Raw genomic sequence first — 123,841 nt, forward strand, 5'->3', positions numbered from 1 at the left:
TTTCAAAAACAATTCGCATATTATATTTTAAAACAGTATGTTGTATATTCACACATACAAAATAACACTCCTGACTTATACAAATGTACACAAACATCAACTCGTTTATTGATAACCATCGATCGAAATCGTAACAAAGTGTAAAGCGCATGTAACGCTTATTCTCAATAAGTTGTTGATTTTTATTTGATCTTTCGCCTGTTATTGTAATGATTTAAAACTGTGCTATATATTACAGTTTTCTGAGTAATTAATTTTAGAATATTTAGAGAAAAACATACGAAAGTATGTGAACAGGTCCCTTTAAAGAAATAATTAATAACTGTTGTTCTCACCTTGGGATGGTCAGTGCATAAAATCGTGACCATGTTCCAATCCGACGTCACTTTTTGTTTTATTTCTTCATGATTGCCAATTTTATAATAATTATAGACATTAAAACCAAACCTTTAATGCATGTTACTGGCAAAGTAATCGTATGTGTGTTCTATTTTGATATAATCAAATGAATCAACAACATGAATCTCATTAAACGTATTCTCCCCATAATGTAGTACTTGTGTGAAATAAATGGCTTTTTTATAACGACGAACACCAATCCCGGCGTGTCTGTGGAAATGACGACTCTCAACGCGGGATCAGGCTTAATCTAAGTTGATTGCTTCCTTCCATCTTACCAGTTCAAATCTCATTAGAGGTGGTGGTAAAAATGACCAGACTGCATATGGCGCACGCGTTGTCACGGTAATGACGAGAACTCACGAGATTTCGAGACGTGCCGTATTCTCTTAGCTAATTAGAGAATGTCTTGTGCTTTTCAAGTAATCACTAACACATTTTATTGCCTCTATCATGGAAAGGGGCATTTGTATTACAAATCAATTCTTCAGTTGCAATGTTGGGATAAACAAACAAACTCATTATTTTTTTTACTTCGTAAAAGACATAAATCACGTGAAGCTTATCATGCCTGCGATATATTGTCACAATTGTTAATAACTCTTTACAAAAGATGCTTTGTCACTGTATACTCATGTGTCACTATATTTGTGATTTGAGCTTAAAGGGACTGTCAACCACGACGACGAAGAAAAGAAAAGTTGCAAAATACCGTATTTTTTACAATTATTAGTTTATATTGATTAAAATATCACGACTAGTGTATTACATTACTTGAAAAAAGTTGTTAAGTTTTCATATTTTCAGCATATTCGATAACAAATTTTACTGGGTATGTCTACCAGGTAACTACCAGTTAACTATACAACGCCAGTAGATTGATCATCATCGTCACGTGGTAAACCGAGGAATGCACATTGTGCATGCGTTGTGAATTGTATATATTTTATATATAAAATGATCAATCAACTTGCGTTATTTATAGTGTGTTCATCGTTATGTCACCTATTTTCGCGATGTACTTTCGATTTCACATCGCGAAATTTTATTACCTAATATACTGAAATTATGAACTTTTTTCAAGTAATGTTATATACCAGTCGTGATATTTTTATCAATATAAACAAGTAATTGTAAAAAAGTGGTATTTTACATTTTTTCTTTTCGTCGTCGTCGTGGTTGACAGTCCCTTTAATAAAGGTTATGTTGTTGTTGTTGTTGTATTAGTTCTATTCGCCATAAAATAAACGCTTGAATTGTGTCAAATGTACACATTTGGGATTTTTTCGCGCAAGTATTTAAGAACATGCTTAAAGAGAGTGTGCACGATTTTGTCAAATATTTATGAATTTATATAAAATGTGTAAACAAACTTATCATACATATATTTCAATATAAATTTAAATAAAAGTTAAGAAGAACATGTGTCAAAAAATGCGAAATAAGCCAGGTATTTAATTCTGAAATCGAAAATGTCTGTACAGTCGAATTTGCCAGTATATATATATCAACAGGTGGTAAGCGTGTGGCTATGATATTTATTAGTGAAAACATCATTTTGAATGATAAATAATCATATTATAACGAAATATCAACTTTTCAGAAAAAAAAATTCACTATCAATATATAACAAGGTATTCAACTCGAAATCACTCGAAAACAGGGTGCATCGCTTTGAACAGCAATTACTTGATCAATTTTGCAGCGATTTTCGTGATTCCTTTCTGGAAATGTATATATCTTGTTATATTTCAACACATGCTGGATCAAACTTTAAGACATAACACGATTCACAATTGACCTACTTAATATCGATCAAACAGGATTAATGAATGAAATCTCCGGGTGTAAAGACACACCTTCGCATTGGACCAATGAAATCACTCGTGTGTTTAAAATGTCAGTTAGTTAAAATGTATGTAAACAAAGGTTTCAAACGGCCCTGGACAGTTAGTTTTGATGCCTAATGCAACGGCAAGCACGGGAAGAATGTTTTTTTAATACGTTTTATTGAATTATGGTATCGAGGTCCGTGAACTTTGCATGGAAAATGCCATTTACTCCGTGAAGATTTCAGTCTTAGATCCGGTCTGATCGATGTCCAGTGGGTCATGCGAGTTGTGTAACGTGTTATTTCTTAAAAGTTGTCCCAATGTTTTTATTAAAAAACTGATTCAGTCATTACCGGATCGCTTAGGTCTTTATCGGATTACATGTGTATCGTGTAATTTCTTGAAATTTGACACAGCATTTGTAAAAAATAATTGCAATATATGTACATTTTTAGAAAGGAAATTCATTTCTGCGTTTAATAAGATCAAATTCATGGAAATCGTTGCACAATTGATGAAGTAATTGCTGTTCAAAGCGATGCACCCTATATTCGGGTCATTTTGAGTTGAATATATATATATATATATATATATATATATATATATATATATATATATATATATATATATATATATATATATATATATATATATATAGATTTGATTGCGGAAAATATGTTTTCAGAGAAATCGATTTTTCGTTATAATTTGATTATTTTTCATTAACAATGATGTTTTTACTTTTTAATATCATAGCCACACGCTTACCACATGTGTATTGGACAACTTCAATTGGGTTTATATTTATTTTGAGACAATCCCCACATTCCTGAATATGGGTCACCACATGTCCGTTATTCACTAAATCCCGAGTTGCAGCGTTCATGCTTATTTTATATGGTACGCATCAATTTGGTTTCTGAGCATTCTTACTTTTGTAAAGGACACATAATACTAAAATATTACAACAATGAACATTATGTTTACCAAACAATATCTGCAAAATTCAAGAAACCATTCGTCTGCACTTTTCCTGTCGTCACAAAAACGGTGCGTTCATAACGTGACCTTGTTTTGCTTTGGAAAAAAGAAACAGTTGTAAACATTGACACACATCAACAAAAACATGAGTTGACTTAACAATGATAGGCTATTTGTATTCAATTAATAGAAAACTATAAATCTTAACATAAATAAAAGTATTTTGCAAAAAACGTTTAAGCTATCCGTTACCCACTAAAATCCGCTATACACCAATCGACTGTATCCCAGTGGTTTGTATACTAGTTGACATCGGTTCACATATTCAGCGTCGCAATAATGGTCCTTTGAACCATCAATTACCTCCTAAAATGGCATCGGCTTTTCACTAATTTTACTCGCAAATCCCACGCTTAGGAGACAGATAAACAATTATTGTCTGTGAGACAATAACCGATCTCTAATTAAGATACGTTCCATAAAACATAACAAGGCGTGCACTTGAGTTTGTTAATTGGTGACATTAAACATTTATAAAGGTTTTAAAATTACACACCTTTTAAGTCTGTAAAGAAATGGCAATTTGGTGTCTTTTATGGCTTGTTTAAGCTGTGTTCGCGATGGACGTTATTTTCAAATATCGACTGACAACTGTATTTGTTGCGAAGGTGTCAATATCGTATAATTTATAGTTTATTTTATTGAAGAATATGTTTTTATTTATACTTTTTGTGACTTTCTGTGTAAGTTCCATGAATATTAAAAAACACACATTCATACAGCCATCAAACAAGTGGTAGAAAACGAGTTTGACGGTGAGTAAATTTAACCTTTCCTTTTGAAACATAATCAGTGCAATATAAACAACACAGAACATGCATGTAGTAATACGCATGCTAAAAGACATTGTTCACTTTTTACTTCAAGTTCCTTGAAGCTTCTCAATACAGACTCGCCCATCGATCTAATTGGTATGCTACAAATTGATATTGACATCTCTGCGAGACAACCAGATTCGAATATGGGCATACTACAAAGCAGGCGGCTCCTTCGAAATCCAATAATCCTCGTCGTCAACGGATTTGATTGGCTCAGAGAACTTGCCATCAACTCATTTGATTGGCTGATTGGACGGCATTTACTTTACCGTGTACGTTATGAATATTCAACGTTGTGTTCATCCCTTATTCCTATATACAGAAACAATATACCTGTTATAGTATTGCTAATATATGCATAGTGAAACTGTCGTCGTTTTGCGTGTGCTGGCGTACGACTTATTTTCACTGTTAACCTTAGTTAAATTTTCACTGACATTAAATTGAAATATCTTGTGCGCATTTTTGGTTTACCTTTTATAGTAATTAATTTATGATGTTTCGACAAGGTTTAATTCCCGGTAATGCATGCGGATTTTCGCATCAGTTTGCAAGGTAAGGTATATATACATTTTAAATCGATTTGCATTAACAAATTCATAAGACTAAATAGCTACAATTTTTATTCAAAGCGGAATTTTTATCATTAAGAATGTTTATATAATGAAAATATTTCACCGTTTCACATAAGATATTATATTAGACGAAATGTTTTGTCAGTTTCAAACGAAGAAAACAGATGCTATAAATTAACGGTTAGAAAAAAAACACAAAAGAACACAAAAAATCATGTGCTCTTGTAAAAAAACATATATATTAAAAATTACGTTTTGGTAAACAATATAAAGATTTCACGGTTACTTTAGAAAAAAGTTAAATGTACCTGACAACATTTTAAATGCAAACACTTTAATGAAAAGTCCTTACGGTGATGAATTTACTTAAGTTCATTTAAATACAGTTTAACAAGAGTTTAACACGAGTTTTAAGTATTTCTGCATCACAATAACTACTCATGCTTATTGTCTGCGCACTAGCATGGGACTGTTAATTGGAAGTTAAGCAATTATATTTTGCGCGTGCATGTGTTTTTTTAGCGCTCAACAATTTACGATAAAATAAGATTCGTTGCAAAAGAAGAACATTTATAAATTCCCAATAGCTAGATGTATTGTCGTTTAACGGAAAAAGAATTACGTTGTCACAATAAAATTACAGATAATAACATTATAACAAGAACATATACTAGCGAGACAAATCTCTAGTTACTATGGATTTCACATACATGTATACTTGCATTTAGTTACAAAGAATGTATAAGCTGGAATAAAAAAAACTCAGTTTGTTTTCATGCCGTTTCTATTCGAGCATTGGCTGATGGTATGACTTTTTAATATCCTCAAAAAATCAAATTAAATTTATTCAAACGCAATGAACGTACCGAATATTAGTTTTCATCGTTTAATGGAACTTTTTCACGTTGTTTTTTGTGTACATTGAAAAAAGAAAAGAAAAAAACGCTTCATATTTACAAATTGAAGTTGTGGTTTTGATATTTGGGAAGAAACAATAAAACTGCACATTAACCATGCACTTAAATACCCATTATACATCTTTTGACGATTTAAAACCCTGAAAATTGTAAAGCGTTACAAACGCGAAATTATTGAATAATTAAGAAAGTTATGTTGTGATCGTTATCTTTTGTGATATAACGATCAAGGCTTATATTAAGTATTAAAATACACAACACCCTGTGTGAGCACGAATTTCCGTGCGGTTTTAGCGCTACTGTTTTACTCTAAAGGTCAGTGGTTCGATTATGTCTGTTTTTTCTTTCTTAATCTTTATTCTTTTTTTACTGGAGCTATAACGTTGCAATGTTTACATTTATCAATGTTAAGCATTTAATGACACACTATAATACCTGCCAAATACAGTGAAAAGGTCCCTTTAATAATTTATTTATTTACATTATTTACATTGAAATACTGTCGTAAAAGAAATAATGTTCTGTTAGATTACCCGAGTTAGTACGATATTTCCATAATAATTCTCTTGCCCATGTGCTATACATCACTGAACACTTACAGCGATCTATTTACTTTAAAGTATGCGGAAGTTTGGAATTGTCTCGGAGTGGGCTGGATATTGCATAAGCATTCCAAGCGTAAATATCACAATTTTTAAAGCACCTGATGTTCAGGTCAGCACATATAAAAGTGGTGAAGACCAAGCGATGACATGTAAATAAACTCTGACATACACACATAGTTTTTGATATTTTATCTTTGAAAATTCTTTTAATATCACGAATTACTCTTATTTGACTGTAAACTGTAACGCTATGAAATGCACAAATATGTTGCGTTACAAACAATAAGTTACTAAGAATGTTGTTTTAATATGATTAAAAGTATGTAAATAGCACACCGAAACACACTCATCAATCCGGTTTATGTGTCGACAGATCTGGCAGTAGGCTTGCTAAGTTAGAACCGCCAATTTATGTGTTTAAACGCTTTATACATTTTATGTCATCGAATTTTAACTAGAAGCTTAACGATGCGTAACATTAATGCACAATAAACATGGCATAACTTAAACAAACAATTGATCATCATTTTACGTGCCGACATTCAATATATATGAATCGTAAAAATAGTTTATATGCTAATCCATACAATGCATTTATGCACGTCACCTATTTAAGAGAACGCTTATGATACACTGGTATGTATTCGCTATCAAATAAACCATCTATATAGTATAACTAGGGAATTCAATTGATACAAATTCAGACCAGATGTAGGAAATTTTTAGAAATTAATCTCAGATGGGAAATTATTTATTAAGATTGGAGATAATCAGCAGCAAACGTCTCTCTCGCCTTTATGAGCCGTTCTCTGTAAAAAGGAATTTTAATGCATGTGCTTAAAGTGTCGTCCCAGATTAGCCTGTGCAGTCCGCACAGGCTTATTAGAGACGACACTTTCCGCTTTTATGATTTTTTATGTTAAAAGAAAGTCTTTTCTTGGCAAACATGCATTTTTCGCGGAAAGTATCGTCCGCACATGCGTATCTGGGACTACACTTTACGCACATGCATTAAACCCCATTTTCACAGAGCACGGCTCATGTTAAGAGATTGCAACGAGAAGTAAAATGGAGCCTCGTAGCGGGAAATATGGACTCAATGCATGATCGTAGATCGTAGACTTTGGAGTTCGCAAAGGCTATTTAGGGACGACACTTTCCGGTTGTAGGGTATTTTTCGTTGTACGGAGGTCTCTTCTTAGCAAAATTCCAGTATAGACGGAAAGTGTCGCCCCCGATAAGCCTGTGCGGACTGAAGAGGCTTATCTAGGACGAAACTTTACGTTAATTAATTGAGCCCAGTTTCCTTAGAACGAGACTCAATTTATCTTTGGTTTTGGCAGCATGATTCCTGGCAATCCAATGATGTTCCCAACAACAGCCCTTACCCAGACCATGCAACGACCGATGGACATGGTACCGTTCAAAGCGCTCTCGGAACTCTCGAATCGCATCATACAAAGTACCCGGCGGGAGACATTGATGCCCAAACTTTTTTACTTCCGACAATGCGACCTGGACAACGTTTTATATGGCTACGCCAAGCAGCCGGGGAATGTACGCGTGTGTACGCACGCCATCAGCGGACTCAACGTCGGTGAAATAACGCACGGTAACACCGTTTACTTTGTACATAACTGAACACTTAAAGTGATATTTAGATATGGGCATGTAACAGCTTATATGTGTCTATCGCAACCGTTGTTTAGTTTTGGTGTTTTCACTTCATATACACTTGTATTTGTAAATGCAGCATCAACATATTAAAACATTATCCCGGAAAGAGAAAAATAATTTGAATATCAACCGTACTTTCGTTTGACAACTGATCATGCATGAACGATGTGATACTAAATTAAGTTTTAGTGCAGATTCGTTCATACGACACAAAGACACAATTTTGTTTTACGGATCATTTCGGCTTACATGACTGGGTGGGTCACGTAAGAATATCGACTATAAAATATATTTTTTATAAACTGGTAGCAAGATGAGTTGCAGATAATTGGTCAGTAACCACATTTTAACTAACTCTTTTGACCTGTTAATTCTTTTCAGCTCAATTCAACAGTGAAAAATGCCCATAATATCACTTTAGACATTGATTAGCATAATCTATTGAACTATATTTATCGGGAAAGTATTTCACATACGAAAACACATCATTCAAATCATTTTAACACAATATGTTATGAAATCTAATGGACGGTGGGGATGAAGAACTGTTGCACTATACTGCGATTATAAAATCAATGTTAGCTAACAAATCAAACACGTACAAAACGTTTAAAAACAGGATCCTGTGGTAGTTTTTCCTTTTATTGAATATAAAGAGAACAATAGTAGTTTACGTAACTGTATATGATGATATTGTTCATACCAAAAACTCAACTTTTTAGGAATAGACCGGATCCTGTCTCAGAACGAGCCCGACCATTCTCCGTTCATTCCTTCCCCAATGAAATACTCCCGCTCCGACCCAGCGCCGAGCGGTCTTCCGCAAGGTACGACTTATTGACAGCCATTATTTGGCATGAGCCTCGCTCTGGGAAATAGGGGCTTAATGCATGTGCGAAAAGTGTCGTCCTCGATTAGCCAGCGCGGTCCGCTTAGGCAAATCAGTGACGACACTTTCGTTTTTTTAAAATAAGTTTTCGTTTTAACTAAGTATCTGTTCACTGTAAATCTAGTTTTTAAAGGCAGACTGCACCGACTAATCTGGGACGATACTTTACGCACATGCATTAAGCTCCGTTTTCCTAGAGCGCAGCTTATATCATTTGATCCGCGTTCTGAGAAAACTGGGCTAATCAGGGACGACACTTTCCGCCTAAATTTGATTTTTGCTGAGAAGAGACCTCATTTAAACGAAAAATGTCATAAAAGCGGAAAGTGTCGTCCCTGATTAGCTTGTGCGAACTGCAAAGGCTAATCTGGGTTGACACTTTACGCACATGTATTAAGCCCAGTTTTCTTTTAACAAGGTTCATTAATATCATACGATTTATTTCTAAAAAGCGCACGAGGCTTTGTTTTGAACCAAAACCGCTGGTTCAGTCAACTATAAAGTTTATAACATAAATCATTCATCCGTGTTGAAATCGCTTGTCACCACCTAGGTAGATGTATATTAATGCATGTATTGTCGTTTTGAATTCTTATTTGTACAGTACCTAACTACTTAAATTAGCACGATATTATTATATGTTCTCCACGCCAGAATTCTGTGTGTGTCCGACGACATTCGCTGGCATGGTGCATTACGGCGTTTTCTGTCGCAAGCAGACCATCCCCAAAGGCACACGCTATGGTCCTTTCAAAGGCAAAGTGGTGAACACAAGCGAGATTAAGTCCTTCGACGACAATAGCTTCATGTGGGAGGTAGGGTTTGATTAGAGGCAGATGAAACGCACGTTAAAAGTTACGTCATCATGCTGGTCTTGATTTGACAAATAGACCAGTTCATTGTTATTGTTTTGGTCCCGGATTTTCGCGCATGCGCAATGCACTGGTAGGCAAAATCACTGCATTCAGTAACGTACAAGATATGGATAACGACACGTGTTTAGTCAATAAATCGAACAGAAACTCCGAAAAAAGTAGTGCCAATATAACTTTATTAATACGTGCATTTGTTTCTTAAAAAATACGCGTCATTATCCATCAAAGTAAAGAGGGTCTGAAGAATGAAACATCAACATTTTAACACAACAAAAAGCTATATGCATTAGCCGTATTATTTATTTGGCAGAAGAAATTGAAAACTCGTTGCTAAATGTAAATGACACATATTAACATTTTAACACACACTTAGACGTACATATTTCTATATATGTATTGTTTTCATTTTAATTGTTACAGACCATATTTTGCAAATCAGTATGTGCTTAGAAGCCTTAGGTACGGTATAGGTACGGTATGGAAAGAAAACCACTGCCTGTTGCTGCAGACGACAAATGCTATATAGAGCGTCTGCCAGGAAAGATAACCACCACATTTGCCTGTTTATAGTTCACCACTGGTACACTGCAGAGGGTTTATATGACTAATATTGTTTAACAGCTTGTAAGACGAGATTGGCCAGTCTAGTGTTTATCATTGAAATCTGTTCATATTGACTGCTTTCATGGAAAATGGGGCTTAATGCATGTCAAATAAGATGAGCCTGTGCACACTGATTAGCCTGTGCAATGCGCACAAGCTAATCAAGGACGACATTTTACAACAGCGAACACCTACAGTGCCTTCATCGCTTTGATTCTAAAAAAGTATTAATCTCGTTGGTGTCAAACGTAATTTCTTGTTTTTAGGGATATCGTTCGTGCATTGCCGTTACATTAAATCTTCACATGTACGGAATGAGGTGGTTTTAAATAACCAATATCTGCTAAATACGTTAAATGTTTTTACGTAAATTTTATCATTATTAACACATTTATGCCTAGTTGACTCTTCCATCCTTCTAATTCTGATAAATTTATTTCCAAAATTAGGGATGTCTTTTATATTTATTTCTATATTTAGAATATTTCTTACAGAAATTCCTTTAAGCAAACAGCGCAGACCCTGATAAGACGCCGCATCGGCGTCTCATCTGGGTCTACGCTGTTTGCCAAGACCTTTTTTCTAGACGCTAGGCATAAATGGGTGAAATAATTTATTTCTTATAAATCAAATGGACTAGTATCTAAACGGTGTACAGTTTCTGATAATCTCTATGAGACATTTGACTTTTTATATTTATTTCTAACATATCTCATTTAAGCAACAGTTTAGTACTTTGATGGTAAATAATTCAACCGAATGACTGCTTAATACTACCATAACGAGAAGACATGGTGGAATCATCAATCGTGTTTAATTACCAGACTGTCATCTGCCACCCAGTGTGGTTTATGACACCATGTTGGACAATATCTGGACAATATCAAAACCAGATAATCGCTTTGTGCTGAACAAAGGGGCAATTAAACACCGGAATGCAAATTAAATTATAATGTGCATTTTGTGTATAAAACAGTCTCATAACGTGTGTTTTATTGTAAAAACTTTGACTGCAAAAAAATGGGATGTTACACATAAACCTACATTCTATTGATTATATGAACAATAAATAAGGGATACTTTGTACAATCGGTTACGATTGAATGATAAAAACAAGTAACTGTTTGGTGCTTCATTTAAAGATATTTAAAGACGGCAAGCTGAGCCATTTCGTAGACGGTCGGGGATCAACTGGCAACTGGATGTCCTACGTGAACTGTGCGCGGCACGTCGGCGAACAAAACTTGGTGGTTGTGCAGGAGGGAAATCAAATATTTTACGAGGTTTGCCACTTTTCTCCGATCGCCATTATGTTTATCACAGCAGGCACATTCAGCATTAAACTTATGGGATGCATAAAGCAATGCTCTCATTCGACGTTTTCCTCCTTGTGGTTGTGTTATGAAATGAGTTATGCTAAACAAATCCTTAACAATACATGTACCGAAGTTATGATGGATCGTGTAAGCATATTATTAACCCATTTATGCCTTGTGGACTCTCCCATACTTTTAATTTGGATCAATTTATTTAAAAAATTAGGGATGTCTAGTATATTTATTTCTATATTTAGAATATTTCGTACAGAAATTCCTTTAAGCAAACAGCGTAGACCCTGATGAGACGCCGCATTATGCGGCGTCTCATCTGGGTCTTCACTGTTTGCCAAGGCCTTTTTTCTAGACGCTAGGCATAAATGGGTTAAGATAATTTATAATAATATAATGCGATGGTGCGATCTTCGAATATTAATAAATACAAAAGAAAACACTATATCTACAAACTGCGATTTGGCATTTTGCATTTATAATTGTTTATGTCCGTAACTTGCAATTATTCACTTACCTATTACACAATTTTTCAACGCACCACCATACCAAATGCTCACGCCATATTCGTTCCGAAAGCATCAGAATGAAAACACTTCGTTTTTATGATGACGAAGCTGAAATAATAAGTCTCGCTCTGAAAACAACTTGGCTTTAGGCATGTGCGTAAAGCGTTGTCTCAGATTAGCCTGTGCGGACTGCAGAGCCTTATCTGGGACAACACTTAACGCACATGCACGGCTGCTACATGTATGTTGAAGGTGTGCCGAGACGTTCCTCCGGGAACGGAAGTGCTGGTGTGGTACGGGGACAGTTACTTGCAGTTCATGGGCATACCCGTCACCATGACGTCGACTGAGGATGAGGTAAAGGACAAAGACGCAGACATCAATAACGGTAAAACCGGTGGGATATACTTATATTTTTGTATGTACCTTTAAAGTTGTTTAATGTATTTCAATAAATAATAAAGTAATAATAATAATAATAATAATAATAATAATAATAATAATAATAATAATAAATAAATAAATACATTTAAAGTTTTACGTTTAAAGTTTATTTTAATATTATCAACATGTAATTATTAAACACAATTGCTCATGCATGTTTCTGACAAAGAACGTGTTTATGATTTGTTATCTTTGCTTTAGTAACACACACACAAAAACGAAATTCTAACTGGTTATAAAATCTCACCAAAAAACAAAGAGCAAACCAATTTCATTAATGCTAGTGCTTTACGAATTACACATTATCGTACAACTTACAAAAGTTATCATTCATTTTGTATAACTGTAATATTATAAAAATCCTTTAAACCTATTATTAATTAAAATATTAAATCCTTTTTAAAGCAAATAGAAAGTTTTTGACACGCGCTAGTTGTGATGAAGAACAAAACACCGTTTGTTAAATAAATATGCGTTTGGTCAAACATATGCAATAGCGGCAATCTGCACAACTCTGAATGGTATTTTCTACAATTAACCCATTTATGCCTAGCGTCTAGAAATAAGGCCTTGGCAAACAGCGTAGACCCAGATGAGACGCCGCATGATGCGGCGTCTCATCAGGGTCTGCGCTGTTTGCTTACAGGAATCTCTCTAAGAAATATTCTAGACATCCCTAATTTTGGAAATAAATTGATCCAATTTAGAAGGATGGGAGAGTCCACTAGGCATAAATGGGTTATAGCGTTTTATATGCACACGAGGCTTTTACTTTCGTCTCGCGAAATGTTGACATGTTCGTTGCCAAAATTAATGTCTTCGGCATACGGAAATAATGACTTCTTTGACCATTTAAAGCCGAATGTGAAGCTCATGAATTTGACTTATCGGAAAGACGATCGTCTCGCATGGTCATAAAAAAGATATCGTCTGAATCTGTCACAAAGGCACACTAAGAAATGAGTGTTAAAACATCATGGCCCGTGTGATTGATGATAATCTACCATATGCTGAAGACGTTCCCACCTTTAAGTCGTAGTGGATTTCTCGCAATCATACCAACTAGAAATATCTTTTATTTATTCTTCAAACAGCGTCTAGTGGTGCCTTCACGATGTGAATAAAATAGATTCTAATATTTCAAAGGGAAGCATAAATAACGTCTTAATCGAAGTGTCATGCTGCTTAACTTGTTTTTATGCACAAATCACACACATTAGACGAGGTAATTGTTTTATATCTGATTCTGTATGAAAAAAATGACTGCAAGCGAAATACAATTTTATGTAATGTTTAATGAGAATAAATTGTCAAAATATTATAGGAAAGGAGCGCAAAATTGCATGTGAAGATTTCCGGGCATTTTTCACTTTACCGACCGGACCGTATTTTCGATTTGTGTTTATTAAGTTCATTGGCAAACCAATGGACAAAAATGCCATAACATCTCTGCGCATATGTATTAAGCCCCATTTTCCCATAACAAGACTCAATTATGTTTTTCTGTTTGTAGTATCCAGCGGCGAGGGATTTCAGTGCGAAAGGTGCGGCAAGGTATTCGCCTACCGTTACTATAGGGACAAGCATCTGAAGTATACACGCTGTGTCGACCAGGGCGACCGGAAGTTCCCATGTCATCTTTGTTCTAGGTCTGATGGCCTTATTGTTGTTAGATGTTTGTTGTGAAATACTGTTTTTATGTGGACAAAGGCCTGTTTCTAAATTGGGCATGTTGATTTAGGTGTTAATTTGTGTCGCATTTTCACAATTGTCAAGTACAAAGCAATATGGAATGAATACGATTCATTTTGTTAAAATTTTATGTAGCTTGATGTTGATGAAATATCATGGTTGAGAACAACAGTTTAAGATTGTTAGATGTAGTGCTGTTATTGAGAATATAGAATAATATTAAAGTGAGTTGTACATAGATAGTCCAAGTGACAATGTTAGATGTAATAGAATAAAAACAAATTCACACATTATATTAACACTGACCATGAATACATTAAAATATATGGACCATGCTCTGTGAAAAGGGGGTTAAATGCATAACGTGAAGTGTCGACCGTGATTAGTCTGTGCAGTCCGCACAAGCTAATCAGGGAAGACACTTTCCGCTTTTATGATATCTTCCTTTTAAAAAAAGTATCCTCTTAGCAAATATCCAGTTTAGGCGGAAAGTGTCGTTCCTGGTTATATATATCAACAAATTAGAACTGCAAACAAATAAAAATGACCGTATGGCCTTTAATCCGATGACCTTTGGAAGTAAAGCTTATTTTGTCTTTTGTTTAATATTTTTTATGTTTATGTACATCGTGTAGTTACAATGCTTAAATCCTCATCACGATAAAACGATAAATGACAAACTTAAGACAACACAAACATATGAGTAAATTTCCTTAACAAAATTTATGATCTACGTATTTTTATAATGCAAGGCTAATTAGTATAACATTGTTATGTTCATGCGAGAAGAAAAACAGCTAATATTAATTATGAAGGATTTAATTGTAAACACACCGAGATATATTGCCATTGTTGAATTGATCAACAGCGCCGATCATAGTTTAAGCACCAAAAAGGTAACATACTGGAACAGCTGTCGCTACATGATTTCGTACAACCTTTCCAGTTTTAATTTCAGATCATTTGAGAAGCGAGATCGCTTGCGGATTCATATTTTGCACGTTCACGAGAAGCATCGTCCCCACACATGCGGGGTATGCGCCAAGAGTTTCAGTCAGTCTTCGAGTCTGAACAAACACATGAGGGTATGTCGTACACAAGTCCTCTCTTTCGTAATAAACCATACCTTGATACTGTTATTTAATTGATATTTGTATGTATTGAACGTAATATTGGTAAAGGCTTGTGTTATATGCCCAAGATAACACAGTACCGGAAGTTAACCAAATTTTCTCTCCGGTCAATGTGTCTGGAGTCTTTACTCATATGATCCTCGCTCTGTGATAGCGGTTTGTATGCAGGTGCTTTCATTAAGTGTCGTACCAGATTAGCCTGTACAGTCCGCACAGGCAAATCAGGGACGAAACTTTCTCTTTATGATATTTTTCGTTTAAAGGAAATCTAGTCCTAGCAAAAGTCTAGATTAGTCGGATAGTGTCGTCCCTAAGTATCCTGTTCCATTTTTTCAGAACGCGTCTCATATATATTAAACAGGTTCACAGTGGAGAAAGACCCTACAAATGCGTCTACTGTAACAAGGCGTTTACGGCATCAAGTATTCTGAGGACTCACATCAGGCAACATTCCGGCGAGCGACCCTTTAAGGTAATACATATTTATCGTGTAACACAAATTAACGATAATCTTGATCTTTGATCTTGTTTTTTTAACGTAAACAAGAACAGATTGCTTTTAAAAACTATTTTGTACAGATTCGTTAATTCAAATCCGTGTATGCAACAATCCTGAAGATATTGGTTATTTCTTCAAAGCTTTTCAAGAAAAAATGTATACCATGTTTATGCAAATATCATCCATATCATTTATAGATTTAAATAAAAGAGTATCATTATTCAATCAGTCTTTGTTATCAATTTGATAATGATTGTCGTTATTTTAAATGAAAAACACCATAGTGCTAATCGGTTCAAACTACATCTATGTGTGTGCTTGTTTTACTTGCGATGAAAAACTTTCTTTCCTTTTCAGTGCAAATTTTGCGGGAAGGCTTTCGCGTCGCACGCTGCCCACGACAGTCACGTGAGACGGACGCATGCGCAAGAGAAGATCAACACTTGCAAAGAATGCCACCAACAGTTCACGCACGCCATTGAACTGCAAATGCACATGCATGTCCATGTGAGATCCTGAATCGTTGGCGCGTTTGTTAAATGCAGTTATATGATCGGTGATTATTTATTAATGCGTGTTTAAATTAGTGTTTAATATCGTCTTCAGTATTAAACAATTAAGACAAGCTTCATTATTATTGCGTTGTTTGTATAATTTCATTTCTATCCTATATTACAATTACGTATATGTTTTCTGAAACATGTGTAATACAGTGTTTTCATGAACTGCTTTATTTTTTACATACAAATCGCGTGACGTTAGTTTGCTTAAAGGGGGTGCAACGTTAATTAAATTCACGTAATTTAACGGTTTTATCATGACCTTTACGAAGATATAAATGTTTAAACTAATAATACAGCCTGAGATTAAAATATATCTGACACTCGTTGTCATTTCATAATTGTTTTTTCAGGAAATTAGATAGTCAGCTAGGCTCGATTACACTACATATTCGTGAACTCGTTTTATAAAAAAAAATGGTATGAGAAGAACAACTCATGTCACATCTTAAATATGTAAAACTGTATTTGAACCACTTGGGGGGAGGAGGGGGAATATTATCTCGAATATAAATAACAGAAAAATATGCATCCATTGCTATTATCAGCGTTTTTTTCACCATGTTGGGAATGGGGCCGGCTCTCTTTAGATTGGGAAAATCGCGGCGTGTTGACCCAAATTGGCTAATTAGTGTTGTTTTTTGCTAACAAATGCCTCAACAATGAGAATTAAAGTGTTTTAAATATTAAATTTATTAAAGTGTAACTTGTAGAGCTGAATGGGAAATTAACTAAATGTCGATCTACAAAATAAAATAATAAAAAAAATCGTTTGAAACCTTCAATTGGGAATTTTTAGGTCCCATTTTGGAAAAAATATACTTTTAAATTGCTATTATCCTCCAGAAATTCTTGTTAAACTCATGTTATGTTTATATTAACCATGTGCATATACAATACAAGACGAGTTATACAACACAAAATTGGTGGTAAAAATGATTTAAGCCATGGCAACGATGTATGAGCAGCATTGGGGATTTAAAGTTTGACTGCTAACTGCCATCACTTGTATCTAATCATACTGCATTTTTTCTCTTTTTTGTAGGCTACCATTTCCCAACTTTTCGACAACACACATATTACTTGTGAGCTATTTCCGCAACTTAAAGGCTCTATAAAGGTGAAGATCCGTAATTATTTACCGATTTTTAAATATTATTTTCATATTTTATTTATAAAGTTTATCAAAAAACAATATATATATATGCTATCGCACATTACAATAAAAAAATAGCAATACAACTTGTTTTGAGCTCAAAATAAAGTGTCCTCCAAGTCAATTGTGTTTACAAACAAACCGTTTATTTACAACGCTGTTTACTCGGGAAAGAGAAAGTGAAAGTGACTCAGGTCACCAAAAATATATCGATGATTTTTAACGTTTTCCGGTATTACTCACAAAGTAGGTCTCTTCTAAATGGTTAAAACGTTTGTTGTGAACTAATTAGTTACTTTCTGCTGGTAAAAAGTTGTTTAAAATAGAATTAAAATTGAATTTTCTTTCTCCAATTATGAAACGGGTATATCTTCCATAATTCTTGGCAACGTTGTACCTAAGCTGTGTTATCAGCAGATTTTATGCAAGAATAACTGAAATCCGGTAAAAATTTGACCAGTTCATATGGATAATAATTGGATTTGTCACCTTTATAGAGCCTTTAATACAAGTAAAGAATTAAAGCGATTAAAGCAGGTACTAACTCTTGGGAGCAAATAAAGCACAGAACAAATATACCTAAAAGAAATTATCTAATTACTTTATTATAGAAAAAACTGATTACATGCATTCTACACATATATATGCAACCGGAGAGAAAATCATATTTTTATAACGGGATTCAGGCATAACACATTTTTGTTTTGATTGCATTTGACAACAAAATTATTTTTTTGTTCACAAACAAAATTCGATGTCATCAAACTAGCATAGATTTCAGGTGCCTTCATAACCAGGAATATTAAGCCAATATCATAAAATGTTCAGTTTAGGCGAAGTTAAAATCAATGCCACTTAAAATATTTTTTTCGTTGTTAAGTGAATGGGTGTTCAATGTAAATGAACACACTGGGGGCTGACGAGGTCAAAGCGTAGTCCGTTTCGCTACGACGTCGGGTATATGTTTTACTACGAAAACATTGTTTAAAAACATATGACATCGAGAACGGATTAGTCGAAAATTGTGTTTTAAACATGTAAGATCATGCTTTTCTAATAACAAAACTCTGAATTTAAGCATAATGGCATTTCATAGGTTTGTTACATCAAATTATAATCCAAGATGTGTCTGGTTTATGCGGTTAAACATGAAATATACCGCTGATTTTCAAAGCGAAGTCAAGTTTCACTTTTAAAAATGCAATTAAGGTTTACAACTGTGTTTAATTGACACAATTTTACAATTTCCATATTGATCTATGTATCGTTAAGCCACTGGTGTGTTTAGAAATGTGTAGGGTGACTCAGTTATCAGAAATAAAGGCTAAATATTATTATTAGGCATGATCATGTCTCCGACAGTATACGTATAAGCCTCGCTACGACAACGCTTTAGCGTGTATGCGTTTCTCACAGAAGACGTATTGGTTATCTCTCGAAGGCAAAATAAAGAAGAAGAAAAAGTTAATACAGAGTCATGGAGTGGCTGGATGTTTCCTTTGAGGAAGAGGTAGTAGCAACGGCACAACATGATTCGAAGCGCACAGTCGACATTGTATTGCACATTATTATGATATAATTAAATTCACGACTAGGCCAAATGAAACGATTAAACTCGAAAATCCATATAATATAAGATGACAGTTGAGAGTCGATAACCTAATGTCGTCGGTCTCAATAAAAATGACGCAACTTTACCTCGTGACAATCCCTTATACGTTCATTTTGATACAGACCGACGATAGGTTTTCAGCATAAAGTAATCTTTATCAAATAACATTCGATTCTCGTTATCCCCAACCCGCTTATCTCAAAACTCTGCTTATGTCAAAGTAAATCCCATGTCCCAACTTCGATCATTTTTTATCTCATACGGAATTTGATTTTTACATTGTATATATCAAAGCGATTTTCTTGAAAATCGGTTATCGTCAACTAATTTTGAGATGAATTTCATGTTCGTATACATGATTTTACCTGTAAAATCCACACCTGTAACAGCCGTAAGGTGTGGAAAGTAGGACCCCAATGGCACAAATCCGCAATTGCATAACCAATATATTGTTGTACAGGTGTGGCAGTGGGTTCTGTCACAGGTTATTGTTTACTGCGTACATGACAGCCGGTAAATTTACCTCGTGTTACAATGCGGTTAAGGCCCAGTCTCACTATGATGCCGGCGGAGCCCCAGTGCGTGATCAGGCATCTACCGGGTTGAACCGGGGCCCTACCGGGATGAACCGGTGCTCCACCGGGAGGAACCGTGGACGACCGGGGACAACCGGGGACAACCGGGGCTCCACCAGGGCTCCACCGGGAAAGTATTAAAATGTTTAATACCTCCGGGATGAACCGGGAGTCACCGGGTAGGACCGGCAACGACCGGCTTGGCACCGGGAACAACCGGGACTGTACCGGGAACAACCGGTATGAAACATTTGAATACTTTCCCGGTGGAGTCCCGGTTTTCCCCGGTTAAACCGGGGCGTTGCCGCAGCTCTGCCGGGGTCTGATGCCGGTATAGTCCCGGCGAGTGCCGACGTAGTGACTGTATACCAGGACTCTGCCGGAACTCTGCCGGCTTTCACCGGGTTCAACCTTTTCGTTTGGATGTTCATGCGCACAGTGAAGCACAGCATCTTTTGCACTGGGAAATGGCAGTCTGCAGTAATTGCAAACTGCATATGATTTGTCCTGAAATGGACCTGCAACCTATACATTATATTTGTACTTCGTTGCGCAACCAATACCTACTCTGTGCGAAACCTATACATAAAGTGACTTATAATTTCCTTCGAAAAAAAGCATTTGAATAATTAAAAAATATGTTCGTAACCCGTTTTGCACTTTAAAATGTGTAATGTACACTGAATCAAAGTAACATGTAGTTTTATTTTATTTAAGTAACCGTAATTAGCTATCTTAACATAATAACCACCCTATGCATTGCTTCAAATCAAAATATTTCGATTTTAGCTTAAAATAAACTTAAAGGTTGCAATTACGCGTATTTGTTATTAGTTTGTTATTGAAAATAAGTACCTACTATTACTGGATGTTCCGTTCTCTAATCCATAAACACCAGAAAAGATGAAACTCGCCTGATTAAGTAGTGTATTTACACAATGTTTTCGTAGTAAAACCTATACCCGACGTCGTAGCGAAACGGACTACGATTTGACCTCGTCAGCCCCCAGTGGAACAGCTTTGTAGACACGGGACCTGACTTTACGGCAATCGAGCAATTTCAAAATCAACCCCACTTAAGTAAAGAAACCAATACTTGAATTTAACAACACTACACTAATTAATGCATTTCGTGCTGAACTAAATACGTTTCATCATACGACTTGTCAATGGAGGACGATATCGAGCCCTTTGGTGCAAACGAGTACCATGTGACATTAAAATTAGAAGGCACATGAAACTTTTGTGCACCAATTGGGCGATATTGATCTAAGTGCAAGTTCAGAGCCTGAAATGTCACAATATCAATTCACGGTGGCACCTCTGGTGTCCTTGGAGATACATAACGCTTTAAGCGCGTTAGATGAGCAATAACGTGCTATGAGAGATTGCTTGACAAATCTCAAGAGTCACTTGGTGTGATTTGCTTTGGACGACTAAAAACCCATAATTGGGTACGCACAGCTCTTATTGTGCAATAATTGTCTCATACAGTTTTGAAAAGAAAAGACTTATCAGATCGCCGACAATATGATGATTAATGATGAAGTTTAATAAAGTATACATTCCACAGTTGTAGTTTCGATTAACTGGTGCATATGAATTATGAGTACCAAAAAATTCCGGTGTTTAAAATGTGGGCGTTACAATGAGGATTTTCAATAAAAAACACACACACTGTTCTGATGGACAATTATTGTCTCTGATTATTATTCTCTCGACGATCGTACAAAAGATGCAAGTTAGTTTATAAATGTTTACCACTAGGTTTTGCGAAATAAAAACACCCTAGCTCACAAACATAAAAGCCAAAATTACATTAACCCTCGCCCTGGTAAAAACCAGCCTTAATGCAGGTGCTTTACAGCAATTCATTTTAAAAGGAAGTCTCTTCTAAACGAAAATCTCATTTATGTTGAAAGTGTCATCCCTAATTAACCCGTGTCCCCTGTATCTGTGATGATAATTGAAGCACATGCATTAAGACCACTTTTCCCAAAACGATGCTCATGCTAATATATGCTCCAATATATAAACGCGTAAGACTCATGTTGAACCTTTTTAAGTTTTTCGTCCGGAATGATTATGCAGTATTACTGTCGGGATTTTTGTCTCCTCTCCTTTGATCGAATTTCTTCACTTTACGAAGTCCACTGTTTTCTCACGCTCTCCTCTTTAAGTACATGTAAGTAGGCATGCATAATTATAACTGAATTCGAAAGTAGAATATCGAAATAGAGGCGCGTCTTCAATCTCGTCTTTTCTATTTAGGTATGCAGCCAATAAATTATTGAAGGTACAGTTAAATAACGCGTAGCTTAATCGACTGTAACGTGTTTGATACACGCAACATTAGATTTTCGAACACATTTAGTGCTTTGTATTAGAACGCCATAACCTTCAAAACTGGCATTAACCCATTTATGCCTAGTGAACTCTCCCATCCTTCTAAATAGGATCAATATATTTCCAACATAAGGGATGTCTAGTATATTTATTTCTATATTTAGAATATTTCTTACAGAAACTCCTTTAAGCAAACAGCGCAGACCCTGGTGCGGCGTCTCATCTGGGTCTACGCTGTTTGCCAAGGCCTTTTTTTTCTAGACGCTAGGCATAAATGGGTTAAAGCAGAGACTGTGTCATCAACAGACCAGAACAGAACAGAACAAGTATTTTATTCACGTGAGCATTTTACAGCTTATCGTGATCAATATACAACATTCATACATGCGTGAAAGAAAAATTAGTAATAAAGATAATTATAAATAATGCACGAGAGTGTTGTGTGTTTATATACACACTGCATTAAGTATTTAAACTACAGTCAAAACTGACCTAACGGTCACTTAAAACAAACTTTAGGCATTTATGAAAGAGGATTTGTTCATGTTTGTATTTTGTATGAAGTTGTTTAAATGAAATGGCTGTTTGTGTGATGTTTGCGTACGAACACATTTTTATAACATGTTGGCGTCTTTTTCTTTGGATAAGAACGGTACAGTTACACCGTACTTTCGGTTTATGACAGCGAATCCGCTTTTTATACTTGTTCGGACGTGACGTCAATGGCACCTGACATGCTTAATTTACTGAATGCATGAATAAACAATTATACTATCGTTGATAAAGTCATGGATTTAGTTAAACGATATGAAATTAAAGCAATTTATAAGATATAATTCTTTATTATTCAATGTAAGTTACTGATGTTATTATGATGAGTTATCGGCAATGAACATTTTTAAAGTGTATGCAAACCACTGGGTGGGGTAACGACGTAGCAAAACTACCAACAGACCAACCATCTGAAAATTGTGATCCGAAAACAATGGTCAACTGTGGACAAAGGTCACTTTGGTCATTTCCGTTAACTGACCGCTGTTCTCAGTTTTGATTGTATATGTATACAAAAACAGTGGAAACAGGCAAACAATTATTTTCATTTCATAATCATTTCATAATAAACTGCACATCTTAACAGAAATCGGCGTTAAAAGAAAAAAAAGTACATGTACATCCATTTTATATTAAACGGTAAATAAATAACACTAATAAACGTTTACTTAATGAGAAATACAATTATTTCTTTTTTAAGCATGTCATACAGTAAACATATCAACGCTCCAACTCTTATTTGGTACTTACATTATATTTCACGATTTTAAATGACACAGTTCATATTTGCGGACAAGTGTTTATCTGGGACGACACAAATGCATTTTGTCAAGTTGTCGCAAAACGAGGCTGGCAGAATTATCCGCATCCCCATGCGTTGAAACTCCCAAATGTGTAATGGAATCAGTTTCGGATAAACCAGTCAGGAAACGTCAAAATTAAAGGATATGGTGTGGGATATAACACATAAACTTAGGATTATTTCAAACCGATAACTATTCTCAATGAAGATACTGGCCTACGTTTGCGATCATCCATCATTCAGTAACAAGCTTCTTAGAAAACGTCAGTCATAGAAGGGTTGTTTTCATAGAATGTCCCTCAAGGGTGTAGCTCTGACAGTAAGAGTGTTGACTGCGCAATAAACGCGTTATCAGACACTGTCGCATTGCTCTCAAAGGGACTCAAAGGGAATACGTGAAAGAGCGCCCTGGTGTCACATAAGAGGGTCACGCATCCTGCGTATAAGTTATTCTTCTTTCTGAAATTAGCTAGCGCTTGCTTACTTAGTAATGATTCAATCCATGATGATGGTTGCCCAAAAAGACAGTAAACACTAAACATATTAATGTTCATCTTTTGGTGTAGCTGTCTTACCCAGATTTTGACCTTTATTGGCCTTTATTGATATCCAATAAACTGGTGGGAATTTTCCAAACAGTAGGCCTTTATGAATAAATAGAAAGTGCGCTTTTCTTTAAAAAAAAGAACAACATTAACTTAGCATGTGATAGATACCTTTTTGTATTAAAGTAAGTATTAAATTATCATGTGAAAATTTGATTGATAATCTTGTTGTGTAGAACAGCTTTAAAGATGTTCATTGTTTAGAAGTCCTTACTATTTGTGTAGATTAGTTCATTCGACACGTGAGCACAATTGTTAATTCAATTCTGCACCTTATACAAATATACGCGTTGTTATCGGCTTTTTGCTAAAATAACTTTAAGTAATATCGTCGAATGTCTGTGTCTAATCAAGTTTTAATGCAATTTCGCAACAAAAAAACATGCATTAATGTATTCTAAGACATTAAGTATATGTACAACATTCATTTTTCAAATTAAAATTATATGTAAAACAAGGCAAATGACATTTACAATAATGTAGAAGGGTCTCAAACACGTTTTTTTACCTACGTTCGACCTCATTTAAATATATGTGAATGATATGCGCCTAAAAATTGATAAAAAAATCAGCGACATTAGTCGTAACTATAAGATCTCGTTGATTTTATTGACTATCGTTTGTCACCAACAAAAACAATTAACATATACACCGTATTACTTTGTTGGAAATATATTTCTTGTTTATTGGCATGTGACAGCCTCTACGAGGAAAGTTCTGTGTTGAAGTTGATCTGATTTTTGTCAGTTTCAACCTTTCGCGTTGGGTGAATTCAAATACATTTTGAGAGATATACCGGTAATGTTCAGAAACTTTGACAAGCGGATTTTTTGGCGTGTTATCTTCGAAATCTTGATAATCTTTTTATCATCCAAATACTGTTCACAAAACGAAATGTTCATGATTTTTTTTTAAATTAATTTTTCTAGCTTTAGAACAGATACCTTTTTGAAAGTTTGTTTTGTAAAAGGAAAAAATAGCTGTTGTTTTGGTGGCTTACATTTTCCATGTTTAAAAAAAAACTCAATTTAGAATAATATTAAAATTGAAAATGCCCTGCACGTTTACATGTATGTGAATTGTACGTGTTTTAGCTACTGTCTTTTAAATCGGCATCAAATGTTATAATTCACGATAACACCCCCGGAAACCCGATATGCTGTGAGAAGTTGGATGTGCTAGGAGAAGTTGCCGATAGATTTCGATGAATTTCGGTAGGGAAAGTAAATCCAGTTCTATAATTGTTTAAAGACCTTTTTGAGTTAAAATATATTTCGGTGTATGCAAAGGAGGTATTACCATGCATTTCAGAAAAATCCTGGTGATTACTATTAAGGATTTATTGAAATATGGCTATTTAAAGTCGACGATGCAGGGATTTGTCCCATATTTAGCACTTTATTTACAAATTTCTTAAAAGGTATGCCAGTGAACAAGTTTTTGCACCGACCATTATATAAACAATGTCCCCGAGTAACATATCCGCCAGGGTTTCTTAAAAAAAATCGTATTGGTGGACACATTCGACTTTACATTGAACATGTTCATGAAAAAATGATATGACATGGTGCTCTAAAAAGATGTCGAGATATGACATGAGTGCAGTTTATTTATAAACTTAAATGCTCACTATTACAGCTGATTTATGCCCACTCTGATGCATTGTAGATCATTTTCATTGAACTTTGAGGTTTTATAATTATATCCGTTCTGAAGCTAAGTTAATTTCCAGCTTATTTGTATCTTTTTTATTGTTTGAAAATCACTGTAGATGTAAAGCAATTGATTCATACAGGTAAAAAATATACGTCCGGTAGGCAATCTAAACATTTATAATTACGGCATAAATACTCAAAGTTTTCAAACACATGTAATAAATGGTTTGATATTGTATGTAAACAAAAGCGAAATATATATGTTGAGAAGTTAAACAGGTACAACTTGTATAAAGATGGTCATACTAGATATGATATGCTTACAGCGAAAAAAGATTATAAGTATCAGTGCAGACAATCTAAGCAAAATGTTAACAGGAAGCAATATCTTAAAATAAATGAAATGCGATTTTAAAAGCCAAAAGAATTTTTGAAACTTTTTAAAAATAAATCATTAAATAATGCGGGTGATAATATTGACATAGATGCCTTTTTAAACATTTAAAAATGTATCTTCTTGAAATAGAAGTGATGATGAAGAAGATATTATCGAATACGTAACACGTCACAATACAGATAACATGACGTCAGGGACTTTTAAAGAGTTGGATATTTTATTTACAAAGGAAGAAATACGAAAGGCAATACAATTATTGGGAATAAATAAATCTCATGCAATTGATAATATTATATACGAATATTTTAAGGCGGGAAAGGATGTGCTTGATACACCACTGGAAATATTATTTAATTATATTCTTAAAAAAGAGTCATTTCCCGAATCTTGGTCAAAGGGAGTAATTATACCTATTTTCAAAAAAGGAGATTCATTCAACCCTAACAACTATCGAGGCATAACGTTAGTGAGCTGTTTCGCCAAACTGTTCACAGTCGTAATAAATGAACGGCTTAAAAAGTGGGCTATTGTAAATGATACGCTCAAAGACGCTCAGTTTGGATTCAAAACCAATTATAGCACTGTGGTATATATATATATATATATATATATATATACTCATACTGGGTTAACTATAGGGTCTGTGATATATTTCCGGAGTGTTGGGTACTTCCCTTTCCCATGCTAGTATCCAACTGAAAAATAGCGAGTTTTATGCGAATTACCTTCAACAACCTATATATAACTCGAAACTTAATATATCTAGTTATTTCTGCAGACAAATAACATATACATTTTTTTACTTTAAACCTCGTATCTGGGTCCCCATGACCCAATTATTTTTTTATATATGTATACTCTGTGATACTTGATACCGACATACCGGGTCCCTGAGATAGTGTCACTTGAAATACGAAACATTGTTTGCTAAAAAATGAGTTGGCCTTGAGCATAGTTATATCTTGCGACACTCGCATTAGAATTGTGGTTAAGATCTTCTCGACCTCAAACTTTATATATTAAATCCTCACGATCAGATGTGTTTGTATTTGTGTGGCCTATGCATGAATCGCTCTGCATGGTTTCCTTGCATTATACATTTAATAACATTTTGAGTCGAATTCATTTTACAGAGGGAATGACACAATGGTGAACTAAATATGTGTTTAATGTTATTTTAATATTTTTTTGAATTTTTGCATTATTTGACTACGTATCGTGTTATTTTCTCCTGTTGCGTGATTTTGTAGTCGCCGGAACTTTTAAAAGCACAATGTCCTTGGTTAAACAATTGAGATAATGTAGGATAGAATCATCCTTGTAGAAATCATTGAATTATATAACAGTGGTGTCCGTGTGATGCAAGCAGCTATAATGAAACAGTTGTCGCTATAACAGTTTCATTGCAAAGATACGTAAAGGTAAAACAGTTGCGGATCGTTAATGGTAAATAGATATGACAACCAAAAACAAAACATTTATAGGATTATTAAATTGAAATGAAAAATAGAAGTCAAACGAATATTTAAACGTTATAACAATATGTATTTACTTATTGTGTTTAAACCTGACGTGATGTCACCCTGGCGTGACACGAGTATAAATGTTTTTTATGATAGCTTCGAAAAGGATTTCAAAGATAATGACTAAAACACGCAGCGATTCCTAGTACAAGAAGAGTACCGCTATTAAGACCACATTGAACACTGTAAATTGCAATTTTTCAAGATTGCATGGTCCCAAAGTATTGAATAAAGAACAAAATACCCTGTTAATTATGAAGTCCGACATGCTATTAAGACCAAGCTGAAAGTAGCGGAACTTTACTGTAGTTTTATGTGCCTTCGTGGAAAATGATCCAGTCATCGATATTCGGTCCACTTCCTCATGTCCAACAGAAAGATATTCATTTCGTGCTTTGAACTATTCTGAAGATTTTAGTCATAGTTATGTCATAAATATCGAATAGGGACTTGTAAAACCAGTTCTTTAACTTGCATTATTGCTTCGCAAGAATGGACCTGTAAAAATGCTTTCAAATTAGTTAAAAGGAAGGTATTTTGAAAAAAAATCTGATTTTGTCTTATAAACAAAAAAAAACAACATTGAATGTGATACATAACCCATCACAGTATCCAATAACAGACGGACGAAAAGATTTGAGTATAGCCTATACCACTTGCGACTGGGTATAATACATAAGAACCTCCAATAACTAAAGGCAGTGGCTAGTCGTACAGTCCCGTACGGCTAGACAAGAGGCTAACCGTACGGCCCCGTACGGCTAGACAATAGGCTAGCCTTACGGCGCTGTACGTATTATAGCCTTTCCTATTGAGATTGTCTAGCCGTACGGCTTATAAAGTATAGAATTGTCATTTAGTGCTGTTAATCAGTAATATGCAGCAAAGACAAATAAGCGCCCGAGCCGATTGTGACGAAGATATTTCGTACATATTTTCCTAAAATAAGGCTAGTATTCCACCAATCCGCATCCGCATCCGTATCCGCGTCAGTATCCGCAAAATCGTTATACGGACGCTATATTCCATTTATCCGCAAACGGATGCGGACGAGATACGGACGGCATTTAGCACGATGAGAGTAGCTGTCATCTAAAAAATAAACTGAAAATCTATCGAATTCGTGAAAAAATACCCGGAATTATACAACCAACGCAGTTCTGCATATCGTGACTCTGATTATACTTTAAAGTTTAAATGTATGGAAAATCATAGCCAAGGCACTAAAAGAAGATGTTTCAGGTATTTACCATTTGTATCCTTTTACGGACAGAACGATGATTTGTACCTTATATCTACTTAAATTCACGCTTAGCAGCTTGTCCTTCATTATAATTATCTCAATAATTATAATTTTTAGTTTTATCCATATACAAAAATAAAGATACGTTCGACGTATGCGGATAAATGGAATATAGCGTCCGTATATTTTGCGGATACGGATACATTTACAGATAGATGGAATAGTAGCCCAAGAATGCTCACTTGAGCGTTCTATTGCGGACGCCTATTCGCGTGCGGATACGGATGAATGGAATAAGTGCAGTGCATTTCTACTTGTTTTATTTTTTGCGGATGCGGATATGCGGTTGCGGACAGATGGAATAGTAGCCTATAACTGAAGCATTCGTATTTTTAGTTAGTGTTCGTGTGGCGAATAAATGGTTGCAGGAATTTATCAAAGCGCTGACGTCACTGTAGGTGTTCGTTGTTGTATAAGTTTAGACGCAACTCAGTTTAAAAAATTATGTTATAGCTTTTTATATTGCAAGTTTTGAATGGACACAATCCATTCAAAATTATAAAGAGTGTGTCTTAAAGCACAGGTTCAGATGTTTTTTTTTTAAATCATTAATAAAAAATAAATTTTTAGCTTCGTTTTGGGAAAACAGGGCTAAATGCTTATGCATAAATTGTCATCCCAGTACAAGAGACCCTTTAAACATTATAAAATAAGACATGTCGTCCTTGTTTAGCGTGTTTGCATTGCACAAGCTTATCAGTATGCACAGGCTTATCTTATTTGACATGCATTAAGCCCTGTTTTCTCTGAAAGCAGCCAGTATGTGCAGATTTTCAATGATAAACACTAGACTGGCCAATATCGTCTTACAAGCTGTTAAACTCTATTACTCATATACACCAACTGCAGTGCACCAGTGAGTTGTGGACTATAAACAGGCAAATGTGGTGGTTATCTTTCCTAGCAGACGCTAGTAGAATGTGTAGTCTGCTGCAACGGACAGTGGTTGTCTTTCCATGTCATAGTTAAAGGGATCTTTTCACGGTTTGGTAAATTGACAAAATTGAAAATAGTTGTTTCAGATTCGCAAATTTTCGTTTTAGTTATGATATTTGTGAGGAATCAGTATTACTGAACATTAACCATGGTCTAATATAGCCATTATATGCATCTTTTCACGATTTAAAAACCTAAAAATTATAGAGCGTTGCAACGCGAAACGATTGAATAATTTGGAGAGTTCTGTTGTTATCGTTTAAATTTGTGAAACTACGAAGATTGCTTATATCAGGTATAGAATACACCTCTCATGTATGCTTGGCAGGATAGCTCATTAGGCTAAAGCGTTTTTTACTCCAGGATTCCGGGGGTCACTGGTTCGAGCCCTTGTACGGGCTACTTTTTTCCATTTTTAAATTTTATTTTTGATTTTTTTTCTGGAGCGTTAAAAATCCAATGTTTACATTCATCAATATAAAGCATCTAATGACAAACTTCAAAACATGTCAAATCTGTGAAAAGGCCCCTTTAAGGCTTCTACGCACATACCGATTTGCAAAAACATTAGCGTTAGCTGACGCTCACACTAAAAATGAACCGTTAAACTAAATTTAGATTCACATCGTACATGCACGATTTACATGCTGGCGAATTCGACAGTACATACATTTTCGATTTCAGAATTTAATATCTGGCTTATTTTGCATATATCGACACATGTTCTTCTTAACTTTTATTTAAGTTTATGTTCAAATATATGTTTAATAAGTTGTTTTTTTTATACACATTTTATGTAAATTAATAAATATTTGAAAAAATCGTATAATCTCGCTTTAAAAATTCGTCATCTTTCACGGCTTCCTTTCATGTCATACGGTTGCTTATTTGATTCATTAATTAGTCGACGTTCCTAAGGCGTGAAAAACCTGTATTAAAGAGTTGCGGCATCGATATTTTGAAATTTAATGACGACAGCCGTCAAAGTTACGTTCTAGAAATTGACTTACACACACATAATTTAAATCGGTTTCTAATTTGATTCTTTAATAAGACGACTTTCCTATGTAAGGAGTGAAAACTGTTTTAATTAGTTGCGGCATCGATATTATGAAATTCAATGACGGCCAAGGTACTTCTCAGAAATGGAGTCACACAAATAATTTAATTGTCGTTCAGACAATGGATAAATATATGGTTTCATACAGGCAATTTATCAGTTCACTGAAAATGGTTGTCTTTAACTTAGACAATATCCATAGGAAAGGCTATACGTACAGAGCCGTACGGCAAACCTATTGTCTACCCGTACGGGGCCGTGCGGCTAGCCTCTTGTCTAGCCGTACGACTAGCCACTGTAAAATGTATAGTTATTTCATTTTCATTTTACAAATGTCTTTAAAAATATATTTAAATTTTCTCTATCATGGAAGTGTCATTTATTCATACAACACATGACAAATTATAACAACAATATATGTTAAAATTATCTGACCCTTGTCAGACGTTTTATTATGAAACTAATAAATGATATGCATGATTGTCAGATTGTGAAATGCTCAATTCAAGTATTATATAAGAGATAAATGGTGACGGACCCATGACAAACAAATAATTGGAGATAGTAGTAACAATCCATCATAAGTTGCAGTACGAACTAAATGATTATCATGAAAATAAAAACTGATTTAACAAGCAAATTCGTTGAATTGATATCCCCCGCCATTATACTTCTGGATACAAGTTATGGCTCTGGACACACAAAAAAAGCATTTTTTTCAAATACAAAGGGTCATAACTCCGCTATTAATCAAGGATGTACAATGCCATTTGGCGTGCATCATCCTCTTATCCATATATATATACTCGTACCAAGTTTCAATGAAATCTGCTAAAGCACTTCCAAGATATGGTTCCGGACACAAAAGTGCCGGACGGACAGACGGAAAGACGGACAATGCCAAATTAATATCCCTCCGCTGTTGGCGGGGGATCACAAAAATTAAGCAAAATTAATTACATACACAACAAGATGCGTTTGTGAAACCCAATGCCCCGTATATAACGTTTGACCTTGAAGGATGACCTTGACCCTTCACCACTCAAAATGTGCAGCTCCATGAGATACACATGCATGTCAAATATAAAATTGCTAGCTTCAATATTGCAGAAGTAACATAACATGAGCAATTTTGACCCATATATTTGACCTTGAAGGATGACCTTGACCTTTCACCACTCAAAATGTGCAGCTCTATGAGATACATATGCATGCCAAATATCAAGTTGCTATCTTCAATAGTGCAAACGTATTCATAAAATAAGCGATTTGGGCCACATATATTTAACCTCTGACCTTGAAGGATGACTTTGACCTTTCAACACTCAAAATTTGCAGCTCCATGAGATACACATGCATGCCAAATTTCAAGTTGCTATCTTCAATATTGCAAAAGTATTAATAAAATAAGCGATTTGGGCCACATATATTTGACCTCTGACCTTGAAGGATGACCTTGACCTTTCACCACTCAAAATGTGCAGCTCAATGAGATACACATGCTTGGCAAATATCAAGTTGCTATCTTCAATATTGCAAAAGAATTCATAAAATGAGCGATTTTGGCCACATATATTTGACCTCTGACCTTGAAGGATGACCTTGACCTTTCACCAATGATAATGTGCAGCTTCAGGAGATGCATTTGCATGCCAAATATCAAGTTGCTACTTTCAATATTGCAAAATGTTAAAGTTGGCATAAACAGACCAACCAACCAATCAACAGACCGACAGAGCAAAAACAACATGTCCCCCACTACTATAGTGGGGGACATAAAAATAGACTGATCCTACAAGCAAACCCCATATTTACACAGAACAATGTCTGAATTGACATAAATTTGGACAAAAAACATGCATTTTCCTGGATTTGAAGCACAGACCTTTTGATTGCAAACAACAGTCTTACTTACTAAGACATTTCTGAAAATTACACGTTGCCAGCAAAGTACATTTTTAAATCAGATATGCAATGTCATGTCCTTACCAAATTGTACTAGAGCTGTTTTCACTTCGAGTTTGCAAACAGCCTTAAAATATAAACTAAACACTAGAAAAGAATCTTTAACAAGGGCTGTTTGTAAAACAAGCATGCCCCCCATATGGGCTGTCCGTTGTAGTGGCAGCCATTGTGTGAATACGTTTTTTGTCACTGTGACCTTGACCTTTGACCTAGTGACCTGAAAATCAATAGGGGTCATCTGTGAGTCACGATCAATGTACCTATGAAGTGTCATGATCCTAGGCAAAAGCGTTCTTGAGTTATCATCCGAAAATCATTTTACTATTTCGGGTCACCGTGACCTTGACCTTGTGACCTCAAAATCAATAAGGGTCATCTGTGAGTCATGATCAATCTACCTGTGAAGTTTCATGATCCTAGGCATATGCGTTCTTGAGTTATCATCTGAAAACCATTTTACTATTTCGGGTCACCGTGACCTTGACCTTTGACCTAGTGACCTCAAAATCAATAGGGGTCATCTGCAAGTCATGATCAATCTAGCCATGAAGTTTCATGATCCTAGGCGTATGAATTTTTGAGTTATCATCCGGAAACCATTTTACTATTTTGGGTCACCGTGACCTTGACCTTTGACCTCAAAATCAATAGGGGTCATCTGCGAGTCATGATCAATGTACCTATGGAGTTTCATGATCCTAGGCCCAAGCGTTCTTGAGTTATCGTCTGACAACCACCTGGTGGACGGACCGACAAACTGACATACCGACAGACCGACCGACATGAGCAAAGCAATATACCCCCTCTTCTTCGAAGGGGGGCATAATGAGATAAAAGTGCACTTACAAAATCAAAGTCTTTCATTTTGAAAACCAATAGACAGAATTATAACATATAAAAAGTATACAATCTTCAGTACACTGATCAACAAATTAAAACATTTTAAATCATACAATTTGCATAAAATTCAAAGCTTGATATCTCAAAAACTTATCCACAATATTGAAAGATATTAAGAATCTTACAATCTGCATCATAACTAAAGCTCAATATCTTATAAAACTGATTGACTAAACTGCAACATTTTACAAATTATTTAATCTACAAAAAATGAAAAACTTCATATTTCAAAATTCAACCGACAGCATTGACACATATTTAGAATCATACAAAGTTAAAGCTTCAAATGTCAACTTGAAATGAGTCCAAAGTACACGGACTTTAGTGAAACACTGGTAAGGGACTAAAAAGGCAGTTAACAACAAGAGCTGTGTTCGTAAAACACAATCCCCCTTACTGCGCCGCTTTGAAGCCATATATTCGACCTATGACATTGAATTATGACCTTGACCTTTCACCACTCAAAATGTGCAGCTCCATGAGATACACATGCTTGCCAAATATGAAGTTGCTATCTTCAATATTGCAAAAGTATTCATAAAATGAGCGATTTTGGCCACATATATTTGACCTCTGACCTTGACCTTTCAGAAAATTAAAATGTGCAGCTCTATGAGATACATATGCATGCCAAATATCAAGTTGCTATCTTCAATATTGCAAAAGTTATTGCAAATGTTAAAGTTGGCGTAAACAGATCAACCAACCAACCAACAGACAGGACAAAAACAATATGTCCCCCACTACTATAGTGAGGGACATAAAAATAGACTGAACCTTCAAGCAAACCCCAAATTTACATAGAACAATGTCTGAATCGCCATAAATTTGGACAAAAAACATGCATTACCCTGTATTTGAAGCACAGACCTTTTGATTGCAAACAACAGTCTTACTAAGACATTTCAGAAAATTACACGTTGCCAGCAAAGTACATTTTAAAATCAGATATGCAATGTCATGTCCTTACCAAATTGTAATAGAACTGTTTTCACTTCGAGTTTGCAAACAGCCTTAAAATATAAACTAAACACTAGAAAAGAATCTTTCAGGAGATAAAAGTGCACTTACAAAATCAAAGTCTTTCATTTTGAAAACCAATAGACAGAATTAAAACATAAAAATTATGCAATCTTCATTACACTGATCAACACCATTAAAACATTTTAAAATCATACAATTTGCATAAAACTCAAAGCTTGATATCTCAAAAACTTATCCACAATATTGAAAGATATTAAGAATCTTACAATCTGCATCATAACTAAAGCTCAATATCTTATAAAACTGATTGACTAAACTGCAACATTTTACAAATTATTTAATCTACAAAAAATGTAAAACTTCATATTTCAAAATTCAACTGACAGCATTGACACATATTTAGAATCATACAAAGTTAAAGCTTCAAATGTCAACGTGAAAAACACATCCAAGATATCATTTAAACTAATATACTGACAAAGTTTCAAGAAGATTCATAAGTCCATATAAGGAAAAATGCCCCGCCCACTGGTGGCCATGTTTTTCTTAGCAACTGGAACCAATTTCAAACTTGTCCAAATATCATTGGGACAAATCTTCTGACAAAGTGTCATGATGATCGTACAATAAATATGGCTTCTAGAGTTTAACAGGGTTTTACTTTAGCCATATAAGGAAAAATACCACGCCCCCTTAGTGGCCATGTTTTTCCACCAACTAGAACCATTTTTGAACTCATCCAAGATATCATTAGGACAAATCATCTGACCAAGTTTCATAATAATCGGAAAATAAATGTGGCCTACAGAGTGTTTACAATGTTTTAGTAAAGCATGATACATAACCATATTAGGAAAAATGCCCCGCCCCCTGGTGGCCATGTTTTTTAAGCAAACGAAACTATTTTTGAACTAATCCAAGATATCATTAGGACAAATCTTCTGACCAAGTTTCATGAAGATAAGAAAATAAATGTGGCCTATAGAGTGTTAACAAAGTTTTACTATAGCCATATAAGGTAAAATGCCCCACCCCCTGGCGGACATGTTTTTCAACCAACCAGCATCATTTTTTAACTTGTCTACGATATTTTTTGGGATGAATATTCTGACCAAGTTTCATGAAGATCGGAAAATAAATGTGGCCTCAAGAGTGTTAACAAGATTTTACTATAGCCATATATAGCCATATAAGGAAAAATGCCCCGCCCTTTGGCAGCCATGTTTTTCAAGCAAACGTAACCATTTTCAGCTCGTCTAAGATATCATTGAGACCAAACTTCTGACCAAATTTCATGAAGAATGGACAATAAATGTGGCCTCTAGAGTGTTAGCAATGTTTAACTAAAGACATAAGGAAAACTCCCCCGCCCCTTGGCGGCCATGTTTTTTCACTGATCTGGACCATTTTCAAACTCGTCCAAAATATAAATAAAACCAATGTTTTGACCAAGTTTCATGATGATTAGGCAAACATTTTGACTTCTAAAGTGTTCACAAGGTTTCTCTATAGCCATATAAGGAAAACTGCCCCGCCCCTGGCGGCCATGTTTTTCAACGGACCGGAACCAATTTTTAACTAAACCAAAATATCATTTAGACAAACATTTTGACAAAGTTACATGAAGATTGGACTTCTACAGTGTTCACAAGTTTTTTTGTTGTTTTTTTGACCTAGTGACCTAATTTTTGACCCAGCATGACCCAGTTTCGAACTCAGTCGAGGTATCAATGTGACAAATGTTCTGCAAAATTTCATGAAGATCAGACAATAAATGTGGCATCTAGAGTGTTCACAAGGCAAAATGTTGACGACATACAACGCACAACGGACAAAAGGCAATCACAAAAGCTCACCATGAGCATGTTGCACTCAGGTGAGCTCAAAAGTTATGGCCAATTTTAAAGTTTTCAGACGGACGGACAGAAGCAATATATTTAACATTTAACCTTGAAGGATTACCTTGACCTTCACTTTTCACCACTCAATATGTGCAGCTTCACAAGATGCACATGCATGCCAACTGGAGCTTTGTCACAGACGTGACATATACCCCCACATAACGCATTGACACAGACTATTTTGTATGCTGTCTTCACAAAACAAGATAATACAATTTATGGCGATTTTTTAAGAATCATTATGCCATTATCATTTATAGCCATTTTTACCTTTGAACTCTTGAATTGTTTCACATGACAAGCCTTCCAATGACTTTGAACAAAATTGATGTACAGAGTCATTTTAAAATCTTACAATGAATGACATATTTATGACCCAGACAAGATAATTTATTGCCATTTTTGACCTTTGAACTAAAACTACAACTTTGAGTTTGAAGATATCGACGTAATTCTTTCGCGCGACACACTGTCAAATGATAGTGAACAAAAGAGCCAACGATTTTAAAATCGCACAATAAACAACATAGTTATTGCCCAGACAAGCTCAATTATGGCCATTTTTTACCTTTAAACTCAAATTGTGCCCTTGTTCTTGGAAATATCGACGTAATTCTTTCGCCCGACACACTGTTCAATGATGGTGAACAAATGTGCCAAATGATTTTAAAATCTCACAATAAAAAACAAAGCTATGGCCCGGACAAGCATTTGACCTTTGAACTCCCAAGTGTGACCTTGACCTTTGAGATATTGACGTAATTTCTTTTAACGCGACACACCGTTCCATGATGGTGAACAAATGTACCGAGTCATTTAAAAATGTAACGATAAATAACATAGCTATGGTCCGTACAAACTTACAGTTTAAAACATACTAAGTGACCCCATGACCTAGTTTTTGACCTGGCATGACCCATATTCAAACTTGATCTAGACATTATCTACATACAACTACTGACCAAGTTTGGTGAAGATCGGATGAAATATCGGGACAGACCGACAAACGTGACTCCTATATAGCCCCCATTACCAATTGTAATAGGGGTATAAATATCAAGTTGCTATGTTCAATATTGAAAAAGTTATGGCCATATAAGTTTTCGGCCAGATGGACAGACTGACTGACTGACGGACAGTTCAACTGCTATATGCCACCCTACCAGGGGCATAAACATATTCCACAGTTCAACAATTCTTTTTCCATTTTTGTTTTTCCATAATAATGTTATGGACCCTTGCCCTTATCTGGGCCACTGTTCTTCCGGTAAGTATTTTTAGGGACCCCATTATTTTTGAGCCAGATGGCATTTTTTTTTCTCTTAATTCATCTCTAAAAAAGTTCATGAAACATATGTTCTCTTCGCTGGCCCACTTTCGTTTCATTCCTTTTCTTGTCCCTGTCCCTAAAACAAGAATAGATATAAAAAATAAAATAGCAATGAGTATCATGTCAGTGTTTTTTTCAGTTTTGGGGAAAAGGGGTCGGGTCCCCTGAGAGGGGGATAATTCACGTGTAAAAGGGGAAATTTCAATGCTAAGCAAGTAACATACAAAATCAAGTTGTAACACCATAATTCACCATACACAGAGAGAAAAACATTATTCCAACTTTTTTTGTCATCAACATGTTATGTTTATGTTCAAAGATCAACATTTTTTGGCTTTTCTGTGAATTATTTAAACGAGGTATTGATTAAAATTGAACTACACTTCCAAGAGGGGAAATTTTCAAATATTTTTGGGAAAAATATACACTCTAAGCAGCAAACTCATTTGTTCAGTGACTGTAAGCCCTTTATTTTGTTGACTTTTCTACTGAATTGATCCTTGCACACAAAGTATCAACATAAGTCAGTGTTCTGCCGTGGATGCGCCCTTGTGTTATTGTCGCAAAAAACAAATATTTGTCCCCACCCGTTTTCTGTATATGGGTCCGCGGGCGCACATGAATTAGAAATAAAAACTAATCGATTCAATTTGTAAGTCGGTAAAGTAATCGAGTGAATGTGTAACCAGAACAAACTATTTCATTGGACATGACGTCATTTCGCAGCCAATGGTTAATTTATTTAATATTAACACTCTATTTCATTGGTAAGTTGAGATTATAACAACCAATCAGATATCAAGGAAATTTCCGAACCTATCAAAATGGCTTAAAGTGACAGGCCAAAGAAAACAAAATCCATTTTTTTTTTTTCCTCCGGCAAGTAAAATTAGAAAATATGACAATAATATTAACAACCCAACAGAGTCTTCCCAAGTCCCAACATCGTTTAGCAATTACGAAAAAAGTCTGCCCCTAAACGTACATTCCAAGAAAATTGGCTTCAAAAATGTCCTTGGTCACTGTTTGACAACAACAAAATGACATGCAGATTGTGCATAAAGCAAAAAAGAAAACGCCTTTACTATCGGTATTTCTAATTATCGAACAAGTACTTTGACATGCGGAGTCCAATGACCATAAATTTTTTCAAAGTTTTGTAAATATGTTGACAACTGTTTGACAGTGTTAAAAAGTTTTTTGAATGTTCCAGTTTTAATAACAATGTTACAACCTGACTGTAAGAAGTTTAAGCACGTTTAAAAGTTCAAGTTAAAGGTTATTAGTTTCCACACATTTAATTCTGCTACAAAAATATTTCTGTGTCCCCATATTTTTTCTTTTTGTCCCCACTTTTGTAATCCTAAAGGGTCCCCAACAGTAAAATTTCACAGCAGAACACTGCAAGTGATACAATGATTGAATATTGTAGAGCAAGGTTTTCCTGATAAAAATGCACAAAACCTGAACATGTTAGGAGGTAAAATGAACTAACTGAAACTGTTTTAACACCAGTTTAAACCAATTTTTCACACATATAAGAACTGACAGTTCGCAGAACTATCATTTCTTGGAAGAACAAGTACTAAACATTAACTTTCATAGCAAACTGCCTACTTTGTACTTTACAAGGACTTTTACAAGCACATTGTTGTAACCCTGTAGATCACAGAGGAGGTCGTCTAGAGCATCACACTTGACTTGGACTACTCATTTACTTTAATACAGTCATGACATAAGACTCTGTCACATAATGATAGAAAATGCAGAGAAACCCGTCTTCAAATTTAGTTCATACCTTGAGGATTTGGCTGCCTCATTTCATCATGGGTCAGACTGGCTGGCCCTTCACTGGCAGCAGTTGACATGGACTCTGAAAGAACCAAAGTGAAACCTGTAGATTGCATATGATCAGCACAGTCAACACTGGCATGTTGTATCATGAGAGGCTCTGACTCCTGTACAGATTCTAGACTGTGGGTGTCTTCAACAGTTGCCTCAATGACTGTAAACATATAATGTCAACAGTGGGGTCTTGTATGTCTATTATCCATTGGTGGATCTTGCTGAAATCTATAGAAAACATGCATGCCCCCCATATGGGCTGTCCGTTGTAGTGGCAGCCATTGTGTGAATACGTTTTTTGTCACTGTGACCTTGACCTTTGACCTAGTGACCTGATAATCAATAGGGGTCATCTGCAAGTCACGATCAATGTACCTATGAAGTGTCATGATCCTAGGCAAAAGCGTTCTTGAGTTATCATCGGAAAATCATTTTACTATTTCGGGTCACCGTGACCTTGACCTTTTGACCTCAAAATCAATAGGGGTCATCTGCAAGTCATGATCAATGTACCTATGATGTTTCATGATCCTAGGCCCAAGCGTTCTTGAGTAATCGTATGACAACCACCTGGTGGACAGACGGACCGATCGACATGAGCAAAGCAATATACCCCCTCTTCTTCGAAGGGTGGCATAAATATATATTGGCTTGGACAACAGAAAATTGTACTAGAATATATAGTCTACAGTTGGGTCATGTCTTTATCATCAATAGATGGGCCTTTATTATATGACAACAGAAATACCATGGGTCAGACTGGCTGGCTCTTCACTTGGCTCCCTCCTATCATGGGTCAGACTGGCTGGCTCTTCACTTGGCTCCCTCCTATCATGGGTCAGACTGCCTGGCTCTTCACTGTCAGCAGTTGACATGGACTCTGAAAGAACCAAAGTGAAACCTGTAGATTGCATATGATCAGCACAGTCAACACTGGCATGTTGTATCATGAGAGGCTCCGACTCCTGTATAGATTCTAGACTGTGGGTGTCTTCAACAGTTGCCTCAATGCCTGTAAACATATAATGTCAACAGTGGGGTCTTGTATGTCTATTATCCATTGGTGGGTCTTGCTGAAATCTATAGAAAACATGCATGCCCCCCATATGGGCTGTCCGTTGTAGTGGCAGCCGTTGTGTGAATACGTTTTTTGTCACTGTGACCTTGACCTTTGACCTAGTGACCTGAAAATCAATAGGGGTCATCTGCGAGTTACGATCGATGTACTTATGAAGTGTCATGATCCTAGGCAAAAGCGTTCTTGAGTTATCATCCGAAAATCATTTTACTATTTCGGGTCACCGTGACCTTGACCTTTGACCTTGTGACCTCAAAATCAATAGGGGTCATCTGCGAGTCATGATCAATCTACCTATGAAGTTTCATGATCCTAGGCATATGCTTTCTTGAGTTATCATCCGAAAACCATTTTACTATTTCGGGTCACCGTGACCTTGACCTTTGACCTAGTGACATCAAAATCAATAGGGGTCATCTGCGAGTAATGATCAATCTACCCATGAAGTTTATGATCCTAGCCGTATGCGTTCTTGAGTTATCATCCGGAAACCATTTTACTATTTCGGGTCACCGTGACCTTGACCTTTGACCTCAAAATCTATAGGGGTCATCTGCGAGTAATGATCAATCTACCCATGAAGTTTCATGATCCTAGGCGTATGCGTTCTTGAGTTATCATCCAGAAACCATTTTACTATTTCGGGTCACTGTGACCTTGACCTTTGACCTAGTGACCTCAAAATCAATAGGGGTCATCTGCGAGTCATGATCAATCTACTGACAAATTGTACTAGAATATATAGTCTACAGTTGGGTCATGTCTTTATCATCAATAGGTGGGCCTTTATTCTATGATAACAGAAATACCATGGGTCAGACTGGCTGGCTCTTCACTTGGCTTCCTCCTATCATGGCTCAGACTGGCTGGCTCTTCACTTGGCTCCCTCCTATCATGGGTCAGACTGCCTGGCTCTTCACTGTCAGCAGTTGACATGGACTCTGAAAGAACCAAAGTGAAACCTGTAGATTGCATTCGATCAGCACAGTTAACACTGGCCTGTTGTATCATGAGAGGCTCTGACTCCTGTATAGTTGCCTCAATGCCTGTAAGCATATAATGTCAACAGTGGGGTCTTGTATGTCTATTATCCATTGGTGGGTCTTGCTGAAATCTATAGAAACAAGGGCTGTTTGTAAAACATGCATGCCCCACATATGGGCTGTCCGTTGTACTGGCAGCCATTGTGTGAATACGACTTTTGTCACTGTGACCTTGACCTTTGACCTAGTGACCTGAAAATCAATAGGGGTCATCTGCAAGTCACGATCAATGTACCTATGAAGTGTCATGATCCTAGGCAAAAGCGTTCTTGAGTTATCATTCGAAAATCATTTGACTATTTCGGGTCACTGTGACCTTGACCTTTGACCATGTGACCTCAAAATCTATAGGGTTCATCTACGAGTCATGATCAATCTACCCATGAAGTTTCATGATCCTAGGCGTATGCGTTCTTGAGTTATAATCCGGAAACCATTTTACAATATCGATCACCGTGACCTTGACCTAGTGACCTCAAAATCAATAGGGGTCATCTGCAAGTCATGATCAATGTACCTATGATGTTTCATGATCCTAGGCCCAAGCGTTCTTGAGTTATCGTATGACAACCACCTGGTGGACGGACGGACCGATCGACATGAGCAAAGCAATATACCCCCTCTTCTTCGAAGGGTGGCATAAATATATATTGGCTTGGACAACAGAAAATTGTACTAGAATATATAGTCTACAGTTGGGTCATGTCTTTATCATCAATAGGTGGGCCTTTATTATGAACGTCTCGATGAGGTACTGATGTAGAAGAAAATCAATACATACATTAGAGACCCGAACAAATTCATGAGCCACATTCTGGGTCGTAACGTAACAAGGGCCGTAACGGTAAAGATTTTAATTACATTTGTACTTAGCAGAGTTCCGAAGTACAGTCTATTACAAGATAAATCTGAGCCGATTTTAAAAAACGTATAGCAAATTTTGTAATTTAATGACGACCTGCTCCATGAAGTTTACTTTCAGTTTAGAGCCGCCGTGATCAGTAACATTTTTGTGTTTTGCATCCGATTTGAATGTTCTCCAAAAAATATAATAATAAATTCACATGTCTACTCAATAGCTATGTATTTTAAGAACACATTTCGCGAGAATTTCTCACGAAAAATGACATGTACAATGTTTAAATCAAAGTTTTAAGCTGTGATTAAAAGTTTCAAAAACACCCAATGCGCCCTTTTTAAGAGAATCTCCGTGCAAAATGCCCTTTTTTCAAGTCATGCGCCATGCCCCTCTGCCTTTCTAGATGAAACACTACAAGCTAACTCCAATATAACCCCCTAAACTTCGTTTGTGGGGGTATAATAAAATCATTCTCAAAAGTTAAATAATATCTTTTGTAGTTGTAGATTATTCGGGTATTAATCCTCTCATTTCACAAATAAACTGTTCATAACAGATGAGATGGCAAGCATAAATGCCTTAATGAACACAAAATATTTTGCATGTTGTCTTCACAAAAAACAGCCCAAACCATGCTCAATGTTAACTAGAAATGGCGCGGCAGAGGCCGACGCGTATCCCCACGCCGAATGTTTGACCTAGGTGTGCCCCAGGGTTGGTAATGGGGCCATGCATAGCTGAGATTGACCGTATTGTCATAAGAGAAGTTCATCATCAATTAGAAGTGAATTGGTGTAGAAATGAAGAAGTTATAGTAAAAGGCAATTTTGGGTGGGTGTGACATATGTGGGCAGGGCGCCCCAGGGTTGGTAATGGGGCCATGCATAGTTGAGATTGACCGTATTGTCATAAGAGAGGTTCAGTATCAATTTGAAGTGAATCGGTGTATAAATGAAGAAATTATAGTAAAAGGCAATTTTGGGTGGGTGTGGTCTATGTGGGCGGGGCGCCCCAGGGTTGGTAATGGGGCCATGCATAGTTGAGATTGACTGTATTGTCATAAGAGAAGTTCAATATCAATTTTAAGTGAATCGGTGTAGAAATGAAGAAATTATAGTAAAGGCAATTTTGGGTGGGTGTGGTCTATGTGGGCGGGGCCCCAGGGTTGGTTATGGGGCCATGCATAGTTGAGATTGACCCTAATGTCATAAGAGAAGTTCAGTATCAATTTGAAGTGAATCCGTGTAGAAATGAAAAAATTATAGTAAATGGAATTTTTTGGTGGGTGTGGCCTATGTGGGCGGGCGCCCCAGGGTTGGGATTGGGGCCATGCATAGTTGAGATTGACCCTAATGTCATAACAAAAGTTCAGTATCAATTTGAAGTGAATCCGTGTAGAAATGAAAAAATTATAGTAAATGGAAATTTTTGGTGGGTGTGGCCTATGTGGGCGGGGCGCCCCAGGGTTGGGAATGGGGCCATGCATGGTTGAGATTGACCGTATTGTCATAGGTGAGGTCCAGTATCAATTTGAAGTGAATCGGTGTAGAAATAAAGAAGTAAATGTAAAATAACCTAAAAAAATGAGTGATAATTTCTGACGCGGCCCCACCCCAACCCCTATAACTTTTGACCCAGGGGTCAGATCAAAATTCCAAATAGTGCAGGGTCGCACATATGCTCATAGCTACCATGTGTGTAAATTTCAAGGTTCTAGTGCTTTTAGTGTAGGAGGAGATAGTGGCCAGGACGGACGGACAGACGGACAGACGGACGGACAGACGGACGGACGGACGGCGGAGATCACCACAATATCCCCACCTTTTTTTCAAAAAGCGTGGGGATAAAAACGCACTAAGTGACCCCGTGACCTAGTTTTTGATCCGGCATGACCCATATTCACACTTCACCTAGGTATCCTCTAGATACAACATCTGACCGAAGATCGGATGAATACAACTTGAATTAGAGAGCGGACACTTAATACAGACGGACCGACCGACAGACCAACAGACAAGTTTGGTGAAGATTAGATGAAAACAACTTGAATTAGAGGGTGGACACTTAATACGAACCGACCGACAAGTTCACTCCTATATACATCCCTAAACTTTGTTTGTGGGGGTATAATTGCATTTATACCTTGAGGATTTGGCTCCCTTCTATCATGGCTCAGACTGGCTGGCTCTTCACTTGGCTCCCTCCTATCATGGGTCACACTGCCTGGCTCTTCACTGTCAGCAGTTGACATGGACTCTGAAAGAACCAAAGTGAAACCTGTAGATTGCATTTGATCAGCACAGTTAACACTGGCCTGTTGTATCATAAGAGGCTCTGACTCCTGTATAGTTGCCTCAATGCCTGTAAGCATATAATGTCAACAGTGGGGTCTTGTATGTCTATTATCCATTGGTGGGTCTTGCTGAAATCTATAGAAACAAGGGCTGTTTGTAAAACATGCATGCCCCACATATGGGCTGTCCGTTGTACTGGCAGCCATTGTGTGAATACGACTTTTGTCACTGTGACCTTGACCTTTGACCTAGTGACCTGAAAATCAATAGGGGTCATCTGCAAGTCACGATCAATGTACCTATGAAGTGTCATGATCCTAGGCAAAAGCGTTTTTGAGTTATCATTCGAAAATCATTTGACTATTTCGGGTCACTGTGACCTTGACCTTTTCTTGAGTTATAATCCGGAAACCATTTTACAATTTCGATCACCGTGACCTTGACCTAGTGACCTCAAAATCAATAGGGGTCATCTGCAAGTCATGATCAATGTACCTATGATGTTTCATGATCCTAGGCCCAAGCGTTCTTGAGTTATCGTATGACAACCACCTGGTGGACGGACGGACCGATCGACATGAGCAAAGCAATATACCCCCTCTTCTTCGAAGGGTGGCATAAATATATATTGGCTTGGACAACAGAAAATTGTACTAGAATATATAGTCTACAGTTGGGTCATGTCTTTATCATCAATAGGTGGGCCTTTATTATATGATAATAGAAATACCATGGGTCAGACTGGCTGGCTCTTCACTTGGCTCCCTTCTATCATGGGTCAGACTGGCTGGCTCTTCACTTGGCTCCCTCCTATCATGGGTCAGACTGCCTGGCTCTTCACTGTCAGCAGTTGACATGGACTCTGAAAGAACCAAAGTGAAACCTGTAGATTGCATTTGATCAGCACAGTTAACACTGGCCTGTTGTATCATGAGAGGCTCTGACTCCTGTATAGTTGCCTCAATGCCTGTAAGCATATAATGTCAACAGTGGGGTCTTGTATGTCTATTATCCATTGGTGGGTCTTGCTGAAATCTATAGAAACAGGGGCTGTTTGTAAAACATGCATGCCCCACATATGGGCTGTCCGTTGTACTGGCAGCCATTGTGTGAATACGACTTTTGTCACTGTGACCTCGACCTTTGACCTAGTGACCTGAAAATCAATAGGGGTCATCTGCAAGTCACGATCAATGTACCTATGAAGTGTCATGATCCTAGGCAAAAGCGTTCTTGAGTTATCATTCGAAAATCATTTGACTATTTCGGGTCACTGTGACCTTGACCTTGTGACCTCAAAATCAATAGGGGTCATCTGCGAGTCATGATCAATCTACCTATGAAGTTTCATGATCCTAGGCATATGCTTTCTTGAGTTATCATCCGAAAACCATTTTACTATTTCGGGTCACCGTGACCTTGACCTTTGACCTAGTGACCTCAAAATCAATAGGGGTCATCTGCGAGTAATGATCAATCTACCCATGAAGTTTCATGATCCTAGCCGTATGCGTTCTTGAGTTATCATCCGGAAACCATTTTACTATTTTGGGTCACCGTGACCTTGACCTTTGACCTCAAAATCTATAGGGGTCATCTGCGAGTCATGATCAATCTACCCATGAAGTTTCATGATCCTAGGCGTATGCGTTCTTGAGTTATCATCCCGAAACCATTTTACTATTTCGGGTCACTGTGACCTTGACCTTTGACCTAGTGACCTCAAAATCAATAGGGGTCATCTGCAAGTCATGATCAATGTACCTATGAAGTTTCATGATCCTAGCCCAAAGCGTTCTTGAGTTATCATCGGAAACCACCTGGTGGACGAACCGACCGACAGACCGACCGACATGTGCAAAGCAAAATACCCCCTCTTCTTCGAAGGGTGGCATAAATATATATTGGCTTGGACAACAGAAAATTGTACTAGAATATATAGTCTACAGTTGGGTCATGTCTTTATCATCAATAGGTGGGCCTTTATTATATGATAATAGAAATACCAAAGGAAATGTTTTGTTTTCCAAAAGCACTTCTAAACGTGTTTTTTTATGCTTTTCGGTATAAGGTATGAGATGTACACAAAATAACAACACACATATCCCCCACTAAAATATGTTATAAGACCTGCTTACAATTTAAATCAGAAAATCTTCATACTTGCAAGTAAGTTATTTATCCTTTAAATCATTAAAATAACTCAGAAACAGAAATGTCTAATTGAGCATATAAACTATTTCATAAGGTGTCCAAATCTAAAGGTATTCCTATACTCCCTTTTTTTTTTAATGGGCTACCATAACAATGACTCTGTTATGGACCACTTTCATAATACAAATGAACAGTGGCCAATGATCTATCATGGGTATAAATAACTATTTTACCTTCTTGATGGCCATCTTCGTCTTCAATTGGAAGAGGTAAATCTGTAAAAAATGATTTTTTATTTTAGAAATAACTATTTAGAAAAAAATAACCAGAAGTCACTCTTGATACGACAGTAAATATTTTCAATACTTCAAGGTTGTTAAAAAGTATTTTGTTGCATTAGCATTTCTTTAAGAGGATAAACAATTTTCAAGGCACATAAAATAGGTTTGCCTATTTTTACCACGTAAATTTTAGACTTATTGAATTAACGTGGCCAAAACAAGGGCCCCGCCTTTCAAACAATGTTTTACATCGTTTGTCTGTTCTCAAGCGCTCTGTTTTGTTCTGAAGAATGATCATTCAGTCGAATTTACTGACAGCCATAGGAGAGAAAGTAACAAAAATTCTCCATCCCAATTCAGTAAAATGAATTATATTAATAAAATTCTTATAATCAAACCTTCTACTACTATGTCCTTCATCTGCCTTCCCTTCCACTCATTGACTTTACCATTTTCAACAGCATACAACATCAGGGCAACCTATAAAATTTCAAGAAGACCATAATATTCCAGTGTCAACAATACTTCCATCATAACAACAGTAGCAATCCATAGTTCCCTGACCTCACTTTTTATTTCAATATCAATATAATTGAACACAAACGTTGCCATATGCTATTTTGTTGACAGCTTGTGAAAGTCTGCACAGTACCATATTTGTAAATTACACAGCCCTACAAATAATATAATCTCAATTATCTGCCACAACACTTAAAGAAACTAGAGCTTTGTCACAGACGTGACCTATACCCCCACGTGCCCCATCCACACAAGAGAATCTAATTAATGGCTATTTTTAAGAATTATTATGCCATTATCATTTATGGCCATTTTGACCTTTGAACTTAAAGCATGACCTTGACCTTGGAGATATCGACATAATTCTTTCCTGCCACACACCATCCATAACGGTGAACACATGATTTTAAAATCTCACAATGAACAACATAGTTATGGCCTTCTTTTACCTTTGAACAAAGTGTGACCTTGACCTTCGAGATATTGACGTAACTCTTTCACGTGACACACAAGTCATATGACAGTGAACAAATGTGCCAATGATTTTTAAATCTCACAATGAACTACATAGTTATGGCCCAGAAAAGCTCATTTATGGCCATTTTTGACATTTGAACTCAAAGTGTGACCTTGACCTTGGAGATATCGACGTAATTCTTTCGCACAACACACCTTCCAATGATGGTGAAATGTTCCAACTGATTTTAAAATCTCAAAAGAACAACACAGTTATTGCCCGGACAAGATGAAATTCTTTGCGCGACACACCCTCCAATGATGGTTAACAAATGTTCCAAATGATTTTAAAATCTCACAATGAATGACAAAAGTTATGGCCCGGACAAGCATTTTACCCTTGAACTCCAAAAGTGACCTTGATCTAAGTTCTTGGAGATATCGACGCAATTCTTTCGCGCGACACACGGTCCCATGATGGTGAACAAATCAAAACCAAGTCAATTAAAAATCTAACAATAAATGAAATAGTTATGGTCCAGACAAACTTTGTGTTTAAAAGCACTAAGTGACCTTGTGACCTAGTTTTTTTACCAGGCATGACCCATATTCAAACTTGACCTAGACATCATCTAGATACAACTTGTGACCAAGTTTGGTGAAGATCGGATGAAATTTCGGGACAGACCGACAAAGTGACTTTTATATAGCCCCCATTACACATAGGTAAGTGGGTATAATTACGCTTTATATTAATGCTAGCTTGTGTGATGTACTGCCTTTAGATATTGCATTTTTTGATACCATTTCGGTAAAAGAACTTAATTAATGAAAAGCTGGTCAGTGACCAAAATTCCCATTGAATAAATGAAGAAAAGCCACAATAATATAAAATAGTCAACAATGGCAACAAATTAGCAGACAACACTAAACAGTATGACAATGAGGGCTAAATAGACAAAACAACAATAACATGAACTGGAGAGTTTCCACCTTGGCATGGACATTGGTTGTAGCACAAAACACACTCACAACAAGAGATGTGTTTGTAAGAAACACAATGCCCCTACTGTGCCGCTTTTTTTTATTTGACCTTTGACCTTGAAGGATGACATTGACCTTTCACCACTCAAAATGTGCAGGTCCATGAGATACGCATGTAATCCAAATATCAAGTTGCTGTTTTCAATATTTCAAAAGTTATGATCAAACGTTTAAGTTTTGGTAAAAGTTTTGTACACACACACACACCTTGACACGCACACACATACAAAGAAAGACAAGCCAAAAACAATATACCCCCGTTCATTCGATCCAGGGGGCATAAAAAGCCATTAATGCAAAGCATACTAGTCAAAGTCAACATCAGATATGGTCTTACTGTGGCTGCCTGTTAAATTATTCTTTCTTTTAGCCCTCTTAGTTACAATATAGCATTTAGTTTTTCAAATATCTGTGTATGGAAAATTTAAAGATTTTTATTAATGAAATATATACCTTTGAGAGTTCCATGGTACTGGAAGACAACTGATAATATTCCTTGTGGGTCTTCACATCATGTCCCAGATGCTTTGCAAGCAATTTTAGTTCACCATGAGTCATGTCAAGAATCTATAAAGCATGTTAATTCTTGATTATATTCACAAATATGCAGTCATCATTCCAGTTTGCTGCCAATTTAACAAATTTGTTTTGCATCTTCTACAGAAAAGATGTACACAAGAAAGCTTTTATCTGTATAGTTGTAGTCATTATGGTGCTCCAAATTCTTGTAATCACACCATGCATTTACAGAGTCAAAAATTTTGTAATGTTTAATTCTGAAAAAGCCAACACGTGGTTTGGTATTTACATGATCCGCCATTTTGAAAATAGCTACTTCCTGTATATATGCCAAAATTTATGTTAAATATAACAATTGGGTCTAACAATTTAAAATCAATTATTGGGTTCTCACAGATAACCATTTTCTGTCATACAAAAGCTGCCAAAATCAAAGGTCTCCATAAAAGTTTTTATTATAATTTATTCACAAATTGATGGCAAGCAAATTCAACATAATTACTTATTTCTGTATAAAAGCCGAAGTATACATGTATGTATGTATGCCATTAAACTGGAAGAGAATGTAGTATAATTGCTGAAAGTCTAAATAAATATTGTGCCATAATAAAGAAACCTTCAGGTCACAATATCTCATCTGTACAGGGATATGAAACAAAGACCATAATTCTTAAATGGCTTAAGCAATCCCATATTTGCACAACTAGACTTTAGAAGTAATTGTGAACGATTGTACCAGTTTGTAAAATAAAAAATACATACATATAAAACAACACAACAATTTCTTGATTTAACAGCAAAGTTTAATATAAAATAACAAATCTATGTATCAAAGACTAAAGTAAACAAAAGGACTGCAATGGTCGCTCAAGGTATATTGACAGCAAGTAAGAAATGCTGAACCAATGATTGGCAAATCGCCATGACAAAGTAACCTTGGAACTTTTGAAGAATGTCTTATATGGTACCAGACAATATTTCTTACAATACTTCTTATATGAGACTCAACAGTATTTCTTATATGGGACCCAACAATATTACTTATATGAGACCCGAAAATTAGTGTAAACATGTTTATTTCTTATATGGGACCCTACGATGTTTATTACTTGTAAGAGGCCCAACAGATAACAGAAATACCATGGGTCAGACTGGCTGGCTCTTCACTTGGCTCCCTCCTATCGTGGGTCAGACTGGCTGGCTCTTCACTTGGCTCCCTCCTATCATGGGTCAGACTGCCTGGCTCTTCACTGTCAGCAGTTGACATGGACTCTGAAAGAACCAAAGTGAAACCTGTAGATTGCATATGATCAGCACAGTCAACACTGGCATGTTGTATCATGAGAGGCTCTGACTCCTGTATAGATTCTAGACTGTGGGTGTCTTCAACAGTTGCCTCAATGACTGTAAACATATAATGTCAACAGTGGGGTCTTGTATGTCTATTATCCATTGGTGGGTCTTGCTGAAATCTATAGAAAATATATATTGGCTTGGATAACAGAAGGTTTTGCTATTATGTTTACGTGACATGGTTCAGAAAAAAAGGCCATATGAATGTGACAAAAATAAATTGAGTTTTTAAAATGTTCTTAAAGTTCGTTCTTTTCCTATTCAGATAATGTACACGTTTTATATGATCAAATGAAAACTTGTTCAAACCTATAATTTTGAAGAGATGCTGTGTGAACTCTAAAAATGTTTTTATATCAATGCAACTATTTTGACGATATAATTTTGCAAGAAGTTTTGTCCGTTGTTTACTACTATACATGTAATATGGCCAATTTGTATTGTTACACATTCTAAATTAAATGAATTAGCATAGTGATTAAATTTGTGTGATGTTTGTCTAAAATAATTTTTAAACGTCGGAAAATAATGCATATCTTCACAACGTCATTTCTCCGTTATTTGACGTTCACACAAAAGGGGCCTTTTTCAGAAACGCGCCACATATATATAAGTATATAGTCAACAGTTGGGCCTTGATATTATTATCCATTGGTGGGTCTTACTGAAATCTACAGAAAAGTATATTGGACATTACAACTGAAGTTTTGCTGTTATGTATATCATAAGTTATAGTTTTTTGTTTACAGTGTATATTGGTTCCTCTACCCAAACAGTGCACGTATGACCAAGAAAAATTTGACGAGGAGTAATATGTGCACTGGAGGGGTAGAGGAACCCATATACACTGTGACAAAAACTTATAAACAATTTTATAATACTTCAAATTCTTTAAAACAGCCAAAAAATCCTTCATTTAACGGACAAAAATCCCTTTTTGCCATTCAAGATGTTAAAGACAATATCCACATGCCGCAACCCTTAATATGATGAGTAATAGAAGGGTGTCGTTTTTACGTACATATTATACGTGTATAAAAATGTATAACAACGGCAAATGCATTTCTGCAAAATATTTGAATGTCTGTGAACATGCCATAATTAGCTTTATGTTGTATTGTGTCATTGTATTCGTTGTGGATTCAGGGCTTTTTTTCCTTCTTTGCGATTGGCCATGGACGGACATTTCACAATTTTGACACGGCCAATTCACAATCCTTTCATGTCCGTGAATATTTACAAAAACGGCCGTTTTAAATCGTGAAAAACGGACTGTTCGTGCTCAAAACTGTAAAAAGAAGAAGAAGAAGATGTTTAAAGAAAAAGTTAACGCACGCATGGACACACGACGGACACAGGACCATGACATAAGCCCCGCTGGCCAGATGGAGCTAAAAATAAATATATATTTTTTTTTAGGTGGAATTTTTTTGACCAGAAAGGGGAAACAAACAGCCTAGTTCGGCGTCTGTTATAGAAGGTAAAAAACCCGTTTCTAAAATGGGACCCAGCAATACTTCTTATAGGACCCAACAATATTTCTTATATGGTACCTGACAATATTTCTTACAATGCTTATTATACATGGGACCCAACAATGTTTCGTATATGGGACCCAACAATACTTCTAATATAGGACCCAACAATATTTCTTATAATACTTCTTATATGGGACTCAACAGTATTTCTTATATGGGACCCAACAATATTACTTATATGAGACCCGAAAATTAGTGTAAACATGTTTATTTCTTATATGGGACCCTACGATGTTTATTACTTGTAAGAGGCCCAACAATTCTTATTACATGTATTTAGGCAGAAATATTGCAATAATAAAGCTTCAAACAAGGATACATCGTAAACAACCTAATAAATAAATATTCTGCCCATTGGGAATTGGCAAAAATGACTTCGCAAACTGGAAATCTGAAATTGGAAATTCTGCAATCTGGTACAAAGATGGCGAAGATCACAGCTTAATTGCTTTATTCGTCCATTTAACAGATTTTAATGGCATAGAGGTTAAACGACTTTCGACAGCTCATTGGTGTTAATCTGTTGTGTAATGTCAATAAAGGTGTGAAAAACTCGCAAGTCATGTTTATAACATGTATTCCCTATCAGAGCAGTATGTGTAAGAAAAATAAATGAAATAATCCAGGCAATTTGTTTCATGCTTATGCAGTGCAACTGTTAACAGATATTCACTTTCATTTTAACCCATTATCAGAAAGTACCACTCAAAATGTGCAGCTCCATGAAAAACACATACATGCCAAATATGAAGTAGCTTTCTTCAATATAGCAAAAGTGATTGCAAAATGTTAAAGTTGGCAGAAACAGACCAACAGGGGAAAATCCATATGTCCCCCACTATAGTGAATGGGAACATAAAAAATAAAATGGGCTGGGTGGTGGTGGGGGGGGGGGAGGGGGGTATAGTGTAAGGGTGTGGTGGTCATTTATAAGGTGGGGGGAGTCTATTGTGGTATGTCAGTTAAGAGTTGTTTTGTCAAATTATCAGTCAAATCTAATCATAAATAAAGAAGTTATGGCAATTTTAGCAAAATTAAATAATTTGACCTTGAGAGTCAAGGTCATTCAAAGGTCAAGGTAAAATTCAACTTGCCAGGTACAGTACCCTCATGATAGCATGAAAGTATTTGAAGTTTAGAATCAATAACCTTGATACTTTAGAAGTAAAATGGATCTAAACACAAAATTCACATAACCAAATCTTCAATTTTCTAAGTATAAAGGGCCCATAATTCCGTCAGAATGCCAGTCAGAGTTGCATGACTTTGCCTGCACAGTCCCCTTATGATAGTTAATAAGTGTTGCAAGTATGAAAGCAATAGCTTTGATACTTACGGAATAAAGTGGACCTAAACACAAAACTTAACCAAATTTTCAATTTTCTAAGTATAAAAAGGGCACATAATTCTGTCAAAATGCACGCCAGAGTTATCTAACTTTGCCTGCCCAGTCCCCTCTTGATAGTTAGTAAGTGTACCAAGTTTGAATGCAAAAGCATTGATACTTAATGAGTAAAGTGGACCTAAATCAGGGGGTTTTCAGCACTGTCTGCGCCTCCGGAAAACGGAGGCACTCCCAAAGCAAACGGACCCGATCCCAAACCAAAATATTAAAAAAAAGTCCCAACTTCCAAAAAAAAAATTTTTTTTTTTCTTTAAAGAATGAAGTGTCTTATAACTTGTGTGACTAACCAGTGTTTGTTTTGGTAAAAAATATCTGCTATAAGGTTTTGACTGTTCAGTTCTTATCTCAGAGTGTAACTGTAACTAATAAACAAAAATGCAGTACTTGAATAAACGTTGAACACGCCCAATATTGCATCTGTTTATATAAAGAAGACAAAATAACAAATAAAAACAAATTTATTTGTTAAACTACTGAATTATTTAAGCATGATATATTCACTATTTTTTCCCAAATGAGCTGTTTAATCGAAGCAAAATTTCCCCAAATGGCCAATTGTGTCGATAAAAAATTCCCAATTTGGTCAGACTCCTTTTCCCAAAATAGACAGAAAAACCCCTGTAAATGCAAAACTTAATCGGACGCCTACGCCAAGGTGATGACAATAGCTCATAATTTTTTTTCAAAAAATAGATGAGCTAAAAATGAAAAGATGCAAACTAACATGAAAATTAAATCTTAACAAGCAGGCTGTAATGATACCTTTGAATTTGATTTTGCCATTCACTGGATAATTCAAGTATCATATACATGTTTGCCCTAGGTGGCAGACCATTTAAAGCGGGTATATACGATCTTGTCAAATATTTATTAATTAATATAAAATGTGCAAAAAACTTATTATACATATATTTCAAAATAAACTAAAATACAAGTAAAGAAGAACATTTGTCGGAAAATGCGAAATAAGCAGAATATTTAAAATTGAAATCGAAAAAGCCTGTACAGCCGAATTCGCCAGCATGTATATCATGCATGTAAGATGTGAATCTAAATTTAGTTTAACGGTTCATTTTAAATTCCTGCAGCGATATTGATTCATACGACACACGAACACTTACTTAAAAGACGAATGCATCGGTTATTGTAGGAAAATATGTACGAATTATCTTCGTCACAATCAGCTTGGTGCGCAAGTTTGCATTTGCTGCATTTTATGAAATTCGTCTTAAATGTATCATTTTTCTTGCATATTGCGTGTTATTATAGCATATTTGTTTCAATATATTACAATTTAACGCATTTAAAAATCGAATATACCCGCTTAAAGTTATGTTGCTTTTTTCCTAAGAGATGTACATGAATATGTGTGCCAACTATCATTTGCATACTTTTGACAGTATTGAAATTATCATAACTATTTATCAGCCTTGAAAAAAACTGACAACCATGATGCGAAGTTGGCCATAAAAACTTATTTTCTTTGAACGTTCTGCTAAATTGTATTTCACAAGATTGGCTTACTCAATAATTAGACAATTTAAACAAGAATATTTACCTACTTACTTCCCAATATTACCATTCAAAGTATCATTACATCCATTAAAAACTGTGAACTAAACATACCATTGGCTTTCTTTTCCTACAAATTATTGCAAAAGTAACTTAATATTGATTTTATAAAAGGTACCAGATAACACAAGACTAAACAAAAGGTCCAACAAGATGTGTTTGTGAAACACAATGTCCCCCTATATGACGTTTGACCTTGAAGGATGACCTTGACCCTTCACCACTCAAAATGTGCAGCTTCATGAGATACACATGCATGCCAAATATGAAGTTGCTATCTTCAATATAGCAAAAGTTATTGCAAAATGTTAAAGTTGGCGCAAACCAACCAGCAGACCAACCAACCAACCAACAGACCAACAGACAGGGCAAAAACAATATGTCCCCCACTACTATAGTGGGGGACATAAAAAAGCCCAATATTGCTCAACAGCTATAATAAAGATTGCTGAACTCTTATTGATTTGTGGGGTTGATTAACTTGGAACATAAGATGAATCTGATAGCTCATTAATTTTTGTAAAAGATGTGATCTCCAAGGAAGGAGCAAATTTTAACCAAAGGGGCATTATTTAAACAATCCTGATAGTGGACCAATTAGAGACGCTAGATACCAAATACAAATGTATAAATGCTCTTTCCTTTTTGTTACAGGGAAAAAATAAGAATGTGGCGTCTCATCAGGATCCAAACTGTTTGCTATTCTAATAATATTCTATGAAAAAAACTCGAAGAAAATGCTAATTTTTGAAATTCAGCAGATGAATTAGAGCAGGAGACACATTTCCCAGCATGCAAAGGGTTAACAGCTGTTTTTGAGGATACAATTATGTTAGCGAAAAGCCATAAGCTGTTTGATGACAAAAGTTATGTTAGTAGTTTGACATCCATTCATGTGTGCTTCTTCATGATAATGGCATCATCTATTTATTAAATATGATGTATATGATATAACTAACCTTCCATGGTAGATCAGACACACTATAGTCATAAAGAAGCTCCTCTCCTGTCTGAATGTCTCTTTGAGCAAATAAGCATAGGTATGGTTTTTGTGTGTTCATTTTCAGCACAAAATAATTGTAGATGTCACTATCTATTAATGTAGGAAAGTCCATTAAGTCACTACTCAAAAATACGTAATAGCCAATATGGCGGCGCCCTTATTATCGATTCTGGGATTGTCTATATTGCGGAGGATACTGGCAGTGGTCAATGTATAGTGATTGAGCATGCCTGTATTTACGTCATCGTCCAAGATGGTGGCAAGCAGAAAAGAAATTACGATGAACGGCAAAATGATAAATAACATTCGAATTAACAACGGATACCATATGGTTATAAGGAAATAATTTAATGGGTGTGTCAATTAACCCTCAAGACTAATTTTGAGATTAAAACAACACATATTTAGTAGAAATCTGCACAGTGAATGTGTGTCACTGAAACCAGTGTTAGAAAATTGCAGTTCAGTCTACTAGCAATACATTTTAATTATATGGGTCTCAACATTAGTCATTAAGTGTAAACATGTCTACTTCTAATAAAGGGCCAGGCCCAACAATTTTCATTACTTATATGGATACCTAAAGTGTTAATTATACATTTAATGTTAATTAAATTATAAGGGACCCTAGAATGTCAACTTGTATCTTTTATGTTGGACCCAACGATGCTTTTTACGTATATGGGACCCAACAATGTTTCTTATATGAGATCAAACAATATTTCTTACAATACTTTTTATATATGGGACCCAACAATGTTTCTTATATGGGACCCAACAATACTTCTTATATAGGACCCAACAATATTTCTTATATAATATGGTACCTGACAATATTTCTTGCAAAATTTCTTAAATATGGGACCCAACAATGTTTCTTATACGGGACCCAACAATACTTCTTATATAGGACCCAGCAATATTTCTTATATGGTACCTGACAATATACCTTATATGGGACCCCACAATATTACTTATATGGGACCCAACAGTATTTCATATATGAGACTCAACAATATGACTTATATGAAATCTGAAAATTAGTGTCAACATGTTTATTTCTTATATGGGACCCTACAATTTTTATAACTGATAAGAGGCCCAACAATGTTTATAACATGTATTTTGGCAGAGGAAGAAGTATTGCAATATTGCAATATCATCTGTTTACCACCACTGTTTCCCTTTGAAAGAAAGGAAGTATCTGAAGAGAAGGGGAATGGGAAGCTTGGTATTAGTTTATAGCCGTGTGGATACATAATTATGGCTGAATGTTACTGCTTCTGTTACTGATTATCATAAAAGCTTTAAAGCAACAATCAATATTCCATTAAAAATTTCCTCTGTATTTTGGCAAAGAAATATTAATCTTAGTCTTTTACAGATGACACAGAGGGAAAGTTTTGAAAAAAAATCGGTTAAAAAATAATACAATATAAAGAAGTGAAACTCCAGCTGCTGGAGCAGTATTGAATTTTCATTAAAAACAATTAGTAGGTCCTTTATTTAAGGCAAGTGACCGATTGCCCAAACAGTACAAAACAGCACAATACAGCACAATACAAACCAACATAAACACAAAATATGAATAAAGCTGGGGTCACCGCCTTGGAACGGTCAATGCAAAGCATTGGGGGTTTAAACCTGGTTATAGAGCGCTCAACCTCACACTTGGCCCAGCAATATTCATAATACATTTAAGTGTAAATAAAATTTAACGTCATAGCATTGTTACTCAAGTTAAACAATAATAAAAGGGAATTAAAACGCATTCAATTTAATTGCTATTTAATTACTCAATTGCATTGAAGATACAAGAGTAACAGAATTACAACTTTTTGACGAACGATCAAATAAAACTATTAACAATTGTCAACTACATTCCTTCTTTATAGAAAAGATTTGAGAATACAGAATCATAGAGTTAATATCTCAGATAATCATCGCGCAAATACAGGAAGAAGCAGCAATAATGGGTGTAAAAATTCCATATTACATAGCTTGGTTGTTTATGTGACTGCTAAACAAATTACAAGGCATTTTTCCTGAACAATTCCAGGGAACAGTTAAGCATTTGAAACTTGAAATGTTTTATTTTATTCATAAACCCATGTGGGACAGACAGACACAGTGATTGCAGTATAGCTCCAATCACTTGTGGTAGGGGAAAGCCATATAAAAAGCTACAGCTTTTAAGTGGAGCAAATAATGGTTATTACATGTAATTAACCTTCGGTTTATGACAATTTATTGCAATTTTTCCCCAAAAGTGCCCGTCACATGGTATTTTCCCCTTTTGAAAGGTAAGGCCGTATCCCAGAGTCAATTGTTTGTTTGCTTAAAGGATTTGATGCCCATTTTATTTGTTCAAACATATAAAGGCAAAAACATGTAGTGCCAGCTGAAATTGAAATTAACAAACAAGATTAAATGACTTAAGGTCAAGGCTACAAAGAGGAATCTTAAATGATGCACAGTACCAACTCCAGGGATTTTCTTAACTCTTTCAGTGCTGGAACCGAATTTTGAAGGCCTTTGCAAACAGTTTGGATCCAGATGAGACGCCACAGAATGTGGCGTCTCATCAGGATCCAAACTGTTTGCTATTCTTATAGTATTCTTTGAAAAAATTCAAAGAAAACGCTAATTTGAGAAATTCAGCAGACAACATTTTAGCAGACGACAAATTTCCCAGCATGCAAAGGTTTAAGAACTTGACTTCCACTTGCACAGATCCTAGGCCCAAGCGTTCTTGAGTTATCATCCGGAAACCACCTGGTGGACGGACCGACAGACCGACATGTGCAAAGCAATATACCCCCTCTTCTTTGAAGGGGGGCATAAAAATCAGTTACTTGTTTTATTTCTGCATAAACAAACTGTTGAGTGAAACATCTATCAGACATGAAAATCATGCAAGATTAATACATGGCTCTATATCTAACATAAATGATATTTAAATTTTCATAATATTTAATGATTAATCAAATAACTGTAGAGAATGAAATTTTGAAAGGCCTTATTACTCACTTAATGTCATAAAGACTAGTCACTTTAGGGAGAAGTTCTGCAAAATCTCAAACAGAAGAAGGAATAACGTTGGTCCAGTTCTTTAAGATTAATATTAAATTGTGTTTTGGAAACAGTCAATCTTTAGAAAATTGAAAACAGTTTAGACAAATGATCGTTGTTGGCAATGTTATTGAAACGACCATACTATTGACTGCTAGCCGCTGACAATCGAACTGGACGGGGCTTTATAATCAATAATCGAGGTGACTGCCAACAGCTGTTGTGTTGGAATGTATTTGAAACTCTGACCTTTGGGCAAAAGAATTTGGTTGAATTTAGATTGATCAGGTTTAATGCCTTCTTGAACCCAAATTAAGGTCATTTTGCAAGTGGTCAGGACATGAACCAGCTTTCCTACTTCTTGTGACCAGTATTAGCCAACCACAAGTGACCCACTTCTTCCCAACTTGATTCAGAGGTTGGGGAAGAATGACCTACAAATACAATGTTACAATGTTCGGGAACCAATCTCTATGAAGAAACTTTATCCTACCCCCAGATTCAAACCTAAAAATTGACAGTCTGGCGCTCTATCAACTGAGCCATCAACTCAGCTAGCTGGGCAGGCCCAAAACATTTTGGATTAAAAAAATCAATGCACAGAAAGCAGAAAGCATACTTCATTTTTAGCATATGATCATATAACCGGACATTACCTAACTTTTGGTTCCTAAACATCAGTAAATTACAGACTGCGCATTGCGATAAATAGTTGATATTTTAGATGATATTTAATATATAGCATCTTCAAGGTCTGTTCTTTAAAACGCACTGATTGAGTCGTAATGGGAAAGACTCTTTGTCAAACATTTCGGTATGTTTTGCTGACATTTATATACAATTTTGTTGATTTCTGTCTCGTTTCCAAATCGAGGTTAAACATTGTTCGCGGCCACATGCTAGTATAACTATGTTGGCAAGCAAGAAGTTTAAGCATTAATTTTAAGGCCATTTAGTAGTCCTGCCTGCAAAAGTCCATTTCAGTTTTGATTCGTGTTTAAAGATTTTGCAGCACCTTAAATGAAATAAAGAATAAGGACAATAACAGATCAAGCGTGATAATATGCGTATTGCTAATATATTATATTAAAATATATGAAAATCTTGTTGATTCTTACAATAAATGACATCAATCTTATAGTTTTATTTATGATCCATGTTTAATATCGATGATTATATATGATTCAAATAATTTCATGGTTTTTAACACGCCCATATCTTTCTGATCTATTTAGGATTTTCATCAGATATTTCACACAAGAATACAAGATCACATATAGAAAACAATCAATAACAATAACAAAAACATGAATATTATTTATAACTGGCAATATAACTTGGTCCTTGTAAACAACAAAGTTCATGTTTCGACAGTTTAAATAATATGTTAAATGCCCCCCTCCTTGAGTGGTTTTGATCATGTGATCCGTTATAGCTACAACTGATCCGTTAATGCATGAATTCTGCGGCGAAAAAAAGGTAACACAAATACATTTTGGATTTGACAAGGCGGACAGTCGCTCCAACATTATTTTGCCAACCCGGCTAACATCTATAATTAACAGACAATTAAATTTGCCAACTTGTTAACAGAAAGCCAATTTAACATGAGCGGATCAATGTGATTTTAATAAATCAATTTACTTATTAAGAAACTATGTTACAGTTGGTCGATTCTTTAAATGTAATTTAGCAATCTGTGAAAACAATATGTATATATTGTAATGTCAATATTACGCCAATAATTTACTACCAACATGGAACTTCTAACAAACAAACGCAGTCAGTCTGTGCTATGCTTAGAGGGTCACTCGTACTCAAAGAAGCACATGTCTAAGTCAACCATATGATGGTTATGCAGTAAATCGAACATGTCTGTACAGTCGAATTTGCCTGCATGTTGCATTTTATGAATTTCGTCTTCAATGTATAATTTTTCTGGTATAACATTCTATCAATATATAACAATTTAATTCTTTGCTATTATATAAATATAATCGGTGATAAAACGCGTAAGAAAGAAGACGGTGAGCCACTGACAGACACAAAAGACCTTTTGTTTGGATGTTTTTTCGTTTGTGTATATTGTGTATATATATGTTTATAAATGTCATATAAATGTCATATCATAAAAACAAATGAAATTAAGAACAACATATTTGCGGTTTTTATGTTTATCCCATTCGCAAAATGGCACTTACATGTATTCCAATAAATGTAATGTAGGAAATGTAATGTTTTGAATTGGCTAACTGTCAACAAGTTGGCAAAATTAATTGTCGGTTAATTATAGGTGTAAGTCTTTGATAGGCATATAGAACGTTTTGCCGTTGAATAAAAATAATGTAGGAGCGACTGTCCGGGTTGACAAAATAATGTAGAAGCGATTGTCCGAGTTGGCAAAATAATATAGGAGCTACTGTCCGCCCTATCAAAACATTGTAGGAGCGAATGTCCGCCCTGTCAAATTTAGCGTTAGCTAAAGAAACTTCAGCGTACAGTTTATATAGTATTGACATATCTGTACGCTGAAGTCAACCCTGTATCGAAAGTCAACCAGAGTGGTGACAGATTTATGTCACGCTATAAATCAAAGACAGTATGTTTTCTTGGATACATTCCTTCATATATTGGTGAATGAATATAAATTACTGCATCGGGGCATATTTTAAGATTCAAATGTTTCAAATGCATCTTACAATAGATGAAAATAACTCTCATCAGCCTGAAAGTCATAATTTTGCACCATTGTCGCTTTGTCATGTGACGAGTTTTCATTTGGATACTTTCGGATCGACCTTGACATTTTTTGCTGGAATTGTAAACATTACTTTCGTTTTCTGAAATCTATTATTTGTGATTAACAAGTTACGTCTGGTGGATTTAAACACTGATTTCAAAGTGAATTTGGTAATTTTGAATATTTTGTACATTGATTTTGTATTTACACTACAATTTGTTTACAAAACAAGCAAGAATAATTATAAAAAAAAAACGGGAAATGTCTTTCTGAATTTGTAAACAATTGAGCACATGGTTTGTTACTAAAAATAGAAATAACATCATATGACCGTGAAATCTCGGGAGATTCGCATTTCAATCATGTGTGTCACGTCACTGTTTTTCTCGATAGACCAGTTGAATGTTATTGTTTACATTCGGGATTTTCCGCGCATGCGCACTGGCTGGTTGGCAAAAAACACTGGTTACAGTAACGTAAAACATGTATACATGTCGTTTGTTTAGTCAATAAAACGATACAAAAATCCGAAATAAACATAAAAACTCTTAAATAATAGTGCAAAAATATAATATTTAGTACCAATAAATGTATTTTCATAAATATAATTACCTCTGTATAAAAATACATATTAATAATATTAATACATCAGACTAAAAACTGGCAATCCAACAAAACAAAACAATAAATATTCTTTCATATTTTTTGTGATTGTAAGATTTTGGTAAATTATATTTCAAAGATAATAACACATACATTAATTTGATTATAATTATAAGTGGTGCAGATATTGTTATTGTTCATAAGCGAACGAAGGTGCAAGAGGGGCATTTAATCAATTATAAAACGAAGCCCTAAAAGCGGAATACATTACAATTAATAAACATTGTAGTAATTTTATTTTACATGGAATGAATTACCGTTTCGTTTCCATCGAATGACAATATCATAAAGTTTAGCATACATATGAAAAACAAGAACTGCATATTAAGCAAATTAAACTGTCTTTGCATGCACTCTCTTTACTGGTGGTAAGGAGTGATAACAATCTAGCATTTTATGATAAATATATCTATATATTAATTTATTTTACGCAAGTATTTTTTACCCTTTTGTTGTTTGCTTGTTTTCATGTCATTTCATACACTACAGAAACGTACAATCTTAACATGAATAGCCGAGTTTACATTTGCCGGTACTCGTTAAATACGTTAATTGTGTAGCAATGAAATTGCACAATATTTTTAATTTATAGTTATTAACACTCTATTATTATGATTAAACAGGCTAATATATACATACACTAATTCCTGTTAATCCATTTCGGACAAATATCTTCATTTTTTAATATGTTCAAATATTTTATTAAAGCAACTGTTTCGTATTTTGGCTTTACAATTTTGCTTAGATGATCGCTCAATATGCCAAGAGATGACATGGAGGTATCATAAATGATGTTTAATGACCAGACACTTGTATGCCACATGTGGTTTATGCAGTGGCCAAGAATAGGTCCCTGGATTTATCACACCATGTGTTCTTTGTAATTGTTTGGACAGTATCCGATCATAACGAGATAATCGCTTTATGATGAACAAAAGTGCAATAAAACACCGGGTTAAAAACGCTGAAACAAAGAGTGTCAAAATTGGTGTGAATAATTAAATAAAAACAATTACATTTATCAAGAGAATTTATTTAATGTGTAACAAGGCAAGTTTTTACAGGCATGTTCAAATCAGTTACTATATGTTGCGTACATAAAGTCGATCTATTTGCTGTTTGTTTACATCCTTATTTTTGTTCGTTCATTAAATTTGTTTTATTCTGAAAAAATTTCAATATCAGAGAATTTTTTATCTAAAAAATGGTCGCGAAGATGTGCCAAGTAGAGATTTTTATGGTAACTGCATACCGTGCTCGTATATTGTGTTCCACTCCAGATTTCGTTTATAGTAAAAACAAATAATAACAACAATATAATCGTTCCAAAAATGCATTTCCTTGCACGCTTATGTTTAATTCAGACATAGTTAGTAAAATTATATTTGATATAGTGCATGATTATCAATAAAAACGATTATTATTTCAACTTTCTCTATAAGCGCTTATATGAATTTCACCTCTTTTTGCCAACCAGTGGGCGGAGTGTAATATTTGCAGGTGCGCGTGACTTCACTCGTCAACTGGTCTATATGTTAGAGCAGAAAAGATAAATGTTAAATGTTTAAGATAGTATTTTGTAAAAAAACATATCAGTTAAATGTGAAAAATGTCAATCTTTCCAATAAAGACATAAAGTAGCTGATTTGGGCCAATAACTGCTTTTACAAGCTGTTTTGGAGCGGTCTTTGTTAACTGTCAACTTTTCGTATATTCCTGGTTGACTTTCCTACTGGGGTTGGTCCATAACTTTAATGTTGCGCCATTCAAAATTCATAGAAAGCGAATTTTAAAGTTATTGAAGCCAGAACTAATTTAGCGTAGGAGCGATTGTTTGTGGGAGCGTTTGTCTGGAAACCTTATCAAACTGATGTAAAAGAAGTCTTAAACCATTTATTGCTTTTCCCCAGAACAACTTTATTACGCTACTGATCCGGTAATAGTAACATGACTGTACCACTAAGGCTAGTCCAACTGTCTTGTGTGGTTAAAGATTCTGTTCTTTTATAATTTATTTCCCCAGTCTAACCATTGCAGTCAGCCTAAAACATATATTGAACTTGTATCGCATGGAAATGATCTGATGCTACAATCATGCTTGCTTTCATGAATGTCACTATATCTGCATTAAATGCAGATTATAGGTTACATTTGTTTGTTTGCGGTAACAAGGTTGTCACCTAAATTCGTGCCACGGCTTTACATGTTTGAAATATGTTTTCATTGTCAGCAAACGTTTCAGAAACTGTGTCCTAATTATTGGTTGCAGTTTCAGTTTAAATTCAGTCATTTGCAGAATAATTTTAATAACCAAAAATATAAATAAACCTAATAAATATTATCGCCACTTACCTTTTTAAGTTTAACCGCGAAAATTGGCAATTTTTATTACAGAGTTGTCGGGCGCCGAGTTGTCGTTCGTTGCTATGCTGGTTCCCGGTAAATCACTGCGCCGAGGTTGGTCAATCTCATACGCAGTGGCCTCCCTTATTCTAGAAAAAGACATTAATGATTGGCGAATGCCCAAGGGAAGTAACTGCTGTGTGGAGTTTGACCTAATGTGTGCTAATGGGAGATATAGGCCCGACAATTCGAGTAAAATTACACATGCAAATTTGAATTTAAAAATAGTCATGAGTATGTTAAGCAGCCTTTTTTTAAGTGGGTCTTCAACTGTCGGGTCCAAGTGCCCGATAATCGACTTTGGGACCCGACAATCGACTAAAGACCCAACAATACGGCCGTAAAATGGACGTTTGACCCACCATTTTACCCAATCTGAAACTATATATATATATATATATATATATATATATATATATATATCGTTCTAGGTCATAACAAGTGATGCATGAGTGTAACTGAGAAAACACAGATATCATATATAGAGCAAATATATACAGCTTCAAGTGGTCACGATTATGTGGTCAATGTTAAAATATTATAGTGTTTTACAAACGGTTTTTCATCACAGAGCAGCATTAAGCAATTGGGTATACTATAATAACAAACAAATAATGTAATTCTATCAACTAAAGTGACAACACTGATACGGATTCAAATTTACAGTTAATATATTACGGACTGCCTGTGTGAATATGCTTTAACAATGAACTTTGCAGTCTTCCCGGGGTATAAATTCAATATATGACAAAACCTTCGTTCTGGGTTAAGATGAATGAAGTCATGTTTTAAGAAGATATCACCAAGCATGTCCGTCTTGATATTGTTATATAAATAACATATAATAAGTAGAAAATGTTTCTCATTTTCTACGGACGTTAGATCACAAAACCTACATGTTCGAATTATCAACAACTAATATACTCGCCGATTTATAAATAATGGTATTATTCGCCCTTTATAGCGTTCTGGCATGCTGAAAAGGGCGCCATCACGACAAAAAGCCAGAAAGACAATAAAATAACAACCAGAACGACACAAGGGCGACGCATGCTATACTTTTTTATTCATTTTTTTTGCGGCTATATTTCTTGACCTGTCGTAGCTTGTTTTATGAAGGTCGCAAAATCGCCGGAACGATACGGGAAATACAATTGTTTATAAATCACATTATTTCATACAAGAAATCACACTTCCATGACCTTAACGGTTGACAAATACTTTAGAGACGACTGTATGTTTTATTCATGAAATGTATGCATAGTCAATAGTAACGGCTTAAACCGCATAGTAGTTGTTTAACTTAACCTAAAATATACGTCTATGCTATTCAATATAATCCGTTGATAAAAATACATAAACATGAACTTCATATACAAGATGATTTAAAACTAAATGATCAAATCATGCAAATGGGTACCTTTTGCTTATAACAATTAAAATTCTAGCGATCACAATAACCTGGTGATTGGTTACCAATCATCATGGTGAAACATGACAAATACAAATTATCGAATGGATCTGCAAATAAAAAAGGTTTACGTTTATACGTACACAAATATACAAAATGGTTTTTCTTCTAAAAACCAAACCTGTTACAAAGTTTTTATTGTTAAACGTTTTACACAATAGTGAGCATAGATAAATTGATTCATATTTGGGTGCTCGATAAAAGCAATGTATTGAGTTGTTATGATAACATGAAGCTTGCAGGTAGCCATAGATAAGGAAACATGTATAAAGTAGCATACAGGAAAATAAGTATGCATACTCTAGTTATTTCATTTGCTAATGGAATATTACAATAAACGACCATTGTTTTTTAAGCGTATTAATAAATACGGCATCAATCAGAAAATATATTGAACAATTTGTGTTAATGCTTTGTATCGAGTACACTGACATTTAATAAATGGTTTGTTTTTACTTAAATAGCAGGATATTTCACTTTTGGCACTGAACCGACCAAAATATTAACATTTTAACGTTTTATAATTACACATAATGCATTTATTTTTTACAAAGAATAATACGAAGCACTGTCGTTTAATAATTAACTTTCAGTTTTGTCGCATTTCGTATTCGTCGAACAGTGACGCCTACATAAAACCGCTTTACGGACGATTCATATGTTAACATGCACAACATTTTCTCGTCAAATGTTCAATTACATAAATCATGTGGTTTGTAACATTAATGCTCTGATTCATGCTATTCAAAACCATGAGCAATAAAATAACATGTTGCCCACGTCAACGAATTCCCGGATGCCACATCTGCAGTAAACGGCCCACAATAACAAATAGCACGATACATTAAATTAATAAAGTTCTTTTTTCTTTACCCATGTTATATTGAATGCTAGCTAATTCTAGCTAAATACGTGTTCACAAAATTCTGAACCTTAATGTATATTTAACGATGTTTGTCGGGTTAAATGCAGATTGTAAAAACGTTTATGTTTCATTCGTTTGTGCCAGGAGTGCTGCAAATAAATCATATTGTGATATTTGGACATGTGTCATCTGCAAGAAGGATGTTTGCTAAAATCGCTCATTTACAGGTTTTCACATCATCTTCGGTTTTTGTATTTCGATTGTATTTTGCGTGTACGCACGAGTTCCGGAAGATAATTATGTTATTACATTTACCCGCTTGAAAATGAAAATTTATAAATAACCTTAAAGGGTTTTGAGAAACTTTCGAAGTTTGCGTAAACCACTGCGTTAAAAATATATTTCGGAGGTCTGTTACTTCAGGCACTTTAAATGAAAAAATAAATTAATATGATACATTTTTTAAATTTATTTACCGAAATAGAATTAAATGAGCGATACAAACAACAACCCTGCTTCAAATATGACTGCATTTAATTTTAATTCCATTCATTTGTAAGTGAATATCTCCATCAAAATTAAGCCTTTTGTGAGGCATTTATCATGTGCGATTTATGTACACGATTATGAAAACGACAAACAAACCATCCGATTACAGAAATGCAATTGACATGTGTAAATGTTATCTTTAGTTAAAAGATGTTCATTTTGATGCATTTTCGAGTTGTGATTGAAGTTTAACGCGCTACACCATTCCACCGTTCGAAGAATATTTTATTGATAATCACGGAAAATAATTAAGAAGCAGATGCTTATGTAAGATGTAAATACATTAATCAGATGAATTTGTTTTGACAAACGAAGATACTTAGATCAGTTTGTTTTTAAATAAAACATCATACATAATGGGTTCTGTTAATGACAAAACATGGATCTTTGAACTTGAACACGTCTGGTTAATAAGATATTAAAATAAATTGAATTGTTTATCTCTTACTTAATTTAAAGTACAAAGATTTGAGATTGATGTGAATCTACATAATTTGTGTGTTTTGTGATAATATCTGTGAAGTCTGGTAAGCCTTTGAACCTCTTTTCCGCTCCTGAATACTTTTCAATGATCGTTTCAGCGATCAAGCTAGTTGTTATTATTCGTTTTTTGTATTGAATGCATTGTACTTTATTTAATGGGCAAAATGGCACTGGTCAATTCAGGTAAACACTAGCTGATAACGTCATTTATTTTTTTCCTTGTACTGTTACTGGAGCATCATCTCTATATGTTAAATATAAAAACACAACGGAACTATGTGTAACTATATTAGACGGAGACTGGATAAGGCTTACTCTACTCATACATTGTCACATTAGTCTGTAGATCAGGCGACTAAACATATTTACATGCGCTAGGTCCATGCATACCCTATAACACATAGAGAAAACAAATGCGGTTGTATATTTTGAAAATACATGCAGCCTTTCTATAATTCAGACAATACATCCATTAGATTTGTCAATACGTCAAGCAAAATAACACTTCACGTTCTGTTTTTGCTGAGATATCAATTTACTGCCATTCATGTAATGAATTAAAAAGTATTTGCATTTCGATATAATAACAAGCAGACAGATATTTTTCGACAGGGTTCATGAATAATTGTTTCAATTACTGGTACGACAGTAACTATGCATTATTCCGTAATATCGAAATGTCGTTTTTTAGTATTAAAATCAATGACACATGATCTGTTCATAAAGCAAGCTTTTTAAATATGCTACAATGCATTCTTTAACCAGTTTACCATAGAAATCAAGATAAATCATAATTGATTGATTTGAAAAGATGCGCATCATCTATTTCTATTGTAGAATTTATCAGCACGCACAGTATGTCTACTAATAATTGTGTGTTATAAATGTGTCCAATTCAACTCGTTTACAACTCATGACTAGAGGTCAAAACCTCTAACACATCAGCGGTTTCTGGTTCGTTGTTTAAACTTTCATTACCCATTACACTCAGACATGATATCATACGTAAAACGATTTTAACAAAACTGTTTTAAACATATACACCTAGCAGTAAACACATGTAATACCAGTGTTATTTTAAACATGTTTAACAGCAAACACAGAATTTCAAATATATGTCATATCAATCGAAGAACTATACACCATTGCTTGATTTGTGTTTTGTTAAGCGCGCTTATTGTTTGGAATGACAAGCGTAACATAAACCGCCACTAATATTATTTTGATAACAACACGAGTTAATAAAATAAAAGTGTACTATATTTCCCATTTAATCGTGATTGTAATCTGCGTGTTTATTCGCTTCATATATGTCTGATCAACCTCATATATTTTTTTTTATAAAACATCAACATTAATTGATCTGTCAATAAATGGTTTATTTTGTTAGGGAAAAATCATAATCCGTTTAATTCAACATGTTTTCATCTTTAAAAGCATGTTTTCAAAGGATAAGATACTCATTTGTTCATAATAAAGTCTCTTCAGGAAAGTCAGGAGAGAGCTCACATAAGGTTAGTTTATAGTTTGATCACATCAAAGCAAACATTCTCAAGATCTGTAGACAGACAGAATTGGTTCCAGACAACACACATTAAAGTATGGATACATGACTACGGCTTTCGATAATATTGAGGAAAAGTAATGCAATTGAATTAACAAATGTTTACCCGCACAATAGCATACTAATTATGACTGATTCATTCCTATTTAATCTGAATATGACCACGTCTTGTCAAGCGGCTTAAGTATGGCTATTCATTTCACAATTCCAAATGAGATAATTTCAATACTACTAAAAAATACAAGACTAATCATATAACCAAAGGAAAAGAGAATTGATTTTGCAGGTCATTGTTGTGAACGCGAAGCGCGAACTCTTAATGTACATACTATTGCAGATGCACATGTCCAGTGCGGATTTATGTCACATTTTAAATACCGACCGTTGATTACATTTCCAGCGTGTGGATAATTGTAAATGTAAAGTTAAAATATATTTTCCATGGTAGTGTCATGCATGAGAAAATGGTTTTAAGGTTTTACTTGCTTGTAAAATACGTTACCACACATTAATCACGCAGAACAATACGCGAAGTGCGTGTGTTCTGGTTTCGTTTTTGTTATCATTTTTATCTCATGAATCGGAACACTGATACCTTATTTACTGCATAAATAATGTTAAGGATAGTTTAAAGTTAACCCATAAAATGGACCTAAATCAACACATTGAAACATCCTGCAGCTTAAACGATCAAGTGGAAATTCTCACTATTGTCACTACAAAGTGTGTTAAGGTATCCTATTGCAAACGTTTGATGACTAGATATTAAAGCTTCAAATTAATATTGAATGGTAATATATTACCCAATAAAATTAACAGAGCTTTTCTTGTTGACAGATAACGTTGATAAAATATAAAGGACAACGTCACTATTGCTCATTTTAACTTACGAATAACATCTCAAATAATTAAACATCTTCTACTTGTTGTACAATATATTTCAACCTCTAATATTTGGCTTTATGCTATTTGGTGTACACTGGTCATAACACGTTGTTTGATATTTCTATTCAAATCTGTTTTGTTTCATATTTCATTACCACTCAAATGAAACTAAAAGTTTATTGAAAAATTCAGCCAATATATACATTTTAAGTATTTGTGACTAGAAAGCGAAGCATGGGATTATGCGTCTCCACCATACAATTTATTAAGAATATGCCTTTTATATTTATCTCTTAACTTAAAATGATCGTAGTACATACAATTCAGGATAAAACAGAGTGAACTGCAAATGGTTCGGAGTGATGATGTTTTATTCCCAAGGTTCAGCAAGTATGTTTCGTACATGTAGCAATATTATTTAAAGCATAGTTATTACAGCACTTTGACGGATACATTATCTACACAAATACGTAATTACAGAATATTTGCAATACGAGATACACGTCAATATGTACAGATAATTGTTAATGTGTTTAAACATAAACTTAAATTGAATATGAGCAAAGTTAGTCTGGTACCTATAGACATTTAAGTGATATATCATTTCAGTGCATGATAAACCAAACATCCATCGACGAAGCGAATATATTTTAATTATCTTTCGACATTATAAAAACACTTTTATCAAATACATACACACCTTAAACCGTCTATAATGCTAAAAATTAACACACTTCGATAGGTACATGAAGTAATAAGATCAATATAGGATAAACAATCGGTGACATAGGAAGAACATTTTGTAAACGTTAACCAAAATCCGAATAATGGCTATGCTACTGGAAGATTCGGGTAATTTTTGTTATCCGCATGTTTTTAAAATAATGGTCGTATATCAAGACTTATTCAAAAATTTGTGGGAGCTGATTTTTATCTTTCTGCAATCAGATAAACGCAACTGTTCAATTCGCAAATTGAAACTTTAGCAACACATTTTACTCAAATTGCTAATTTGTTCGTCAGAAGTACCTTTTTCCGCCCCATTATAGGATTCACACGTTTCTGGTCTCATAAATGTTGTGGTTGTGCTGTATCTGGCTCTTTGATGTGAATAGACGCTTGATGAACCATTCTGGTAAGAGTTATACCCAAAACTTACTCGGCGGTTACCTACGTTCTTTATGCTTTTCAACCATTCTAAATTTACATTAAAGAAAAGGAACACAAAGGGATTCGTTGCAGAATTGCATGCAGCCATTCCAGCCATCAACCCATAAACCTTTTTCGAAATAACGCAATGCAGTCCAAATGACAAAAGGTTTTCAATGATGAAATAAGGCGTCGTAAAAATAATAAACGACAATATTATAACACACGTCATTTTAAATGTTTTAGATTTTGCCCGAGGCAATGAATTTGAGGGCGTACATCGTAAACAGAGCTCGCCATTTGTAGGCTTATATTTCAAACTGTTTCTTTGAAAGGCTTTTTTCGAGATTTCCATGAAGATTCGAATGTATGAGATGAGCAGAGTAACAACTGGAAGAAGGAACACCGAGAATGTAACCCAACATATCCAGATCTGACGATGCCACAGTGGCCTATATCGGAATATGTTTTCACATCGCATGCCTCCGTCCGGGTTGGCGTTTGTGTGAAAAATTCCGGCGACCGGAAGAGAAACGAGAGCTGCAAGTGACCAACCCAGTCCTGCCATTTTACATACCTGTAAAAAAAAGGAATGGTTATTAACGAACTTCTATATCTTTATGCACTGTGTATTAATAAGTATCAATTATAGTGACTGGTAGGCCGAGACTTTCTCATGATATTTTGTCACAACTATAAAGGACAACCGAACCTGCGGACACACATGATTTTCGACAAGCGAAGACTTGTTTTAAATACGACGCCTCCCGACCATTTAAATGCACAGGAAGCCTCATCTAAACAAGTGTCTAGAGCAATGTTTTCTATATAAACTCTTTTCTAAAATCTCGTCCAATATTGATGATAAAAATTAGTCTTTTTGATGCTATGATTCTGAAAATAGAGACCTACGTACTGAGATTAGGGGATTCCATCCCAGCTCTCAACAAAGATAATGTCCATTTAAAAATATGGTTAAAAAATATAGAAGACTCCACATTCCTTACTTAATAAATTGTTGCCAGATTTAGATGCCGTAAATTCGCATATTCAAGATATTGCGTCAGGAATAAGGATTGTCTTTTTTGTATTATAAATCTGAGATAACCACTAGTGATGTTAATTGTATCTGTCAATGTATAAAGGATATCAGTTTACAAACATGGGTTACTGATATTGGTAACTTGCCCAAACTTGATACTTATCGATTATTTAAATTAAATTTTGACATTGAAAACTATTTAGATATTATTGTAAATGTTAGGAATATAATACACGAGACATCACTGTACTGCACACTCAGTATTCAGTGAAGAAATATTTATAGAAGCGAACGCTTGTGCACAATTTTTAATATGGGTGTAGTTGAGAATCAATACAATTTGTGGTAGTGTGTCCATTATATATATATTTAAGAAAGCCGTTTTACATAAATATTATCTACACTGGCCTTCTATTATAAAATTTAATAAACATATAACAACTTTAAAAAGAAAGATATTAACCAAGCAAATTTACTAAAATGGATTTCGATCTAAGATATAGTCACTGTTAGTATTAATTAAGTACATATTTTTGTATTGTTTTTGTGTGTAGTATTACGGCAACCAATGTCATCAACATTTGTCTATTTTATGGTGCATACGAGTGTGTTTCACTTTGCGCATGTTATAATGGTTAACATTTTCACAACCTTTAATTAATAATTATTTAAGGATCATTTTATATTTACCATACTTTACATCACCATGTTGAATAGTCATTTATTTTTGACACCATCACATGTCATATCGATGATCCCAATTTAAAATGCCGAAACTACATTTTTGGCATTTCGCGATTTTGATACTGTGAAAAGCGGGAAATCAATGCGCATATACCCCAAAATAACGAACGAGTTAACCAATCGCAACAGCTAAAAAAAGTCAAGTGATGTAATGACGAACCGCAATTAATTGAAGTCAAAATGACAAAGCTCAAAAAATTGTAACTTCGGCATTTTGCGCGCTAATTAATATATTAAAGTATCAATATAGCCATGTATTTTTAAGGCAAATTGACGAAACGTAAACTTTTGCTGATATAATAATTTAATGATGTACATTTATTGCATTGTGAACGCAAAAAGAGATCAAAATAAATAAAATGTTGAGGCCTTAACTTAGTAACTGTTTTCACAAGTCATTTTAAAAGTTGTTTTACAAGTTATTAAGTTGAAGCCTCAACTTATGAAGTTGTTCCCTCAACTTTATAAGTTGTTCCCACAAGTTAGGCCACACTATAAATACAGAATTGCGGTTGTCACCTCTGTGCCACCGTGTTAAACAGAACAATATGCATTGCTTTGTTTTATCTAATGGAAAACAGTGGCATAGTTTATTCTATTGAAACAAATATATTACAATTAGGTGTCCAATTTGCCGAAACATCACATAAATGCAAGTCTAAATGACGAAGATACATTTTACAGAAGATTTATTAACTTAACGTCAAATTAATTCCATACAAACATGCTCCATTATGAGACACTTAAAAATGTTAAAAATAATATTTATTTGATTTTGTGCAAGAAATGTTTAACAAAATACGTCTCCTGAAAACTTAAGTTTTTGTTAGTATGGCATTTTAAATTGGGACCATCGAATGTATGTTGTTTGGCTCTGTACTAATGTATTTTCCAATAAAATTGACTTTATAATTATTATTATCACGTCATGGAGCATTTCATGAGAAGTGACATGTTACTACCGTTTTATACTAAAAAAAAATTCATAACAATAATTGAATAATTATTTTATAATAATAATAATTATAATAACAACAATCATTAACATCATCGTCATCATCATCAGCAGCACAAGAGGCAGAATGATGAACGGCAATTTGATACTATAAAAATGTAAGCAAAGCAAATCATACGTCAAATTGAACATTTAACAAATTAAATTATAGAACCATTTTACTTACAGAGAATGACTCCTTTAGGGGCGACCTGACAGCTTGATGGCGGTCAATTGCTATGACGACTAGCATGTAATTACTTGCTGTCATGGAAAAAGTTTGCATAAACTTAAACACGCGGCACATAAAGTCCCCAGCTGCCCATTGCCGATCCGAGTATTCCCAGATAATCTGCGGGGCAACCGCCAGAAGGATGACTAAAACATCGGCTACAATCAGATTCAGTATGAAAATGTTCACACGAGAATGGTGCTTGTTCTTATAGTTGCTGGAGACGCGACTGTTCAGAATCGTCCACAAAATGACAAGAATGCTTCCGAAAATACAGAGACATACGGTCGCGTAAAGAATCAAAAGTCTGTAGGTTTTGTCGAGTGCGATGTCGTTCACGCTGTTCGGACACCCAATTAACGCAACGCTTCGGTCCGTGACGTTTATAGCATGCTCCATCTGATGTGAGATGTTCATTACAATATTTGTAGTGGTATCCATATCGGCGGTGAGTTAGTTATTTAGACTGAAATAGAAGAATACAATAACTTGTTTAAACTTAAAGTATATTGGTTTTGAAGTTGAGCCGATTTAAGCATTACAGCTGTTGCGTTATTATTTTACAACCTCAAATGGAGAACTAATGTGTATGTTATAGTTAATCCACTTCAAAGAAACATGCATTTAAGTGCGTAAACATACATTATATGGTTCATTGCCGTTTAACGTGCAGCTGCACAATTATAAGGTTGTTATACATAGGTTTTCGATATCAACGTTACTTCTAACATGTATTAAAGGGGACTTTTCACAGATTTTGGCATGTTTTGAAGATTGTCATTAAATGCTTTATATTGATAAATGTAAACATTGGATCTAAAAAGCACCAGTAAAAAATCAAGAATAAAATTTAAAAAAGGAAAAAAAAGTAGCCCGCAGCAAGGCTCGAACCAGTGACCCCCCGGAATCGTGGAGTAAAAACCAAATTGACCGCTCGGCCACCCTGCCAATTATATATGGGCAACGTATTTCATACTTTATATTAGCAATCTTCGTAGTTTCACAAAATTAAACGACAACAGCAGAACTCTCCAAATAATTCAATCGTTTCGCCTTGCAACGCTTTATAATTTTCAGGTTTTTAAATCGTCAAAAGATGCATCTAATGGCTATATTAGACCATGGTAAATGTTCAGTGTTACTGTTTCCACACAAATATCTTAACTTAAACGAAAATTTGCGAATCTGAAACAACTTTTCAATTTTATCAATTTACCAAAACGTGAAAAGATCCCTTTAAATAATGCTCTCATTTCTGTTTAATAACCCTTTGCATGGCTTAATTGTCACTAAATGATAACAGGTCAATTGATTATTACGTTCGATAATCGTTTCAAACAACACGTCTTATTTGTTCGAACATGTAGGTTTTGTGATCTAACGTCCGTAGAAAATGAGAAACATTTTCTACTTATTATATGTTATTTATATAACAATATCAAGACGGACATGCTTGGTGATATCTTTCTCTATCTACTTTCAGTTTCAACAGGAACATCCACAGACGATGTTATAAATCCTTGTAACTATTCTTTCACTCAATTAATGGGGCAATCAACAAAAGATATTGTAAATTGTATACACATGAATCATTCCTTACCAATTGTTAAACTTGATTTCGTCTGCCATGGTGATTTCCAGAAAAAAAATCAGCACGTCAAAAATCAAATCTGGCGCCCATAGTGTTTAGTGGCTATAAGTGTGTATAAAGAGCGAGGTTCCCGGCCTGCGCGCGCATTTCAAAAAAGCGAGCGGGGTGACAGCGATTTGATTATGCATAATGACGCACTTCCGTTGCTTTAGAAAATGGCGAGTGATTTACCTTGTCAATATCTATACATACATAGTCGAACTATCTTTTTTTTTAAAGACGTTTTGTCGAAAGATTTTTTATTTATTTAGTATGTGTATGCATTATAATAAACAACGGGTAACTAAAAAATAAATAAATCAATAAATTTAAAAAAACATTGTCATTGACATCGAGCGCCTATGGAATGGTGTAGCGCATTTACCTTTAATCACAACTCGAAAATACATCAAAATAAACATCTTTTAACTAAAGATAACATTTACACATGTTAATTGCATTTCTGTAATCGGATGGTTTGTTTGTCGTTTTCATAATCGTGTACATAAATCACACATGATAAATGCCTCACAAAAGGCGGGTTTTACATAGTTCTTAATTTTGATGGAGATATTCACTTACAAATGAATGGAATTAAAATTAAATGCAGTCATATTTGAAGCAGGGTTGTGTTTTTTTATCGCTCATTTAATTCTATTTCGGTAAATAAATTTAAAAAAATGTATCAAATCAATTTATTTTTTCATTAAAAGTGCCTGAAGTAACAGACCTCCGAAATATATTTTTAACGCAATGGTTTACGCAAACTTCGAAAGTTTCTCCAAACCCTTAAAATGCTTTGTGTCGAGTACACTGACATTTAATAAATGGCTTGTTTTTACTTAAATAGCAGGATATTTCACTTTTGGCACTGAACCGACCAAAAAATTAACATTTTAACGTTTTATAATTACACATATTGCATTTATTTTTTACAAAGAATAATACGAAGCACTGTCGTTTGATAATTAACTTTCAGTTTTGTCGCATTTCGTATTCGTCGAACAGTGACGCCTACATAAAACCGCTTTACGGACGATTCATATGTTAACATGCACAACATTTTCTCGTCAAATGTTCAATTACATAAATCATGTGGTTTGTAACTTTAATGCTTTGATTCATGCTATTCAAAACCATGAGAAATAAAATAACATGTTGCCCACGTCAATGAATTCCCGGATGCCACATCTGCAGTAAACGGCCCACAATAACAAATAGCACGATACATTAAATTAATAAATTTCTTTTTTCTTTACCTATGATATATAGAATGCTAGCTAATTCTAGCTTTATACGTGTTCACAAAATTCTGAACCTTAATGTATATTTAACGATGTTTGTCGGGTTAAATGCAGATTGTAAAAACGTTTATGTTTCATTCGTTTGTGCCAGGAGTGCTGCAAATAAATCATATTGTGATATTTGGACATGTGTCATCTGCAAGAAGGATGTTTGCTAAAATCGCTCAGATACAGGTTTTCAAATCATCTTCGGTTTTTGTATTTCGAATGTATTTTGCGTGTACGCACGAGTTCCGGAAGATAATGATGTTATTACATTTACCCGCTTGAAAATGAAAATTTATAAATAACCTTAAAGGGTTTGGAGAAACTTTCGAAGTTTGCGTAAACCATTGCGTTAAAAATATATTTCGGAGGTCTGTTACTTCAGGCACTTTTAATGAAAAAATAAATTGATTTGATACATTTTTTTAAATTTATTTACCGAAATAGAATTAAATGAGCGATAAAAAAACACAACCCTGCTTCAAATATGACTGCATTTAATTTTAATTCCATTCATTTGTAAGTGAATATCTCCATCAAAATTAAGAACTATGTAAAACCCGCCTTTTGTGAGGCATTTATCATGTGTGATTTATGTACACGATTATGAAAACGACAAACAAACCATCCGATTACAGAAATGCAATTAACATGTGTAAATGTTATCTTTAGTTAAAAGATGTTTATTTTGATGTATTTTCGAGTTGTGATTAAAGGTAAATGCGCTACACCATTCCATAGGCGCTCGATGTCAATGACAATGTTTTTTTAAATTTATTGATTTATTTATTTTTTAGTTACCCGTTGTTTATTATAATGCATACACATACTAAATAAATAAAAAATCTTTCGACAAAACGTCTTTAAAAAAAAAGATAGTTCGACTATGTATGTATAGATATTGACAAGGTAAATCACTCGCCATTTTCTAAAGCAACGGAAGTGCGTCATTATGCATAATCAAATCGCTGTCACCCCGCTCGCTTTTTTGAAATGCGCGCGCAGGCCGGGAACCTCGCTCTTTATACACACTTATAGCCACTAAACACTATGGGCGCCAGATTTGATTTTTGACGTGCTGATTTTTTTTCTGGAAATCACCATGGCAGACGAAATCAAGTTTAACAATTGGTAAGGAATGATTCATGTGTATACAATTTACAATATCTTTTGTTGATTGCCCCATTAATTGAGTGAAAGAATAGTTACAAGGATTTATAACATCGTCTGTGGATGTTCCTGTTGAAACTGAAAGTAGATAGAGAAAGAGCGAGGTTCCCGGCCTGCGCGCGCATTTCAATAAGCGAGCGGGGTGACAGCGATTTAATTATGCATAATGACGCACTTCCGTTGCTTTAGAAAATGGCGAGTGATTTACCTTGTCAATATCTATGTACATTGTCGAACTATCTTTTTTTTAAGAAGACGGTTTGTCGGAAGATTTTTATTAATTTAGTGTGTGTATGCATTATAATAAACAACGGGTAACTAAAAGATAAATAAATCAATAAATAAAAAAAACAACATTGTCATTGACATCGTGCGCCTATTCACCATTCCACCGTTAGAAGAATATTTAATGGATAATCACAGAAAATAATTAAGAAGCAGATGTTTATGTAAGATGTAAATACATAAATCAGATGAAATTGTTTTGACAAACGAAGATATTTAGATTAGTTTGTTTTTAATTAAAACATCATACATAGTGGGTTCTGTTAATGACAAAACATGGATCTTTGAACTTGAACACGTCTGGTTAATAAGATATTAAAATAAATTGAATTGTTTATCTCTTACTTAATTTAAAGAACAAAGATTTGAGATTGATGTGAATCTACATAATTTGTTTGTTTTGTTATAATATCTGTGAAGTCTGGTAAGCCTTTGAACCTCTTTTCAGCTCCTGAATACTTTTCACTGATCGTTTCAGCGATCAAGCTAATTGTTATCATTCGTTTTTTGTATTGAATGCATTGTACTTTATTTAATGGGCAAAATGGCACTGGTCAATTCAGATAAACACTAGCTGATAACGTCATTTATTTTTCTCCTTGTATTGTTACTGGAGCATCATCTCTATATGTTCAATATAATAACACAACGGATCTATGTGTAACTATATTAGACGGAGACTGGATAAGGCTTACTCTACTCATACATTGTCACATTAGTCTGTAGATCAGGCGACTAAACATATTAACATGCGCTAGGTCCATGCATACCCTATAACACATAGAGAAGACAAATGCGATTATATATTTTGAAAATACATGCAGCCTTTCTATAATTCAGACAATACATTCATTAGATTTGTTAATACGTCTAGCAAAATGACATTTCACGTTCTATTTTTGCTGGGATATCAATTTACTGCCATTCATATAATAAATTAAAAAGTATAAGCATTTCGATATAACAACAAGCAGACAGATATTTTTTCGACAGGGTACATTATAATTCATTATAAAGGGAAAGTTGAGCTGGGGGATGTACTCCATAAACAGGCTTAAACATTTAGAACTAACCGGGCAAAATTATCTCTTTGATGGCTGATTTGTTTAATTTTGTTCAAATGGTTTTAAGGTCACAAACACAACAACTTACGGAACAACTGAGTAAAGTATGTAAGGAAATAGTTTATTATAGTGACATGTGCATTTCATATAAATCAAACAATAATATTTACATATAAAATAAGAACCCGGCCCATTGGGCCTATAATTCACCTCAGCTGTTAAGCTCATTCTACACGTAAAACATATATATATATATATATATATATATATATATATATATATATATATATATATATATATATATATATATATATATATATATATATATATATATATATATATATATATATATATATATATATATATATATATATATATATATATATATCGTTCTAGGTCATAACAAGTGATGCATGAGTGTAACTGAGAAAACACAGATATCATATATAGAGCAAATATATACAGCTTCAAGTGGTCACGATTATGTGGTCAATGTTAAAATATTATAGTGTTTTACAAACGGTTTTTCATCACAGAGCAGCATTAAGCAATTGGGTATACTATAATAACAAACAAATAATGTAATTCTATCAACTAAAGTGACAACACTGATACGGATTCAAATTTACAGTTAATATATTACGGACTGCCTGTGTGAATATGCTTTAACAATGAACTTTGCAGTCTTCCCGGGGTATAAATTCAATATATGACAAAACCTTCGTTCTGGGTTAAGATGAATGAAGTCATGTTTTAAGAAGATATCACCAAGCATGTCCGTCTTGATATTGTTATATAAATAACATATAATAAGTAGAAAATGTTTCTCATTTTCTACGGACGTTAGATCACAAAACCTACATGTTCGAATTATCAACAACTAATATACTCGCCGATTTATAAATAATGGTATTATTCGCCCTTTATAGCGTTCTGGCATGCTGAAAAGGGCGCCATCACGACAAAAAGCCAGAAAGACAATAAAATAACAACCAGAACGACACAAGGGCGACGCATGCTATACTTTTTTATTCATTTTTTTTGCGGCTATATTTCTTGACCTGTCGTAGCTTGTTTTATGAAGGTCGCAAAATCGCCGGAACGATACGGGAAATACAATTGTTTATAAATCACATTATTTCATACAAGAAATCACACTTCCATGACCTTAACGGTTGACAAATACTTTAGAGACGACTGTATGTTTTATTCATGAAATGTATGCATAGTCAATAGTAACGGCTTAAACCGCATAGTAGTTGTTTAACTTAACCTAAAATATACGTCTATGCTATTCAATATAATCCGTTGATAAAAATACATAAACATGAACTTCATATACAAGATGATTTAAAACTAAATGATCAAATCATGCAAATGGGTACCTTTTGCTTATAACAATTAAAATTCTAGCGATCACAATAACCTGGTGATTGGTTACCAATCATCATGGTGAAACATGACAAATACAAATTATCGAATGGATCTGCAAATAAAAAAGGTTTACGTTTATACGTACACAAATATACAAAATGGTTTTTCTTCTGAAAACCAAACCTGTTACAAAGTTTTTATTGTTAAACGTTTTACACAATAGTGAGCATAGATAAATTGATTCATATTTGGGTGCTCGATAAAAGCAATGTATTGAGTTGTTATGATAACATGAAGCTTGCAGGTAGCCATAGATAAGGAAACATGTATAAAGTAGCATACAGGAAAATAAGTATGCATACTCTAGTTATTTCATTTGCTAATGGAATATTACAATAAACGACCATTGTTTTTTAAGCGTATTAATAAATACGGCATCAATCAGAAAATATATTGAACAATTTGTGTTAATGCTTTGTATCGAGTACACTGACATTTAATAAATGGTTTGTTTTTACTTAAATAGCAGGATATTTCACTTTTGGCACTGAACCGACCAAAATATTAACATTTTAACGTTTTATAATTACACATAATGCATTTATTTTTTACAAAGAATAATACGAAGCACTGTCGTTTAATAATTAACTTTCAGTTTTGTCGCATTTCGTATTCGTCGAACAGTGACGCCTACATAAAACCGCTTTACGGACGATTCATATGTTAACATGCACAACATTTTCTCGTCAAATGTTCAATTACATAAATCATGTGGTTTGTAACATTAATGCTCTGATTCATGCTATTCAAAACCATGAGCAATAAAATAACATGTTGCCCACGTCAACGAATTCCCGGATGCCACATCTGCAGTAAACGGCCCACAATAACAAATAGCACGATACATTAAATTAATAAAGTTCTTTTTTCTTTACCCATGTTATATTGAATGCTAGCTAATTCTAGCTAAATACGTGTTCACAAAATTCTGAACCTTAATGTATATTTAACGATGTTTGTCGGGTTAAATGCAGATTGTAAAAACGTTTATGTTTCATTCGTTTGTGCCAGGAGTGCTGCAAATAAATCATATTGTGATATTTGGACATGTGTCATCTGCAAGAAGGATGTTTGCTAAAATCGCTCATTTACAGGTTTTCACATCATCTTCGGTTTTTGTATTTCGATTGTATTTTGCGTGTACGCACGAGTTCCGGAAGATAATTATGTTATTACATTTACCCGCTTGAAAATGAAAATTTATAAATAACCTTAAAGGGTTTTGAGAAACTTTCGAAGTTTGCGTAAACCACTGCGTTAAAAATATATTTCGGAGGTCTGTTACTTCAGGCACTTTAAATGAAAAAATAAATTAATATGATACATTTTTTAAATTTATTTACCGAAATAGAATTAAATGAGCGATACAAACAACAACCCTGCTTCAAATATGACTGCATTTAATTTTAATTCCATTCATTTGTAAGTGAATATCTCCATCAAAATTAAGCCTTTTGTGAGGCATTTATCATGTGCGATTTATGTACACGATTATGAAAACGACAAACAAACCATCCGATTACAGAAATGCAATTGACATGTGTAAATGTTATCTTTAGTTAAAAGATGTTCATTTTGATGCATTTTCGAGTTGTGATTGAAGTTTAACGCGCTACACCATTCCACCGTTCGAAGAATATTTTATTGATAATCACGGAAAATAATTAAGAAGCAGATGCTTATGTAAGATGTAAATACATTAATCAGATGAATTTGTTTTGACAAACGAAGATACTTAGATCAGTTTGTTTTTAAATAAAACATCATACATAATGGGTTCTGTTAATGACAAAACATGGATCTTTGAACTTGAACACGTCTGGTTAATAAGATATTAAAATAAATTGAAATGTTTATCTCTTACTTAATTTAAAGTACAAAGATTTGAGATTGATGTGAATCTACATAATTTGTGTGTTTTGTGATAATATCTGTGAAGTCTGGTAAGCCTTTGAACCTCTTTTCCGCTCCTGAATACTTTTCAATGATCGTTTCAGCGATCAAGCTAGTTGTTATTATTCGTTTTTTGTATTGAATGCATTGTACTTTATTTAATGGGCAAAATGGCACTGGTCAATTCAGGTAAACACTAGCTGATAACGTCATTTATTTTTTTCCTTGTACTGTTACTGGAGCATCATCTCTATATGTTAAATATAAAAACACAACGGAACTATGTGTAACTATATTAGACGGAGACTGGATAAGGCTTACTCTACTCATACATTGTCACATTAGTCTGTAGATCAGGCGACTAAACATATTTACATGCGCTAGGTCCATGCATACCCTATAACACATAGAGAAAACAAATGCGGTTGTATATTTTGAAAATACATGCAGCCTTTCTATAATTCAGACAATACATCCATTAGATTTGTCAATACGTCAAGCAAAATAACACTTCACGTTCTGTTTTTGCTGAGATATCAATTTACTGCCATTCATGTAATGAATTAAAAAGTATTTGCATTTCGATATAATAACAAGCAGACAGATATTTTTCGACAGGGTTCATGAATAATTGTTTCAATTACTGGTACGACAGTAACTATGCATTATTCCGTAATATCGAAATGTCGTTTTTTAGTATTAAAATCAATGACACATGATCTGTTCATAAAGCAAGCTTTTTAAATATGCTACAATGCATTCTTTAACCAGTTTACCATAGAAATCAAGATAAATCATAATTGATTGATTTGAAAAGATGCGCATCATCTATTTCTATTGTAGAATTTATCAGCACGCACAGTATGTCTACTAATAATTGTGTGTTATAAATGTGTCCAATTCAACTCGTTTACAACTCATGACTAGAGGTCAAAACCTCTAACACATCAGCGGTTTCTGGTTCGTTGTTTAAACTTTCATTACCCATTACACTCAGACATGATATCATACGTAAAACGATTTTAACAAAACTGTTTTAAACATATACACCTAGCAGTAAACACATGTAATACCAGTGTTATTTTAAACATGTTTAACAGCAAACACAGAATTTCAAATATATGTCATATCAATCGAAGAACTATACACCATTGCTTGATTTGTGTTTTGTTAAGCGCGCTTATTGTTTGGAATGACAAGCGTAACATAAACCGCCACTAATATTATTTTGATAACAACACGAGTTAATAAAATAAAAGTGTACTATATTTCCCATTTAATCGTGATTGTAATCTGCGTGTTTATTCGCTTCATATATGTCTGATCAACCTCATATATTTTTTTTTATAAAACATCAACATTAATTGATCTGTCAATAAATGGTTTATTTTGTTAGGGAAAAATCATAATCCGTTTAATTCAACATGTTTTCATCTTTAAAAGCATGTTTTCAAAGGATAAGATACTCATTTGTTCATAATAAAGTCTCTTCAGGAAAGTCAGGAGAGAGCTCACATAAGGTTAGTTTATAGTTTGATCACATCAAAGCAAACATTCTCAAGATCTGTAGACAGACAGAATTGGTTCCAGACAACACACATTAAAGTATGGATACATGACTACGGCTTTCGATAATATTGAGGAAAAGTAATGCAATTGAATTAACAAATGTTTACCCGCACAATAGCATACTAATTATGACTGATTCATTCCTATTTAATCTGAATATGACCACGTCTTGTCAAGCGGCTTAAGTATGGCTATTCATTTCACAATTCCAAATGAGATAATTTCAATACTACTAAAAAATACAAGACTAATCATATAACCAAAGGAAAAGAGAATTGATTTTGCAGGTCATTGTTGTGAACGCGAAGCGCGAACTCTTAATGTACATACTATTGCAGATGCACATGTCCAGTGCGGATTTATGTCACATTTTAAATACCGACCGTTGATTACATTTCCAGCGTGTGGATAATTGTAAATGTAAAGTTAAAATATATTTTCCATGGTAGTGTCATGCATGAGAAAATGGTTTTAAGGTTTTACTTGCTTGTAAAATACGTTACCACACATTAATCACGCAGAACAATACGCGAAGTGCGTGTGTTCTGGTTTCGTTTTTGTTATCATTTTTATCTCATGAATCGGAACACTGATACCTTATTTACTGCATAAATAATGTTAAGGATAGTTTAAAGTTAACCCATAAAATGGACCTAAATCAACACATTGAAACATCCTGCAGCTTAAACGATCAAGTGGAAATTCTCACTATTGTCACTACAAAGTGTGTTAAGGTATCCTATTGCAAACGTTTGATGGCTAGATATTAAAGCTTCAAATTAATATTGAATGGTAATATATTACCCAATAAAATTAACAGAGCTTTTCTTGTTGACAGATAACGTTGATAAAATATAAAGGACAACGTCACTATTGCTCATTTTAACTTACGAATAACATCTCAAATAATTAAACATCTTCTACTTGTTGTACAATATATTTCAACCTCTAATATTTGGCTTTATGCTATTTGGTGTACACTGGTCATAACACGTTGTTTGATATTTCTATTCAAATCTGTTTTGTTTCATATTTCATTACCACTCAAATGAAACTAAAAGTTTATTGAAAAATTCAGCCAATATATACATTTTAAGTATTTGTGACTAGAAAGCGAAGCATGGGATTATGCGTCTCCACCATACAATTTATTAAGAATATGCCTTTTATATTTATCTCTTAACTTAAAATGATCGTAGTACATACAATTCAGGATAAAACAGAGTGAACTGCAAATGGTTCGGAGTGATGATGTTTTATTCCCAAGGTTCAGCAAGTATGTTTCGTACATGTAGCAATATTATTTAAAGCATAGTTATTACAGCACTTTGACGGATACATTATCTACACAAATACGTAATTACAGAATATTTGCAATACGAGATACACGTCAATATGTACAGATAATTGTTAATGTGTTTAAACATAAACTTAAATTGAATATGAGCAAAGTTAGTCTGGTACCTATAGACATTTAAGTGATATATCATTTCAGTGCATGATAAACCAAACATCCATCGACGAAGCGAATATATTTTAATTATCTTTCGACATTATAAAAACACTTTTATCAAATACATACACACCTTAAACCGTCTATAATGCTAAAAATTAACACACTTCGATAGGTACATGAAGTAATAAGATCAATATAGGATAAACAATCGGTGACATAGGAAGAACATTTTGTAAACGTTAACCAAAATCCGAATAATGGCTATGCTACTGGAAGATTCGGGTAATTTTTGTTATCCGCATGTTTTTAAAATAATGGTCGTATATCAAGACTTATTCAAAAATTTGTGGGAGCTGATTTTTATCTTTCTGCAATCAGATAAACGCAACTGTTCAATTCGCAAATTGAAACTTTAGCAACACATTTTACTCAAATTGCTAATTTGTTCGTCAGAAGTACCTTTTTCCGCCCCATTATAGGATTCACACGTTTCTGGTCTCATAAATGTTGTGGTTGTGCTGTATCTGGCTCTTTGATGTGAATAGACGCTTGATGAACCATTCTGGTAAGAGTTATACCCAAAACTTACTCGGCGGTTACCTACGTTCTTTATGCTTTTCAACCATTCTAAATTTACATTAAAGAAAAGGAACACAAAGGGATTCGTTGCAGAATTGCATGCAGCCATTCCAGCCATCAACCCATAAACCTTTTTCGAAATAACGCAATGCAGTCCAAATGACAAAAGGTTTTCAATGATGAAATAAGGCGTCGTAAAAATAATAAACGACAATATTATAACACACGTCATTTTAAATGTTTTAGATTTTGCCCGAGGCAATGAATTTGAGGGCGTACATCGTAAACAGAGCTCGCCATTTGTAGGCTTATATTTCAAACTGTTTCTTTGAAAGGCTTTTTTCGAGATTTCCATGAAGATTCGAATGTATGAGATGAGCAGAGTAACAACTGGAAGAAGGAACACCGAGAATGTAACCCAACATATCCAGATCTGACGATGCCACAGTGGCCTATATCGGAATATGTTTTCACATCGCATGCCTCCGTCCGGGTTGGCGTTTGTGTGAAAAATTCCGGCGACCGGAAGAGAAACGAGAGCTGCAAGTGACCAACCCAGTCCTGCCATTTTACATACCTGTAAAAAAAAGGAATGGTTATTAACGAACTTCTATATATCTTTATGCACTGTGTATTAATAAGTATCAATTATAGTGACTGGTAGGCCGAGACTTTCTCATGATATTTTGTCACAACTATAAAGGACAACCGAACCTGCGGACACACATGATTTTCGACAAGCGAAGACTTGTTTTAAATACGACGCCTCCCGACCATTTAAATGCACAGGAAGCCTCATCTAAACAAGTGTCTAGAGCAATGTTTTCTATATAAACTCTTTTCTAAAATCTCGTCCAATATTGATGATAAAAATTAGTCTTTTTGATGCTATGATTCTGAAAATAGAGACCTACGTACTGAGATTAGGGGATTCCATCCCAGCTCTCAACAAAGATAATGTCCATTTAAAAATATGGTTAAAAAATATAGAAGACTCCACATTCCTTACTTAATAAATTGTTGCCAGATTTAGATGCCGTAAATTCGCATATTCAAGATATTGCGTCAGGAATAAGGATTGTCTTTTTTGTATTATAAATCTGAGATAACCACTAGTGATGTTAATTGTATCTGTCAATGTATAAAGGATATCAGTTTACAAACATGGGTTACTGATATTGGTAACTTGCCCAAACTTGATACTTATCGATTATTTAAATTAAATTTTGACATTGAAAACTATTTAGATATTATTGTAAATGTTAGGAATATAATACACGAGACATCACTGTACTGCACACTCAGTATTCAGTGAAGAAATATTTATAGAAGCGAACGCTTGTGCACAATTTTTAATATGGGTGTAGTTGAGAATCAATACAATTTGTGGTAGTGTGTCCATTATATATATATTTAAGAAAGCCGTTTTACATAAATATTATCTACACTGGCCTTCTATTATAAAATTTAATAAACATATAACAACTTTAAAAAGAAAGATATTAACCAAGCAAATTTACTAAAATGGATTTCGATCTAAGATATAGTCACTGTTAGTATTAATTAAGTACATATTTTTGTATTGTTTTTGTGTGTAGTATTACGGCAACCAATGTCATCAACATTTGTCTATTTTATGGTGCATACGAGTGTGTTTCACTTTGCGCATGTTATAATGGTTAACATTTTCACAACCTTTAATTAATAATTATTTAAGGATCATTTTATATTTACCATACTTTTCATCACCATGTTGAATAGTCATTTATTTTTGACACCATCACATGTCATATCGATGATCCCAATTTAAAATGCCGAAACTACATTTTTGGCATTTCGCGATTTTGATACTGTGAAAAGCGGGAAATCAATGCGCATATACCCCAAAATAACGAACGAGTTAACCAATCGCAACAGCTAAAAAAAGTCAAGTGATGTAATGACGAACCGCAATTAATTGAAGTCAAAATGACAAAGCTCAAAAAAATTGTAACTTCGGCATTTTGCGCGCTAATTAATATATTAAAGTATCAATATAGCCATGTATTTTTAAGGCAAATTGACGAAACGTAAACTTTTGCTGATATAATAATTTAATGATGTACATTTTATTGCATTGATGAACGCAAAAAGAGATCAAAATAATATAAAATGTTGAGGCCTTAACTTAGTAACTTGTGGCCACAACTAATAGCTTGTTCCTACAAAATATAAAGTTGAGGACTCAACATAGTAAGCTGTTCCTTCAACTTAATAACTTCTTGCCGCAAGTTACTAAGTTGAGGCCACAACTTAATAAGTTGTGGGAACAACAATAAGTTTGGACCACAACATAGTTTAACCAATCAGATAGGCTGTTTCATCTTTACCGTTTTATCACAGTACCCTTTTACTCGTATCATTGTGTATTCGGGTTCGAGCGCCTGTTTAAGCACTATCCCTGTTAGCTATGGATCCCGGGATTGAGCCCCTGTCTGAGCACTTGCCTTGTTAGCGACTGGGTTCAGGGTTCCATCCCCGGTCTGATCACTAGCAACGTAAGCGTCGGATCCCGGTTTCGAGTCTCGAAGCACTCGCTTCATAAGAGAGTGGTACATGGTATTTGGATTCGAACCCGGGCCCCTTTTTGTAAAGGGCGATTGCTCTGACCGGGGCTCGATCCCGGGAACCATCGCTTACGAGGCTAGTGCTAGATGCCTAAGTTTTCGACGGTCCCTGGGTTCGAATCACGGTATGAGCACTAGTCCTTAAAGCTTATTAGGAGTTTTCGACGGTCCCGGGGATCGAATCACGGTACGAACAATAGCACTGAAAGCTTTGGGTCTCTAGATCGAGCCTCGGTTTGAGGACTTACCCTATAAGCGACGGCTTGAATTCCGATGTGAGAATTTGCACCAACAGTGGCAGGTCCCGGGTTCGAGCCCCAGTCTGAGTACTAGCTCTGAAAGCTATGGATCCCGGGTTCAAGCCTGTGCTTACCACTTGCCCAGTAAAGGAAGGATCCCGGTTGCTAATCTTGGTCTGAGCGTTCGCACCAAAACCTACGGATTTACACAGGGAATCGAACCAAACAGCCGTCGCTTACATAACATACTGAGCATTAGCTATGTAAGCAACATTTCCTGGTTTCGAGTCCCGGAATGAGAGGGTTTTCGAAGGGTTCAATCGCCGGTCTGAGCACTAGCCCTGTAAGCTATAAATCCCGCATTTTTCGAGTCAGGCGCTAAGACTAGGACTTGGATCAGGATCCTTTCGCTTAAATGGTACTTAAGTACTTAAATCGGGATTTGAGCCCGGGGCTCATAGCATACAGGATGAGTGCTCAGGCAGGGCCTCCAAACCGAGACCCGTTACGTAGGGTGCGAATGCTCATACTGGGTTACCAGTCGGTAAAAGGCAAAGTCCTTAGACTGGCGCTAAAACTCAAAGACCTATCGTTTAAAAAGGGAGTTATCAGGCTTGCATTCGAAACCGGATTCCGTCACTTATGTGACTAGTATTCACACCAGGTTTCGAACCCTGAACCCAGTCGCTAACTTGGCGATTGCTCAGATAGGGGCCCAAATCTGGAATCCATGGCTTACATGGCAAGTACTAAGACAGGGCTCGAACCGGGGATCTATAGCTAACAGAGATAGTGCTCAGACCGGCGCTCGAACACGAACACCAAGTAGTATAAGGGGTAGTAATTGTGATTAAACGGTAAAGATGTAACGGCCGGTCTGATTGGTTAAACTTAAAGTGGCCTCAACTTAGTTATTTGGTCCCACAAGTTATTTAGTTAAGGCAACAAATAATAAGTTGTGGGAACAAGTTATTAAGTTGTCGCCACAAGTGTCTAAGCTGAGGCCTCAACTAACTAAGTTGTTCCTACAAGTTATTAAGTTGAAGGAATAACTTTGTACGTTAAATGAACACATTACTAAGTTGAGGTCACAACTAAATAAGTTTTGGGAAAAAGTTATGAAGTTGTGGCCACAAGTTATTAAGCTGAGTACTCAACTAAATAAGTTGTGGGGACAACGAACTTAGTTGTTTTCACAAGTCATTTTAAAAGTTGTTTTCACAAGTTATTAAGTTGAAGCCACAACTTATGAAGTTGTTCCCTCAACTTTATAAGTTGTTCCCACAAGTTAGGCCACACTATAAATACAGAATTGCGGTTGTCACCTCTGTGCCACCGTGTTAAACAGAACAATATGCATTGCTTTGTTTTATCTAATGGAAAACAGTGGCATAGTTTATTCTATTGAAACAAAATATATTACAATTAGGTGTCCAATTTGCCGAAACATCACATAAATGCAAGTCTAAATGACGAAGATACATTTTACAGAAGATTTATTAACTTAACGTCAAATTAATTCCATACAAACATGCTCCATTATGAGACACTTAAAAATGTTAAAAATAATATTTATTTGATTTTGTGCAAGAAATGTTTAACAAAATACGTCTCCTGAAAACTTAAGTTTTTGTTAGTATGGCATTTTAAATTGGGACCATCGAATGTATGTTGTTTGGCTCTGTACTAATGTATTTTCCAATAAAATTGACTTTATTATTATTATTATCACGTCATGGAGCATTTCATGAGAAGTGACATGTTACTACCGTTTTATACTAAAAAAAAATTAATAACAATAATTGAATAATTATTTTATAATAATAATAATTATAATAACAACAATCATTAACATCATCGTCATCATCATCAGCAGCACAAGAGGCAGAATGATGAACGGCAATTTGATACTATAAAAATGTAAGCAAAGCAAATCATACGTCAAATTGAACATTTAACAAATTAAATTATAGAACCATTTTACTTACAGAGAATGACTCCTTTAGGGGCGACCTGACAGCTTGATGGCGGTCAATTGCTATGACGACTAGCATGTAATTACTTGCTGTCATGGAAAAAGTTTGCATAAACTTAAACACGCGGCACATAAAGTCCCCAGCTGCCCATTGCCGATCCGAGTATTCCCAGATAATCTGCGGGGCAACCGCCAGAAGGATGACTAAAACATCGGCTACAATCAGATTCAGTATGAAAATGTTCACACGAGAATGGTGCTTGTTCTTATAGTTGCTGGAGACGCGACTGTTCAGAATCGTCCACAAAATGACAAGAATGCTTCCGAAAATACAGAGACATACGGTCGCGTAAAGAATCAAAAGTCTGTAGGTTTTGTCGAGTGCGATGTCGTTCACGCTGTTCGGACACCCAATTAACGCAACGCTTCGGTCCGTGACGTTTATAGCATGCTCCATCTGATGTGAGATGTTCATTACAATATTTGTAGTGGTATCCATATCGGCGGTGAGTTAGTTATTTAGACTGAAATAGAAGAATACAATAACTTGTTTAAACTTAAAGTATATTGGTTTTGAAGTTGAGCCGATTTAAGCATTACAGCTGTTGCGTTATTATTTTACAACCTCAAATGGAGAACTAATGTGTATGTTATAGTTAATCCACTTCAAAGAAACATGCATTTAAGTGCGTAAACATACATTATATGGTTCATTGCCGTTTAACGTGCAGCTGCACAATTATAAGGTTGTTATACATAGGTTTTCGATATCAACGTTACTTCTAACATGTATTAAAGGGGACTTTTCACAGATTTTGGCATGTTTTGAAGATTGTCATTAAATGCTTTATATTGATAAATGTAAACATTGGATCTAAAAAGCACCAGTAAAAAATCAAGAATAAAATTTAAAAAAGGAAAAAAAAGTAGCCCGCAGCAAGGCTCGAACCAGTGACCCCCCGGAATCGTGGAGTAAAAACCAAATTGACCGCTCGGCCACCCTGCCAATTATATATGGGCAACGTATTTCATACTTTATATTAGCAATCTTCGTAGTTTCACAAAATTAAACGACAACAGCAGAACTCTCCAAATAATTCAATCGTTTCGCCTTGCAACGCTTTATAATTTTCAGGTTTTTAAATCGTCAAAAGATGCATCTAATGGCTATATTAGACCATGGTAAATGTTCAGTGTTACTGTTTCCACACAAATATCTTAACTTAAACGAAAATTTGCGAATCTGAAACAACTTTTCAATTTTATCAATTTACCAAAACGTGAAAAGATCCCTTTAAATAATGCTCTCATTTCTGTTTAATAACCCTTTGCATGGCTTAATTGTCACTAAATGATAACAGGTCAATTGATTATTACGTTCGATAATCGTTTCAAACAACACGTCTTATTTGTTTGAGAAATTGTAAGATAACATGATTTGCAAATAAAATATAATTTAATTCAACTTGCATACTTTGCTGGTTGAGTCATTGCATTAAATGAAATGACATGCTTATCCAAACTAAACAAACATATGAATCCTAAACATCCTTATATAAATGACCGAACCTTTGATTTGGTTTATGATTACTGATTGCAAAACGGCAAATCAATAGATGACAATACTATTAATAATAAATTATATTTTTAAAACGAAAAATATTTTTAAAATCATAAATATAAATGCGAGATATAATAATATTAAACGCATTTATATAAAAATACACATGGACATAAATAAAAATAAAATAAATTGAAATAATGTGTTATCAAAGAGGCTTATTCGTAATATTGCATCGACTTTTTTGTAAACAATACACTGACGTTCCTTCAAGAGACATACTGTTTAGAGGAACATGTTAAAGTGAGGAATATAATACCGAATTATTCAAAAGGCATACTTTAAAATATAAATTCTGGTTTTGATCTGTTAAAATTTGAATTAAAACTGAAAGACAATTGCAAACTGCTAACCCTATCTCGTATCGTTTCTAAAAATACTTGAAATTCAAATATTTCTTTGAAATTAGCAACATCTACCATAAACAAAAAACTAATCAATCGGGTATTTGGTGAAGTCATACTTTTTTTTACGAATACTTACTAAATATTTACGTAACAACCCCTGTATCGACGTTAATCTATGGTGTAGACTTTTTTTAATTCCTTAACAACATAATGTAATTGATTCATAAATACGATTATTCAGTACGTAAATTAGCAACGTAATGTTTTTCTAAACATGCAATATTCCAGATAAATCACTTCCAAAATTAACCAATTACAATTATTAATTGCTCTTTATGCTTTATACATTCTTGTTCTTCATCCTTACAAATGTGAACTCATTTCGCGCTTTGTTGTTTCATCTCTCTTATATCGCACCAATCCTTCAAATAAATATACTTGTATATAATAAAATGTATGAATATAGCATGAAACGTTATGTCCTAAACATTTATTCCATAAAAATGATTTAAAATCTATGACAAAAGCGTAATTTAAATACACGCCCTTCTAAGTTCATAAATAAATCCCTTTCATCATTCCTAATGCAAGCATTTGTCTTGTTTTCTGTTTTATAATACACCGCCGAACTAATGTTATCAATTGCCTTGGTGTCTTTCATTATATACCTGCTGCTATTTTTTTCCGTTAGCTATTGGAGAAGGCAATAATGGCTTCAAACATAGTTCCAGCACTGAAACAGCGCTGAACGGGTTCCGGTTTATTATAAACGAATACCGGTACATTTCCGAACGGTGATAACGCAGCATACGTCGTACCACACCTTTGTTAGTTATTCTAAAATAATATTTTCACTTCAATTGTTTACTGTGTAACAGAACATGTCCGTTGATAAATGGTAGTTTATATATTTAACTAAAATGTCGTTGCTGCATATGAGGTACATGTTGATAATATAAACAGTCTCCAATATGTTTTGCAAGATGTGACTGATTTAATTAACACGTTGACCAATATTGGTAATTTACGATTATTGACTAAATAATTATAGTGTAATTGGCATGCAACTAACTCAGTTTATGTTCAGGTACGAAAATGCAACTTTTTTTTTAATTCGTGATACACAAATATTTTACTTCACAGTGATTATTGCTGAATCGTGCTAACAATGTATTAAGACATGATGACGAGAAAACCGACTTGCGGAAATGACGTACCCCAGTTGAGATGCATTTTTAAAGGAACTATTTCTCAAATACGCTATAGTAAAGCCGTCATGACCATTTATTTATATATAACAAGTGCTCCCAAAGGAATCCATGTGAACTCACCATTTTGAATGCTTCATTTTTAAATTATACTAAATATAAAAAGTATGTTAGTATGGAAATAAATTGAAATACTGAACATTTTCAAATGAAGTAATGTTTGTTTGATGGTTTGATAGATCGGCCTTTTGTAACCCGATAAGTATGTAAACATTACCGATCGCTTATTTAACAATCATGTAGTGTAAACTAGAAATGTCAGTTCGTACACATAATTAAGTTGCTCGGTAATGCAGACAGCTCACGGATGCCTTTGAAGTGAGAAATGGTGTGAGGCAAGGCTGTTTACTCTCACCTTTTCTGTTCCTGCTGGCCATAGACTGGGATATCGTATCGGAACTATCTGATATCACATATTATAGCGTATCAACAATATATTCTCGGTAGATCCATAAATTGCCGATGTAATAGTTTCGAGACCAAAAGGTAACATTAAAAACAATAAATTATATATTTCCACCAGAAAATCCATACAAACTGTGATCAAATTGAATCATAAAATGTACGTATTTAACCTGCTTTGCATGCGCTGTTAATAATAGTTTTATATTGGTGTTTTGTCTGGTTTTTGTTTTGGGTTTTGCTTTTGTTTTCAGAATTGATCTTTTTTTTTTTGGAACATTATTGCCTGACGTACTTCAAATGCGAGATATGTCCTGCCGCTCCTTAGGATATGGAAATATGGTTTTGACAGCCAGACATTAACAATTGTGGCTAATAGTTCTGTTTTGTCTGCAAAATACAGTAAACACCTGCCGAATGCAAATGATGTATATTGCATCATTTGTTTTATTATGTCGTTGTGACGCATTTGTACTTACGTATGTGTTTGTAATATGAATTGCAATTTTAAATGTCGACATATACTATATTGTAAATAATTTACGCGCTTTCTGATTTCTAAACAATTCATGTTATATGAACGCATTTTTATTCGCTTGAATTTAATTGTATCGCTTTTGGTAAACTTTATAATATTATTAGCTTTTTAATAATTATACTATAGCCATCACTTTATTGTGATGACCGAAACTTGCATCGACTTCAAACATATCGTTCATCTCAAAGCTACACATGGAATTCAAAAAGACCATACAAACGAATTACTGGATCATTGCAGTATTCGTCATTCGTTAAAGAACCAACATAATTAAAAGCCTTGATAGTTTATAGTTATATTAGACTAATTTATAAATATAATATAGTTCTTTGATAACCGTAATATTTGAGTTTTTAGCGCCATATCAGTCCATTGTTTTTAATTACAATCTCAGTGTGTGTTGTTTATTATTTAATCAATATAAACTAATAGACTGCAATTATATCGTTCAGCTCAAAGCTTAACATGGAATACCAAAGGACCATAAAAACAAATTACTGGATTGCTGCCTTCATCCCCAGACTAATTAAACACAATACCCCGTGTATTTTTTTTACTTTTAAATTGCACTATAAACAACATATGGGCTTATATTTGCTGTTTCGCTATTGACTAAATATTGGGTCATTCTTAGAAGAACCAAAATGATTTAAAGCCTTGGTAATTTATTGTTATATTAGAGTTATATATAAATATAATATATTTCTTTGATAACCGTAATATTTGTGGTTTTTGCGCCATATAAATCCAGTGTTTATATTTACAATCCCATTGTGTTGTTTATTATTTACGATATTTATTGAAACTAAATTTAATTTACCAGTCGTGATATTTAATCAATATAAACTAATAGACTGCAAACATATCTTTAAGCCCTACGCTACACATGGAATACAAATAGACCATACAAACGAATTACTCGTTTGTTGCCTTTATCCCAAGACTTATTAAACAAAGTACCCCGTGTATTTTTTTGTAATTTTAAATCGCACTATGAGCAACATATGGGCATATTCTTGCTGTTTTGCAATTGACAAAACATTGTGCCATTCTTGAAAGAATCAACATGATTAAAAGCTTTGATAATTTATGTGTTATAAGACTCATATATTTTAATAGAAAATATTTCTTTGATAACCGTAATAGTTGAGTTCATTGCGCCATATAAGTCCATTATTTTTATTTACAATGCCATTAATTGTTGTTTTTATCAATTATATTTATTGAAACTAAATGTAATTTACCAGTCGTGATATTTTAATCAATATAAACTAATAATTGTAAAAAAACGGTATTTAAGAACTTTTCTTTTTTCGTCATTCGTGGTTGACGGTCCTTTTAACACACGTAGGGCAATTAGAAAATGCAATACACTTTGCTCATAACCGTCATTGGTTCTAATGTTGTTTAAGGTATCATCGATTTTGTAATTGATATTATTATGATTTAAGAAAATTGTTAAAAAATAATTATTAAATGCGTATATATAATTATTTTAGATAATACCATTTCAGTGTTTTAGTACATATTTTGAGGTGGTATAGGTACATTTGAAAGCCTGTTTCAAATATTTTAAACTTTGCGAACAAAACAATTATTATTCCGTTAAGTGACCTTTCAATAGTTTGTAAACAACACTTATTATTAATGTAAAATTGTCGATTTGTTCATTGTTTCATATCTCATTAGCCCTATTAAAACGAATTCTGTTCTTATACAACTCATGTATAAATGGATAATCGAGTTTAGGATACAGTTATCGTATAACTACTTATTCAGACATCCCAAGAGCCCCTAAATTGGGCTGATGAACATGAAATTCGACAGCAGACATCAACCATACGATAGGACGAGTCAATCAACATAATTATCCCCACGTTTTTCGGAGAAAAAGTGGGGATATTGTATTGATGTGCGTCCGTCCGTCCATCCTGGCCACCTGCTCATCCAACACTATTAGCACTAAAACCTTGCAACTTACATACATGGTAGCTATGAGCATATGTGCGACGGTGACAGTGACGGAATTTATATATATATATATATAAACATAGTGCCATTTACGCGGTTTCGGTAGTTTTCAGACTATACTTACGAGGTCATTATAAAAAACGGGGTCTGTATACAACCTCGCGTTCTAGGCACCTTTAATTACAATGAGGGGGATGTAGGGGAGGTAATGCAATCAAATGTCACAATAAGGTCTTAAATCGAAAACCACATTCACGTCTGAAATTTTATATACCTCGCAATTAATTTCGCTATATATTTCCTTGTATAAGACGTGAAATAAATGACGTATTTATATATAATATTATATAAGTAATAATTTTAATGATATATTTCTAAATCAGAGACCCCGTAACTGGCGATATGTGCGAATATATATATATATATATGTATATATATATATATATATATATATATATATATATATATATATATATATATATATATATATATATATATATATATATATATATATATATATATATATATTATATTCAGAACTGTATACCCCATAATCTAAGCCATCTTTGTGCATGTATTCAATAATCACCTTTGAGTTAAAAGGTTGTCATCGTTTTTCTTTTAATGCTGGTTTATCACTAGGTTTTTATCTTTGATTTAATGAACCCCTCACGTGAATCCCTCACTAAAAGCCACAACAATTATATTTTCCATGAATGATGAATGCGATATTTATTGAAATGCTATAACATAATTAACATAGCATATCATAACAACTTAATAATTCATGTACTTATAATTTAATTGCCACGTGTAATCATGGGAATAATGATATGCTTGTTATAGCCCCATTTGTGATAAGTATATCAAAATAGCTTTCCGTCGATTGTTATGTCATGTTTATATTATAATAGCTTGCATATATTGTTCTGTCTCCACTTTCATCATTGTATAGACCCATTCTGGTTGTTTTCCTTAAATGTATGTAGGAAAGTCTTGGGCAATCTTCTTCTCTGAAACCACACAATCTACATGTTTTCATTTGCTATATAACATCTTAAAATTGTTCTCTTCAATTTGTTTCCATATTGACACTTGCCGCGTCAATTTGTATATCGTTACATTCGTGATAAATCAATTTTCCTTGAGAACGACTTGAAGTTCATGAAATGCGTAGTAAAATTACATCCGTCCCTGAGTGCGTGTTTATGTAAATACAAGCCAACGACAAAGATGAACATACACTTGATTGACACCCTGGATAGCTTAAGGTGAAAGACGTCATGAATACAAGTTAAATGTATACGAATAAACAGATTTGTCGGTTGTTTGTAAGATTAAAACAAAAGTTGCAGTTATTATCTAAACCCATCCAATACTTCAGATGATTTCAATGCTTTGAGTGCGTGCCTGCTTGTACGCGTGCGTGTGTTTATTGTAACGCGCGGATATAAAATATGACATTTTTAAACACATTTGTTAACGTACGTATCTCCTTAGAAAATCAATCGTTCGTCATTCAAAAATGAATATCACAGCAAGGAATATACGTCTCACACCCTTCTACTACTATTTAAAAACTTATATCATATGTCGCTTTTATAAGTGGTATTTTGTTATCATTTTTCTTATTTCTTTGTAGATTATAAGCAATAGAAGTTTGACAGAACCAAACTTTATTTTATGTTGGCTGTAAAAAGTCCGCTAATTTAGCTTTCTTCATGTACATTCAGCGGGAAAGCGCATTTTTGATCTGATAAAAAACTGTCCATCGTGATCAAACACGATCAATACTTTTCAATTAATGTCTAAGTGTAGTTATAGGTCCGATTCAATGATATCAAATCATGATGGTAAATTAAGCTAACCGTCTTTTAGCTTTAAATGAGTGCAAAAGTCATTATATTTCCCAAAGTAAAACTACGAGTTTATTCTGTGTGTTCTTATTTTTTTAATGTTATTTCGATTGCTTTCTTTAAATTACCACTCACGTTAAGTATATCTAGCTTTCAACGCGGAGATAAATAGGTTTCGATATAATAATTGAGAAACACAGCAACTATTACATCTTAATATTATGGACATACTATAAATGCTATAAATGTACCTGGATAGTAAAGAAATTATACAGACGCTGTATTCGAAGAAACCACTCTGTTGGGCTGATTTTATTATTGTTTTAATAAATAACTTCACGCAATTTTTCGCCCAAACGTCATCAAATGAACTGACTTTTTTCCGTATATTTTGTTACGCTATGTTCAATTTCTCTAATAACAATATTTGAAAAGTTACTTTTTGTTTTGAAAAACAATACTATGATCATGTCATATTCGTCAGACATAATAGAAATGTGAACTACATTTGTATTTTTAGTTTCCCGATGAAAACGTTTCAGTTGCAGGCAGGCATCATTTATAAATCCAATTTCTTTATTGTTCTTAAGGTTCATATGATCTAAATTCATATGCACGTGCATAAATTATGTTGGTATCGAATGGAAAACATATTTGTAGCTCCAAGCAGTCAATATTAATTGCACAAAATATGGTATAATCATCGCATGACTGGAACGGGTGTGTAATGTTCCAAAATCATACATGAGAATGACTTCTACATGTGTTATTGATCTTACAAGCAAGATGTTTGAATAATGATACACGCTGATTTGATGTATTAATATATCGATACGTTTACATTTAAAACACGGTAATGTTCTTAATGAATCAGATTTTAATCATTGTTATTATTGAAACAGTATATCGTTTAAAATATACAATAACTGAATGATTGTAAATATCGAATATAATTTACCAGTTAAAACCCGTTATGTTTACATGCACCAAAAGCAGTGATAGTACAAATGTGTGCCATAATGTCTGCCATAACATAAACTAAAAAACTTTTTAAAAAAGTGACAGGCCTCATGGAATTAATATGTTTTTAATAATATAATGTCAAAATAAAACAAAATGGCCAATTTGCCGGCATATGTATATGATATACATGCATGTAGGCTAAGGGAATTTGATTGCAAGAAATATTTGTAATGATATACCATAATTGGTAGGCAGCGTCTGTCTTGTTTTCAAACTTTTATTTTTTATAAAATTGTTGCATCTGCAAAACATCGTATTAGTTTATTATTTATGAAACTAAAATGTATTAATATAAAAATAATTTTACTTCTTTTATATTTTTGTTAAAATCAGTAGTTTCAGCTTAAATTATATTGTATGGTTTTCAAAAATAAAAGCTTAAAAAACATAATACATTTATATAAATCCTATAGGTACCGACTTGTATTATCACTATTAACAAAGTTGTCTTCACAGTCTGATTATTTGATTTTAATTTGTTTTCGAAAGTTTTAAACATTTTCCTCACACATATCCATAGTATATATAATTTTTAACGGAAATAAAACGTCAGCGAAACCATTTTTATAATTTAACAAAGCAGTTTTAAATTTAATATGAGCAGATATATCGCATTAAATCTTTTCTTACATATAATAAATCCCAAAAATCCGACACCTGGCTACTGAGGTTTGGTCTAACAAAAATCGGTAACACTTGCTCGTAAACATTAAAAATAAACCTTATTCTCGGGAGACAGTAAAATTATACCCGGAAACGATTACTTATTGCATCAGTGAAATAACTAATGAATTGCATTAGTATGTCTTAAAATCATGAGTAAGCCTCACGCCAATACATCACTTTTATGATCTTTTGTGGTTTGCTAAATTTAAAGATCTTAGAATACTTGCTGTTTCAGAAAGGTCACCAAAGGAAAGCTTAAGCTCATGTTAAACTTTCAGTCATCGATTGCAGGTAAGTATTCTTATAATTAAATATTGCATGATCTATGCTGACAATGGCTAAAGTCGTTTCATAATTTGTGAAAAAACATATTGCAGATGTCCACCATCATAAAATGCCATCTAAAAAGTACGCTGCCAAGCGCGTGGATCGATCGATTGTATACATATATGAGAACATGGCAGTTCAAAAAAAAATGCGGACATAATACTTTGTCTCTTAATGCAGAGTAGCGTATAGAAATTCTTGCTGGAATTTAGAGCACTGAATTTTTGACATGGCTAATGTAAATATGACAGTAGAAACTTACTGTCTGAAGAGCAATCACGAGATGGGCATTTTAAACACATGATTACCAACACTGAATCTAATATAATATTCGGAGTTTGGTCGATAATAAGTGTATAATAAGGCTTATAACTATGGGGTTATGCATATGCACTTGTGTTTTATTCATATGGCAATATGCATACCATTCTTATATGATTTACTCAGTTTTCTCGTCATTACAAGAATGTTTCTATAATGAACTGCACTAAATTTACAATGACCTCGTGATTGTCGGTCGATTGCAGTCTAGACAAGGCGATGACGAATCTCAGTTGTTTTCATTATGAATATTTAATCAAATGATCATACGTTTTCTTCTTCACTTTGTTATGTTAGTTTTTACTGCGCTTACTGTCGACTTATTAAATAAGGTAAATAATGGTATTTAATAGTTGAATTACATAATTTTTGTCTAATAAACCAGCATGTAAGATTACGGTGCCCAATCGTACTAGCATACTACAGCAAACAAGTCAACACCATAAACTATATATAATGTCAATTAAAACGATGCCTGAGTTAACCATTATTAAGATTCCTTATTTATCATGGTGTTTTGTCAAATAAATAATTTGTAAAAAATCAGACAATTATTAGTAAAGTCGTTCGAGAGATTGCAAACGTCTCGCATACTAATACAATTCATACGACTTTAAGTTAATAAAATTCGATGTTAATTTAAATGCGTGTCAGATACTTTCTGTGTTAGAATTGTATCGATGTTATGGATACGGTGGTTCAATCGTCGAGAATAATCAAAGTCTTTCTAAAACAATACATACTAGTTTTTCATAGGAAACGGGATTTATATGGTCTATTTTAGCCAACAGTTTCTTTTTAAATATTATAAAGTTTAAATAAAAATGTGTATTTTAAGCCAAATTTACCATTGCCATATATAAATCATTCGACATCTACACCTACCATTAAGTTGTTATGGCTTACATAAACGAAATTTACATAATATTATGACATATCAATCAGTTTCATAATTGCACTTTGAATAATCCCGATCCCGATGGGTTTATTGCATAGTCGAAAAGGAAACCAGACGTGATTTGCATGTCTTTGGGTGTACGGTCAATAATGAACATCTTGAATTCTTTCGTTAAAGATCATCTAAGCATAACTATGTTATTTCAATTATCTGGACCCATTACAGAAAAATTCTAGCGCTGCATTTGTTTTTGCTTTCGTTTCCGTTCATGTTAAAGTTACCTTATATATATATATTAATAACCAACCAATAAGAAGTTTAGTGAACTTTTTAGCAGCAACAAATTGGCTTCAAGTTTCAAGTACTAGCAACAACATAAAAGCATTGGTTTACAATAAATAAATATACGAAATTGATTTAAAATACAAGTGCAGGTGGGCAGTATTTGCAGAGCAAAATATATGCCAATATTCCGTTTAATTAGTTTACGCTCTAAAATCGCAAGCGTCAAATGTATGTTTTTTTACCAAACATCAAGCTTATTCCATATTGTATTATAGTACCAAATCAGATAATTATGAACCAACTTTAAATAATTCATTGAATATTCGAAAATAATCTTACCTACATGTATTTCTTTCGCTTATTTGAATGTAACGTAGTCCATCTGTAAAATATTATATATTGTATGTGCGTGATAAACGCAAGTCTTGAATTTATACTGGATTCAACCAACAACGATGTAACACAACAGACATGATTGTCGATGCATATAACTTTCACGTTATTATGAGCATAGGCAATATTATGTCAGTTTATCTGTTATATCTGATTTACGCTGTGCGTTTGTTTTACAACGGAATCCTCTTGTTCAACTACAACATAAATAAAAGCAACTTACTATATAATAAAGTAATTTATTGCACAATACATACTTTCCAGTCAAATAATGGTGTTTACAATCTTGAAAATCAAAACTTGCTTGCTGCAAATATATACTTAAGCCCGTGATTATAGGATGCATGTGGTCCTTTACATGATAACATTTGTCTATATCGAATATAAACTTGTGACACTTCAAAACATTAAGGTCAAAGTTAGCATTAAAATTAATCAATAGCAACTAACTTCAACTCCTCTTGTTAATCACAAAATACAAACCCACCCCTTTTACTTTACGTACTTGGTCGACAGAATTAATCCATAGAGTATCATTTCAATTATCGCGTTCTTTCAAACTGATAAGGAATAAACATGACTTGTACACAGCATAGTTTACGTAAACTGTAGGTACTAAAAACTAGAATAATAGCACAAACATATTTTGAGTAAAACTATGCTTTAAATAAAAAAGTCAACAAGTGTGATATTTAGAATTGATAATTGTGATCCGTTACTTAATACAACAATGCGATACATAAACAACAAACTAAAACATAATTGACATTTTTTCTTTACAACAAAAGGACAATGCTCTACAAGTTTTTACCAAATTAATGTGAAATGACTTTATATCAATTTTGATTTTTTAAACTCGTATTAACATGTTCAATAGTGCACCCGGACTATGTATCTAAATAAGACAGAATTAACAAGTTTCAATAAGAAACTGCCTTTTGGCTGTATTGAGTTGCTAATTATAATTACCAAACTTATAACGATGTTATGTATTTAGTTAATAGAGGATATGTGTTAGCTATGGTTTAATATTGACGTTTTTGCATAGGTTCTTCTAGAAATGTAAACATTCACATGTTAATAATCTCTATCCATCAAATCTGCATTTAGTCCAAAAACGTCCTTTTACAGTAAAACAGTAGACATTATCGAATATTTGGCCTGTTACAATAAATTGTCACTTTAAATAATTGGTACTTCCCTGAAAAAAAAATAAAGAGTATGTGTTCATTTCGGTAGATTATTGCTTTGAGTTCACGGCTTAAAAATACTATGTTCATAAATGGCGCAGGCAAGAGGGACAATATTGATCTTCTGTCATCACGGTAATCTCTTGCACGACAGTTACATTACATTCACCTCTGTGATGGGCTCAGAACGAACTACAATCTCTTGCACGACAGTTACATTACATTCACCTCTGGGCTCAGAACGGACTATTTTTATGAAAGCGTCTCATTCATGTCATGATCAATCTAAGCGTTCATCATGGAGGTTACAGTATACTAAACAATCTCTTGCATGACAGTTACATTACATTCACTGCTTTAAAGAAAACCATCTCATACCATATTATCTTATATCAGTCTTAATTCATTAATATACAATTTATTTGGTTTTTTGATGTTAACAAACCTACATACATGCATACGTCGAAGCAATGCCTAACGTCACTCAATAAAATTATGTTCAATTGTTTACTTTTGTGAAGTGCGTGGAATGATTCCATCTGCGTAAATGGGCAATAACATAGTTCCAAAGAGTTGCATTAAAACTCGCAAGTTTTTGCACGATGTATCGTAAATTTAAAATTCCGATTTCATTATTTAACGCCTCTGATCCTAAAAAATCCAAATCAAATATACTTTGAATGCGTTTGTTCGGTTTTGCCCAGTTTCTGGGCAATATGGCATGCTTAGCCTTTCGCAGAGGTGTATGTGAGAGCAAGCAACGACAACTCTGCGTGGAGATTGAACGGACTATTGTTTATGAAAGCGTCTCATTTATGGCATGATCATTACAAGCGTTCATCATGGAGGTTACAGTTTACTAAACAATCTCTTGAACGACGGTAACATTACATTCACTGCATTAAAGAAAACCATCACATACCATATTATCTTATATCAGTCTTAATTCATTATTATAAAATGGATATGGCTTTTTGATGTTAACAAACCTATTTACATACATACGTCGAAGCAATGCCTAACGTCATTCAATAAACATTATATTCACTTGTTTACATTTGTGAAGTGCGTGGAATGATTCTATCTGTGTAAATGGGCAATAAGATAGTTCCAAAGAATTTCATTAAAACTCGCAAGTTTTTGCACGATGTATCATAAATGTTGAATTCCTATTTCATTATTTTACGCCTCTGATCCTTAAAAATCCAAATCAAATATACTTTGAATGCGTTTGTTCGGTTTTGCTCAGTTTCTGGGCAATATGGCATGCTGAGCATTTCGCAGAGGTGTATGTGAGGGCAAGGAACGACAACTCTGCGTGGAGATTGTCATCACGGTTGACAATTAAGTCAATTATCCTATGTCCTATTTTTGAAACACAGTTTTGTTGCTTTCTAATTACTGCTATTTTACCACTGAAAAAAGGAATAAACAGTTGTGATTGTTTAGTGTTTGATTTTTTCATAGTATTCGTCTATATAATAAGGACCTATATTCGCTTTCAATATAAAGTGCCATTTTTATCGCTACTTTAGAGAATATATAGTCTACATATTAATGTTCATACAAACGTTATGTATGATTTTCTTGAGAATTGTTGAATTGATTGTTCCCTCTCCGTCGTTTGATGGATTGCTCCTTTACATTGAGATACTTATATTTTTACCGCACGTAATTGCGCTCGACACTGCCCATTGTTTCGTCCAAAGTTCTTTGTCCGCCTCGTGATTGGAGTCGTTCGTGTCTTGTCGCAAAAATGCCATAGTTGTGCTGTGTCTTGCTCCGTGATGTGAATGGACATTAGAGGAACCATTCTGGTAATCGTAACACCCTCTGCTTGTTCGGCGGTTATATAAGTAACAGTTTTTCAGTCGTTTGAACCAGCCTATATTGACGTTAAAGGCAAGAAACACATACGGATTCGTCGCAGAATTGCATGCGGCCATTCCAGCCAGAAGAGCATACACTTTTTTCGAAATAACGCAGTGCATTCCAAATGACAAAAGGTTTTCTATGATAAAATAAGGCGTCGTACAAATAATAAAAGACAATATTATTACACACGTCATCTTTAATGTTTTAGACTTCGCCCGAGGTAATGAACTTGAGGGCGTACTCTGTAAACAAAACTCGCCTTTTCTTGGCTTATACTTCAAACTGTTGCTTTGGAATGCCTTTTTAGATATCTCCTGGACAATGCGAATGTATGAGATAAAAAGGATCAAAACTGGAAGTAGAAACACCGAGAATGTGACCCAACATATCCAGATCTGACGATGCCACAGTGGTCTGTATCGAAATATATTTTCACATCTGACACCGCCATCCGGGTCGGCGTTTGTGTGAAATATTCCTGCGACCGGGAGGGACACGAAAGCTGCTATCGACCATCCCAATCCCACCATTTTCCATATCTGAAAATATCAACACCTATCTGATAAATAACATCGCTAGGAAATAATATCATCCCTTCGGGGTATTTTAACAACATTTTAATTCAACATAGATCACTATAATATTATACATTGGTTAGAATGCTGACAATTGGCCAGGATCAATCTGGCGTACACGTTGCTCAAAATATAAACCACGTTTCAAGCAGGTTGTATTGCGTTTGTTGTACGTAAATAAGCAGATTATTATATCAAAGATTAACATCATATAATTATTTATTTGTGTTATGTATATCATCGATTTAAGTTTCCAACTCGCGTAATTCGATATTCACAAATTGTAATGAGAGAAAACGCGTCGTTAAAATTCTGAGCAAGTTGAAGACAATACGTTGTAACTAAAGAAAAATAATATGTTTAAAACGCGGATGTCTTTATGTTTTGATTTTACAAAATGTTATTATTTGTGTGTAAAGGCATTGTACAAAGACATTTCACTTAAGTTCTGTTTCTTAACAATAGCCAAGAATGTATGTCTTTTTTATTTAATACCTTTAAAATAGCCCACAAAATTGAAGCATTCGTTTAAAGAGCAATGCAGGTGGTTATGTATATATAGCAGTTTCAAGAACGATTCCATATTTCAGCGAGCGATTGATATATCAAAATGATGATACTTAAACATCTGTACGTCTTTTTATAGAGTGGGTTGATATACGAACAGAGCATCTCCCACCTTGAGTTGCGTACTTAGACACATACAAACTGTGGCGCGCACACAAATGCAGTCACCAAAAAAAGCGCTTTTTGACACCAATGTGAACATGCTTGTAGGATAGTAGCATGCCTTTACAAACACTCAAGGCATTAATGACACTTTCGTGTGAGAGATAAAAGTTCAGTTTGCATTCTGCTGTAAAAAAAAAAGGTTAATAGTTCAGAAGGTAAACCAAAAGGCTCCACAGTGTTCTCAGTAATGAATGAGGCAATGCAGGCCGCCACATGGCATAAAGATGAAAGGCCACGTCATTTCGCTTAACTTTGTATGCCCCCGGTTGGGTGGCATATTGCAGTTGAACTGTCAGTCCGTCTTTCTTTCTGTCTGTCAGTCTGTGCGTCCGTCCGAAAACTTTAACATTGACCATAACTTTTGCAATATTGAAGATAACAACTTGATGTTTGGCAGGCACGTGTATCTTATGGAGCTGCACATTTTGAGTGATGAAAGGTAAAGGTCAAGGTCATCCTTCAAGGTCAAAGGTAAAAAACAAAATCCAATGGAAGTTACAAGCTTTAAAGGGAGATAATTTCTATTGTATAGCATTTGGCAGGTACAGATCATTTCACAAGGGAAGTTATATTTTGTAAAGGGATATAATAAAAGAAGTTAATTCAAAGCGGCGCGGTAGAGGGCATTGTGTTACTGACAAACACCTCTCTTGTTTATCATATAACAATTACGTTTTATGTTACTTTTAGATACTTTGAGTTGATGTAAGAAAAACAACTACAGACATTCATGCTCAAAACCAGGTACTCAACTAGCGTTCAAATTTAAACTTTCATACAAAATTATCAGTTGTTGGCACACTTATGCATACACTTGTAAGGTACAATTCGCGACATTTTGACTAGGGTAAAAACCTTTGAAATGTTCTTAGATGGAATGTTGGTTTCAACGGTGTCGCATTTTATCAATTGTCCATCGTAGTTAATACTGTATTTTGTCTGTTTCTCTTACGCACAAATAAAGACAAACGTCACTGGAAAATGAAACATTTCGGGTATAAACTATAATTTTACGTTGCGAAAAATCTCTTGTCTTCGGTAGCAATTAGGACTATTCGCATAAACAAAGATTAACATCACAATCTCCACCCTATTATTCTTACCATTTTGTCAGATTTGATGATATAAATACCACTTTTTTTAAATCAAGCTAAGTAAATACCTTTTCGCTGACTTAATACTATGCTTTGACACAAATACGTTAACTTAGTTAAGTATGCTTATTTTGCTCGAGTGTATCCGAAACCGCACCGAACATTGTCAAAACACCCCACTTCTACTTTTTAGTAAACTTGATAGTTCAATAATGGTTGCTAATTATATATTTTTGCCAAGTCATTAAGTCGTGTTTATAACTTAACAAATGTATGTGAAAAGGACGTTCACCTACAGACATTTTGAATAGCGTGATGTACTTTCTTTTAAACTGGAAAATTGGTACTCGAAACCCTTGTACATCATGCCTTGTCTTATCATTTTTAATGTAAAGATCGTCTTAGCGAAGGGCATATCACCCAATAGTGGACAGTTTACCTTTTCATTCATAGAAATATACGACTGACATCCCCTTTCTAAAAAAACAGTTACAAAATGCAATATTGTTGTGAAACAAAAAAAAAATGAAATGCATGTATGATTTTGTTCAGCAGAAAACATCAATATAATACAAACCTGACAAGGTTTCTTAATACACCACATACACAATGATTACAATTATATACAACTTACATAGCGACGGCGACACTGAAAAGAAATATGAAAATATGTTTAAAATATGTTGTTGTTTAATGTATTGTGTAGTCAAAAATAGAAGTGTTCACAGTGAATTATCTTAAAAATTCTTGTATTATTTGGGGCCAATTTTTGGACCAATTAAATGGACCCCAATATAAGACCTATATATCAAATAATGTTCACTAAATTTATATAAATGTTCCCGTATCCTCATAATACATTCAAGCGCTTATCCAATATTGTGTGACGTACTAGTATGATTTGTTTTTGTTGTTTTCCGTAAACTGTCAGAACTATATTAAGCGTATTTTCGTAATAGTAATTTGTATATGGATAAGTCGGCAATTACTTTTCACGCGCTTCTAAAATATCGTATAATGTTTCTGTATGATGTTATTTTTCCCATTATGCTTAATTATAAGAGAAACTATGGTCAGAATTCGGTTACGCTTATTTTTGTAATAATCATTTCCATATAGATTAGTACACTGCTTAACACTGGTAACTACAGAAAATGACTCCTTAAGCGGCGCCCTAATGGCTTGATGGCGGTCTATTGCTATGACGACAAGCATGTAATTACTTGCTGTCATGGAGAATGTCTGAAGGAACTTTAGAACGCGACACAGGCAGTCCCCGGCTGTCCACTGCCGATCCGAGTATTCCCAGACAATTTGCGGGGTAACTGCTAGAAGGATGACCAAAACATCCGCTACGATAAGGTTAAGTATGAAAATGTTCACGCGAGAATGTCGATTGATCTTGTAGTTGGTGGAAACGCGTTTATTCAGAATCATCCACAGAAGGACAAGAATGCTTCCGAAAATACAGAGACATACGGTCAAGTATAGAATCAAAAGTCTGTAGGTTTTGTCGAGTTCTATGTCGTGCACGCTGTTTTGACATCCGGTAATCGTGCCGTTGGGATTCGTGAGGTTTGTATCATTTTCCAACTGATGAGAGATGCTTATTACCCTCATTGTACTGGTATCCATATCGGCAGTCATCTCATTTGTTAGTCTGAAACAGATTAATAAGATACATTATTAAGGTAATATTGTTTGATTTGTTACGGTTAACATTTTAAGAAATACTTTCGCTAGATATTTTAATACAATATATTTTTTAATAAATATATATTCGTGAGAATTAAAGTGCAATTACATATGTCAAATGTTTACATGAATCTGCGCAAACAGTTGCATCATATAACTTTATGATCATATTTTATACACTTATCGAGACATGCCTTTTATACAGCAACGGATACTTCATATTTGTATGCTGACAATATAACTCCTATTTGGCTGCATTTGTGTCTGCATAGCTTAATTATGATTACATATATATAGGATCTAGCACGAGAGGTCATATCATGTCAAACGGGCAAAAGCCCGCGAAGCGGGCGTTGACCGTTCATACATATGGGAATTTAGACATAAAATTACATAAGAATACCACATAGGGTCTGAGGGATGCGTCTCAAAAACATTTGCCACGCGACATATATTTTCGCGATGCTATTTATGACCTTGAACAAATCAAAAACACTTTGACATATCCTAAATCACATGTAAATACATACCTCAGGAAAAATTATATCAATGACCTTATAATTGTGTAGCGAATCGCACTAAATATTCTCGCATTATTTGTTTTTCTTCGCAACCGTTCCAGAATAAAGTCATTACTCAATTATCTCCCCTGAATACTCATCTTCAGTGGGTATAAGCCGAAGACTGGTTCACTATATATAGTGACAGTCTTTACCAAACACAATTTACGTGAACATAACCCGTCTTAAATATATTGCAGAATCTCAGAGTTCTGTCGAATTTATTTGCTTTGATCTTTTCGATATCTTATTGTTATTATTATCCTGACAAATCACAAACGCTTGTTAAAAAAATATTTGTTTTAAACATAGTTGGCATCTCTATTCTTCCAGTATTCTCGCGGTATTACAATAACGACACCCTACTGTTTATTTGGCAGAATTCGTGACGCATTTTCCATTCGCTCTCAGAAAGAAGTTTTACGTGTGATCATGAGCAATATTCTGGTAAGTTGTCGTTGTTATCCATCAGAAACACATTTATTCACAAAATTTAAAGATATTCCGATCTAACTTTTTAGTCTTTTAGCTTTAATTTTTAACGTATTTACACCTCGTCTGCTCGTACTTAACCGATATCCCGAAAGGTTACATATCTCTTTAATAAGTTTAGGCCTAAAACCACAAAATCCGATACCGTTGGATTTTCGTACCACAATCGTACGTAAAAAATCTTCCAGATTCGAAATCAACAAAAAAACAAGACATTTATATATTGTCTGCATTATTGATCAAATTTTAAGATATTTGTTGGTTTTCCGTTTTTAGAAGCTGTTCTGCCAGGGCAAGAGCTGGGCATCACACAAGCCATTCTATCCAGCAAAACTGACAGTTTTGGTTTACAGAAATCAACAAAGGAGGGATTCATGGACTATCAAAATTTCCAAGCTATATACACAGTTATTATCTGTGGTGATCTTTATTGGTTCTGTTGGTTTACTAGGATGGAACATGTGTGCACTTTTATAGGACTTTGAAAAGTCTATATGTCTGTCTATCCATAAACACAAATCAGCTATGGTATAATAAGATCAGATGTGCAAACAATGTCAAAGGGTTGTTCTATAAACAATTTTAAGGCAATTATGCTGAAAAAATATGACAGTTCCCATGCAAATTTAGTCTGTATATCGACAAGTGTGTGCCAATAAATGTCAAACTAGTAATTCAAAACTTACCACAAGTATGTAAAAGCACTAAGTACCTGTTGTGATCATTTTTGGTAGAATAGTGTAATTCTAAACAGTAGCAAATAGCTTGTTTAGTAAATGCACGATGCAATTAATATGATTTTCTTTCTATTGTGTAATTAATAAATTGGTTGTTACTTGTTAATCCATGATAAATGTTTTATGGCTAGTACAAAACCAGCATCGTTAATTTTGTAAAAGGTAATAAAACAACACCACTTTCTAATTTCATATACGTTAATATTCTTGTACTGTAGGTTGATGACAGTGTTTTAGTATTACTTATTTTGTAACTTTTATTTTATGTGCAATACCACATACCTTTTTATATATGTACTGTGTTATGTGTTATTTGAATGTTTAAATAAAAAAATATGGTTGATTATATAACATGATGCATTCTAATATTTGCATTCAAATTGTAACTATAGAGCTAAGTGTATGCAGTTTAGACTGTGATTTAAGAATTGCTACAAAATGGCTAGTTTTTTCAGTGGCGACAAAATTTAAACTATTCAACAATAATTTGGGAAAAAAAATTAGAAACCTGCAAGATACCTGTATTTATTAAATATTTTAATTGCGAAACAAGTATGTTGTTATGCTGTTACACATTATTATACATTGATAATAAATAAGAAGACAATTAGCGGTGTTAACGTTTCCCAACAGTAGAAATCATTCTTCTGATGAAGTCAGTGGTATACAGACGAAAGCTCAAGGTATGGCTTTTAAAACGTAGTGTGTGTTATTTGACAGTCTAAAACTTATTGGATTAAAAAATAAATCCTGTCAAATTTGTCTATCAAAATTGATTTGACACATCACATGATTTGTATTATGTTAAATCAGTGTACTGTATGCTAAATGCAACTACTTTAGCAAGCTGTCAAGTTGAATTGAGACATTTGATGAAACAAACTGTTTCCTGTGTAGGTACAGTACTTAGTGTCTATATGACGTACCATGGCGTTGAAAGCTAACAAGACCTACTAGGTAGAACGAGAAATGTACTTCGACGTACAATTTTCACCGACCCTTGAGTATTAGCCAATCAGAAGACTCCTTACATCTGATGCTTTTAGAGATATTTGACATTGAACATTATTATTATTTATACCAAATTATGCGACTATCGACCGCTTACTCATAGATATTGTGCGTATTTATTAATCATTGTTTTTTAATTATTATTATAATTTATACTAAAATATGCGACTATCGACCGCTAACTCATAGATATTGTGCGTATTTATTGACCTGACGTGGCGGAATTAACCTCTGACTTATGCAAGTTATGGTTATCACAAAATATGACCAACGAGGAGGTTATTATACATTATTTATCCCGTTAATTTTTGGTAACTGTTTGGTTACCGTTGGGAATTTCCTACACAGTAATGCGCTAGACGGTCGTGATACTCCGCCCCGCATGATCAATAAATACTCACAATATGCTGAATAATTTTAATTTAAAAAAGGTAACAATTGAATCTTCTTCAAATTTGTATATAATCTATTTCAATGCATTAAATACTTGAAACTTCTATGTATTTTGTTGTTTTTTGCCATTCTGATATTTTTATTCATTTTGTCCTCAATTATAAAAGTGATTTTAAACATTTACTATGATTAATCTGAAGGAAAAGCGGCTCAAGAGACAAGTGTTTTGATTGGCTGTTCAGAAAATGTGTATGTCGAAGTACAAACATGTATGTCGAAGTACAAATTGTACTTTGACGTACAAATATATACTTCGAAGTGTATTTTATATTTGTATGTCGACGTACAGTTATTGTACTTCGACGTACATTTCTCTTTTTACCTTGTAGGTCTTCTTGACTTTCAACCCAAATAGTACGCCATAGTATGTCTTTAGGGTTTTGTTAAGAATGCTCCCACTTAAGGGATCAATACAGAGACCTCCAAGTGACTAAGCCAGTTAGAAGACACCCCATCCACTATACCACAGCCACCGAACCAGCTTTAAATTCCTGTGGCTAGAAAACAAAAAAATATAAGATGCTAGATCTTTAAGGCCAACATTTTTATATTGTTTGTTTTACGGGCGACCGACCCTATTTTTGACAAATTCAAATAAAAATAAAAGTCACTTTCGAGTTTTTTATTTACATTTCTCCCGCCGACCTGGTATTTTATCAAAACTTTTTAAAAAATGCCCAGATTGCCAAAAGTGTTGTTTAAAATGTGTTTATAATACGGGTTGTTTCGTTGTGCCTAGTCGACTTGTAAAGCGTCAGCAATTTTCATTGGCTATTACACCCAATACCATACGCTATTAACCAATCGGGGAGTATTTTACAAATAATTTGCATGTTGTATTCTCGCAAATTGTGGACGTTAACAACAACAAGGGGAATGGGGAATATTTCAAAATCAAATTAATTAAAAATGGAGAACAGATTATTTCAATTAGAAAAGTAAATCTTGAAAACACAATTTATGACATCATTCACGAATTATGTGAAACGAACCTAACAATTATTAGCGTATTTGCAGATGATGCAGAGGTGGCACCATCGATAGCATTCGATGTTATAAGAAGTTTTGGGTAGGTTTAATAAATATGCGTATTTATTAAAATATAGATCCTATATTTGTATTGATAAAAATCGACATCCCAAAAAGCCCTCGAAGTAATACTTTACGTTACTTTATGATGACAAGAGGACTGAACCAAAGCTACTTGCATCGAATGTCAGACACTTCGACCCCTTGACACTTCGACCCCTTTGTTTGTGTTTTTAAATATGACACTTCAACCCCTTTAGGACACTTAGACCCCTATTTTTTGAGACACTCGGATCCCTGTTTTTGATTTTTGTGACACTTTGACCCTTGTTTTTTAATATATTTAACATAATTATTCTTATTGGAATTGATTTTTGTAATGTGTGTCATACTTGATGAAAAGAAAGAATTGCCAAGGAGAGGGAATATGTATAGTAGGGCTTTCAACAGGGTTTCGTGAAATACTTTGGATTTTTTTTTTAAATCACCTATACAAATAATAACCGGTATTTACTACAACACACTTATAATCTTATATGTTAAATGATCAATTAATAAAAACAAATGGTATTGTGATATCAATTTATTAAGGAAAAATAAAACATAATAATATTGTGAGTGGAATATGATTAAAATGCACTTTAATATTTTGCTTAATAGTTCATTTTACAAACATTTCATGATATTTTTAATTTCAATATAGGATTTAATATTAACTTAAGAAACAAAGAAATATTTTTCTTAGTCAGGAGTGATATTTTGCTTGTTTGAATACAACACAATCACATACAGTCCTTGTTTGAAACCCTCAATCCGGCAACTTTTTAATGTCCTCTAAATACGTCGATAAATATCACCGACTCTTGTCAGGAACTCTTCGCAAACAATGTCGTGGTTGTCGTACTGGTCCCACATGTCCCCAACTCTCTGGTCCATTGATACGTACACCGCCCTTCTGTTTCTGATTAAGTACTGCTGCGATACCAGCTTGTGATGGATGTTGACCGTTTTGGCCTCTTCAAGCGGAAAATGTACCAAGACGTAGAACTGAAGGGATCCTTTCCCAGCCTTCTGGTTCAGTTTCCTGTGCCAGCCCTCCGTATCGTTATTGGTGCGCACAGGCTGCCTGTACACAGACCACTCCTCTGTTGAAAAAAGTGTGGTGTCAACCCATGTGTGTTCCACATTTCAAAGACATCACGTACATTCTCTGAACTAGTGTCCGCACGATCTTTTAGGCGTTGAAAAGCTCTCCCAATATCCCTGGCGGGAAGAAATGGTAAAGCAAACATATTACTGATCAGCTGGTGCATAGCTGAGCGTTCCCTGTACGTCCTGATGAGACCAAATGTCGAGTACCCTCTGTTAAATGGCTATGTAGTCCTGTTTTCTGCGTCCTGACATCAGAACGTACATTAGCGGAACCTGTTCCATTGACTCGCCCTCCCGTATGAACGCATGAATTGACCAAAGTTGCTTGAACTGCTTTTTGACAACCCTGAATGTCCTGTCAAGGTACCACTTCCTGGCATTCTGTAGGAGTTGAAGTTATTGGTTTGGGGCAAACATTATATGTCGATTGTTGTCAACCCATACGTCACCTAATGTAGTTTCTAAGTAAATATATTGCTGAATTTCAAATAGAATAGTCACAATTGCTAATTCAGTGATTACGGGGTCTAAGTGTCTTCAAGATCAACAATAATACTAAAAAAGGGGTCGAAGTGTCAAGGGGTCGAAGTGTCATCAAAAATGGGTAGAGGTCGAAGTGTCAAGGGGTCGAAGTGTCTTGCTACCCTTGCATCAATAATCCCATTCCCCACCCACCCATATATATACTATATTTGCTTTTGAGGAAAATGACATTGGGTCTTGATGTTAATATGTCCGTCAAAGTCACAAGAATAGGTGTATAGTATCCAAACCGATGAGTCTGTTGTATAAAAAAGTAGTTTTTAATGTGCATATTCCACCCATGGATGAAAGTTAGAAAGTTGGTTGTTAAAGCTATTAAACAATGTTAAAAGTGTTTAAGTCTTTTTAATTTAAGTCAAAAGCATGCTATATTTGTTATAAACATACATATGATAAACACTCAACACAAGTTTAACGATCACTAAACTACTCTACACACCTGAAGGGTTTAGTCTCTATTAAAGCAATATATATGCAAAAGGTGCTCAGTCTCCGCCAAACTAGTCAAATTTTTACAGGACAGTAGGTCCTGTAAACTGGGAAAAAATACAGGACCTCCTCTTTTTTTACAGGACCTACCAACTACATAACTATATTAATAAAATCACACGAAAAGCGACCATACATGGTACTTGTTTAGTTTGATAAAACATGTTCTGAAAACTATTGAACACATTTATCATTATAATTGCACTATGTACAAAAAGATTAAAGGAGCATTTCATTTTCATTTTTTCTTCATATTTTTTCCACTTCTCTTTCTGTTTTTCCGAAGAATCAGGTGGTGCCGGTCGTTTTCCACCGGGAGTCGCTCCCTCGTAATATCGTAGAAACATTTTTCAAACAGTTTTCAAACTCGGCGGTAGCGTTTGTTGATTCTTGTTGCTAAGTCTCAGTGCGCATGTCAGAGAGGAATCTGGTCAATAAGGCCTAAACCGACGGCCGCCTAGATAATTGATTACCAGACTTTTTCACGCAGGGACATTGACAGTCAAGATCATGACATAGCGAATGAAGATGATCACAATTATTTATAACTATCTCGATTATGTCCATACAAATTGATATTTGTATCATTTAATAATCAGATTTATAATAATCTTAATCAGCGACTAGGCCGTCATGGATTTAGAATGTCCTGACGAGCATTTGTCATATGGTAATGACTCAAAAAATGGACCAATTAGGTGCATCGCAAAATTCCGTAGAGTAGAGCGTTGGAACGGAAAGACGCGTTAGCTATTTTTATACCGCGGAAAACTTTCAGAGCCGTAAAAACATAAATAATCAACAATTTCGTTCTATTTTTTTTACCGGACAATCGGTCCTGTAAATTAGGCCGACAGGCCGGACCTTACAAAATTTTACAGGACATGTCCGTCGGTCCGACCATGTTTGGCGGAGACTGTGTTTATGTTAAAATGCATTTGGTTCTTGTTTAAGTTCATCATAAGGTTGATTCCATGCAATTTAACAGATAAATATTCACAACACCGTTGGTATGTTTTAAGTGTGTTCAAGAGCGTATCAACTATATTGCCTAATCACCAAGTGTAATAACCATCCATCAGCTCGATATCGTAAATCTGTCAGCAACAGGCAATTTCAAAAACATCTTAAGGCGCTGTCGGCGAAGTATGGTATATTTGTTTCAGTTTGATTGAGGGTTCTACCGTTGACTGGTTTATTTGGGGCTGTCTACTATGTGACATTCTATTTATGCAGTACAATCTACATATTCTTTGTTTGAATCACAAATGTTTCAAAAGCTTCCAGGAAATGCACATAAATACGTGTAACACATCAAAGAATATGTTTGTAAATCATATAATATACACAATATAAATAAGGATGATTGTATCTACATACAACTGAATAGAATCAGTTATTTGTTGTTTTCTACAAATAAAATATTCGCAATATGTGAGAATATACAATGCACATGACAAAATCAGCGGAACGCCATTTCTTTTTTTCGATCTTATTTTTTTGCCTTAAACCACACTTAAAATAGACAATTTACCTTTGCGTTGAGATTTGTTTGCTGTGTTTCAAAACGCGCACCGCACACGTTGATTTCCACGGCCAAATGAATAGCTGAATAATTATCTCTGTTTAAAACTATACAATTGATCGGCATTTTCGGAAAAAAAATGCTGTATGCTATTGTTATCACCATTGATTGATATACAGGCCATTGTCGTATTCAATACTTTTCGCCATTTATCGGAAAACATGTATATTTCGTATGTAGTGTTAATAACTGTTTTCATAAATAAAAGCCTACGTCGTTTGCAATGCTAATTGATGGTCTTATCTAAGAAAAGAAATCAGAAAACCCACCAGAACGTCCCCGTGGTCTATTCACAGCACGCGATTAAACGTTGAAAAGTATGTAATTCAACACAAAAGGAAGACGTGGTGACACGCACATTAAGCAAATCTCACGAGAAACGCAGAGTGAGAATGACCGGCGAAAATTAAAGACGATATAAACACTGAATCTTTGTTATCCACATACATCGTATGCATATTTCAAAATGTATATATAGTTATACTATTAGAACGTCAATTCATCCACTCTAACATATTTTTTTCAAAATACTTACAGCGATTAGAGTAGCCATAAACAATGTCCACAGTATAAACTCACTTTATAAACTCGTTTAAAGGTATGAATACTCATTCAAAATCTAAATGATATTTTAACTCAACCGAGCGTGTCTTTGTTTGATTTTATGAACAATAGGATAACGCGTATTTCATGTTAATAACATCTTACTTGTTCATTTGCCTGGGCTAGTTACTGGAGTGTTATTCAAACACTCACGATTTTTTGTTATGAATCGGCGTTGAAGTGTTTAGGTTTTTTATTGCCTTGTTATGCATTTATATGATAAGATGAAAATGTAGATTATTTAGATTCGTTTGTCCCTAGGCAAAAGTCATAAGCATTCATTCATTTACCATTTTCATCGTTAATTCATGAGTTATACATCTGTAGCTGTTAAACATGTGTTTTCAATTTACAAAAAAACATAACCCTAAATAAGTTTAATTAAATTAGCAAGATCACACAATTGTTATTTATCAATCGTAAATTCAATACGATCATCTACCAAAACCAACTATTATCCTGTATAATATATGCTTATATATATATATATATATATATATATATATATATATATATATATATATATATATATTATAGGATGGTGAGCATATGTATTGATGCAGCCAAATTGTTGAGATCATCGTGATGATGGCGCATTTAAAGGTAAATCCCTTTAATCTAATTCAAAACGGTGATATAATAATTCATGTTTCGTAAACACTAAGCCTTTGAAACATTCTACGTTAACAAATTACAACAGATATGCCATGTTTTCAACTTTGACTTTATATGTTATCATGCTATTAGTTTTTTTTTGTATAATGAATTTGCCCAAATCCTGACTGAAAAAGGAAATAAGGTTTCAGTTTGAAACTCAGGGTATATAGATCTCCATGGAAGGGGTTTTGATGATTAGTGCTGCGCTAAAAAATAAACCCATGAGTCCATATGTGTGCAGTTATTGCCATTTGTATATTACTGGATAGAAATTTGATTAAAATTCTATCCGGAGCAAACAGGCATGCCTTATAACTACCATCATCAACCTCGAACAAAATAACCTGTAAGCAAAGCCGACAATATCAATAGGTTAATGCTGAAAACAATGTCAGTATAATACAATTTATCAAACTGGAATTCTCACTGACAGTTATTTTTGCCGTAAGGTAATGTTTCTTTTTTTAATTAACCTTTGACTTATTTGGCCTATTTGTTGGACTATTCAGATGCCAAAGGGCTTGTCTTTAGCACATGGGCATACTCGTCCCATGTAGCGCGACATTCCTCTCTGCCTATCGTATGGACTATTCAGATGTCTGTTTAAAAAAATTAGGTCTTTGTTGGTTTATAAATAATTCATATAAAGTCAACTAGTGTCATGCTTAAGGAAGGAAAGGGGCTGTACACTGTATTAATTGCATAATAAACTACTGAACGTGATAAAATATGATACAGTCTTTGGACAAACAGTATTTATTCAAACCTTTAATCATCCTCTAACGGCACATTACGAACGTTTTTTTTTCAAAACCAATGTCTTGCATTAAAAATATTGGCATTTTGTAAAGAAATTTCTTGTTTAAAAAAGGCACAATATGGCATAACCTCATATTAGAAAAAGGGGCAAGCGTCATTGTATTTGACACATTATCTAGTCATAGGGAATAATAGTTCAAACTAATTTTAACCTCCCACGTGCACAAATAAGAGATGTTAAGCGATTTCATAAGACTGCATGTTTGACTTTTGATGACCTGATCAATAGGGGTCATCCTTACGGAAAGAGAAACCAGCACAGGTATTTAATTGATCCTGATCATTCTTCATACTCAGATGAAGTCTCGGATAAGTGTAGGGAATATGAAGAGCAAGAACTCGAATCATACAAAGTGGAAGCTTCCCGTATATGTACCTGAGCATCAAACTATTGCGACGTCCAAAAGCTACTGAATGTTTTATAAAATAAATATGGACGTTCACAACACCACATGTCTGATTTTAAAAATAAACCTAACTCAATCAGACGGATACAATTTAAGACACATTCGACATGCCGTTGCATTCACCCAAGCATATACTAGTAGTTTGTCGTTCTTACTCAAAACGACCTTAGTGGAATCCGCTGCACATAACAAAAGATAATTCACCTGGTGTACACTATTTTAAAAACGCCTCAAATAAGGTTAAAAATAAATCCTCACCTTCTTTTTATTCTGGTTCACGAACTGGACAAATAAAAATGCTATACACAGGCCTTCGACTTGAAAGTAGTTGATTGAACTACAACCTATACAGAAGGTCTCTAATAAACCCCCTTATGTTCCTGCGGGTCTATAAAAAACAATTGAACACTTTCTTTTAGGATGTCCACATTATACAAATTTGGGATTCCCTGCTTTGCCGACCTATTACTACAACGAATCTGTTAAATGCCTTCGACCGATCCTCTAAAACAAATAGCACAGTACAGCGATATATCATTGCAACGAAATTTTTGGCGACATACGTGAAATATGCTCTCTTTTGCTATTCAACAAACCTTGTACCATGATGTTTGCTTGACTGACAGCTCAGCAAAACCAGTAACATATTTAATAACATTTTTGTTTTTTCTCTAAAATATGGTCGATTCCTTCCCTTTTCCCACAAACTAAAAAGTTACAGTTCTTCTTTTGACCACACTGTTTACAGTTGCAACTCACCACGCACGTAGAGCAATTACATGCAATATAAGTGTTACATCGACCTTGTTTTCCAATTCAAAGCACATTTAATTTTGTTATCCGTAAATTTCGAATGATGTTTACACGTATACGTGTTTATATGAAACATTTGCTTGAAATAACGTTAACACTAAACATTTTTCATATATTGTGCGGAAACGAATGTCTTTTATCATAATATATCCATAGCTGGAGGCCAGGCAATGCAACTAACATCATAATGTTTCCACAACTGGAAACCTGGGGAAGCAAATTACATTCTAATAATACAAACCTTACTATATATAGTAACAAGTTTTTACAGTTTTCCATGCCATTTTCACCATTGCGGGGTCATTATTTATAATCGACCCTCAGAATATGTGCGCCTGACGTTCAACTGGCGTCCACATTCAGTCTTAGCCACAAATCAACGAAATAATCAATCATAATTAGATTATA

General features: G+C 34.3%; 5 protein-coding genes across 17 annotated transcripts; 1 reads left to right on the forward strand and 4 right to left on the reverse strand.

The window, feature by feature from the left end:
- The first annotated feature begins 7,536 nt into the window (after positions 1–7,536).
- On the forward strand, positions 7,537–16,355 carry LOC127867427 (PR domain zinc finger protein 14-like). Its single transcript, XM_052408577.1, has 9 exons — positions 7,537–7,799; positions 8,587–8,691; positions 9,408–9,568; positions 11,374–11,514; positions 12,321–12,456; positions 14,026–14,161; positions 15,163–15,289; positions 15,699–15,809; positions 16,194–16,355. Exons 1-9 carry the CDS (start codon positions 7,550–7,552, stop codon positions 16,353–16,355), a joined length of 1,329 nt encoding a protein of 442 aa, XP_052264537.1. The 5' UTR covers positions 7,537–7,549.
- Positions 16,356–31,338: 14,983 nt separating this feature from the next.
- Positions 31,339–66,200, reverse strand: LOC127856017 (hepatoma-derived growth factor-related protein 2-like). 13 transcript variants are annotated; one of them, XM_052392008.1, is made up of 10 exons: positions 51,231–51,372; positions 50,025–50,138; positions 47,951–48,032; positions 47,505–47,546; positions 45,848–45,979; positions 44,966–45,079; positions 41,731–41,862; positions 40,592–40,723; positions 39,797–39,871; positions 31,339–38,074 (listed from the first exon to the last, which is right to left on the reverse strand). In XM_052392008.1, the coding sequence occupies exons 1-10, from the start codon at positions 51,231–51,233 to the stop codon at positions 37,857–37,859; spliced, it is 1,044 nt and encodes a 347-aa protein (XP_052247968.1). In that variant the 5' UTR covers positions 51,234–51,372; the 3' UTR covers positions 31,339–37,856. The 13 variants fall into 13 exon arrangements, 12 of the variants coding, with proteins under 12 accessions (XP_052247968.1, XP_052248021.1, XP_052247959.1 ...); XM_052392061.1 differs by lacking the exons at positions 47,505–47,546; positions 47,951–48,032; positions 50,025–50,138 and adding exons at positions 56,013–56,028; positions 65,789–66,200 and having other exon boundaries at positions 51,231–51,362; XM_052391999.1 differs by lacking the exons at positions 47,505–47,546; positions 47,951–48,032; positions 50,025–50,138 and adding exons at positions 56,013–56,028; positions 56,918–57,034 and having other exon boundaries at positions 51,231–51,362.
- A 5,976-nt stretch (positions 66,201–72,176) lies between these two features.
- Positions 72,177–76,277, reverse strand: LOC127867435 (neuropeptide S receptor-like). The gene is made up of 2 exons (XM_052408587.1): positions 75,773–76,277; positions 72,177–73,382 (listed from the first exon to the last, which is right to left on the reverse strand). The coding sequence occupies exons 1-2, from the start codon at positions 76,256–76,258 to the stop codon at positions 72,639–72,641; spliced, it is 1,230 nt and encodes a 409-aa protein (XP_052264547.1). The 5' UTR covers positions 76,259–76,277; the 3' UTR covers positions 72,177–72,638.
- An 11,280-nt stretch (positions 76,278–87,557) lies between these two features.
- On the reverse strand, positions 87,558–93,524 carry LOC127867443 (neuropeptide S receptor-like). The gene is made up of 2 exons (XM_052408598.1): positions 93,020–93,524; positions 87,558–88,763 (listed from the first exon to the last, which is right to left on the reverse strand). The coding sequence occupies exons 1-2, from the start codon at positions 93,503–93,505 to the stop codon at positions 88,020–88,022; spliced, it is 1,230 nt and encodes a 409-aa protein (XP_052264558.1). The 5' UTR covers positions 93,506–93,524; the 3' UTR covers positions 87,558–88,019.
- Positions 93,525–105,164: 11,640 nt separating this feature from the next.
- LOC127856085 (mesotocin receptor-like) lies at positions 105,165–113,966 on the reverse strand. Its single transcript, XM_052392078.1, has 3 exons — positions 111,538–113,966; positions 111,023–111,037; positions 105,165–108,526 (listed from the first exon to the last, which is right to left on the reverse strand). The coding sequence occupies exons 1-3, from the start codon at positions 112,033–112,035 to the stop codon at positions 107,753–107,755; spliced, it is 1,287 nt and encodes a 428-aa protein (XP_052248038.1). The 5' UTR covers positions 112,036–113,966; the 3' UTR covers positions 105,165–107,752.
- Between the last annotated feature and the right edge of the window lie 9,875 nt (positions 113,967–123,841).

This window comes from Dreissena polymorpha, chromosome 1, assembly GCF_020536995.1.
Source record: "Dreissena polymorpha isolate Duluth1 chromosome 1, UMN_Dpol_1.0, whole genome shotgun sequence".
Taxonomy (NCBI): domain Eukaryota; kingdom Metazoa; phylum Mollusca; class Bivalvia; order Myida; family Dreissenidae; genus Dreissena; species Dreissena polymorpha.

Bases quoted from the DNA above. Each gene is read 5' to 3' on its own strand.
- LOC127867427 (XM_052408577.1), top strand. From the start codon at position 7,550: ATGATGTTCCCAACAACAGCCCTTACCCAGACCATGCAACGACCGATG. The intron at 8,692-9,407 runs GTACGACTTATT...TCTCCACGCCAG, and splicing joins GCCGAGCGGTCTTCCGCAAG to AATTCTGTGTGTGTCCGACG. The intron at 14,162-15,162 runs GTCTGATGGCCT...TTTTAATTTCAG, and splicing joins CCATGTCATCTTTGTTCTAG to ATCATTTGAGAAGCGAGATC.
- LOC127856017 (XM_052391985.1), bottom strand. From the start codon at position 51,504: ATGTTTACAGTCATTGAGGCAACTGTTGAAGACACCCACAGTCTAGAA. The intron at 45,980-51,230 runs GTATTTCTGTTA...TGGTTCTTTCAG, and splicing joins GCCAGCCAGTCTGACCCATG to AGTCCATGTCAACTGCTGAC. The intron at 38,075-39,796 runs GTATGAACTAAA...TTCTTGTTTTAG, and splicing joins GAGGCAGCCAAATCCTCAAG to GGACAGGGACAAGAAAAGGA.
- LOC127867435 (XM_052408587.1), bottom strand. From the start codon at position 76,258: ATGGATACCACTACAAATATTGTAATGAACATCTCACATCAGATGGAG. The intron at 73,383-75,772 runs GTAAGTAAAATG...TTTTTTTTACAG, and splicing joins CCCTAAAGGAGTCATTCTCT to GTATGTAAAATGGCAGGACT.
- LOC127867443 (XM_052408598.1), bottom strand. From the start codon at position 93,505: ATGGATACCACTACAAATATTGTAATGAACATCTCACATCAGATGGAG. The intron at 88,764-93,019 runs GTAAGTAAAATG...TTTTTTTTACAG, and splicing joins CCCTAAAGGAGTCATTCTCT to GTATGTAAAATGGCAGGACT.
- LOC127856085 (XM_052392078.1), bottom strand. From the start codon at position 112,035: ATGACTGCCGATATGGATACCAGTACAATGAGGGTAATAAGCATCTCT.